The sequence below is a fragment of the Lepidochelys kempii genome, chromosome 23 (assembly GCF_965140285.1).
Source record: "Lepidochelys kempii isolate rLepKem1 chromosome 23, rLepKem1.hap1, whole genome shotgun sequence".
In the NCBI taxonomy this organism is placed as follows: Eukaryota; Metazoa; Chordata; order Testudines; family Cheloniidae; genus Lepidochelys; species Lepidochelys kempii.
The window spans coordinates 15,414,917-15,554,932 of record NC_136402.1 but is presented as its reverse complement, the minus strand read 5'-3'; the positions used below and the strand labels follow the sequence as shown (position 1 = coordinate 15,554,932).

Below are 140,016 nucleotides of genomic sequence, written 5' to 3'. Positions count from 1 at the left end.
AATTAGCCAGGCAAAAATAAACTATCTGATTAAAATCATTTGACTGGACAATTTAGTCAAATTTGCTAAAAGAACATAAGAGGGTTCTATTGGAACTTAACTGCCTCAAATGTATAAAGGGAATGTAAGATGTAAAAAAACAGAGCAGTGTGGAAGGGATGTTAAGGAAAAGAAAATGTGTATGTATCTGTCTGTGTGTGTGTAAATATGTAAAGTTCTAAGGACCAGTTAGTTTTGTTTTTGTTTTAAATAATGCCACTAAAAATCCATTTGACTCTTTAATTCAAAGTTGCAAAACTGACAGACCTTTTTGCTAGACACAGGTAATTAGTGTTGTTTGGCTTTGGGATTTGGCATTTAACCCTTAAAAGGTAACTCAATGCTTTACAAAATTTAAAATGTTTTTAAGTTGTGGCTGCAGCAGGGCAGTCAAAATCAGGAGAATATAAAAAAAAAAAAATTTGGGATTCTTTTTGTTTGTTTGTTTTTTGTTTGTTTGTTTTTGTAACAAAACAGCAGATGAGAGTTGTAGTAAAAAAAAAAAATTAAAAAAAGACAGTGCCTCTCTGAAGCAACAGCAGGGGTGAGGTGCACAAAACAAAAAGAAGCAATGTTAGAAACACTGAGTCTTAAAATGGCTCTGAGTAATCAGACTGTCACTTTGATAAAGGTACATGAAAACTCTGTAAGCAAAAAAAGAAATAGTGACACCTTATGTAAAAATGGATCTGGATAATGTTATAGAAGTTAAACTATGGAAGGAATGTGCATTTGCCCCAGAACATGTGCAGGGTATATTGTAGAAGGGGCAAAAGAAATGCAAACATACCATGCTACTTAATTAAAATGCTATTAGGGCTCCAAAGGGAGCCACAATAGGTTGGGTTTTCTTTTTCAGATTGCTGTGTGTTTTGGAAGCAGAAGTTAAAAGTAATCAAAACTCTGGTGAAAGTTGATTGTGTCCCTTTTAAGATAGAGTCTCTGAGCTGCTGATGGCTTTAAATCCAAAAGCAGGAAGTTTCTGTGAAAATGCAAATTACCTAAATGATAAAGGAAGGAAAGAACTAGCAGCACAAAGGAGCTGCAGATAAAGGACATACCTAGTCAGCAAACAAATTGTCTAAATAAAAGGCATGGGATAACAAGATAATTTTAATAAATTTAATGATAATAAGTATCCCTGTAACAACATATAGTGTGTATGATTTTTGGAAAAATCCTTTAAGGTCGTATGGTAATGATGCTTCTCAGTTATTACCTGTAAATAAAACTTAAAGCTTAACACAGCAGGAAAAACATTATAAACTTGGTCTGCTGTATAAGAAGGAAAACTCAGGGATTTAATGACTAAACAGTGGGATAATTTCCCCATAACCCTTAAAAGATAAAAGCCATTGAAACCTGGCCTGCCTATAGAACAAAAACAGGAAAATATGGGGGCAATTTCTCTGTTTTGCCTGCAATCAGCAAGGGTATTTGTAAAAGAAATATTTTAAGCAATAATCTGCCACCCCAAAAGGGGTAGAAACATGTTCTTTTTGTCTTTCAGAAAATCAGGAAAAGCTGCCAGCTGAAAAGCAACCCAATACCATGAATCTACTGTCACAATAGAAATTGTGTTCTGTGTTCTATGTTTTGTCTTGTGTTTTGTGTTGTTGCTAGCACTGTTGTGTGTTTAAAAAAAAATACTGAAGACCTGCAGGAACTTAAAAATAAATTAAGCTTTCTGTCCCAGCTACAGGACAGCCTGATACAAAAACAAGTACATGCCAATGTAGACTTGGTCCAAATTGGTCTGGGTAACCTAAAAGGCCAATGGAATCTTTAGTAATGGCTTAATACTACCACATGGCTTATCCATAAGAAAAAAAAAATATTAGAAATAGGAAACTACACAGCCATAGCTATGGGATGCACTGAAATGCAGATACTTGCACTAGCTACTTTGGAACACAAAATGTTCTGGGTCATATTGGGAAATATTAAGGGTTTGATGCATTTGTTAAAAAAGAGATCATTGTTTGACACTTATCAATATGAATGGATGCAGTATGTTTCCACTATTGTAAACCAGACTTATTAATGGGAGAAATTGTTGTCAAAATTGCACACCAACAGTCCCTGGAGGCAAAGGTATTGAAGGTTAACCCACTCCCCATATTACACATGGGATCCTTTTGGCTACCCTGGAACTTGAGCCAGTGGGCTGGGGAGGGAGGGAAGCTATTGGACACTAGAGGTTGTACCGAATGGACTCCTCAAAAGTGGGTGTGCCCCACCTTGCCTGTTGCCCCAGAACCTTGTAGTAAAGATACATCACTAGGATCATGTATGTGGCATGAATTGGAATCACAAACTCAAATTGCCTCACAGTACTTTCTCTTGAATAGGCTACATAGAAAGTGACACTGACGATTATAAATCTTAGTGTCAAAAGGGGGATTATGTTGGATCATATTAAAGAAGTTCTGTATTAAAGTCACAAATGAGTTTGATTCCCCAGAGTTTAAATTCCAGGGTATTACTAATGAAGAGGTCTCTTGGTTTTTGGTGCTGTTTCTCTCCCTCTATGTGTGAAACTTGCAAGCTGCTAATTGTGTTAGTACATCCTAGACAGAGTCTGTTCTCAAAGCAATTCACAGAGAGAGAGACTCAAAGCAATACTCGAACAACAGAAACAGCACCCAGAGACTCCCCGCCCTTTTGTTGTATTAACCATTGTGATTAAAATAGAGATAGAGGATGGATGTGGATGGATGCTTGGTGTGGATAATAACTGAATGATCAGGGAGGTGCCAGCCTAAGAATCCAGTGTCCATCGGCTGAAGAAGGCGTCAAGTGGAAATAACCAGACGACCCCCCCCCCCCCCCCGGAGGGCAGACTGGAATCCACCCAACAGCCTCAAGGATGGGAGAACCAAAGAACAAGATAACATCTTGGAGCCATCAGGAATGTGCTATCTGCTGATTGATTCAGCAACAGCATGATGAAGCAATTCCCATAGACTGGCATAGGAAGAAATTCCTATAAAAATAGACTCTAAAAAGTGAGAACTTTGGGGTCTGATTCTGCAAACCAACTTCCAGGAGCATCAGATGAGCATCTGACAAGGCCCTGCTCCCTCCTCATGTCCAGGCCACCTGGCCAGTGGCTCGGCATGAGCAACTCTAAGGCTGGTAACTATGATAACAACCTTGCAGAACCTGTATGTGTGTGGGTGTGTGTTTGTATGAATGAATGTGTGAATAAATATGAGATTGAATGGAATGTTATAACTATAACTAACTGCTTACTATGATTCTTTCTGTATTTACAATAAATGTGGTATTTTGCCTTTTCCCTTTAATAAGATCCTGCTGGTTTTTATTTTATTGGTACAACACATTGACCATCACCTTCTGCTCCCACTGGGGGTCCAAGGGGCCTGACCCCAGGAAACTCCACACAGACATATTGGTTGGCGTCAGGAGTGGGAGCCTGTCCACCACCCCACCCATCTGGCTGACGGAGTCGATGGCCTTGGGACCCAGCAAGGGAGCTAGACACCGGGGCTTTTCCGCAGGGTCCCCCTGGTTCAAATCTCCAGCCTGCTCAAAGGCAGTGAGGTGGCATCCACATCCCCCGCCTCCTTAACCAGGGGCAGCAATTTACTCTCAAGGTTCCCTGCGGAACTGGCCCCCCGGGGTCTATCCCCACTCACCCCGGGGAGGTCCCCTAGGCCTCTCCGCTCCCCCACCGCCAGTTTATGCTGCTGCTGCTTCTGCAGCTCTTTCTCGGGCTCTCGCTGTCTCTCACAGTCCTCTTGCTCTCTCGGACTCAGCTCCAATCCCGTCCGTCTCCGATCCCCCGATGGGGAACCCGATCGTGAAGACCCTTGTCTGGTCAGGGACAGGAGTCTTGGGGATGCCTGGCTCCCACTCCAGCTGCTCCCAGATCCTGCTATAGCCCCATTTGGGGTCAGGAATCTGCTCCTTAGAGCGGTCATCCTCCTCCAGCTGCACGATGAACTGTGCTTTGGTGAACTTTCCAATGCTCAACCCTCTCTTTCTGCACAGGATTATAATGTCCTTCTTAAGGAGACGGTGACAGGCCATCATTCCGCTCTTCCCAAGTTGTTGTGGACTCACAGGCCTGTGTGCTCTCAGCTCCCCATAGTTTCCAGGGAGAACCCCTAGTGTGCCAGTCCTTCTCGAGGTCACCACCTCTTTGCCAGGGTCGAGCGGAAGACTCCTCCGCCCCTGAGCCTACTCACCACAGTCCCCAGGGGGACCCCATTACTGCACAGTCCTTCTTGATGGTCACGCACTCCCGGGGTTAACCGCCCCCCAAAACCACTCCTCTCTGAGCCTTCAGCATGCCTGGTCCTCGTCAATCCCCCTTCGTTTTACTGCTCCCCAGTCACTTACTGCAGGAAGTGCCATCCATGGGGTGCAGTACATCCCACGGCTGCCACCAGTTGTCACAGAGTCCCCAGACGATGCTCTGGAACTGCTCCCCATGAAGCCAGTCAGGACTCTGGGGAAGTCTCCTTTCTGGGAGCAGGCTGTCTGCAGGACACAAAGCTCACACGGCTTCCACCTTCCTGGGTCTGACCTCGGAGCATTCAGCATCCTCTGCCCCTCCCGTTCGCTTCCCACAGCGAGTCCGCCCAGGTGGGGTCCTGGGGAAGCCAGAGGGTCCTGCACCCCAACTCCGCAGTCAGACGTGACTCTCAGCCGGCCAGTAAAACAGAAGGTTTATTAGACGACAGGAACATGGTCTAACACAGAGCTTGTAGGTGCAGAGAACCGGACCCCTCAGCTGGGTCCATTTTGGGGGGCAGTGAGCCAGACAACCACGTCTGCCCTTCACTCCATGTCTCCAGCTAGCCCCAAACTGAAACTCCCTCCAGCCCCCCAACCCCCTCCTCTGGGCTTTGTCCCTTTCCTGGGCCAGGAGGTCACCGGATTCCTTTGTTCTCCAACTCTTTAGCTCTCACCTTGCAGGGGGGAAGGCCCAGGACACCAGGTGCCAGGAAACAGGGTGTCGGCCATTCTCTGTGTCCAGACCCCTGCCCACACCTGCCCTCTAGGGCTCTGCAAGGATCATACACCCTTACCCCACCACCTAGATACTTAAGAACTGCCTAGGGGAAACTGAGGCACCCCCACACTATTCAGAGGAAACATTAAGAACAGTCCCACTTCGTCACACCCAGCCCCACCCTCCATCACCTCCCAGCCCCACATGGGAGCTGCCCAGTCTGGGGACCAGCTGGGAAAGAGGGAATCTCAGGAAGCGTCAAGAGGTGCCCAGGCTGCCCTGAGCTTTTCCAACGGTCTGGTCAAGCCTCTCTGCAGCAGCAGCAGCTTAGAGCAGAGGAGGGCTCTCTCCCCCCCCACACACACACACACAGTGCCCCCCATGGAGTGGCCTTCTTCCATGGAGCAGGGAAAAGATTCCTTCCTGACCCGACTGCTCCCAGCACCTGCCGTGGAGCATGAGGGTGGAGAAGTCTGGCCAACCTCCTTCCCAGGTCATGTCGCTGCAGACTAGGGTGAGCAGATGTCCTGATTTTATAGGGACAGTCCCGATTTTGGGGTGTTTTTCTTGTATAGGCTCCTATTACCCCCCACCCCCGTCCCGATTTTTCACATGTGCTGTCTGGTCACCCCACTGCAGACTCTGTTCTTAGCTGAGTGATGTGGCACAGAGACAGGACAGAAGTGTGGGCGGTTGGAGGGGCCGTGGTTTCCGGCATCTGGGAGGAGTTGGACAGAAGGGTAAATGTAGATCCTGAGTCGTTAAAGGAAGAGCTGTTAAATCCGCGAAAGGGGAAGTCTGCCCAGAGCCGGCGCTCACTTCCTGTTTCTGCTACTGCCAGTGAAACTCTGTGTGAACCTGATGCCTGGCACCTGCCCTGTTTATATACCCCGGGTCTGGCAGGGGAGTGGGGTCGAGTGATTGGCGGAGGGGGCTGGGAGCCAGGACTCCTGGGTTCTCTCCTTGGCTCTGATTGGGGGGGTGGGGTCTAGTGGTTAGAGAAAAGGACAGCGATTAGAGGCAGCCCCCTCATGGTGAAAGGCCCGGTGTCCCTTCCTCAGCCCATCCCCGGGGCAGCGGGTCTGCGCAGCTCAGGGCCTGGGGCAGAGCTCACAGGGGCCGAGGGCTGAGCCGAGCTTCCCTCTCTCACCTCAGGATGCTGCGAAAGGGACACTTCTGGATGGGAGGTAAAATTTAGGGCAGCCAAAGCAAGCAGAGGTCTCTGCAAAACCCAGGAAACCCTGGGACCATCAGCCTGGTCAAGCATCATGCAGTACCCGGCTTGTCTATGTCTCTGTGGGGTGGGGGGAGAGGTCACCCTCAGTGTACCCTGCAGCAATGGGGAAGGGGTATTGGGCTGGAAGCCAGGAGACCACAGGGACTTGTCTTCAATCTGACCTGACCCGATCAGGGAGGGAGGCTGCGGGGACGTGGGGGCCATTATAGACTAGGCAGCGTGTCGGGCAGGGGGAGGGAGGGAAGAAGACTGTGGTGGGAGGAGGAAGGAAAGGGGGGCTGAGACTGAGGGGAGGCTGGGGCAAGACAGTGACAGAGGAGGGGGGATTTGGGGTCCCCCCGTGTGTATTCCAGGCTGAACCTGGCCATGGGGGGGCCCCCCATCACCTCTCCCTCCCGCCTCCGCAGGGGTTTTGGCTGGAAACAATCCTGGCCCCCACTCCCAGCTCAGACCCACTGTGGGTGGGGGGGCTACATGGCAAAGTGTGGGGAGCAGAGAAGGGGGGTCAGGAAAGGTTATTGGGGGGCTGGAAATGTGGGTGGGTCAGGAGTATATAGAGGGGAGGGGGAGGTATGGGGGGCCTTTATGGGGCAGGGAATGTGGGGCAGAGGGGGCTGTAGGGGGCTGTGGGGGGCAGGAGACTGAGGGGCCAGAAAGTGGGTAACCCAGGACTGAGGGGGCAGGAGTAGAAGGGGGAAGCGAGAGAGGAGCCTGCTAAGGCATAAAAATCGCACCTCCCTCCTGGGGGGGCACCATCAGCCCTTCCCCCCTCACAGCCCCAAACAATCCTGCCCCCCCGGCTCTGACCTTCTGGGGGGGGCCCCTGTCTGCCCTCAAACTCCTGTCCCCCATCCGGCCTCTGTCCCCTCAGCCCCCCTCCCGACACCCCCAACCTACTTCCCCCAAACTTCCGGCTCCCCCCAAACTCCCGGCTCCCCCCCCGGGGGCCCCCAGTGTGCCCTGTTGTGTTCACTGAGACGCAATAAAGGGCCCAAGGCACAAACACACCCCAGCCCCTGCCCCATGCAGAACAGGGTTAAACACGGGCCGGGGGCGGGGTCCAGACCCTGCAGCCAGCTCAGCCCCACGGCAAACCCCCAGTGACCCCTGGGACCGGCTGTGACAGACCCAGCAGAGCAGGAACCAGGGAGCCGTGGCAGGTGCCGTATGAAACGAGGGGTTTGTTCCAGCCCCGGCCCTCTTACATCCAGAATTACCTCTGGCCCATCCGGCGGATTCCTACACAATCCCCTTTCAGGCAAACTTACAGACTTCCTAGATAAAAGGTTAGAAGCATTCTCCTTCCCTTTGCCACACACAAGTTCAGGAATCTTTTCCTTCTTGCTACAGGTTTCCACACCCTCAGTAGGTAACACAATCACACACCTTCATGCTCTCCTTGTGCCCTGGCTAGGATCTCACCCTGATTAGACAGAGTTGCTCCACCCTTTCCAACAACACACTAGCAACAGGCAAAATACAAGCACCAGAATTGTCTGGTCTCTGGGATTTTGCATAGACACTAACTGGATGCGACCTAGTTACAGGGCCATTCTCCCGAGCAGACACAAACTTAGGACCCTTCCCTTCCTGGGCTTTAGCTGAATCCAGAACCAGCTCTGAGACAACTGCACAACCCTCGACCATCACAGGCTGAAAGGCCCCTTCTATCTGCTCCACGGACAAAGAAGAGCCGGACACACTTTCTTCTTTACCAGACACCGAGCTTGGGATCTCATTCCCCTTGTCCCAGCACACAAGGCTGGTCGCAGACAACTGCTTGGAGATCAGGGTAGCTCCCTCCATAGGCAAGTCAATACCCCTGACAGACACAGGCACATTTCCTTCACTGTCCCAATTCTCCACCCAGCTAACAGGTACGGTCCAGGGACACTCATCTTCCACTCTCCTCGCCTTCCCACCCTGCTGACTAGACACAGCCATCAGCTCACAAGGCTGCCTAGGCTCATCCAGACTTTCCTTACCGAGCACCTTGCCACTCCCCAAAGATCCCCTGCCCTGCCTGTGTCTCCCCCCACTCAGCTGGGGTCTCAGCTCCCTCTGTGCTCAGCGCTGCCCTTGCTGTCCCAGTGGGGGTAGGCAGCGAGCTCGCTGCTTTCCTCACTGCATCAGAGCCAGCGTGAGCCCCCTCTCTGGTGTACAAGGGGGGCGGGGAGCCCCAGGGGGCTGGTTACAGGCAGGCAGGTAGCCTGAGCCTAGCAGCTCCTCCCAGCTGCCAGCCAGGTCATCTGCATTTTCACTGACCATTTCCCTCTCCGCAGATTGGTTCCCTGGATTCAAATTCAAACCCTCAGCAGTTACAGGAGCAGGGCCTGGATCCTGTTCCAAAGAGACACAGTCACCCCACAACAGGGTCTCACAGCTGGTATCCTGGAGCACCCCAACGACCAGCCAGCCCCACCCCTCCTGGGTCTGCACAGGGATCTGGGCCATAGGCAGGGCGACGGGCTTCGTCCCTGGGACCCTCACCCAGCTCACCCAGCCCCTCAGCCTCTGAGGCTGCACCACCCAGGGCCTGACAACAGTTCTCTCTGTCCCCGGATCTCGCCACCCCAGGAATGTCTCCCCATTTGTTGGATCATATTAAAGAAGTTCTGTATTAAAATCACAAATGAGTTTGATTCCCCAGAGTTTAAATTCCAGGGTATTACTAATTAAGAGGTCTCTTGGTTTTTGGTGCTGTTTCTCTCCCTCTATGTGTGAAACTTGCAAGCTGCTAACTGTGTTAGTACATTCTAAGACAGAGTCTGTTCTCAAAGCAATTCACAAGAGAGAGAGACTCAAAGCAATACTCGAACAACAGAAACAGCACCCAGAGACTCCCCGCCCTTTTGTTGTATTAACAATTGTGATTAAAATAGAGATAGAGGATGGATGTGGATGGATGCTTGGTGTGGATAATAACTGAATGATCAGGGAGGTGCCAGCCTAAGAATCCAGTGTCCATCGGCTGAAGAAGGCGTCAAGTGGAAATAACCAGACGACCCCCCCCCCCCCGGAGGGCAGACTGGAATCCACCCAACAGCCTCAAGGATGGGAGAACCAAAGAACAAGATAACATCTTGGAGCCATCAGGAATGTGCTATCTGCTGATTGATTCAGCAACAGCATGATGAAGCAATTCCCATAGACTGGCATAGGAAGAAATTCCTATAAAAATAGACTCTAAAAAGTGAGAACTTTGGGGTCTGATTCTGCAAACCAACTTCCAGGAGCATCAGATGAGCATCTGACAAGGCCCTGCTCCCTCCTCATGTCCAGGCCACCTGGCCAGTGGCTTGGCATGAGCAACTCTAAGGCTGGTAACTATGATAACAACCTTGCAGAACCTGTATGTGTGTGGGTGTGTGTTTGTATGAATGAATGTGTGAATAAATATGAGATTGAATGGAATGTTATAACTATAACTAACTGCTTACTATGATTCTTTCTGTATTTACAATAAATGTGGTATTTTGCCTTTTCCCTTTAATAAGATCCTGCTGGTTTTTATTTTATTGGTACAACATTTTGGTGGAGAATTGCGAAAGGGGGAATATTGGTAAAAAACCTCAGTTATTGTAAATATTGGTGTGCACACCGCCAGCTCTAGTGAGCTAGGCATTTCTATTAGCTTAACCAGACCTGCTGGCCTCCGAGAAGGTAGCAGGAAAAACAGATTAAACCAGACCTGCTGGCCTCCGAGAAGGTAGCAGGGGACCTGCTGGCCTCCGAGAAGGTAGCAGGAAAAACAGATTAAACCAGACCTGCTGGCCTCCGAGAAGGTAGCAGGGGACCTGCTGGCCTCCGAGAAGGTAGTAGGGAAAACAGATTAAACCAGACCTGCTGGCCTCCGAGAAGGTAGCAGGGAAGAACAGGTTAACCGGACCTGCTGGCCTCTGAGAAGGTAGCAGGGAGAAACAGGTTAACCGGACCTGCTGGCCTCCGAGAAGGTAGCAGGGGAAAAACGCATAGATTAAGCTATGATTTCAGAATCTAGGCTGTGTCACTTGCTAAGTAATACCAGCAGTGACAAAGAGATTGAAATATCCATGTTAAGATGTTTAAAAGAAAACAGGGTAAGCGAGTACCAGAGGGAGGAATGGAGTCAGAAGGAACTCCAACCTCACCTTTTGTTAAAGAAATTACACCTTTTAAACAAATCCTTCAAAAATTTGGGCACAGTCCTTGGACTAAACAAGCCCTAGCTGATGTCTGCACTATTTCGGACCTAGAGGATAGATTGGCTCAGTATATCCTCATATACAAACCTTCTAGTGCTGCCAAAAGAGATGCAGCAGCAATTTGGTTGTTGTGGGAGGCATGTAAGGATTCTTCCCTCCGCTTGTCTTCATGTAAAGTGGAAAAGGCACAAATGGAAAAGGGAGCAGACAATTGGAAGGTGCTGGCTACAAATATCCAAAGCCAGCTGAAAATAGTGAAAGAGGCACTCCAGGAATACAAAAAGAGTGAAAAAGTTAACTCTGCAGAGGCTGGAGGGAGGCAGGTAAAGGGGGAGAAGGTCCTATGTACGGCACCCCCAGGCATAATTACAAAGAGAAAAGAGAGTAAAAAAAAAAAAAAAAAGTTAACTCTGCAGAGGCTGGAGGGAATTAAGCAGTTAAACTTTGTATTTCACCCAAACAACTTTTAACCGAAAATGTTAAAAAGGAAAAGTGTTAGAGCATTCTTGGTTTCTTTGCAGCCATTCTGAAAGAAAAATGGGCCCTTTTCCAAAGGAATGTCTGTAAATTAGCCAGGCAAAAATAAACTATCTGATTAAAATCATTTGACTGGACAATTTAGTCAAATTTGCTAAAAGAACATAAGAGGGTTCTATTGGAACTTAACTGCCTCAAATGTATAAAGGGAATGTAAGATGTAAAAAAACAGAGCAGTGTGGAAGGGATGTTAAGGAAAAGAAAATGTGTATGTATCTGTCTGTGTGTGTGTAAATATGTAAAGTTCTAAGGACCAGTTAGTTTTGTTTTTGTTTTAAATAATGCCACTAAAAATCCATTTGACTCTTTAATTCAAAGTTGCAAAACTGACAGACCTTTTTGCTAGACACAGGTAATTAGTGTTGTTTGGCTTTGGGATTTGGCATTTAACCCTTAAAAGGTAACTCAATGCTTTACAAAATTTAAAATGTTTTTAAGTTGTGGCTGCAGCAGGGCAGTCAAAATCAGGAGAATATAAAAAAAAAAAATTTGGGATTCTTTTTGTTTGTTTGTTTTTTGTTTGTTTGTTTTTGTAACAAAACAGCAGATGAGAGTTGTAGTAAAAAAAAAAAATTAAAAAAAGACAGTGCCTCTCTGAAGCAACAGCAGGGGTGAGGTGCACAAAACAAAAAGAAGCAATGTTAGAAACACTGAGTCTTAAAATGGCTCTGAGTAATCAGACTGTCACTTTGATAAAGGTACATGAAAACTCTGTAAGCAAAAAAAGAAATAGTGACACCTTATGTAAAAATGGATCTGGATAATGTTATAGAAGTTAAACTATGGAAGGAATGTGCATTTGCCCCAGAACATGTGCAGGGTATATTGTAGAAGGGGCAAAAGAAATGCAAACATACCATGCTACTTAATTAAAATGCTATTAGGGCTCCAAAGGGAGCCACAATAGGTTGGGTTTTCTTTTTCAGATTGCTGTGTGTTTTGGAAGCAGAAGTTAAAAGTAATCAAAACTCTGGTGAAAGTTGATTGTGTCCCTTTTAAGATAGAGTCTCTGAGCTGCTGATGGCTTTAAATCCAAAAGCAGGAAGTTTCTGTGAAAATGCAAATTACCTAAATGATAAAGGAAGGAAAGAACTAGCAACACAAAGGAGCTGCAGATAAAGGACATACCTAGTCAGCAAACAAATTGTCTAAATAAAAGGCATGGGATAACAAGATAATTTTAATAAATTTAATGATAATAAGTATCCCTGTAACAACATATAGTGTGTATGATTTTTGGAAAAATCCTTTAAGGTCGTATGGTAATGATGCTTCTCAGTTATTACCTGTAAATAAAACTTAACACAGCAGGAAAAACATTATAAACTTGGTCTGCTGTATAAGAAGGAAAACTCAGGGATTTAATGACTAAACAGTGGGATAATTTCCCCATAACCCTTAAAAGATAAAAGCCATTGAAACCTGGCCTGCCTATAGAACAAAAACAGGAAAATATGGGGGCAATTTCTCTGTTTTGCCTGCAATCAGCAAGGGTATTTGTAAAAGAAATATTTTAAGCAATAATCTGCCACCCCAAAAGGGGTAGAAACATGTTCTTTTTGTCTTTCAGAAAATCAGGAAAAGCTGCCAGCTGAAAAGCAACCCAATACCATGAATCTACTGTCACAATAGAAATTGTGTTCTGTGTTCTATGTTTTGTCTTGTGTTTTGTGTTGTTGCTAGCACTGTTGTGTGTTTAAAAAAAAATACTGAAGACCTGCAGGAACTTAAAAATAAATTAAGCTTTCTGTCCCAGCTACAGGACAGCCTGATACAAAAACAAGTACATGCCAATGTAGACTTGGTCCAAATTGGTCTGGGTAACCTAAAAGGCCAATGGAATCTTTAGTAATGGCTTAATACTACCACATGGCTTATCCATAAGAAAAAAAAAATATTAGAAATAGGAAACTACACAGCCATAGCTATGGGATGCACTGAAATGCAGATACTTGCACTAGCTACTTTGGAACACAAAATGTTCTGGGTCATATTGGGAAATATTAAGGGTTTGATGCATTTGTTAAAAAAGAGATCATTGTTTGACACTTATCAATATGAATGGATGCAATATGTTTCCACTATTGTAAACCAGACTTATTAATGGGAGAAATTGTTGTCAAAATTGCACACCAACAGTCCCTGGAGGCAAAGGTATTGAAGGTTAACCCACTCCCCATATTACACATGGGATCCTTTTGGCTACCCTGGAACTTGAGCCAGTGGGCTGGGGAGGGAGGGAAGCTATTGGACACTAGAGGTTGTACCGAATGGACTCCTCAAAAGTGGGTGTGCCCCACCTTGCCTGTTGCCCCAGAACCTTGTAGTAAAGATACATCACTAGGATCATGTATGTGGCATGAATTGGAATCACAAACTCAAATTGCCTCACAGTACTTTCTCTTGAATAGGCTACATAGAAAGTGACACTGACGATTATAAATCTTAGTGTCAAAAGGGGGATTATGTTGGATCATATTAAAGAAGTTCTGTATTAAAGTCACAAATGAGTTTGATTCCCCAGAGTTTAAATTCCAGGGTATTACTAATGAAGAGGTCTCTTGGTTTTTGGTGCTGTTTCTCTCCCTCTATGTGTGAAACTTGCAAGCTGCTAATTGTGTTAGTACATCCTAGACAGAGTCTGTTCTCAAAGCAATTCACAGAGAGAGAGACTCAAAGCAATACTCGAACAACAGAAACAGCACCCAGAGACTCCCCGCCCTTTTGTTGTATTAACCATTGTGATTAAAATAGAGATAGAGGATGGATGTGGATGGATGCTTGGTGTGGATAATAACTGAATGATCAGGGAGGTGCCAGCCTAAGAATCCAGTGTCCATCGGCTGAAGAAGGCGTCAAGTGGAAATAACCAGACGACCCCACCCCCCCGGAGGGCAGACTGGAATCCACCCAACAGCCTCAAGGATGGGAGAACCAAAGAACAAGATAACATCTTGGAGCCATCAGGAATGTGCTATCTGCTGATTGATTCAGCAACAGCATGATGAAGCAATTCCCATAGACTGGGATAGGAAGAAATTCCTATAAAAATAGACTCTAAAAAGTGAGAACTTTGGGGTCTGATTCTGCAAACCAACTTCCAGGAGCATCAGATGAGCATCTGACAAGGCCCTGCTCCCTCCTCATGTCCAGGCCACCTGGCCAGTGGCTTGGCATGAGCAACTCTAAGGCTGGTAACTATGATAACAACCTTGCAGAACCTGTATGTGTGTGGGTGTGTGTTTGTATGAATGAATGTGTGAATAAATATGAGATTGAATGGAATGTTATAACTATAACTAACTGCTTACTATGATTCTTTCTGTATTTACAATAAATGTGGTATTTTGCCTTTTCCCTTTAATAAGATCCTGCTGGTTTTTATTTTATTGGTACAACACATTGACCATCACCTTCTGCTCCCACTGGGGGTCCAAGGGGCCTGACCCCAGGAAACTCCACACAGACATATTGGTTGGCGTCAGGAGTGGGAGCCTGTCCACCACCCCACCCATCTGGCTGACGGAGTCGATGGCCTTGGGACCCAGCAAGGGAGCTAGACACCGGGGCTTTTCCGCAGGGTCCCCCTGGTTCAAATCTCCAGCCTGCTCAAAGGCAGTGAGGTGGCATCCACATCCCCCGCCTCCTTAACCAGGGGCAGCAATTTACTCTCGAGGTTCCCTGCGGAACTGGCCCCCCGGGGTCTATCCCCACTCACCCCGGGGAGGTCCCCTAGGCCTCTCCGCTCCCCCACCGCCAGTTTATGCTGCTGCTGCTTCTGCAGCTCTTTCTCGGGCTCTCGCTGTCTCTCACAGTCCTCTTGCTCTCTCGGACTCAGCTCCAATCCCGTCCGTCTCCGATCCCCCGATGGGGAACCCGATCGTGAAGACCCTTGTCTGGTCAGGGACAGGAGTCTTGGGGATGCCTGGCTCCCACTCCAGCTGCTCCCAGATCCTGCTATAGCCCCATTTGGGGTCAGGAATCTGCTCCTTAGAGCGGTCATCCTCCTCCAGCTGCACGATGAACTGTGCTTTGGTGAACTTTCCAATGCTCAACCCTCTCTTTCTGCACAGGATTATAATGTCCTTCTTAAGGAGACGGTGACAGGCCATCACTCCGCTCTTCCCAAGTTGTTGTGGACTCACAGGCCTGTGTGCTCTCAGCTCCCCATAGTTTCCAGGGAGAACCCCTAGTGTGCCAGTCCTTCTCGAGGTCACCACCTCTTTGCCAGGGTCGAGCGGAAGACTCCTCCGCTCCTGAGCCTACTCACCACAGTCCCCAGGGGGACCCCATTACTGCACAGTCCTTCTTGATGGTCACGCACTCCCGGGGTTAACCGCCCCCCAAAACCACTCCTCTCTGAGCCTTCAGCATGCCTGGTCCTCGTCAATCCCCCTTCGTTTTACTGCTCCCCAGTCACTTACTGCAGGAAGTGCCATCCATGGGGTGCAGTACATCCCACGGCTGCCACCAGTTGTCACAGAGTCCCCAGACGATGCTCTGGAACTGCTCCCCATGAAGCCAGTCAGGACTCTGGGGAAGTCTCCTTTCTGGGAGCAGGCTGTCTGCAGGACACAAAGCTCACCCGGCTTCCACCTTCCTGGGTCTGACCTCGGAGCATTCAGCATCCTCTGCCCCTCCCGTTCGCTTCCCACAGCGAGTCCGCCCAGGTGGGGTCCTGGGGAAGCCAGAGGGTCCTGCACCCCAACTCCGCAGTCAGACGTGACTCTCAGCCGGCCAGTAAAACAGAAGGTTTATTAGACGACAGGAACATGGTCTAACACAGAGCTTGTAGGTGCAGAGAACCGGACCCCTCAGCTGGGTCCATTTTGGGGGGCAGTGAGCCAGACAACCACGTCTGCCCTTCACTCCATGTCTCCAGCTAGCCCCAAACTGAAACTCCCTCCAGCCCCCCAACCCCCTCCTCTGGGCTTTGTCCCTTTCCTGGGCCAGGAGGTCACCGGATTCCTTTGTTCTCCAACTCTTTAGCTCTCACCTTGCAGGGGGGAAGGCCCAGGACACCAGGTGCCAGGAAACAGGGTGTCGGCCATTCTCTGTGTCCAGACCCCTGCACACACCTGCCCTCTAGGGCTCTGCAAGGATCATTCACCCTTACCCCACCACCTAGATACTTAAGAACTGCCTAGGGGAAACTGAGGCACCCCCACACTATTCAGAGGAAACATTAAGAACAGTCCCACTTCGTCACACCCAGCCCCACCCTCCATCACCTCCCAGCCCCACATGGGAGCTGCCCAGTCTGGGGACCAGCTGGGAAAGAGGGAATCTCAGGAAGCGTCAAGAGGTGCCCAGGCTGCCCTGAGCTTTTCCAACGGTCTGGTCAAGCCTCTCTGCAGCAGCAGCAGCTTAGAGCAGAGGAGGGCTCTCTCCCCCCCCCCCCACACACACACAGTGCCCCCCATGGAGTGGCCTTCTTCCATGGAGCAGGGAAAAGATTCCTTCCTGACCCGACTGCTCCCAGCACCTGCCGTGGAGCATGAGGGTGGAGAAGTCTGGCCAACCTCCTTCCCAGGTCATGTCGCTGCAGACTAGGGTGAGCAGATGTCCTGATTTTATAGGGACAGTCCCGATTTTGGGGTGTTTTTCTTGTATAGGCTCCTATTACCCCCCACCCCCGTCCCGATTTTTCACATGTGCTGTCTGGTCACCCCACTGCAGACTCTGTTCTTAGCTGAGTGATGTGGCACAGAGACAGGACAGAAGTGTGGGGGGTTGGAGGGGCCGTGGTTTCCGGCATCTGGGAGGAGTTGGACAGAAGGGTAAATGTAGATCCTGAGTTGTTAAAGGAAGAGCTGTTAAATCCGCGAAAGGGGAAGTCTGCCCAGAGCCGGCGCTCACTTCCTGTTTCTGCTACTGCCAGTGAAACTCTGTGTGAACCTGATGCCTGGCACCTGCCCTGTTTATATACCCCGGGTCTGGCAGGGGAGTGGGGTCGAGTGATTGGCGGAGGGGGCTGGGAGCCAGGACTCCTGGGTTCTCTCCTTGGCTCTGATTGGGGGGGTGGGGTCTAGTGGTTAGAGAAAAGGACAGCGATTAGAGGCAGCCCCCTCATGGTGAAAGGCCCGGTGTCCCTTCCTCAGCCCATCCCCGGGGCAGCGGGTCTGCACAGCTCAGGGCCTGGGGCAGAGCTCACAGGGGCCGAGGGCTGAGCCGAGCTTCCCTCTCTGACCTCAGGATGCTGCGAAAGGGACACTTCTGGATGGGAGGTAAAATTTAGGGCAGCCAAAGCAAGCAGAGGTCTCTGCAAAACCCAGGAAACCCTGGGACCATCAGCCTGGTCAAGCATCATGCAGTACCCGGCTTGTCTATGTCTCTGTGGGGTGGGGGGAGAGGTCACCCTCAGTGTACCCTGCAGCAATGGGTAAGGGGTATTGGGCTGGAAGCCAGGAGACCACAGGGACTTGTCTTCAATCTTCAGTGGACCACTACAGTCAAACCTCAATCTGACCAATCTGACCAATCAACCACACACCTCATTTGGAAAAGGAAGTGAGCAATCAGACAGCCGCAGAGATAACTTAAAAAAACAAGCAAATACAGAACAGGTCTGTGTTAAACAAAAACTGCTAAATAAATAAAGGGGAAGTTTAAAAAGAAAGATTTGACCAGGGAAGGAAAGTGTTTCTGTGCTCGTTACATTTAAATCAAGATGGTTAAAAGCATTTTTCTTTGGCACAGTCAAGTTTCGAAGGCGTACTAAGTCCATGTGCAGTTGTATGAAGTCAACGTTCAGTTGTAAACTTTTGAAAGACCAGCAGTAATGTTTTGTTCAAAGGAGCGAATATTTCAGAGTTACGAACAACCTCCAATCCCGAGGTGTTTTGTGACACGAGCCGTGACACCGTGAGAGGAGCGGGCGTGATGGGGTCACCAGCCGGGAGAGACCCAGGCACCTTCTAATGCCCCTGCAGAGACCCGGTCCCCGAGCTGGAGGAGACGTGATTATGTGGCCAGGCCCCTAGAGAGGGAGGTGACACAGGCTTTGTTTATACGCCATTGGCTGGAGGGCAGCAGGAAGCTGGGGGTCAGGGGGCTCCATTCCCGGCTCCGGGAGGGGAGTGGGGTCTAGTGGTTAGAGCAGGGGGCTGGGAGCCAGGACCCAGGTGTGATGGTCTCGCCGTCACCAGCCCTTTGCTCTGACACTCCCCTCTGCCATGGCCTGTCACCCTCAACTAACACGCCCCACCTCTGCCTACCCCCCATCTCCCATCCTGCCCCCTGGCCTATCCCCCTTTGTAGCCCCCCAAGCCCGCCCCCCGCACACCCTGCCCCCACCATGGCCCGTGCCGTCTCACACCCCCATCCCCTGCCCCGTTTCCCCTCAAATGCCCATCCCCCGCCCTCAGTTAAGATGGCCGCCACATCCCAGTGTCCCCAGTGGGCTTGGCGCCAGGCTGCCCTCTGGGAAATGGCGCTGACCTGGGCTGGGAGGGGCAGTGGGGGGCAGGGGAATGCAGGGGGTGGGAGAACATGGGGGAACATTGGCAGCCAGGGGGCTGAGGGGGCAGGACAGTGACCGGGAAGGGGGGGGGAACAGAAGCTGCCCCCCCGTGATTAGGGGCGCCTGGGTTCCCCCTCATGAGCGTTTCAGGGTGAATCTGCCCCATGGCTATGGTGGGTGGCGGGCGTCCCCTGCTTCTCGCTCCACCTCCCACCTCCCGCACGTGGCTAGTCCCAGCTCAGCCGGAGTTTTGGCAGGAAAACAACCCCCCCTCATCCGCCGACCCGGAATCTGTGAGAGGGGAGCCCCTCTCCCCCCGTCCTTATCCCATCCCCCCTCCAACCTTCTCCCCGGATTTGGTCCATCTCCCCTCAAAGCTCTGCCAACCCCATCCCATCTCCCCTCAAATCCCCATCCTCTCAGCCCCGGTCCTGTCTCCTCTCAAAGCCCCCCAGCCCGCACTAGTCTTGGTCCATCTCCCCATCGTGCCTCCAACCCTCGTTCCCCTCTGCCATCTCCCCTCAAACCCCATGTTGTGCCCCCCGTGACCTCCCCACCTCAGCCTGTCTCCCGTCCAACACCCACCCAGCCACCCTGTTTCAGTCTCCCCTCAAATTCCTGTCCCCACTTCCTCCCTGATCTCAACCTGTCTCCCCTCTAATCCCTCCCCCCCCACCCCTCGGCCTGTACCCCAAATTCCCGGAGCCCTGCTGCTCTTTGCAGAGGGTCTCACAGGCCCAGAGGGCTCAGGGGGGTTGGAAACTCCCTCCCTCGCCAGCTTAACACAGGCCAGGGGCCGGGGGGCTCGTTTCAAACCAAACCCCTGGTTTTACTCGGCTCCTGGGCAAACCCCCAGCAGCAGCCATTCAAAGGCAAAGCTTTTGGGTTAAACCCCCAGACAAGGAAACAAACCCAGCCTGTCTACTGAAACGGGGGCTGAGCAATGGCGGCCAACAGCCGGAGTCAGACCGGCTCCAAGTCCCGCTCCTTCGGGAGTCACCGGAGCAGAGGTGCTTGTTTCCAGAAAAGCCGGGCTTTGTGCAGAGGAACCGGTTCATTTCACTCTCCGGACGGACGGGCAGGGCGGCCGCTGACCCCGCTCCTAGTGTAAGCGGGGGAATGGTCCCGCTATTGTGGGGAACTTCGCTGGCTTATACACGCCCCGGTGGGATTGACTGGCGAAAGGATCTGAGTCTTCGCTCCCACGCCCTTTACCCCTTTCCTCCCTCCTGTGCGGCAGAGTCCTCATAACCCTGGCAAGGCTGGGCCCCGCATTCCTGCGGGCTCAACCCCCAGTCTTGTCATAGTCACTTAGGACAAGGGTGAGGGTGTCCCCACTCCGGGGCACTCTCTCTGCACCGGATGCTTCCCTGACCCACTGATCATTACACAGAGTTCAGAGCACATACAATTCATTAAACAGAACTCATAAGAAAATAAGGAAAAGATGGGGAAGGTTTAAGGAAAGAAGTCACCCGCCCTGTGGGCACGGGGGCACCACAAACAGTGTCTCTGCATGGGAAAGGAAGTTCACAGTCTGTTCCTCACACTTTCCAGGCATCCTGCCCAGGCCCTGGCCGTGCCACAGTGATACCACAGGGTGACAATCTGTACCTCAAAGTAACACCATGGAGCCCCCGTATTCACCACTACGATAGAATTATGATAGCTTGGGTAGAAAAAGAAAAGGAGGACTTGTGGCACCTTAGAGACTAACCAATTTATTTGAGCATGAGCATCCGATGAAGTGAGCTGCAGCTCACGAAAGCTCATGCTCAAATAAATTGGTTAGTCTCTAAGGTGCCACAAGTCCTCCTTTTCTTTTTGCGAATACAGACTAACACGGCTGTTACTCTGAAACTTGGGTCCAAAGTCTGCCTTGTGAGGCATCATTTTAAAAGTGCTGAACGTTAACAAAGTTGAACATTAACATTAATGTTGTTAAACATTTAAAAGCCTCTTGAACATTCCTGTCCTGGTGCATTGTATGTGCGATCCTTGTAGGGGAAGTGATGAAGCATTGCTGTGTGTGCTACTCAACTATGGCCTGAAGTTGGGAGATGCCCACAGCCAAACTTTCAACTGCAACAAAGGACCAGCCAGACACTGTTAATAGCTCATCAACACCCCTCAAGGAAAGAATCCACTATCCCAGAGACTGAGTACAATGGAGATTGCTTGAGCAATGGGGACCGCCTGATCCCCGGGTCACAGCAAAGATCTTTCCAGCAAACTGGAAAAAAATATAAGCGAGGGGAAGGGACATAAGGGCTTCTCTTCCCCACAACTCAACACCTGGAGGAAGGTCTGAAGGACAAAGGCTTTGAACTGGAGAAGGGTGGTCCCAGGCTGGGATGGAGTCCAGTCTGTGTATTGAGGATCTGTAACCTGCTTGTATCATCTGTCAGGGGGAGACACTGCCTGATTCAAATCCTGTTTCATTTGTAGAAATTAGACTGCGAATATATTTTTGTTTCTTAAGTAGCCAACTCTGATCTCTGCACCTGCTCCTTATAATCTCTTAAAATCTCTCCTTCTGGAGTTAATAAATCTCTTTTATATCTGACCTAAGACAGTGTGTTTTGCTTGAAGTGCTTGGGAAATCTCCACTCAGTTTACAAAGGCTAGTGCGTGTCCACTCCACACCGAGGGAGGGGTGAACTTAATGAACTTACACTGGACTGGCTTCTGACCAGGGTAGGATGGTACCAGTCTGGGGTGCAAGGCTGGGGAGCTGGCGGGAATTGGCTGGAGCCCCCCTATTGATGGTACCTGAGTGGCTGGGAGATCATTCGTGTAACACATTTGGGTGGGTCCCTGCCTGTGGATGGCTGTGTGACTGCAGAGCCTCTCCAAGGTTCGCAGCTTGACATCAGCATCACAGTGTGAGAGGCAGGCCAGGTTAGTGGCTATGGAGGGGGTCCCACAGTCCGGGTTGCTCCTTGGGGACCCCATCACACACAGGTCAGACACTTATTCTGGCTGTGGCCAGATGCCCTCAGGTGCTAGATGGCAGGACCCTTCTTCCCAGCGTTAGGATCCCCCTCCGAGTCTGGCCTGCAGGGCCTCTTGGCTGGGGACATCTCTCTGTGCTGGCCCAAAGTCCCTCCCGTCAATTTGGGGCTATTATCTCCTGGTTCCAGCTTCTGTTTTCCCCCAGCGCGATATCGACAGTCGTGGGGCTGTAGCCAGGGGGCTTTTCAGGTCAGACCAACCCAGCATCTGTGTCTGGTTCTCTCACCTGGGTTACAACGTCCAGCGTCGTCCCCAATTTCCCCTGGTTCCCGCGGCCTTGGCACAGCTGGGGAACTTGCCCGTGGGTTTTACAGGGGAGCTCGCAGCCGGGCCGCTTCGCAGGCTCCACCGCCACAACCGTGCGAACGACCCCTGGGGTGGCTCAGGCAGGGGGGTCAATCCCATGTCCTCTCCGGCGTGGCTGTATCGGAGCGCGTCCCGGAGACCATGAGCAGGGGGGGTGCTGCCCATGAAGCCCTGTCCTTGCCTTGATGGCCCAGCCGTCTTGTAGGGCCCGGAGCTCTCCCCAGGGCGCCCCGTGGCGCAGACTCCCCATCCCGCTGCCATTAGCCATTTCCGCCACCCCTAGATGGAGGCCCTGACACAGCCCCTCCCCCAGCCCCCCGCCGAGCTGGGCCCATCCGGATGCTCAGACGGATTCGGCTGCACTGGTCCTTCCGGCTCCATCCTGACGATGCAGCGTCACGTCGCTCGGGGTGAGGGTGACCCCGCTGCCCTTCCCCAACGCGGAGGCAGCCAGGCTGTAGTGGGGGGAATCGTGGAGTGTTGGGGGGTGGGGGGCTCACCTCACCTACCGTCCGCCCCTCCTCCAGCTGTGGGCAGCCTTGGCCAGGATCAGCGCCAGGGCCAGCAGGACCCCGGCACTCAGGGCCAGGCGGACGATGTTGCCCCCGGTGTAATCTGGGGGTGACAAAGGGGGAGGCGGGTTGGTGCAGTCAGACCCACCAGGGCCCCCTCCTGCTCCTGCCCCCCAGGACAGGAAGCTGCAACAGCTCCCTATCCCCATCCCCCCACCCTGTCTGTATCTGTGTCCCCGTGCAAACCCCTCGATCCATCCCACAGCAGGGAGCCCCTCCCTGTGGCATCTGGGCCCCACATACCCCTAGTAACTCCAGCCATTCTCCCCACCTAGCCCCAGCCCTTCGTGGATCCCGCTGCGGGTGGCTCTTTGGGCAGAACGAGCCCGTTTAACTGGCCAAGGGGGTCTCCACCCCTGCCCCCACGCTGCCTGGGCCCTGGGGCAGAGTGACCAGGAGACGCCAAGCTGGGGCCCTCACCTCTCACCCCCAGCAATGAAGGGTCACTGGGGTAGGACATGGCGACCGGCTCCTGCGTGGCGAACCCCCGGCTGGGGCAGACAGAGACGGAGGGCTTGGGCAGAGTGGGATCTGGGAGCAGAAGGACACAGGCCGTGAGACACAGACCCTGGGTGGGGAGGAGCCGACACGGCAACCCAGCCACCGGCCCCTCACCAGCACAGCTCCCCATTGAGTGCTGGGTGTCCGGGGGAGTGGGGAGGGGACGGCTGAGCAGCCCCTGGACCCCGGGGCCTCTGTGCATCCCCCGAGACGGGGAGTATCCTTCTGGGAGAGGACCCCTGTTCCGCATCTCCCCCTGGGGGCAGGGATCCCCCCTCCCTCGGACTCAAATTTCCATCAGCTGCTAGTCCCCCCAGTGACTCTGTCCCCCATGAGCAGCAGGTGGACCCCCCTTTTCCGGGAGGTTAGCCCTGCAGCCCCCCCGCGCTGCACAAGGCACCGCCTTGCCACCGACTCCCATAGCCGGAGAACCCCCAGGCCAGTCCCCCACCATCAGAGGAACCACGGACTGGCCCCAGTCCTGGGTCAGCCCCAGCCAGCCAACCAACCCGAGCCCCAGCCATGCAATGCCGAGCATCCGCAGCCACCCTGAGCAACCCCAGCCCTGTACTATGCCCGCGTAGCCCCAGCCCCCAGCCAGTCGGCCAACCACAGCCCTGGGCCGGCCGGCCTGAGAAGCCACTGGCCTATTATACCCGCCACCCATGCCATGTCCACTCCCCGGCCGGGCGTCCGCTCTGCTGGGCTCAGGGCAGAGGCTGGCTCTGAGAGTCCCATCAGCATGGAGCCCATCCCCCCACCCCGGCGAGGGTCCAGCTGGGAGCGTGGATGCCAAGCTGGGCCCCTCACCTGCTACCACCAGCTGCACGGGGTGGCTGGGCTGCGAGGAGACGAAGGGCTCTGACCGGGGCCGGTAGCTGCAGCCGTAGCTCCCTCCGTGCTGCCGGCCCACGGTGGGGATGCGGAACTCGGCCCCGTCCCCAGCAGGGTCCATGTGTCGTGGCGGGTTCAGGTCTCCAGCCTTGTGCAGGAAGAACCTCACGTCCCGCCGCTGCCCCTGACACCGGATGGTGACGTCTGCCCCTGGGGCGGTGACCCCAGTGGGGCTCAGAGAGATGGAGGGTCTGGGCAGGCTGGGATCTGTGCACGGGAGACAGGCTGTGAGAGTCAAGCCCCCCAGGGCGCCGGGTGCACACGCGAGCGGCTAGTCCGGCCCGGCCACGGCTCCATTGCTATTTTCAGCTCCATCAGAGCTAGCCCGGCTGCCGCCCGCCGGCCCCCCACTGCAGGGCAGACACCCCACAACAGCCCACAGCTCTGGGGTGACCCCGGGGGGGCGGCTCCCTGCCTCCGGCCTGGCCTCAATCAGGGCCACGCTCGTCTGGGCAGGGGACAGAACTTCTTCGGGGGTTGGGGTACGAGGTCCCCCAGCAGCCAAGAGCCCCTCAAACTTCCCCACCTCTGGCCCCAAGGCCAGGCGCCCTGCCTCTGGCTGGGCGTGGGGCTGGGAGCAGGGTTGGCTGGGTGTGGGGCTGGGAGCCGAGGTGCCGGGCTGGGCCCCTCACCTGCTACAATGATCTGCACAGGGTCACTAGGCTCCGAGTAGCGGGTTGGTCCTGTTCTGTGGCTATAACGACAGATGTAGCTGCCCCCGTGTTTCCGTCTGGCGCTGGGGATGGGAAATTCAGCCACATAACTAGCAGGGTCCGTGTACGTCAGATGGTTCCCGTCTCCATCCTTGTAGAGGAGGAACCTCATGCCCCGGCCCTGATGCCAACACCGGATGGTGACGTTTCCCCCCATGGGGATCACCCCACCGGGGCTGACGCAGATGGAGGGTTTGGGGCGGGACCCCTCTGGATTCACAAACAAACAGGCAGTAAGTGGGGGTGACACAAACCGCGTCCGTCTGGTGCAATCCTCTGCCCGTCTGTTGCTCCAGCGTCTTACCACCCCCCCCACCCCACCCCGGGGCCCGTCCCTGGGTGCAGGCCCTGCCCCTGGCTCACAGCCAGGGAGAGACACAGCAGGGGGAAGGAGATTTCCAGTCTCAGATTCCTTCATTTCTCCAGGGTCAATTCAGCCCTGCCCCCACTGCAGTCAGGAGTGACTCCGGATTGACCCCAGGAGCTGAGATCACAATCACCCTCCTGTTTCTCTAACATTGTAGCCCAGCGGCAGCTCTGCTGGGGTTGGGCTGAACATGGATTATTCTTTAGAATATTCTAAAAACCACAAAAAGAAAAGGAGGACTTGTGGCACCTTAGAGACTAACCAATTTATTTGAGCATAAGCTTTCGTGAGCTACAGCTCGCTTCATCAGATGAATAAATTGGTTAGTCTCTAAGGTGCCACAAGTACCCCTTTTCTTTTTGCGAATACAGACTAACACGGCTGTTACTCTGAAATCTAAAAACCACGTTTACTCCAATTGTCCGGCAATGTGCTGTACACACAGGAGCGCCGGGTGGGGTTCGTGGGACAAATCTGAGTCCTTTGAGCAAAGGCTCCGAAAAACATGTTTGCAAAATCCCCTGGTTGTTCTAACATTTTCCTGCCCACCCCTGGGGCCCAAACTCCGGCTCTGCTCCAGCCCAAACCGCTCTCAGCCGCTGGGGATTTAGCTCTGCTCCACCCGGTGCTGGGGGCCCATTTGGGGATGGGATATTTCCAACGGGATGTTCCGAATGCCGGGTCAGGCTGAGCCTGACTCACAAGCAAAGCAGTGACAGGTGCGTGTGCAGCAAGCCGAGGGTGAGACACAACGGTGCCTTGCTCCAGTCCCTCTGCGGATCCACTTCTTACAGACCTGCTCTGACTGATCCGTTCCCCTGGGCTACCGCCAGCTCCCCGGGCACAGTTCGGGGGTGCTGCGGGGTGGCTGGTGCCTTCACTCTGTATTTCCTGGGGGGCAGAGCTTTGAGTGCAGGCGAATTCTCCCTGTGTGGTGCCCACCCCTGTAATGAGTGGGGCGAGGTCTCAGTCCCCATCTCTGGGCGTGGAGGGGAGCAGAGATCTGACAGGATCATCCCTTTGGGGGATTGGCACCCCCCACCCCTCGTCCTTAATGTGGAAATTCCCCCAGCTCCCCCATTCCCCACAGAAACTCACCTGACATCCCGCTCCGCCCAGCGAGCCAGCAGCCTGTAAAGGAGATGGGCCGTTAGGGACCAGATCCCAGAACAACTGGATCCTACACCCTGGTTTCAGATCTGCTGCCCCCACAATGGGCACACGCTGTGGTCTCAGATCCCCCCTATGGACACATACACTGGCCTCAGACCTCCCCCCCCCCCCCGGCCCCACAGGCACACGCCCTGGTCTCAGATTTCCCCCATGGACACAAGCCCTGGCTCTCTCTGATACTCACCGAGGAAGAGGACTGTGAAAGCAAATGCCATGATGGGGGCAGCGGGGTGCCCCTCAGCACTGCCCCCAACGCCCCAAAGCCCAGCTCCACTGAGCCCCAAATAAGGAACTCAGCTGGTGACTCCAGCTACAGGAAGTTGATGATGTGTCATCTCCTCCTATGTCCGTCACATGTTGTCTGTAATCTGCAGGTGAAATCTAGCACAGGCAAAGCAAGCAGAGGTCTCTGCAAAACCCAGGAAACCCTGGGATCATCAGCCTGGCCAAGCATCATGCAGCTCCCAGCTTGTCCATGTCTCTGTGGGGTGGGGGGAGAGATCACCCGCAGTGCACCCTCCAGCATTGGGGAAGGGGCATGAGGCTGGGAGCCAGGAGACCACAGGGTCTTGTCTTCAATCTTCCACTGACCACTACAGTCGAGCCCCAGAGTTAGGAACTGACCAATCAACCACACACCTCATTTGCAAAAGGAAGTGACCGATCAGATGGCAGCAGAGATAACTTAAAAAAAACAAGCAAATACAGAACAGGTCTGTGTTAAACATAAACTGCTAAAGAAATAAAGGGGAAGTTTAAAAAGAAAGATTTGACAAGGGAAGGAAAGTGTTTCTGTGCTCGTTACATTTAAATTAAGATGGTTAAAAGCAACATTTTTCTTTGGCACAGTCAAGTTTTGAAGCCGTACGAAGTCCATGTGCAGTTGTATAAAGTCACTGTTCAGTTGTAAACTTTTGAAAGACCAGCAGTAACGTTTTGTTCAGAGGAGTGAATATTTCAGTTGTGAACAACATCCATTCCCCAGGTTTTCATAACTCTCAGGTTCTACTTAGCGTAACCAGAGGGCAAGTGTGAAAAATCGGGACGGGGTGGGGGGTAATAGGTGCGTATATAAGAAAAAGCCCCCAAAATCGGGACTGTCCCTATAAAATTGGGACATCTGGTCACCCTAGTTCTACTGTATTTCCATACAGATTCACAAACACTCCCTTCTTCCCACACACACACACACACACACTGCCTGGTTTGTTGCATTCTGAGTACAAAGCTGGCTGGTGACCCATGTAGGTAAAATGAATACGTGATCATGCAATTAAAGGGGGCAAAGTTAAGGAAAACTTAACTGTGGCATTTCCTGGTGCTGGAGGGTTTGACTCTGCAGCCTTCCCGCTCAGCCTGCCAAGCTGCCCACCTGCGACACGAGCCGTGGCACCGTGGGAGGAGCGGGTGCGATGCGGGACGCCTGGGTTTACTGCCCCTTGCCCACAGCTGAGCAATGATGACGGGTTTACACTGTAACGCCTGGTTCTAAGGGGCTTTTCAGCATGTGAATTAAATCAACCAGGTTCAAAAGAAAATCGGAGAAAGAGAAATTCCAACCCGGGCCCCCAACGGGTCACCAGCCGGGCGAGACCCAGGGACTTTCTAATGCCGGGGGCACTGTGCCTCGGGGGCAGCATTAGAAGATGGTTCAGGGTGGGCGGATTGTCCCAATGGGCTTCTTAAATCCCCCACCTGACTGCTCGCCAGCCGCCCCACAACCACATGGGAGCCTCCCCCCATAGCTGCTTTCAGCCCCATGGAGCAGGAAGGGGATGAGCAGCATATTTGCTGCGTAACAGAATCATTCCCCCCTGTCTCCCACAGCTAACACCCCCTACCTCTGCCTGCCCCCACATCTCCCATCTTACCCCCTGGTCTATTCCCCTTGAAATCTCCCCGAGCCTGCCCCCCTCACACCCTGCCCCCTCCACAGCCCATCCCTTCTCACACCCCCGTCTCCTGCCCCATTTGCCCTAAAATGCCCATCCACCGCCCTCAGTTAAGATGGCCGCCATCTCCCAGTGTTCCCAGTGGGCTTGGTGCCAGGCTGCCCTCTGGGAAATGACGCCTACTTGGGCTAGGAGGAGCAGTGGGGGGGAGCAGGGGAATATGGGAGGTGGGATAACGTGGGGGAACATTGGCGGCCAGGGGGCTGAGGGGCAGGACCTGGGGGGCAGGGCTGTGACAGGGAATGGGGGGAAATGGAAGCTGCCCCCGTGATTAGGGGTGCCTGGGTTCTTCCCTCCTGAGCATTTCAGGGTGAATCTGCCCAATGGCCATGGGGGCTGGTGGGCATCACCTGACCCTCACTCCCCCTGTTCCCGGCCAGTGGTGCCCCAGCTCAGTTTTGGCAGGAAAACAAAACTGCCCCCATCCGCCGACCCCAACTCTGTGAGAGGAGAACCCCTTCCGCCCATCCCACCTCCAATCTCCATCTCTCCTGCCCGGACTTTAGTCCATCTCCCCTCAAAACTACACTCCCCCAGCCCCATCCCATCTCCCTTCAAATTCCCGTCCTCTCTGCCCCGGTTCTGTCTCGCCTGAAACTCCCCCACCCCGCACCAAACTCAACCCATCTCCCCCTCTCCCTGTCCCCGCTCCAACCCTCATTCTCCTCTCCCATCTCCCTTCCGAATCCCACCCAACCACCCCTTTCTGTCTCCCCTCAAATTCCTGTCCCCACTTCCTCCCTGATTTCAGCCCGTCTCCCCTCTAATCCCTTCACTCCCCCGCCTTCAACCTGTCCCCCGCAAAGTCCCAGAGCCCTGCTGCTCCTTGCAGAGGGTCTCACAGGCACTCTCTTTGCACCGGTTGCTTCCCTGACCCACTGATCATTACATAGAGTTCAGAGCACTGTTACGAATTATACCTAATTGGTCACGCACACAAACTGCTGCGAATTATACCTGATAGGTCACTCACAGTTCGAGTCTAGGCTGAGGCACACGAACAAAGTCCACAACTGCAGAGTTCCCAAAGATACTAAGTTTATTACGCTCGAGCGTGGTGCCCCCCTGCTAATCAGGAGGGGACCCCGAATGCAGGTTATACAGAGATTATATACCTTTTAGCAAAGCCTTTTGCCCTTGTTCATCGGAAACCTTAGCCAATAGACAAACCCTTCCCTTATCTACCACCTATCCCTGCTAAGTGCATCCCCCGTGCTAAACCATAACTTCAACTACACAACATGGTCCTAAAGCAATGCACCAGTAGCCTTCCTTATCAGGATGGGACGCTCGCATCAAGGTCAGGAGGCAGGGAGTTAGGAACAGACAAAGAACAGAAACTGGGAGTCGAGACAGGCTGGAAACAAGGGGGGGGGGGGGTTTCACAGGAATGCAGTATCTAAGGAACACTCCTCCTGGTGCATGATGTGTTTGTTTTTAGACAATGGTGGGCCCCAAACCAAAATGAAGTCACATATGCACATATGCTAACTTTTCCTTAACAGCACACACCATTTATTAAACAGAAACTCATTAAAAAAAATAAGGAAAATATGGGGAAACTTAAAGGAAACAAGTCACTCCACCCTGTGGGCATGGGGACACCACAAACAGCTGTCTCTGCACAGGAAAGAAAGTTCACATTTTTTTTCTCAAACGTCCAAGGTCTCTTTCCCAGGCCCTGGCCGCACTGTGATGATACCGCAGTGTGGCAATCTGTACCCCAAAGTAGCACTGTGGAGCCCCCCCTATTCACCACTACGATAGAATTATCATAGGTTAGATACAAAGTCTGCCTTAAAGAATGAGGAGTACTTGTGGCACCTCAGAGACTAACAAATTTATTAGTCTGTAAGGTGCCACGAGGACTCCTCGTTCTTTCTGCTGATGCTATATCTATATGTGAGCTATATCTGCTGCAAACACAGACCCAGGTCTGGTCCGCTCCCCCAAAGCTGCAGACTTAACTGAAAACAGCTTAGCAGTTTAAACTGCTTCCAGCACCCAAACACCCAGTCCCCAATGGGATCCAAACCCCAAATAAATCTGTTTTACTCTGTATAAAGCTTATACAGGGTAAACTCATAAGTTCTCCACCCTTTATAACACTGATAGAGAGATATGCACAGCTGTTTGCTCCCCCAGGTATTAATCACTTGCTCTGGGTTCATTAATAAACAAACGTGATTTTATTAAGAATAAAAAAGTAGGATTTAAGTGGTTTCAAGTAATAACAGACCGAACAAAGTAAGACATAAAGCAAAAACACACAAGTCTAAGCCTAATACATTAAGAAACTGTTTACAGGTAGGTTTCAGAGTAACAGCCGTGTTAGTCTATATGCGCAAAAAGAAAAGGAGTAAAGTACTCCTTTTCTGTTTACAGGTAAAATCTCACCCTCAGAGATGTTCCAATAAGCTTCTTTCACAAACTAGACTCCTTCCTAGTCTGGGCCCTTTCCTCTGGTACAGTTTTTGTTCCAGTCATTTCACGTGGAAAGCAGGGGTGTTCTCATGCCTGGTTGCCCCTTTTGTTCTGTTCCACTCCCTTTTATAGCTTAGGCAAAAGGAGGGAATCTTTTGTCTCTCTGGGTCCCCACCCCGCCTTCTAAATGAAAAAGCACAAGGTTTAAGATGGATTCCAGTATCCCCCAAGCCTCCACTCTTCCTGGGCTGGCTCACACGGAACACAGGAAGGCTTGCAAGTAAACAAAGCGTTTCACAGCCAATTGTCCTAGTCAATGGGAGCCATCTAGATTCTAAACCACCATCAATAGCTCACACTTTGCATAATTACAGTAGAACCTCAGAGTTATACTTTATATTGCTAGCTTCCGATACCAGAATGATACATACATACAAATAGGAGGAATATATTCAGTAGGTTATAATTTTTGTTATGATACCTTACAAGAGATCTTTTGCATAAAGCATATTCCAATTACATCATATTCACACTCATAAGCATATTTCCATAAAACATTATGGACTGCAATATCACAGACCTATCCTCCATGAATTTATCTAGTTCTTTTTTGAACCCTGTTATAGTCTTGGCCTTCACAACATCCTCTGGCAAGGAGTTCCACAGGTTTACTGTGCATTGTGTGAAGAAATACTTCCTTTTATTTGTTTTAAATCTGCTATTCATTTCATTTGGTGACCCCTAGTTCTTGTGTTATGAGAAGGAGTAAATAACACTTCCTTCTTTACTTTCTCCACACCAGTCATGATTTTATAGACCTCTATCATATCCCCTCTTAGTCATCTCTTTTCTGAGCTAAAAAGTCTCAATCTTATTAATCTCTCCTCATATGGCAGCCGTTCCATACCCTTAATCATTTTTGTTGCCCTTTTCTGAACCTTTTCCAATTCCAGTATACCCTTTTCAAGATGGGGTGACCACGTCTGCATGCAGTATCCAAGATGTGGCCGTACCATGGATTTATATAGAGGCAATAGGATGTCTTCTGTCTTATTATCTATCCCTTTCTTAATGATTCCCAACATTCTGTTCACTTTTTTGACTGTCACTGCACATTGAGTGGAAGTTTTCAGAGAACTCTCCACAATGACTCCACGATATCTTTCTTGAGTGGTAACAGCTAATTTAGACCCCATCATTTGATATGTATAATTGGGATTATGTTTTCCAACACGCATTACTTTGCATTGATCAACATTGAATTTCATCTGCCATTTTGTTGCCCAGTCACCCAGTTTTGTGCGATCCCTTTGTAGCTCTTCGCAGCCTGCCTGGGACATAACTATCTTGAGTAGTTTTGTATCATCCACATATTTTGCCACCTCACTGTTTACCCCTTTTTCCAGATCATTTATTAATATGTTGAATAGGACTGGTCCCAGTACAGACCCCTGGGGGACACCACTATTTACCTCTCTCCGTTCTGAAAACTGACCATTTATTCCTACTCTTTGTTTCCTACCTTTTAACCTGTTATCGATCCATGAGAGAACCTTCCCTCTTATCCCATAACACCTTACTTTGCTTAAGAGCATTTGGTGAGGGACCTTGTCGAAGGCTTTCTGAAAATTTAAGTACACTATATCCCCGGATCCCCCTTGTCCACATACTTGTTGACCCCCTCAAAGAATTCTAGTAGATTGGTGTGGCATGGTTTCTCTTTAAAGAAACCATGTTGACTATTCCCCAACAAACTAAATTAATCTGTGTGTCTGACAATTTTGTTCTTTACTATAGTTTCAACCAGTTTGCCTGGTACTGAAGTGAGGCTTACCGGCCTGTAATTGCCGAGATCACCTCTTGAGCCCTTTTCAAAAATTGGCCTCACATTAGCTGTCCTCCAGTCATTTGGTACAGATGGATCCAAGAACTTTGCAATTATTGTGTATAACTGATTCCTTTAGCCAGTTTTAAATCTCACCTTTCTTTCTTTCTTTTTATAAATAAACCTTTAGGTATTAGATACTAAAGGATTGGCAACAGCATGATTATTGGGTAGGATCTGAGTTATATATTGACCTCAGTGTCTCGCTGGTCCTTTGGGATCAGAAGAACCCTTTTGTTTGATGAAATTGGTTTTAAATAACCACACATCATTAAGTCTTGTGTTTGGTGTTGAATCAAGGACTGGAATACCTAAGGAGGCTGCATTTCTGACTTCTTGATAGCCAGTGTGGTGAGACAGAAGTTTACTTTTGTTGCTGGTCTGGTATATCTCAAGGAAGAATAACCACCAGATTTGGGGTACGTCTGCTCTTTTTCACAGCAGCTTGTCCTGAATTTGGTATTCTCAGTTGTGACCCATGAAGGCACTGCGACAGGGGGCACCCCAAGCAATGCAGGAGGAGCAGCTGAACTCCAGAGAGCGAGCACAAGACCCCGGAGCAAGAGACTGAAGGAGTGGGTGTCGGACAGGCTATGAGCTCATTCCCAGACCTGGCTGCAAGGAGGCGCCCCGGTGGTAGGTATAGCGCACCTAAGCCCCTTCATTTTCAGTTTAAACTGATTTGTACCCCAAAAAATCCTGGGTTTTTCATAAATTCGGTTTATTCCAATTTTCATCCTACTTTTGTATCATTCAAATATATGAAGAGTAACTTGTTTTCTTAGGAAAATACAATCCATTGCATGAGAGATCAGTATTCTGGTAATATGTTGGTCTGTGTAGATATGCAGAGCTGCCAGGTAAAGTAAGGCTATGGATTAGTCTAGAAGATACACACTGTCAAGGTTCCTTCCCCACTCTGAACTCTCGGGTACAGATGTGGGGACCTGCATGAAAAACCCCCTAAGCTTATTCTTACCAGCTTAGGTTAAAACTTCCCCAAGGTACAAACTATTTTACCTTTTGTCCCTGGACCTTTTTGCTGCCACCACCAAGAGTCTAACAAAAATAACAGGGAAAGAGCCTGCTTGGAAACGTCTTTCCCCACAAAATCCCCCCAAGCCCTACACCCCCTTTCCTGTGGAAGGCTTGATAAAAGTCCTCACCAATTTGCATAGGTGAACACAGACCCAAACCCTTGGATCTTAAGAACAATGAAAAAGCAATCAGGATCTTAAAAGAAGAATATTAATTAAAGAAAAAGTAAAAGAATCATCTCTGTAAAATCAGGATGGTAAATACCTTACAGGGTAATCAGATTCAAAACATAGAGAATCCCTCTAGGCAAAACCTTACGTTACAAAAAGACACAAAAACAGGAATATACATTCCATTCAGCACAACTTATTTTATCAGCCATTTAAACAAAACAGAATCTAACACATATCTAACTAGATTACTTACGAACTCTTTACAGGAGTTCTGACCTGCATTCCTGCTCTGGTCCTGGTAAAAGCATCACACAGTCAGAGAGAACCTTTGTTTCCCCCCCCCCTCCAGCTTTGAAAGTATCTTGTCTCCTCATTGGTCATTTGGGTCAGGTGCCAGCGAGGTTATCCTAGCTTCTTAACCCTTTACAGGTGAAAGGGTTTTTCCTCTGGCCAGGAGGGATTTAAAGGTTTTTACCCTTCCCTTTATATTTATGACACACCCAATAAACAAACAGGCACGCAAGCTCTGAAGTGTGTGCGCACGCATCTGAATGTACCGATGAATCTCCCGCCCACCACGTACACATTTCAGAATGGTTTAAAGATCTGACACGCTAAAATGGGAAGAAAATGACAATCTGTCTCAGAATATGTTTCAGAACACAAGGAAGTATTCGAAAGTTTAAAAAAAGAAAAACAGGAGAAAAGGATGAAGTGGAGTGTATGCCCTGGAAATGGGGTGGCATCAAAGTTATAGGCTAATAGCTCTAAGTCTACAGCAGTAAACTGTTTATTCAAATGAAAAGCTTTATTTGGGGATGAGAGATATATTGTTTTCTTGAACTCCGAGGTGGCCTTGTGTTTTGAGTTCTGGTTTAGTTCTGCAGCAAACCACAGTGATGAACGGAATTCAGAGCACTAATTTACAGAATACTTATTCCCTCTGTCCTTCTGTCCACCACAATAAACCCTGATATTAACTCACAAAAGTTATTAATAGTTATTTGCACCAATTTTCACCTATTTATGTTGTTGTCGTAATAAACACCAATACAGTCTCGGGAAATATTAAATAAAATAAAAACAAAAAATGAAGGGTCCTAAACACACCCCGAAAGGGGTGGTAGGAGGGACATTCCATCCCCTCGATGTTTTGTCCACCAATGAGGCCTCATTTCTGACACCCCAATTTTGGGTCATGGATTTCTGCTCCCCCACTTCTCGCGTGTCCCAGGCGGGCCCCAGCCTGGCCCGTGGGGTCTGTCCGGCGGCCGCTCGGGTTGGACGAATCCTGTCTTTCTGTCTTGCCAACTTTCCCCGCAACATTCATTCGTCCAGGTTCTCATGACACTGCCTGAACTTCTCACTCACCTTCGTTGGCTGAACCCACCACGAGGGGACATTGGGAGGCTCCGTATCACAGCCGCCCCCTGGGGTGGGGACATTTTTGGGGCAGGGGAGAAGGAATCTCTGGGCATTTATACAATAGAAAGACAGGGCGGGGAGGTCTAGGGAGAAATGGGGGAGAGAGAAAAGGGGCTGGGGGACCCTGCTGAAGGATGGGGACAGACACTTGGGGAGCCGCAAATGCCATTATTCCAGTGTCAGGGCCAGATGCAGCGTCACCATTCACAGGGGGCTGGCGGCTCTGTCTCAGGACCCTGGAGGGGGGGCTGGGATTCTGCAGGATGGGGTAGGGCCTGGTTCGGGGCTGGGTGATGAGCCCTGGTACTGCTGGTAGGATTTAGGGCCAAACGCATCTTGACCAGTGAGGCCCTGGATGGACAGGAAACTATTTGGATCTCTGAGGGGGAGGCTGTAAACAGGGGGCAGCTGGTTTAGACTCGATGGGGATCCCCCAGCAGGAGCTGGCTGCGAAGGGGCAGGTGGCAGATGGGTGGGGTGACCGTGCCTGTGAAATGCCGGGTGCCTGGCCCTAAGGAAAGGGAGCGGGCAGAGCAGGAAATCCAGCCGGGAAAGGGTTAGTTATCGAGGGCCCGGCCCCACAGTGCCCCGGGCTCCCCACAGACACAGGCGGTGCTCTCCCTGTGATGCTGTATGGAATTTGGGGGACACATTAGAATATTATGAATATTGTAAAACTGCAATGAGTTATGATATGCCATGTAAGGTATCTGCAAAAATATTATAATTTGCCAGGTATGATAATCTCGTTCATGTGTTTGTATCACCTTTGTATTGCAAGTTATATGTCTGGTACATCTGTAGTTCCAAACTTGTGCTGGGCATCTGGATGACACCCCCAGATTGCCGGGCATCAGCACTGCCTAGCTTGCTTGACAGCCCATCAAGACTGGATGACCCATCAAGACTGGATGGCTCCAGAGGGACTCTCAAGCCAGCAAACTCACCAACAGTGCTAGGAACCTGATCTATGGACTTTGGAGTCTTTGTATGTACGGGACTGTTTTACCATTCAACATCTCTCTTCTGTTTTTTTCTTTTCTCTTTATAATAAACCTTTAGCTTTAGACATTAAAGGAATAATAGAATCATAGAATTATAGAATATCAGGGTTGGAAGGGACCTCAGGAGGTCATCTAGTCCAACCCCCTGCTCAAAGCAGGACCGATTCCCAATTAAATCATCCCAGCCAGGGCTTTGTCAAGCCTGACCTTAAAAACTTCTAAGGAAGGAGATTCTACCACCTCCCTAGGTAACACATTCCAGTGCTTCACCACCCTCCTAGTGAAAAAGTTTTTCCTAATATCCAACCTAAATCTCCTCCACTGCAACTTGAGACCATTACTCCTCGTTCTGTCATCTGCTACCACTGAGAACAGTCTAGAGCCATCCTCTTTGGAACCCCCTTTCAGGTAACTGAAAGCAGCTATCAAATCCCCCCTCATTTTTCTCTTCCGTAGACTAAACATCCCCAGTTCCTCATGTGTTCCAGTCCCCTAATCATTTCTGGACTGGCCAGCAGTCTGGTATTCTGGGTAAGATCCAAACCCACACTGACCTGGTAACGTGGCTGACCCTTTGGGGTCAGAAGAACATTTTGGATAGTGAGCAGAGTCTTTTAAATAACTTGTCACTGTATTGGACCTAGGTTTCGATGGGGCCTTGCCAGGAGAGGACCCCTGAGGGGAGGCTGCGTCCTGCTGCCCTAGGGGGCCGAGCCTCCACTTCCCTGGCCAAGGGGTTGCCCAGGTGGGTGAACTTCCCCGAGCCACCTGGCACCCCTGTAGGACCCCTCTGTCCACCCCACAGGTAACTCTGCCCCAGGTGTGCAGTGAGCTCATCCCCGGGGTATCTCAGCTCCTGCCAAACACAGCCAGGCAGTGCGCGCGGGGGGAGGCTGGGACATCACCCGCTGCACCCCATGTCCCGGAGATGCCCAGGGCCCAGCCAGATGCAGCAGAACATCTATTGGGGGGTGGGTCGGGGTCCCCTGAGACCCCAGTGGGGGGAGGGGAAGCAAGAGTATAGGGAATTCTGGGTAATGCTCACTCCTAGTGCCAGGGCGACGTCATGCGTCCCAAGAAGCAGGGTTATTGCCTCAGGACTCAGGCGTCCAGCTGGGCTCAACCCCACAGCCAGGTCCCCCAGATACTGCCCTACCCCCCAGTATGCCCCCAGCAGCTTCCGGGCAGTGACCTGCAGGGCAGGAGGCATTTGGGGATCTGGGGGTCAGGTTGCCCCTCCCCCTGGTGTGTGGGCCCATGCACCAGGAGTCACTGCCCCTGTCCCACCCAACCAGCCCCGGCTCCCAGGGGCTGCTCCTTGGGCACCACGAACCTATTTCCAGGGCTTGTTTTATGGTGATTCCCCGGCCCCGGTACCTGGCCTGGCTGGCGCTGTTCCAGGCTGGGTCGGGTTGGTTCCCCCTGCGGTCGTCCTGCACCTGCTCAGCCTGGTTTTGAAGGGCTCCTTGCTGCTGTCCAGAGTTCCCGTATCAGGAGTCATGAGCCCTGTGAGCAGGGGCTCCGCCGGGGCTCCCAGGATCATTCTGGGCATGTCAACATCCCCCACAAAAACCTTCTGGTGTGGAAAAAACGTCTCTGCTTGTCCCTGAAGATGTGTGCATTATGCACCTTCTCGGACCACCCCACGCTGGTGTCAGTGAAATGCCCATGGTGATCCACAGGGGCCTGCAGCACCCTGGAGAAGTTCCCTTCCTACTGATGTTCATCTCCCTATCGCAAGATGGTCAGGTCCAGCATCCACACAGCGATCACCGGGCACTTCTCCACGAGAGGCTGCTCCCATCTGGGTGTCCTTGCGCCGCAGGGCTGGGGCGAGCTCCGCACACAGGTCCAGGAAGGAGGCTTCCCGCATCCGAACGCGGCTTGTCATCCCAGACCGGGCGACGGGTAACTGCAGATAGTGGGGACGGGGCGGGGGCGCAATGACGGGCTCCCCACCACCACCACAGCCACGGCCAGCTTCCTGGTGACTGCCAAGGCCCCCTCCAGCAACATCCTCGAGACCACGGCACCTGGGTGGTCGCCCACCTCGCCCACACTTAAGACCAGCCCTGTCAGGGTCGTCCTTAGGGAAAATGGTGCCCTAGGTGAACTTGTATTTTGGCACCTTGGCCCCTGCTGCCTCCCCCAGCCCCCGCCCCATATCGCCCCAGCTCCCGCTGCCTCCCTCCTCTTGCCCCGACCCCCTGAGCTCCCCCTTATGCGCACCCAGGCAGGCTAGTCCAGACCCGCACTTGAGCAGGTACATACATTTCCCTGCTGGTTTAATACTTAGTTCACCAGACCTGTGTCACCCGTGAAGAGGAGTTATTCTCACGGGGACCATGCGGCTGCCGGGCGAGGAAGGGATGGGACTCAGCCGGCTTCCCCGCGCCCCCTCCGGCAGAGAGCTGCACTGACAGCCTGGTCTCACTTCCCGGCTCTGGGCCACACCGAGTGGGTCTCAGCGGCAGGACCCGCTGCTGGTGCCTTTCCCACGCACAGGCCAACTCGCACCCTGGCAGAAATCGGGGGGGGAGGGGGGGCGGGGCATGTGACCCGTGTACCCCCCTCCACATCACCTGTCCCAGACCTGCATAACAATGTGATCCCACCACTCAGCGCTCGTTTCCCGAGTCCCAAAGCGACGCTCCGCCGTGTGCAGCCGCCCCGTGATGCCAGAAGGAAGCTGGTGCTGTTTCTTTCCCTGGCACCCAGCCTCTCGGGCAGCTCTGATCCCTGTTCAGACTGGGAGCTCGTGACATACTGCCTGACCAGCCGCGCTGCGTTCACAGCAGTGGAGAGCCGGGCGGGATCCATCCTTTCGCACAGGGGTGGCGGGCGCCCCGGGAACAGGGGCCGTTGGAAAATGCCGCGAAACGTAGTCGGAACAGCGTGGGACGCTGGGAGAGAAAATAAGGCACCACGGGACCTTGAGCCGCCCCCACGACGCGCTGCGATCCACCCCGCCTGCCCACAAGTCCTAGCTGCAGAAGGTGCCGAGGAGCACGGTGGGACAGCTACCCACAATGCACTGCTCTCGCTGTGGACGGTGGCACACCAAAGGCGGACGCGCTCTGCCGGCAGAGGAAGCGCAGTGGGAACGTGCAATAGCGATGTCATCGTGGTGCCTTTTGCCGACAACTCTCTGTAGTGTAGACACGGCCCAACGCCAGAGGAGCGAAGTTCTGGAGCAGCCTCCCAAGGGACCTCCCTGGCTTCAAGACTGAGCTTGAGACGTTTCTGGAGGGGACGGGATGAGGAGACATCCCACAACGGCAGGGAGCCGATCCGCGACTGCTAGCAGCAAATCTCTCCAGCGGCCGGAGACGGGACACCCGCTGGGGAGGGCTCTGAGTGACGACAGAGGATCCGTTCCCAGGTGTCTGGCTGGAGGGTCTTGCCCACATGCTCAGGGTCTAACCCATCGCTGTATCTGGGGTCAGGAACGAATTTCCCCCCCGGGTCAGACTGGCAGAGACCCTGGGGGGGTTCACCTTCGTCTGTGGCCTGGGGCGCGGGGCACTGGCAGGTTTCAACTAGTGTCAGTGGTGGATTCTCTGGAACTCGAAGTCTGTAGCCCTCGATCTGAGGACGTCAGTGACTCAGCCGGAGGCGAGGGGCCTGCTACAGGAGTGGGCGAGGGAGGCTCTGTGGCCTGCGATGTGCAGCAGCTCACACCAGATGATCACGATGGACCCTTCTGGCCTTAAAATCAGTGAGTCTGTTGCCCCCTGGGGGCCGGCGCCCCATGGCTGTGGGGGGCTCTCACTGCAAGGCCCCCTGGCTCACGCTGATCACGGCGTACATGCTGGGCTGGGTGGGCTCAGGGGCAGGAGCCAGGCCCCCCGGCTTGGCATGCAGCGCCTGGCAGTCCAGCTCGGCGTAGGTGAGACCATCGGTGCCAGGGTCGGGCTCCTGGGGCTGGGAGGGGAGAGAGTCACTGGGGTGTGCGTGTGTGCACCAACCCCCCCCCCCACACACACACACAGTCACACAGAGCAGGGCTTGTCCCCTCCCACAGGGGGTGACAGGGACACACACACACACACACACTTGCAATCCCAGCTGCGATCCCATGAGCCCCTCCCAGCAACCCAACCCCCACCCCAAAATACTGAGTGTGCCAGACAAGGTGAGTGGGGCCCATGTGGGTCAGGTTGAGGATCAGGGCCTGTGGGCAGACAGGGACACTTACCAGGGTCTGCGGCTCTTTCCCTTCGTTGATGAAGCAGTCTGCAGAACAGAGACACCCGCTGAGCTGCACCCCCAGCTGCCCCAGAGCAGGACCCCACACCCAGCTCCGACCCCCTATGTCCAGCCAGGGGGCTCAGAGACCGGCACAGCCACCCCTCCCCCGCCCCACAGCATGGGCCATGGTCATTAGCCCCGTGTTACAGAGAGGAAAACTGAGGCACAGAGACGGCAGCAGAGTCTAGGGGGTTATGGCAGGAAGGGGGCTGGGAGTCAGGACTCCTGGGTTCTCTCCCTGGCTCTGGGAGGGGAGTAGGGTCTAGTGGTTAGAGTAGGGGGCTGGATGCCAGGAGTGGATGGGGATTCCCCACAGGTCACTGGCTGGGAAGGTCTAATGGAGAAGTGAAGGGGGAACCACAAAGCCCCAGGCCTAGGGAGGAGAATGGGGGGCTCACAGAGGGAGTCCCTGAACTAGAGGGGGAGGGGAGGGTGACCTCCAGGGAGCTGGTGGGGAGAGAGGCAAGAAGCTCAGCTGACACCAGCTACCTCTGGGACCCTCTCCTTAGTCCCACCCAGCAGCAGCTGTAAATCAGGCCCTGTCCCGTATGGGTGGAGCCCCCACAAGCCCCACCCTGCCCCAGAGGCCCTGCACCCTGGTACCCCCTTCGGTGTGTTACTCACAGTTGGGGTCTTGCTGAGCCAAGGCCTCCAACTTCCCCAACGGGATAGTGCTAAAAGAGAGAAAATCCACTTGTAAACGTGATATCCCCCACCTGCGGGGAGATTCCCCAACACACCCAGAGAGCCCCCTCATCCTGCCTCACACTGAACCCTATTCCCTAAGGCCCCCCCCCGGCCACAACCACTGGACCCCACTCTCCTGTCAGAGCTGGGGACAGAACCCAGGCAGAGGCAAAATGTGGGTGGGGGCATGCAGGATCACATGACCCCCCCCCAATTGCTCAGCCACATGGTGCAGCCGGACCCCCTCGCTGAGGAGCAGCTGAGCTGGAGAGCTGCGCTGGACAGGGAGAGTGTGACGAAGTTGGGGGGGTTTTCTTTTTTTCCCTTGGTTTTTCCAATGGTTTGCATGCAGAGTAGGTGGGACTCAGTTTCCCTGGGTGTTACTGGTTTCACGAGGTGATGGGAGAGGGAGTTGGTTGGTACAGGGGACCCGCGATGGAACTTGGGACCCCGGCCAATGGCCTGGAGATTGGAGACCCCAGCGACTGGTGACCGGGAGGCCCAGCTTGGGAGTCACAGCTGGGTCCGGCCAGTGGGAGGACAATGGGCTGGGAAGAGAGGACCCCGGTGACCGGACCAGCCGGTTCCAGCCAGAGGGGCCAGAGGACAGAAGAGGGGAGAGGGGGCCCAGGCAACCCTGTTTACCTGGAGAGAAGACAATGGAGGGGGGGAGGGGGGGGCTTGGGGCCGGTGAGATCAGATGCCCAGCTGGGAAGCAGGGGGGCTTGGGGCTGGAGCGAGGGAGCAGGCAGAGCCCACCTGGATGCAGGGGAGACTGGGATGTGCTGTGCGGAGGGAGGCCAGGCCTGAGGGGTCTGAGAGTTTCCTGTGCTGGGTTCAGATGCTCAATAAACCCTCCTGTGTTACGCTGGCTGAGAGTCGCTCCGGGCTAGAGATCAGGGGGGCGTTATTCCCTCTGGGAGTGGAGGCCCTGGGGGTCCAGAGCGAGTGGACTCCCTGCGGGAGCCCCTGGCAGAGACAGGCGTGCTAAGGTCGGAGAGGTGCGGCTCCAGGAGGTGGAGGGGCCTAACCCCCGAGAGAGAGTGGACCCCCGAGAAGGGATGTCGCACTGAAGGGGTTTCCCCCAGGGACCGCACAGGGACAAGAGTGGGCACCCCCTGGGAGTCCGTGACAGAGAGGCAGAGGCAGGTGTGGAGGAACAGCTGGGAGCAGCACCGGGGGGGGGTCACTGCTTTCTGGGGGTGGAGGGAGCGTGATGTGACTCCAACTGTTTTGGGGTTGTGCCCCTCCACTCTCAGCAGACCCAGGTCACCTCTGAGGAGTCCTGGTTCCCAACCCCCTCTCCCCTCCGAGAGCCGGGGACAGAACCCAGGAGTCCTGTGACCCAGGCAGGTTGACCGGTAGGGAGAGGACCCGGGGTTCCTACCTGCTGGGTCTCGGTGTGGCTTCTTTTCCTGCAGAGGGACAAAAACCAGAATCCCCCATGAGCCGATTGGGATCCCTCGGTCCCAGCGCCCAGCCACTCACCCCCCACAGGGCAGCAGGGATGTGGGCCCCCTCTGCTTCTGGGGCTGAGCCTGGATCCCTGCTCGGGGCGGGGGCACGGACCAGCAGGGGGCAGCGTAACACCAGAGCATGCGCTAGGGGTGGGCAGATTAACTCGGGGGGGCTTTTCCTGTCCCCAATCCTCCCTCGTTAGTGACTCCTTATAACGAACCTGATCCACAGGCCGATCAGCTCCCCTGGCATCCTAGTTACCTGAGAGGCATGGTGCCAATGGCTCGTTATGCGGGACCTCTCGCTCAGCACTGAAATGCAGCCACCTCTGGGGTGGGACAGCTGTGTGTGTACGGGGGTTACGCATGTAACAGCGCCTTCTGCTGCACCCCCCTGCTCCTGGGATTTCCCGGCACCATCCCTCTCCAAACCGTGGCCCCATCCCGCCCTGCTTAGCGGCAGGTTTAACCCTTCCCTCGCTGGGCAGGGCACTTACTGGCTCGGGTTTTTCTTAAGCAGACGAAGGCCACGAGGAGGAGGAGGAGGAGGAGGCCGGCGGCTGCCGCGCTCGCCCCGGCGATGATGAGGGTGGTCAGACCTGGAGCTGCTGGCGATTCCGATCCGTGTGGGAAAGAGCAGCAGGCTGTGAGTGCCGGGAGGGGCTGGTCTGTTCCCACCCCCAGCCCCTCCCACCCCAGGCGGCGCCCAAGGGGCTGGGACTCCGCAGGGCAGAGGGAGCCGAAAATTCTATGGGGAGGATGTCGGGGGCCCCAGGGCATCAAGTGGGGTCAGAGCAAGCAAGATTTGGCGGATTTGTAGTGCTAGGGGGCGCTGGGCTGCAGGGGGTGGAGGGCTCCATAGGGGGCGCTCTCCCCATCAGTCAGGGCTCGCCCCATTGCCCCAGCATGGCGCTAGCGGGCCCTGTCTGATCCAGGCTGGCCGTCATTTCTATGGCAGTTCACCCCCTTCCTCATGGCCACACCGACTCAGGCCAATGGGCCCATCTAGCCCGGTATCCCGCCTCCCATGCTGGCTGCTCCTGGCTGCTTCGTGGGGGGCTCCAGGTCACCGTGCCCCCACGGCTACTGATGGGCCCAGCCTCTGGCTACCCCGTTAGCGGCGGGTTCGTGTCTGAGCAGGAGGCTTTGCTCCCCTCCCAAATCGGTTGGTGGGGGAGGGGGGAGTCACTGCCCCTGAGAACAGACTCCATCCCCACCCCTGGGCAACCAGTGAGGGAAGCTGCCCCATAATCTGTGACTCAGTAGATTCCCCGCCAGCCCCAGTACCTGGCCCCACGCTGCCCGGTTGGGTGGGAGCCGGCGCCGCTCCAGGCAGGGTCAGGTTGATTCCCCCTGCGGGAATAAAACCAGCGTCTGTCGGGGTACGGGGTGGGGCTGAAACACCGACTCAGAGATCGCCCCCCACCCTCCGCGACCAGTGGTGGATCAGCCACTGGGCCTACGGGGCTCGTGCCCAGGGGCCCCAGGAAAGTGGGGGGCCCCAGAGCCCTGGCCCCCGGGCCAACAGGATGGGGGAAGACCAAGCACCTTGACCCTGGTCCCCTGCAGAAGCACAGTGGGGGAGGCAGGGGAAGCCTTAACACCAGGACCTCCGCTGCGGCCCTAGGACGGGAGGAGCTCTGGCTACCTGCCACGGCCTCAGGACTGGGGGAGCCCTCACTCCCCGCTGCGCCACGGGGCCGGGGCATGGGGACAGAGCTTCTCCGGTCTTGGGGCTACTTTTGTACACCTCAATGCGCTCCCATCACACAGAGTCTGTGGCTGCGCCAGGAGCTGGGCCAGATCTCCTGGGTCCCAGCCCAGCAACGTGTCCAACAAGCCACCACTTCTCCTGCAGCCCCTGCCTCATTCAGCCCCGGCTGGGGCCTGGAGAACAGAGGGGATGCCATCACGGGATTAAATAGCGACTCACGGTTCCTACGCACAAGGAGCAGCGTTAAAGTCGCCTCCCTGCCCCGAGTCCCCAGGGGCTGCTGCTCCTCCCTGGCTGGGGAACCCCCCAGTGACTCTGTCCCCGCTCCCCAGCCGGGCGTCCCCACTGCGGGGTCAGGGCTCAGGGCACAGCCTGGCTCTGAGGGTCCCATTGGCACTGAGCCCCCGTGAGGGTCTGGCTGGGGGTGGGGCTGGGAACGGGGACGCCGAGCCGGGCCCCTCACCTCTCACCGCCAGCTCCACGGGGTCGCTGGGGGACGACGCGGCGGCTGACCCCGATCTGCTGTGATAGGAGCAGCTGTATCTCCCGCCGTGCTCCCGGCTCACGTTGCTGATGAAAAACACAGCCCCAGACCCACTCGAATCCACAGCTGGGAAATGGCGTCCCTCTTTGTTCAGCACGAACCGCACGCCCTGGTGCTGCCCCCAACACCAGACGGACACGGCTCCCCCCAGGGAGACCCCCTCGCTGGGGCTCAGGGAGATGCTGGGTTTGGGGTAGCTGGGCTCTGCAGGGGGAAGCAGACAGGCCGTGAGACGCAGGCCCCGTCACCCAGTCCTGGGACCCGTCCTCACCACGCGGCCTCCATGGGGGTCAGACCCGGCAGCCCTGGGGACAGGCTCCTGGATGCCTTTCCACAGGGGCCCAGAGTTTCCTCTGAGCCCTGGGCTAACAGCATGAGACACGGAGCAACCCCAGCCCCTGGGGGCCAGAGCTCTGCTCCCTAGCGGGTGACAGGCCAGTCCAGTCTCTAGTGTCCATTCACGCCCTGGCTTCTCTGCTGGGAGGGCTGGGAGCCAGGACTCCTGGGTTCTCTCCCCAGCTCTAGGAGGGGAATGGGGTCTAGTCAGTGAGAGCAGGGCAGATGGGGGCCAGGACTCCTGGGTTCTATGCTCAGTACCACCACTGACTTGTAGGGGACTGTGCAAGTCTCTACTATCCACTGAGGTTTATAACCTTCAGCTCCGCCCATCACCCCGTAACTGATGTGTTACCTGGAAAAAGCCCCCCTGCTCTGCAGCTCCCCCTGGAGGCAGGGATCCCCTCTTCCTCTGCCCCAGATCTCCAGTGGCTGCTTCTCCTCCCTGGCTGGGAACCCGCCAGTGACTCCATCCCCGGCTCCCCACGTCCGCTCTGCTGGGCCCAGGGCTCAGGGCAGAGCCTGGCTCTGAGCGTCCCATTGGTGCAGAGACCCTGAGGGTCTGGCTGGGTTTGGGGCTGGGAGCCGGGCCGCTGAGCCGGGCCCCTCCCTCACCTCCTACAATGATCTCAACGGGGTCGCTGGGATATGAGCAGCGATTCTGATCCGTCATGGAGCAATAGTCACAGGTGTAGGTCCCTCCATCTTCCCGGCCGACACTGGGGATGGGAAATTCAGCCACGGTCCCATCAGGCACCGTCTGCAGCTGCCGGTCAGGGTGTCCAGCTTTACGCAGAAAGAACTCCCAGCCCGGGTATGAACCCTCACAGCGGATGGTGACGCTTCCCCCGAGCGCCACCACCCGGCTGGGGCTCACCCAGACAGTGGGTTTGAGAAATTCACGCCCTGCTTTCAAGAAGAGACAGGAGTCAAACAGGAGAGACACAGCCCCCCACCCCCCACCCCAACTGAGTCCATCCATCATTCAGCCTCTCTAGGAGTCTGTCCCCTACCAGGGATGGCACTGCCTGCCCCTGGGGCCTGGGGGCAGGGGGTTCACCCATACGTAGCTCAGGACCTGGCTGCATAAGAGATCACCGCCCCACCCCCACCCCCCGGCCCCACCTGAGGCCAGCCAGGAAGCCTGACCAGTGGGACCCCTGCAGCTCTGACCCCCGCCCCGGGGTTGGAAATAGAGTCTGTGACCAGTGGGAGTCATACAAGACCCACCTTTCCCCAGTCCTTGGGAACGCGGGGGGCTGTGAGTGCAGGGGAGGGAGCTGTTGGGGGTGGATCTGGGGGTGGGGGTGGATCTGGGGGGTTCTTCCCCACGGCTGCACTGACTGTGAACATTTTGGTTACCCTGAGGGGATCTAGAGCCCACAGATGGGCCCTATTAGCGTTTGTATGAGCTGAAATAAATCCACGTGCCGCCCCCCCCTCCCCACGATCCTCACAGCCTGTGGGGGCAGGACATTGAACCAGGGGACGGTTCCCGTCTGCTTCATCAGACCCCGGAAGCAAGATTTGCCATCTAGTTACTCCAAGGGGTCAGCCCGGGAGTGGGGGGGGGGACTTCGGCACAGGAGAAGGTGGCTGGGTCTTAGCTCACAGGGGGAATTTGGGTTGAATCTGGGGGAAGGTTCAGGGCTTAGTTCCTCTTTTCCCCACCCCACCTCCCTCCCCATCCTTGATGTTACTGTCCTCCCTTCAGACTGATACTCACCTCCCCACGCCCCGCTGTGCCCAGTCAGCCAGCAGCCTGGAGAGGAGATGGCTCGTTAGTGACCAGATCCCAGAGCAACTGGATCCTACACCCTGGTCTCAGATCCACCACCCCCAACCCCCATGGGCACACGCCCTGGTCTCAGATCCCCACCCCCACCATGGGCACGTGCACTGGTCTCAGATCCCCACCCCCCTCATGGGCACATGCCCTGGTTTCAGATCCCCACCATGGGCACATGCCCTGGCTGTCTCCGATACTCACCGAAGAAGAGGACGGTGAGAGCAGACGCCATGACGGGGCAGTGGGGGCCCTCAGCGCTGCCACCAACACCCCGGAGTTGAGCTCCACTGAGCCTGAGGCCCGAGTGCGAGCGGAATGAGGAACTGCGCCGGGGGCTGCAGCCCCAGGAAGCCAGTGATGCGCTCGGCCCCTTTCTTCCCATCAGATGGTTTCTCTGCTATCTCCAGCCCAAATCTACCACAGTCAGAGCAAAGCCGGCTCCCTGCCACGCCCAGCAAACCACATCCCCTCTGTGACGAAGTGGGACTGTTCTTAATGTTTCCTCTGAATAGTGTGGGGGTGCCTCAGTTTCCCCTACGCAGTTCTTAAGTATCTAGGGGGTGGGATAAGGGTGTATGATCATTGCAGAGCCCTAGAGGGCAGGTGTGTGCAGGGGTCTGGACACAGAGAATGGCCAGCACCCTGTTTCCTGGCCAGTGATGGCCTGGGCCCTTCCCCCCTGCAAGGTGAGAGCTAAAGGGTTGGAGAACAAAGGACTCAGGTGCCCTCCTGGCCCGGGAAAGGGACAAAGCCCAGAGGAGGAGGGTCTGGAAGGAGTTTCAGTTTGGGGCTGGTTGGAGACATGGAGTGAAGGGCAGACATGGTTGTCTGGCTCACTGCCCCCCAAAATGGACCCAGCTAAGGGGTCCAGTTCTCTGCACCTACAAGCTCTGTTTTAGACCATGTTCCTGTCGCGTCTAATAACCTCTGTTTTACTGGCTGTCTGAGAGTCACATATGACTGCGGAGTTGGGGGGCAGGACCCTCTGGCTTCCCCAGGAGCCCCACCTGAGCGGACTCACTGTGAGAAGCGCACGGAGGGGCAGAGGAGGCTGAATGCTCCGAGGTCAGACCCAGGAAGGTGGAGCCGGGGGAGCTGTGTGTCCTGCAGACAGGCTGCTCCCAGAGAGGAGACTTCCCCAGAGTCCTGCCTGGCTTCATGGGGAGCAGATCCAGAGCATCGCCCAGGGACTCCGTGACGCCCTCCTGCAGCTGCCTGGTCCCCCCACCCACTCCATCACCTCCCAGCCCCACATGGGAGCTGCCCGGTCTAGGGACCAGCTGGGAACGGAGGAATCTCAGAAGGTGTCAAGAGGTGCCCAGGCTGCCCTGAGCTTTTCCAACAAACCCATCCAACCTCCCTGGAGCAGCAGCCCAGAGCAGGAGAGGGATCTGGCCCCCGTGAGCGGGGGAGGGAGGGGTAAATGTAGATCCTGAGTTGTTAAAGGAGCCCCCGATAAATCCGCGAAAGGGGAAGTCTGCCCAGAGCCGGTGCTCGAATCCTGTTTCCGCTACTGCCAGTGAAACTCTGTGTGAACCTGATGGCCGGCACCTGTCCTGTTATATACCCCAGCTCTGGCAGGGGAGTGGGGTCTAGTGATTGCGGGCTGGGGGTGCCTGGGAGCCAGGACTCCTGGGTTCTCTCCCTGGCTCTGGTTCAGAGGTGGGGTCTGTTGCTTTGAGAAAAGGACAGAGATTAGAGCTGGTGAAAGGCCCCGTGTCCCTTCCCCAGCCCATCCCCGGGGCAGTGGGTCTGCACAGATCAGGGATCGGGGCAGAGCTCACAGGAAGGGTAGGAGGCAAGAACACAGGGACAGAGCTCAAGAGAAACTGCCCCCCCTCTGGCAGCTCTGGCTCCCCAGCTCCTTTGCCCTTCACCCCCCACCCCCGACATTCACCCATTGGGCCCCTCAGCCCCCCGATCTGCCCCCTGGCCTGCGTCCCCTCCCCCATTCTCTCCCCACATTCTGTAGTTCCTTCATGTCCTCCACATCAGGTCCCATCCCCCCAGTTCTGCCCCCGTCCCATGTCCCTTCACCCCCCCTTTGTGTTGTCTCATGCCCCCGTTGCCTCCCCCATTCTGCCCACCCCATCCCCTACCCCTCACACCCCCCGACCTCCATCAGGGAATGCGGGGCAGAGGGGGGTGTAGGGGCAGGAGACTGAGGGGAAAGAAATTGGGGGATCCAGGACCGAGGGCCCAGAAGCAGGAGTGGGGCAGTGAGAGGGGAAGCTGCCGAGGGATGGAAATGGCAGCTCCGTCCTGGGGGCACCATCTGCCCCCTCCCCCCTCACACCCCCAAACAATCCTATCCCCCGGCTCTGACCTTTGGGGGGGAGCCTGTCTGCCCTCAAACTCCTGTCCCCCATCCCAACCCCTCTCCCTTCAACTCCCCACCCGACACCCCCAACCTAGTTCCCCCAAACTCCTGGGTCCCCCCAGCTGGCTCCCCCCAAACACCCACCATGGAGAGCACCAGAAGAGCAGGCAGCTAAATCCCTCTGGGCCCTGTTGTGTTCATGGAGACGCAATAAAGGGCCCAAGGTGCGAACACGCCCCAGCCCCTGCCCCACACTGAACAGGGTTAAACACGGGCCGGGGCCGGGGTCCAGAGCCCGCAGCCTGCTCAGCCCCACGGCAAACCCCCCAGTGACTTCTGGGACCGGCTGAGACAGACCCAGCAGAGCAGGAACCAGGGAGCCGTGGCAGGCGCCGTGTGAAACGAGGGGTTTGTTCCAGCCCCGGCCCCGTTCGCTGGAGCGAGTCTCTAGCCGGAAAATCCCCCGGGTTTGGGCGTCTCCCCGCTGGCCCCGGAGACGCTAGCGACTGTCCTGGGGGGCGGCGTCGCCGTGGCTGCTGTGAAAGTCCGACCCCGTTTCCTCCCGGGTTGGGGGTTCAGCCTTGGGAGGGGCGATGGCGTCGGGGTCCCTCTCTCCGGCCGCTCTGCTCAGGACGCCTCCGCGGAGACCTGTTAAAAAACAGAGACAGTTCTTTATTTCTGAATGTGCAGGAATTTGTCTGTTGAGATGGCTGACAAGTGAATCAATTATGGTGTAGAATGATTCAACGTTGAACTTCGCTTCCCCTGTCAGCAGGTTCTTCGCTATCATCAGCCGCACACTTTGGCTGACGTTGCCGCTTTGCCTGAAAGTTAGCTGGAGAACGTAAAGAGATTGCAGCTTCCTGGTATTCCTCAACACTATCCGCTGTGATGCCACAAACTCAGCGAGCGTCGCCGAAGTCCCTTGCTTCAGACCGCAGAAGCTGACTTGTTTTCTTTACTCTTGTAAGAACTCTACTCCAAAACGTTGTCATAAATGCAGTCTCCGACCGATCCCTGGTTTCCACTCATGAGTTTGCCTCTGCTCATTTTTCACTGTTCTGCACAGGGTCTGCACCAAAAGCCCGAAGCACGGGTTTATAGCTTTTGTAGTTGCATGATAAACTGCGAAGTGCATCTGCTCGAGCTGACCACCTTGTGCCACCGAGGCGCTCTGGGAGAAGTTCTCTCTTACTGGCCTCGGATGTCTCCTCTTTCAGAGAATCTCACAACAGGCCCCAGCGATAAGTTGAACCTGAGAAAAAAACATACAGTTTTTGGACAAATCCATCAGAGCATGACTCTGCATCAGCAGAAAGCATATAGGGAGTGGAAGAAGGGAGGGATCAGTAAGGAAAGCTACCTTATTGAGGTCAGAATATGTAGGGATAAAGTGAGACAGGCTAAAAGTCAAGTAGAGTTGGACCTTGCAAAGGGAATTAAAACCAATAGTAAAAGGTTCTATAGTCATATAAATAGGAAAAAAACAAAGAAAGAAGAAGTGGGACCGCTAAAAACTGAGGATGGAGTGGAGGTCAAGGATAATCTAGGCATGGCCCAATATCTAAACAAATACTTTGCCTCAGTCTTTAATAAGACTAAAGAGGATCTTAGGGATAATGGTAGCATGATAAATGGGAATGAGGATATGGAGGTAGACATCACCATATCTGAGGTAGAAGCAAAACTCAAACAGCTTAATGGGGCTAAATCGGGGGGCCCAGATAATCTTCATCCAAGAATATTAAAAGAATTGGCACAAGAAATTGCAAGCCCATTAGCAAGAATTTTTAATGAATCTGTAAATTCAGGGGTTGTACCATATGATTGGAGAATTGCTAACATAGTTCCTATTTTTAAGAAAGGGAAAAAAAGTGATCCAAGTAATTATAGGCCTGTTAGTTTGACATCTGTAGTATGCAAGGTCTTGGAAAAAATTTTGAAGGAGAAGGTAGTTAAGGACATTGAAGTCAATGGTAAATGGGACAAAATACAACATGGTTTTACAAAAGGTAGATCGTGCCAAACCAACCTGATTTCCTTCTTTGAGAGAGTAACAGATTTTTTAGATAAAGGAAACGCAGTGGATCTAATTTATTTAGATTTTAGTAAGGCGTTTGATACTGTGCCACATGGGGAATTATTAGTTAAATTGGATAAGATGGGCATCAATAGGAAAATTGAAAGGTGGATAGGGAATTGGTTAAAGGGGAGACTACAACGGGTCCTACTGAAAGGTGAACTGTCAAGTTGGAGGGAGGTTACCAGTGGAGTTCCTCAAGGATCAGTTTTGGGACCAATCTTATTTAATCTTTTTATTACTGACCTGGGCACAAAAAGTGGGAGTGTGCTAATAAAGTTTGCAGATGATACAAAGCTGGGAGGTATTGCTAATTTAGAGAAGGACAGGGATACCCTACAGGAGGATCTGGATGACCTTGTAAACTGGAGTAATAGGAATAGGATGAAATTTAATAGTGAGAAGTGTAAGGTCATGCATTTAGGGATTAATAACAAGAATTTTAGTTATAAGCTAGGGACGCATCAACTAGAAGTAACGGAGGAGGAAAAGGACCTTGGAGTATTGGTTGATCATAGGTTGACTATGAGCTGCCAATGTGATATGGCTGTGAAAAAAGCTAATGTCGTCTTGGGATGCATCAGGAGAGGTATTTCCAGTAGGGATAAGGAGGTTTTAGTACCGTTATATAAGGCACTGGTGAGACCTCACCTGGAATACTGTGTTCAGTTCTGGTCTCCCATGTTTAAGAAGGATGAATTCAAACTGGAACAGGTACAGAGAAGGGCTACTAGGATGATCCGAGGAATGGAAAACTTGTCTTATGAAAGGAGACTCAGGGAGCTTGGCTTGTTTAGCCTAACTAAAAGAAGGTTGAGGGGAGATATGATTGCTCTCTATAAATATATCAGAGGGATAAATACCAGAGAGGGAGAGGAATTATTTAAACTCAATACCAATGTGGACACAAGAACAAATGGATATAAACTGGCCACTAGGAAATTTAGATTAGAAATTAGACGAAGGTTTCTAACCATCAGAGGAGTGAAGTTTTGGAATAGCCTTCCGAGGGAAGTAGTGGGGGCAAAAGATCTATCTTGCTTTAAGATTAAACTCGATAAGTTTATGGAGGAGATGGTATGATGGGATAACATGGTTTTGGTAATTAAATATTCATGGTAAATAGGCCCAATGGCCTGTGATGGGTTTTTAGATGGGGTAAGATCCAAGTTACCCGGGAAAGAATTTTCTGTAGTATCTGGCTGATGAATCTTGCCCATATGCTCAGGGTTTAGCTGATCGCCATATTTGGGGTCGGGAAGGAATTTTCCTCCAGGGCAGATTGGAAGGCCCTGGAGGTTTTTCGCCTTCCTCTGTAGCATGGGGCACGGGTCACTTGCTGGAGGATTCTCTGCTCCTTGAGGTCTTCAAACTACAATTTGAGGACTTCAATAGCACAGATATAGGTGTGAGGTCTTTTTTAGGAGTGGTGGGTGAAATTCTGTGGCCTGCATTGTGCAGGAGGTCAGACTAGATGATCATAATGGTCCCTTCTGACCTAAATATCTATGAATCTATGAATCTATGAAAAACACCACATAGATTTAGTGAGGGGGGTGTGAAAGTAGAATGAATTATAGTGAAATTATAATTCATTAAAGAAATGCGACTTGAAAGGTTTGTTGAAATATAGTTGTCAGGAAGAGAAACATTAAGGAGTGTGAGACAATGGGTCCTCAAACTAATTAACTTAGAGCTCCTACTGAGCTAGGAGATTGGTAAACGTTAGTATGCAAATAAGATATTTGTCAGTTTCTGCTTCCTTTTGTCTCTTATGTTAAATTGGCTTTGGCTTAGCTGTATAAATAAGTTAGCATGAGCCTCAGAGAGGGACTCACATCTGGGTGCATTGGCAAAGCACTTTGCTAATAAACAGAGTGGTCTGACAAATTATGTGAGTCCTGAATCTGACTTTGACAGGGGTCACGCAGGGGATGTACACTGCTTTCTCATCGACTGCGATTCCCCGAGCTCGCGCACCAGAATAAACGCCGGACGTTACAAGCATTGTCGTATGGTTGACCTCTGCAGTCCTTTAGACTGATATTTAGTTCATTCCTTAGGGTTTCACGGATACCATTAAACGGATGAAGACCTGTGTGCGATATAACTGGAACAAGATTCAAGAAGCGTTCTACAGATGTGCAGTTACTCAGCACATAGCCCACCGTAAATGTCCGCTGATCAGTATGGCTAATATCCGGTGTGGAATCAACACGGAAGGAAAACTACATAGCCGGTATTAGCTCATCCACAGTGTCCTGCTTTACCTTGTTAGCCATGAGTGTGGCGAACCTTTCACAGATTGGTGATGACAGATACGATGTTGTGCCCTGACCCGCATTCCCGTACGACTCGCTTCAACACTTCTGTCCACTAATTTCTTTCTTTAATACAGCCTCCTGCTGTCTGTTTATCAAGGGTTCGAGTTTTCGATAAACGCATTTACACAAGGGATGAGAGCTCGTTGGAGCTCAGTAGAACTTCCATGTTCCCCAAGTCTGCCCACGTGAGCCCCTGAATCAAATCCTCTCGTAGCTAGGGCAGATGTGCTGTTCAGAGAAAACAATTTGCACACAAAACAGAAGACACAGCCAGGTGATGGTGAGTATATGAGCCAGGGCCTTCCAATAATTTCACCATTCGGGGACACTTGGTTGAAGGCTCTGTGATGAAGTGGGGGGGGGCGGGTCTTGGTTTTTTTCTTGTTTTATTTTCAATGGTTTGCATGCAGAGGGGGTGGGATTCAGTTTCCCTGGGTGTTACGGGTGTAACGTGGTGATGGGAGAGGGAGTTTGTTGGTACAGGGGACCGGCGACGGAACTTGGGACCCCGGCCAATGGCCTGGAGAATGGAGACCCCAGCGACTGGTGACCTGGTGACCGGGAGGCCCAGCTCAGGAGTCACAACAAGGTACAGAGAGAATAGAACCTCAAATCCTGCACACAAAGCAGGAAGTTACACAGTCTTTTATACATCCTTTCTTCAGCATACTTACCCAATAGCAAGCTGCTGTTGGGGACACTGGGGCATGGCCACTAGGTAACTCAAGGGGATGGAAGACCACGAGTGTCGATGAAGCCCCCTCGCACTAGGCCCAAGTGTCCTTGGCTCCCCCACCTAGAGGCACTTGCAGCAGTTATGCTAAGGATCTGCAACAATATGTTGCAGAGTCAGACTGCCTGAAACTAAACAAGGCCAAACAAGGCAAATATAAAAAAACAATGCTGAATAAAGCAGCTTTATGTATAGTTTAACAAATAGTACAAAAAACAAGGGCACTAGCTGGTAACTAAATTGGCTGGCTATATGAATACTTAGGGCAGCTTGCTATTAAATAAATATGCTAAGAAAAAAATGTATAAAAGCCTGTGTAACTTCCTGCTCGGTGTGCAGGATTTGAGATTCTATTCTCCCTGTACCTTGTTTGCAGCTGAAAATAAACTTTTCTGCCCCTCCACCCCGTTGTGATAATTGGGTGACGCATACCGGGTAACGAACCCCTGCTGTTGTTCGCCTCTGGCACTGGGTGCTGGCAACAGCTTTTGGCGTCCCTGGGTTGGCGACGAGGCTGCTATTTAGCCTTGCCCGGACCCCTCCTGGAGGTTGAGGATTGCGGCAAGAACCAACACCCAGCGCGCACTGGTGAGTTCATCGGGGGCCTTGGAGGAGACGCGATTTGATCGACCCCGGAGGGCACAATGGTGCAACGCATTTGTATAGTGGAGAAGCAGCTGTGGGCGACGGTGAGGAATCGGTCCCTTGGACATAGGGGAGGAGTAGCTACAGGCAATGGTGGGGAACCGGTCCCTTGGATAAGGTAGGAACCTTTTGAAATCCGGACTGTATGCTCTGTTGGAACGTGGGGATGCCCAGAGTTGCCCTGTAGGTATGGGACAGAGCTCAGGAGGCAGGGCACAGTGTACGCCCTTAGAATGCATTCTAGCAAACTGAAAAGTGTTTAAATCAAATCCAATAACAAAAAGCAAATTAAAAAGGTTTTGTACAGTAGACTGGCCTCAATATTGGCTAGAGGACCAGGAACGGTGGCCACCGGGAGGGTCAATCAATTATAATACGATCCTCCAATTAGTTTTGTTTTGTCAGTAAACAGGTAAATGGAATGAACATTTGTATGCACAAGCGTTTATGGCTTTAAAAAATAAAACAAAGCTGTAATTCTGCAGAGCTGTAATTTGACTCCGACTCGTTCGGTAGCAGCTAATGTTAGTCCCCAGACCCCCACCCCCACTGTAATGGCAGAGCCGGTGTCCCCTTCGGCTCCCACACTCCCACCTTAAAAGGGTAGGATGCCTCGGGTTACAGAGATTGCCCCCTCGGTGGGACTCTATCCTTTAATTACCGAGACTGTTGTGGCTTGCCCAGGGGCAGACGGACGTCAGGCTACCACTATGCAAGTTTACACCCATGTGCCATTCAATCCCATAGACCTAGCAGCTTTTAAAACACAGGCTGGGAAATTCTCAATGAACCCAAGCTGGTTTATTTCAGTCTTTGAGGGGTGCCTCAGTAGTCACAAGCCGGATTGAAACGACTGTAATATCCTCCTGAGAACCCTGTTGTCTGAGGTGGAGAGGGATTAGGTTACAGCTAAAGCAAGGGGAGCGTCAGCTTTCAAGCGAAAGAAAGGAAGCTATCTGTCAAGTTCCTACCCCAAGTAATCGTAAGCGGCTCAGGGCATTTCTGGGTATGGCAGGCTTTTGCAGGATATGGATCTCAGAGTTTGGACTGTGGGCTAAACTCCTGTACAACTGTGTAAAAGGAGCAGATCATGACCCCTTCTATTGGACCCCAGAGGCTGACAGGACATTTAAAATCTTGAAAAGGAAGTTGATGGAAGCCCCGGCTCTGGGCCAGCCGGATCTCTCTAAGCTGTTTCAATTGTATGTACATGAATGAAGGGGGGTGGCCCTAGGAGTGCTCACACAGCTGTTAGGAGCATGGAGACGTCCTGTGGCTTATTTTTCTAAGCAACTGGATCAGGTTGCAAAGGATTGGCCGGCATGTTTACGGGCTGTCGCAGCTACTGCCCTAGGGCTTGAGGAAGTGGAGAAGCTAACATTGGGAGGGGTTATGCAAATCTATACTCCCCATATGGTCTGAGCCTTATTGGATGGAAAGGAAGGGCTTTGGCTCACCCAGGCTCGGATTGCTCGTATAAGGCTAAGCTGTTAGAGAACTCTGAAGTCATCTTACAGCCTTGCCCCTCCCTTAACCCAGCCACCCTCTTGCCAGAGACAGAGGAACAGGAAGGTGACTGTTTAGAGATCATAGATGCCCAGTACTCCAGCTGTCCGGATTTAAAGGATGTACCCCTCCCAAATGCAGATTGAGTGGTACACTGATGGTAGCAGTACTGTAATAGATGGGCAAAGGAGGGCGGGTTATGCTGTTGTGACGCTCCATGACACTGTGGAAGCTGAAGGTTTGCCTGCTGGGACCTCTGCCCAGCTTGCCGAACTAATAGCCCTGACCCGTGCACTTGAACTGTCAAAAGGAAAGCGGGTCAACATTTTTACCGATTCAAAGTATGCTTTTGGTGTGCTGCGTGCTCATGCTGGCCTATGGAAGCAAAGGGGAATGCTGACAGCCCAAGGCTCCCCAGTCAAGTACGGGCCCCAAATCCTCCGGCTCCTAGAAGCCGTACAACTCCCCTCGGAAGTGGCGGGGGTACACTGTAAAGCCCATCAAAGGGAGGATCAAGATGTGGCCAGAGGTAACGCCCGGGCGGATAGAGAGGCTAAGCATGCTGCCACCCTGCCATCCCCTCAGGCTGAGAACGCCCATATGCATGCCCTTATCCCATCAGGAGGGGAGCTTCCAACCCCTCAGTACTCTGGGGAGGAGAGACAGCTAACTGACAAACTCGGTCTCCGGGAAAAGAAGGGATGGCTCCATTCCCCAGAAGGGAAGGTCCTCTTACCAAAGGGCCTGATCCAGCCTGTGCTGCAGAAACTACATCAAACCACTCATGCTGGCAGGGAAGCACTTATCCAGCTAATGGGAAAATACTTTATCACTTCCGGACTCCGACCCCTGGCTGCCCAGGTACAGGCGGACTGCTTAGTCTGCCAAAAGAATAACCCCCGACCGGGACATCCTGTGCCACCAGCTGCCCTAGAACCCACTCCGGGCCCCGGACAAGTGTGGCAAATAGACTTTACTGAGTTTCCCCGGACCCAAGGGTTCAAATATCTCCTTGTTATAGTGGATCAGTTCAGCGGACGGCCAGAAGCCTTCCCATGCCGTAACTGCACTGCCAGGACAGTGGCCCTCAAGTTTGTTAAGGAGATCATTCCTCGCTTTGGACTCCCCCGTGGATGGAATCTGACAACGGGACACATTTCACGTCAAAAATCATTCAAAGCATCTCACATGCCTTACAGATCCCCTGGAAACTCCATACGCCCTGGAGACCGCAAGCCAGTGGGGTAGTGGAGCGTACCAATCAGACCCTTAAACGGCCCCTCAAAAGTGTGCCAAGAAGCCTCACTGCGATGGCCTGATGCTTTGCCCCTTGTCCTACTCCATATCTGCGTTCTCCCTAAGGGTAGATTAGGGCTCAGTCCCTTTGAAATTATGTTTGGAAGGGCATGGCCTATGAATGGCACCCCGGTTCTGTCAGGGGAATGGGAGTTGGGTAATGTTTTTTTGTCACAGTATATGTGTTCCCTGTCTGCTGTTCTCTTGTCTCTTCACAGGTATACCAAGGATTCCCAGCCTCTCCCCTTGGACTCTCCCGTCCACTCCTTACAGCCCGGCGACTCCGTGCTTGTTCTTACCTGGAAAGACGAGCCTCTCCAGGAAAAGTGGAAAGGACCCTATACCGTCCTGCTGACCTCCCATACAGCGGCAAAGATCGAGGGACACAAGAACTGGATCCATCACTCTCGTCTGAAGGCAGTACCCACCCCCTCGTCAGCAGGACAGTGGACCGTCCAACCAACTCCTCATCTAGTGACGATCTCGGGCTAAAGCTACTGTTTAAAAGACACAAATAGCGGGCACCTTAATGCTAAAATGGGCCCACCCAGGTACTGGAGACCCTGGGTTGGGAAGACTCTGGTAATAATTAATTAGGTAACTTTGTTATTCTCTGTATTGTTATTTCCAAACTGTGCATATCGGGAGCATAACTCCTTTGTTTTGCTTGCGCACCATGTTGCTACTTTAACAAACCAGACTGATTGCTGGGTGTGTGCTCCGACTCCACTGTCCCCCAGAACGGGAATGCCCCTTGACATGCTGCCCCTGACCCTAGCAGAATTAGCCACCACCAAAGAGCAAAAAAGAACGGACTCGCCATTCTGGAATAAGACCTCTTTACAGCAAGCCACCTATCAGGACCAGGAGTATTCAGTTGCAGTATTCACTGAGAAAACCTGGATTTGTGCTGGAAATGGCCCAACTTGATGATCACTTTAGATAAGCTATTACCAGCAGGACAGTGGGGTGGGAGGAGGTATTGTTTCATATTGTCTGTGTGTATATAAAGTCTGCTGCAGTTTCCACGGTATGCATCCGATGAAGTGAGCTGTAGCTCACGAAAGCTCATGCTCAAATAAATTGGTTAGTCTCTAAGGTGCCACAAGTCCTCCTTTTCTTTTTGCGAATACAGACTAACACGGCTGTTACTCTGAAACCTGATCACTGAGGGAGTGTTATGTTTTACCCGAAACCAATCTGATCACTATGGGCATCCTGTGGGAAAAAGCTCCTGTGTTATTACACAATGGGCTAATAAATATTAAATAAAAACCAAAAAAAAAAGGTCAGCAGTGTGGATGTCATGGTTCCTCCCCTTTTAGGGAAACTCTTACAAATAATCTTACCACAAAAAAAAAAGTTTAAAAATATAACTTGCCGTCCAGTTAATATCTCCAATGTAGCAAGCCAATGGTGGGTTTGTAGTGGTCCCTATAGCAAGTATAATTTGAATGGCACAATTAAAAACACCCCCCCTTGTACCCAATCAGAAGGATGGTATGCCCCCTTAGGGGCATATAAACTGTTTGAAAAAGCAGCCAAAGCAGCCTTAAATATCCCAGGAATCCCATTAAGAAATAGTCCTTACTGGGCCCTACAGGGTCACTATTTTGTATGTGGCCGAAAAGCTTACTGGACAGGTAGCTGTTATATAGCTCATGGAGTTCCTCATCTGTCAATAACTGCTGCACTGCCCAAAAAAAAAATTAAAAATGCCCGAAACACCTCTGTTAAGTCACAAAAAAAAAACCCTGTGGCGACTAACTACGGCATTAAAGGACAATATAAAAAATTCCCTCACAACCAAGAAGCTTGTAGGGTGCTCTGTACTGGGAATAGCGCCACTGTTTACCAGGCCAGCCATGGCATGCATAGGCTGCTATACTGTAAGGCTGCAAATAATACTTTAAAAAATAGCCCTAAAATTAAAAAACTTGGTTAATAATTTAAAATCAGCATTAAAAACATTAAATAAAAAAATACAGCAGCTCAGAACGTTTTCCCTCCAAAACAGGCTGGCTTTGGACTATCTCTTGGCATCCCAAAGGGGGGATTGTGCCCCCGTTGGGCCCCGATGTTGTGTATCTGTAAATGATAGCAGTTATGAGATCTATGAAAAGGTGGTACAGGCTGAGGCCCATGCCCGAGCCGGAGCACAGGTTGCCTATACTGCCCCCGAGAGCGATTGGTTGCAAACCTTGTTTTCAGGCTGGGGTTTGTTGTTTTGGCTTGGAGGTTTATTTAACTTGTTATTGAAACTTCTCTTTCCTGTATTGCTTGTATTACTGGTATTATGCTGTGCAGTCTCATGTGTCAGGGCCCTTTTGCAAAAGTTAATAAGTCCTTCTCTTCAGGGCTATCACAAAGTGCTTATGCAAAATCCTATTATAAAAAAATAAATAGCCCAAGTGAAAAAACTCAAAGCCAAGGCTGTTAAGTGTTCTCAAAAAAGGGGGTATTTGTTGGGGACACTGGGGCATGGCCACTAGGTAACTCGAGGGGATGGAAGACCATGAGTGTCAATGAATCCCCCTCGCACTAGGCCCAAGTGTCCTTGCCCCCCCCCCCGGAGGCACTCGCAGCAGTTATGCTAAGGATCTGCAACAATATGTTGCAGAGTCAGACTGCCTGAAACTAAACAAGGCCAAACAAGGCAAATATAAAATAACAATGCTGAATAAAGCAGCTTTATGTATAGTTTAACAAATAGTACAAAAAATAAGGGCACTAGCTGGTAACTAAATTGGCTGGCTATATGAATACTTAGGGTAGCTTGCTATTAAATAAATATGCTATTAAAAAAATGTATAAACGCCTGTGTAACTTCCTGCTCGGTGTGCAGGATTTGAGATTCTATTCTCCCTGTACCTTGTTTGCAGCTGAAAATAAACTTTTCTGCTTCTCCACCCCGTTGTGATAATTGGGTGACGCATACCGGGTAACGAACCCCTGCTGTTGTTCGCCTCTGGCACTGGGTGCCGGCAACACTGCCCTAAGTATCCATATAGCCAGCCAATCCAGTTACCAGCTAGTGCCCTTGTTTTTTGTACTATTTGTTAAACTATACATAAAGCTGCTTTATTCAGCATTGTTTTTTTATATTTGCCCTGTTTGGCCTTGTTTAGTTTCAGGTAGTCTGAGTCTGCAGCATATTGTTGCAGATCCTCAGCATAACTGCTGTGTGTGCCTCCAGGCGGGGGGGGCCAAGCACACTTGGGCCTAGTACGCACAACTGCTGCGAGTGCCTCCAGGTGGGGGGGCCAAGGACACTTGGGCCTCGTGCGAGGGGCCTTCATCGACATTCGTGGTCTTCCACCCCCTCGAGTTACCTAGTGGCCATGCCCCACTGTCCCCATCAAGCTGAAGCCAGACATTCAAATCAGAAGCAAGGCAGTGAGGCTGATTAACCACTGGAACAAATTACCAAGGGAAGTGGTGGATTCTCTGTTTCCTGATGTCCTCACACCGCGACGGGGTGTCTGTCTGGAAGGCGTGTTTCAGTGAAACACGAGCGACTGGGCTTAATATGGGGGTAAGTGGGTGAAACTTCCTGGCCTGTGAAATACAGGGCAGATTAGCAGATCAAATGGTGGCCACGTCAGGCCTACAAATCTAGGACTATATGAAGTGTGCGGGAGCAGGAACAGATCCTGCGGTTTCACTGCTTCGTCTGCTTGTTCCCTACAATCAATCGTGAGCGAGTGGGGTGATCTGGGGAAGTAGCTGAGACACTCAAACAGGCTGGCCAGGGGCAGACCCCAGCCCTGCAAGGGAGAGGTGGGCGTGGCAGTGACATCACAAGGGCCTTCGGCAGGAACGCAGCCTATTGGGCAAAGGGGGTGAGGCGGCTGTGACCTCACAGAGCTCCCGTGACATCAGACATGCAGTACAGGGGGGTAGGGCGGGGGAACCTCAGAGACGCCTGGTGCTTGCTGCAGCAAGCCTCCTTCTCGCCGTCTCTCCTGGAGGATTTGTGTTCACGCCCCCGAGTGCTAAGGAGGAGCTTCTTTTTGTGATTTCTCCCTTCCAGCTTGATTCTGTAGAAAGCAGACACCCCCTGTGGAGAAGGTAAGATTCTCAGTGAGGGTTGGAACATTTCAGTCCGATCCAAACATTGCCCGCCAAGCGCTAGCTCGGAAAACACAAGGTAAGTTGGCAGGAAAATGTCCCACCTAGCAATCTGCCCCTTAATACCTGGTTAACTAATGGGTCTCAAAATGTAATTGTAAATGAGGAATCATTATCACACAGGTGTCTTTCTAGTCGGGTCCTGCAGGGATCGGTTCTTGGCCCAACACGATTTAACATTTTGATCAGTGACTTGGAAGCAAATATAAAATCATCACGGATAAAACCTTAGGATGACAGACAGATTGGGGGAGTGGTAAATAACAAATAGGACACGTCATTGATACAGAGCCATCTGGATTGTTTGGGAAGCTGAGCACAAGCAACATGCATTTTAGTATGTCCAAATGTAAAGTTATACCTTTAGGAACAAAAAATCTAGGCTATATGTACAAGATGGGGGGGCTCCATCCTGGGAAGCAGTGACCCTTCAAAAAGACTTGGGGTCATGTTTGCTCATCAGCTGACCAGGAGCTCCCAGTGGGACACTTTGGCCGAAATGGCAAATGCGATCTTTGGATGCATACATAGCAGAATCTCAGCAAGAAGTGGAGAGGTGCATTTGGCACTGGTGTGACCACTACTGGAATATTGTGTCCAGTTCTGGTTTCCACGATTTGAGATGGATGCCAGTAAATTGGAGAAGGTTCAGAGAAGAGCCACAAGAATGATTAAGGGATAGAAAACCTGCCTAAGAATGATAGACTCAAGGAGCTTGATCTAATTAGCTGAACAAAGAGAAGGTTAAGGGATGAGCATAAGGGAACAAATACTGCCTAGTGGGCTCTTCACTTTGGCAGACACAGGGATAAGAAGATCTCACAAATTCAGCTAGACAAATTCAGACTGGAAAGAAGGTGAATATTTTTAACTGACAGGGTTTGGAACAATTTACCCAGGGTTGTGATGGATCCTCTATAACTGGCATTTCTAAAATTTGAGAGATGTTCCCTGGCCCATGTAATACAGAAGATCGGATGAGATGATCAGAGTGGATCTTTCCGGCCTTGGAATCTATGATTCACTGGGGCGTTTGGAAATTGTCCTTTTTCGCTTGCCTTTACTTCCCTTCCTCCTGTCTTTTCTCTTCTCTGGTCTCATTTCTCTCTGCTGCTCCTCTTCCGGATGAGGGTCTCTGCTCCGCTGGGCTGAGCTTGGGGTTCTTACTCAGGTCCCTGTTGGCTGAGTGCAGCGAGGCCGAACGCTCAGTTCAAAGGCGTTTCTTTGTCTGTCTGGAACACGATCATTTTTGAAGACTCCATTAATTTGATTCCAAAATTCCTGGGCGTCGGCGGGAAGAACCTTGTTGGTTTTGGTGACAATTGGAAAACGGCAACCCCAGAAAAGCTTGATTTTCGGCACCCTGCCCATTAAATTGGTGCTGTGGGCGGAGGCGCTTTGTGACATCAGAGTTAACTCAGCCAGTCAGTGCCAGCTCTCCCCAGGTGATTTGCATAATTCAGCCCCATTGGTTAGAACGAGTCGACCTGCAGGTTTCAAGGGGAGAGATGACCAAGGCAGGCGGCAGGGTTAGGATTGAGGATCAGGGTTAGTGGAGTGAGCGAGCGATGGGTGGGTTGCTGAATTACCGGAGACCTCACAAGGCTCCAGCTCAGGCTTCTTACATCAGTTAGGTTTAAGTGGGAACCACGGTTTTGTTATTATGTATTCAGCACATTTAAGGTAGTTTTATTTAACTAACAAACACATTGAAAAGGCTGTTTCTGTACATTTGAGTGCATTTGAATTTCCATCCAAACAGGGCTTGGACAAATCGGAAGTAAAAATATCACCATCGTCGAGGAAATGAATGCATCATTAGCCATTTTCCAACGTAATAAACATGTCAAAATTAGACTGAAGAAATGTAAATTACTCCATATAACTCCTTAAATAAACGTGAATAGAGATAGTTTACCATCAGGGTTAGCAAAAGAAAAAGTGTAAAGACTGTATTTAGTTGCAAATCAACCTTTTGAATGGTTCACAGCTAATGAGGATCAACCAATCATTAGGAAAATAACTAAAACTAAACTAAAAGGTACAACTGTAAAACCGGATTAAAATCAATGGTTTAAATCAATCCAGCCTGATGGCTAGTTCTGGGATTCTGAATTTTGGAGGCCAGACTGAGACCCTCATTGACTAGGAACAGCCAGGAACCCAGTAACAAATTCCAGTCCTGTTAGCAGCCAAGCCTCTAAATCCAAGGAAGAATTGAAGGGAGTAGGAGACTGAGGGACACTGACAATTTCCAATAGTTGATTCCAAACCCAAAGATGTGGCATTGGCTTTGGATGGGGGAGAAGCAGGAAATCACTAGGGATTCTTGCCGCAAACAACAATCACCCATTGTCCTTTTGAGTTCAAAGGTGTCTAACGCTCATGACTTACTCAAATCACACTACTGCTAGGAATCATAGAATCATAGAATATCAGGGTTGGAAGGGACCTCAGGAGGTCATCTAGTCCAACCCCCTGCTCAAAGCAGGACCAATCCCCAATTAAATCATCCCAGCCAAGGCTTTGTCAAGCCTGACCTTAAAAAAAGTTAGAGAAGTGTCTCTATCCCGAACAGAGGTGGTGAAAATAGAGGTCAGAAGCAAGAGGTGGTTACACAGCAAGGCCGCGGCAGAGCCAGAAAGAAAAGCATAAGAAAAGTATTTATCAAAAATGTTTTGCATTTAAATCTGAGTTCTTAAACAAAGGAAATATTGTCTGTCGTTAGTGAACTGAATTGATACCTGAATTGAAGCTGCTGGTCCAAACTGAGAGAAAACCCCGCTGTTCTGAAAGGATGAGACTCCCCCGGTGTCCCAGTCCCTCAGTGGAGTGTGAGAGCGCGGAGGCTGAAGGCTCCCCCATGGCAGGTGAGGGGAGACACCGGGGAAGGGAGGAGGACGCGGGGGGCTAGTAACACTCGGTGCACGTCTATTCACCAAGGCGTCAGGCTGGAGCCACGGGAGCCCCACTGACACTCATAGACGCTTGCGGCGTCCAGCGGGCGTAGCTGGGCACTGCAAGATGGAGGTTCCTTGGGGGGTGTCTGGGGCCGGAGATATCGGCTGGCGTCCTTCGGTTGCACAGTCCAGGCAGCGGCTGCCCAAAGTGCTCGCTCCGTGGCTGGGAGCAGCTCACACGCCAGAGGCTGTGTGGGAACAGCCCGGGAATGGGGGTCTCACAGCGGGGCAGGGTGAGGCTGGGTCCCGGAGCCGAGGACTGGAGTGACCGAGCAGATCAATGGTCCAGATAATACGAGGGGAACGTCACAGGTTGGTTTGTGGTTCTGTGTTTATTACAAATCTGAAGATTAACACAATGCAAAATAACACAAACAGCCGCCTCAGCATGTCCCCTCCCCCTCCCAGTGCTGAGACCCCCTGACCCCCCACCCATGGGGCCAAGTGGGGCAGCACCAGCTGGAGGGAGGGCTACGGGGGGGCTATAAACTGAGCCCATTCTCTGTCGGGGGGATCACCCTGTGGTGGCCAATGCTCCCTGCCCCATTGCTCCGATGACTCCCCCTGGGTTCAAGCTATGGGGGTGGGTGGGGGGCGCCCACCCACCCTGGAGGTTCTGCCCGTCGGGCCCCCTGCTGATGTTGATGGTGACGTACAGGAGGGGCTCGGGGGCAGGGTCCGGGTCCCTCCGCTTGGCCTGCAGCGCCTGTCGGTCCAGCTGGGCGTAGGTGAATCCCTCGGTGCTGGGGTCGGGCTCCTGGGGCTGGGAGGGGAGAGAGACACCGGCTTGGGTCAGGGGGCAGCGATGCCCCCCCAACCCCTCCCCATGCACAATTGCTCTGACACGCTCTATCCTGTCCAGCAGGGGGCTCCCGAGAGCTGCTCTTCCCCCTGCCCCCCAGGGAATCCAGCAACACCATCCACCCACCCACTCCAGCCCACAGAGCCCCGTGGGGCAGAGATCAGGGAAATCCCCCCGCCCAGCACCTGCCCCCCATGGAATTTGGCTGACCCTCCACAAATCTCAGACAAATGCAAACGTTTGTGGGATGGTTTGAGGGGGTCAAGGAGAGTTTGGGGGGTGCAGGGTCAGGCTCTTATTCTCTGTGTTTTGGGTCTCCCGCCCTTTTCGGGGGGAGCCCTGTTGCTCATCCCCAGCTCCGGTGTCTGCCCTGAGGGGGTACAGGGGGGGCAGGCAGAGTCTGGGGGGCCAGTGTCAGAACATGGCTCTGGTGGGATCTTTGCAAGGCCGGATGGCGGGGCGGGGGGAGTCTGGATGGTGCAGTGGTGCTGGGGGGAGGGTTGAGGAGTGGAGGGCACTGACCCAGACATCCAGCTCCTTCCCTTCACCCATGGGGGCATTTATGGAACAGAGACAAATCCACCGGTGAGGGGCTGGCTTCAGATCATGGCCCCGGGCCCAGGCCGCCAGCCCTATGGGGCTGCTAGGATGGGGGGCCCAGGAGGGAGTCTCCCCCCCAACTGCTCTTCCAGGGGGAGCCCTGCCCCCTCCAGCTGCTGAGCCTGGATACCCTAGAGACAGGTCCCAGCCCCCTGCAGCACAGCACCCCCTACTGAGCCCCCATTCCCCTTCTCCCTGCACCACAGCCCCCCCTACTGAGCCCCCACCCCCTGCAGCACAGCGCCCCCAAGTGCTGCCCAGGGGCTTTGGAGCCAGCTCTCTCCGCCAGGGGAGAGCGCCCCCTGCTGGGCCCCTGCCCCACCCCCGGGTTTCCTTCCCTGTCTCCCATCCAAGCCATGAGGAGGAGGAGGAGGCCGGCGGCTGCCGCGCTCACCCCGGCGATGATGGGGCGGGTCAGATCTGGTGCTGTGCTTGGTTCCGATCCACCTGGGAAGCAGCACCAGGCCGTGAGCACCGTGAGCGGCTGGTTTGTTACCTGCTGCCCCAGCCCCTCCCCCTCTAGGACCCAGGGACCCACAGCAGAACGTGCTATGGGGCTAGTGGGAGGGCTAGTGGGAGGGCAGGTGCAGAGGGATCTGGGTAACAGTGGTCAGAGGATTTACTCCCAAAGGCAGAGGGTTGTACCGGGGTGGGGGCAGGGTGTGCTGAGAAATTTCCAGGACAGGGGCAGGACCCGAGCGCAGGGGGGCGGGTGCTGCAGGATCCGGGCCCAGCTTGTTTCACAAGCATGGGGCCTGAGGTAGACCCCCCCACACACCCCTCAGGGATACCAGTATTTATCTCTCTCCATTCTGAAAACTGATCATTTATTCCGACCCTTTGTTTCCCATCTTTTAACCAATTACTGATCCATGAAAGGACCTTCCCTCTTATCCCCTCATGGCTTACTTTTCAAAAATCAATTTAAATAATTTTTTTTTTTAATTTATATTTGTTTTAGGAATCTAGAACTGTGATGTGTTTTGGTGTAATTTGCATGATCCTTATGGTAAATTTGCATTATCCTAGCAAAACATTTAATTTATTCAGATCTCTTTTATATGTTGCAGGTCAAAGTGAAATTGAAAAGATAAAAAACAGTGCAACAATTTTTCCACTCAAAGGCCTCAAAAACCAACTCAGGTGAAGAACACACCAAGAACCAAGAATATATCAACATGTCGTCTGAAGGTTCCAGTGGTGTATCTTCATCCGTCCAGCTCAAAGCACAAATACAGTCACCTACTGAAGAAACGGTGTCTCCAAAACCTAAAGGGAGTTCCCGATGTTTGTCGGCCAGAGTGTTCCCATTTACTGAAATTACAAAAGATGGCGACTGGCGCACCTCTTCCAAAAAGGCTTACGAAGAAGGAAAGCTTCCCAATGCTATAACTGGTAAAAGTGGAGGAGCTGGGTTTGCCAGACCGATCAGCAAAGCCAATGCTGACAAACTACGTGAAAAGGCTGCAAAACACCAGGACTCTGGACTGCATCAACATGTAGAAAGCCTTATAAGCCCACTTTCAAAGCCAATTTTTAGAAGTACTTAATGAGGCTGCTAAGAATGCTGGAAACACAACACAGTTCATTCGAACAAACATGGCCGTGGCATCCTACTTTCTATTTAAGCAAGAGATACCACACACTACAAACTGGAGGCCAGTGTTAAGTGCACTGTCAGTTGAACAGTGGTGGACGGGCAGATGCTCACTACCTTTCTGCAAGAAACTCAGCTGATTGGTTAGAAGCATGCGGTGCAACAGAGAAAGACTCAACAGTTGAAAAAGTGAAGAACTCTCTCACCACATTCAAAAAATGTGCATACATGGCTGATGAATGCACCGATGCAAGTGGGCATCAAGTATTAAGTCATTGTGTACGTTATCTTGATGTCAGTGGTAGGCCAGTAGATGCATTTCTAGACGTTCAAGTTATAGAAGACACATTGGCTGCAGCTGTGACAACCCACATCTTAAAAGAGTTAAATGCTTGTCAGTTGGACCCCAAACAGATGGCTGCTTGTGCATTTGATGGAGCTGCAAACTTCTCTGGAAAACATGGTGGAGAACAAGCTTTGCTCAGAGAAAAGTATAACCCTAATCTCTCCTATAGGCCATCTACTCCAACTAGCACCATTACTAGCTGCAGACTCTTCAAAAGACATTTAAAAAGCTATAAATTTAATGTCTTCATTATATTCTTTTTTCAGCAAGAGTCCAAAAAGACTGAATATTTTGGAAAATATAAAAGATACATCGAGACTGAAGTTCAAATTAGTCCAACCTGGAAAAACCCTCTGGCTTTCTCATGAGTGATCGTTGGCTGCTGTCTTAAAATTACTCCAGCCGTTATTACTGGCTTTGGAAAGTATCTACCAAGATAGGATGGATCTAAGTAGTGAGGCTGGTGGATTACTTTTGCTACTACATTCAGAGAAGACTATTGCCATTCTCTCTCTTTGTAAGTCTACTGTTGAAAACACTTGGGTCATTAAACAATGCCATCCAGGCATCTGCTACAACAGTAGTAGGTCTTTGTCCAGCAATGGAAGATACATTTGGATCAATCCGAGATATCCATTGAAAAAGTATGGGAAGAAGCAAAGACTGGGAGGTATTGACAATTTAGAGAAGGACCAGGATATCCTACAGGAGGATCTGGATGACCCTGTAAACTGGAGTAATAGGAATAGATTGAAATTTAATAATGAGAAGTGTAAGATCATGCATTTGGGATTAATAACAAGAATTTTAGTTATAAGCTGGGGACGCATCAATTAGAAGTAACGGAGGAGGAGAAGGACCTTGGAGGACTGGTTGACCACAGGATGACTATGAGCCGCCAATGTGATATGGCCGTGAAAAAAGCTAATATGGTCTTGGGATGCATCAGGCAAGGTATTTCCAGTAGACATAAGGAGGTGTTAGTACCGTTATACAAGGCACTGGTGAGACCTCACCTGGAATACTGTGTGCAGTTCTGGTCTCCCATGTTCAAGAAGGATGAATTCAAACTGGAACAGGTACAGAGAAGGGCTACTAAGATGATCCGAGGAATGGAAAACCTGTCTTATGAAAGGAGGCTCAAGGAGCTTGGCTTGTCTAGCCCAACCAAAAGAAGGTTAAGGGGAGATATGATTGCTCTCTATAAATATATCAGAGGGATAAATACCAGAGAGGGAGAGGAATTATTTAAGATCAGTACCAATGTGGACACAAAAATAAATGGATATAAACTGGCCATCAGAAAGTTTAGACTTGAAATTAGACGAAGGTTTCTAACCATCAGAGGAGTGAAGTTCTGGAACAGCCTTCCAAGGGAAGCAGTGGGGGCAAAAGACCTATCTGGCTTCAAGATTAAACTCGATCAGTTTACGGAGGAGATGGTATGATGGGATAACCTGATTTTGGCAATTAATTGATCTTTAACTATTCATGGTAAATAGGCCCAATGGCCAGTGATGGGATGTTAGATGGGATGGGATCTGAATTACTACAGAGAATTCTTTCCTGGGTATCTGGCTGGTGAATCTTGCCCACATGCTCAGGGTTCAGCTGATCGCCATATTTGGGGTTGGGAAGGAATTTTCCTCCAGGGCAGATTGGCAGAGGCCCTGGAGGTTTTTTGCCTTCCTCTGCAGCATGGGGCACGGGTCACTTGTTGGAGGATTCTCTGCATCTTGAAGTCTTTAAACCATGATTTGAGGACTTCAATAGCTCAGACATAGGTGAGAGGTTTATTACAGGAGTGGGTGGGTGAGATTCGATGGCCTGCATTGTGCAGGAGGTCAGACGAGATGATCATAATGGTCCCTTCTGACCTTAATATCTATGAGTCTATGAGACTTCAGTCCAGAAGTTGACTGATGAAGGCATTTATATTGAATCCTTAAGTGAAGAGGACAAGAAGTGTTTGTTAAGCAACTGAAAAAGTACACAGACTCGATTCTTAAAAATCTACAGCAATGACTTCCAGATTCTACTCAACCTCTACGTAGCTTTTACAGATCCCTGTCCTATAAAACACCAAGAGTTGAGTGGAGTGAGGCACGACCAGCAATGCGGCTGCCGTGTGCTCAGGACAGAATAGAGAATTTGAACGTACAGTGGAATATCATACGATGAATGAATGAAGATTTGACTTCAACTTCTTTTTTATCCTCACTCGTGGCTCGACCCGATCTTTGTGCTACGTTTCCTGGGCTGAGAGAAGTAGGAATTCATCTCTTGCTACTCCCTGTCACAACAGCTACAGTGGAGCGTTCTTCTTCACCACTGAGTCGAATTTTGTGTTCTGAAAGAAGCCGCCTTCTGTCTGATCATAGGGGGCCAGGGCTTCTCTGAGTAGGGGTCCTATAAAGGTAGCCAGCCAGTCAGGCAGCGGCACAGACAGCTTCAGCGGCACAGGAGCCGGCAAACAGAGCTGTAAACAGGGGAGTTTGCATTGCGGTGCTCGTTTGGGGTTTGTTTTTGCTGTGGGGGGTGGGGTTTTGGTGGGGTTTCTGTTTCCCAGATGAACAGGATTTAGGTGGGAAGGCGACGACAGATACAGAGGCAGCAGTGGGAGTGACCCAAGTAGTGGAAGACACAATGAAGATGACGGGATGTGGAAGCTGCGGTATGTACATGATCCTGGAGTGGGGACCTGGAAAGAGTTTCGTCTGCATGAAAGGCCGTCTGATAGAGCTGATGGAAGAGAAGATCCGAGGTTTGGAGATGCAGGTGGAAAGTCTGGTTGAGTTTAGAAGGGGGTTTGGGCGGATTATGGAGCAAAGACATGAGGCGGTTGAAGGGAAAAGCTCAGATTTGCAGATGGAAGCAAGACCGAAGAACTCGGAGGGGACACTGCTGGGTGAAGAAAATGGACAGTGGAAGCATGTGACTAAGAGAACCAGGCAGAGGAAAAGACGGGCTAGTGAAGGAGAAATAGAGCTCAGGAACAGGTTTGCAGAGTTGGAAAATGAAGAAGGGGCTCAGCAGCTGGTCACTGAATGTGGAAGGGCAAGGAAGAAGAGAAGAGCGGCTAGTCCTATAGGAAAAGGGGAAGAGTCAATGGAGACGACACAAAATATGAGCCCCAGGAGGATACAGGATGGGTTGAAGAGGATTACAAGGGAGAATAGGAATGGAAAGAACTTGCAGCCAGAGGGAACAGGGAACAGACCGGAGAATCATCACCAGGAAAAGGCAGGTCTCTGTGATCGAAGACCCCTTACTGAGAAGAATGGACAGGCCTGTAACCAGAGCTGATCCAGAGAATAGAAGGGTGTGCTATCTACCAGGTGCTAAGATACGGGATGTGGACCTGAGGTTGAAGAGGATCCTAAAGGGAGAGGGAAAGAATCCACTGATCGTCCTTCATGTGGGAACAAATGATACCAGTAGATTCTCGCTGGAACGTATCACGGGAGACTATGTCAGGCTGGGGAAGACACTTAAGGAAATCAAGGCTCAGGTGATGTTCAGTGGGATTCTGCCTGTTCCTAGAGAAGGGCAACAAAGGTGTGACAACATTATGACTATCAACAGGTGACTCAGGCAGTGGTGCTATAAGGAGGGCTTTGGGATATATGGCCACTGGGAGGCATTCATGGACAGAGGACAGTTCTCTCGGGATGGACTTCACCGGAGTAATGAAGGAAATAGACTTCTAGGATGGAGGCTGGCACAACTGGTTAAGAGAGCTTTAAACTAGTAATCTGGGGGAGATGTCCACATAATCTCCACGCCGGATTTTAGGATTGAGAGGGAAGAAAACAAAGTAAGAAAGGATACAGCCATGGGTAGGAGAATGGACAAAAGGAGGAAGAGCAGTGTGGATACCAGTCTAATAGGTCACACTGGCTGTAGAATGACCGTGCCTAGTCAGGTAAAGAATGTGAGCGAGGCCAAACAGCAAAAATGAAGATGTTTGTACACCAGTGCGAGGAGCCTGGGTAACAAAATGGAAGAACTAGAGTTACTGGTCCAGGAAGTGAAACCAGATATTCTAGGGATGACAGAAACATGGTGGAACAGTCGTCATGACTGGAGTACGGGTATTGAAGGGTCTGTGCTGTTTAGGAAAGACAGAAATAAAGGCAAAGGTGGTGGAGTAGCACTGTCTATCAATGAGGAGGTAGAATGTAAAGAAATCAGAAGCGATGGAATGGATAAGACAGAGTCCGTCTGGGCAAAAATCACATTGGGAAAGAAAACTACTAGATCCTCCCCTGGGATAGCGCGTGGGGTGGGCTATAGACCGCCGGGATCTCATGTGGACATGGATCGAGCCCCCTTTAAGGTTTTTAATGAAGTAAATACTAATGGAAACTGCGTGATCATGGGAGACTTTAACTTCCCAGCTATAGACTGGAGGACGAGTGCGAGTAATAATAACAGGGCTCAGATTTTCCTAGATGCGATAGTTGATGGATTCCTTCACCAAGGAGCTGCTGAACCAACAAGAGGGGATGCCATTTTAGATTTGGTTTTGGTGAGGAGTGAGGACCTCATAGAAGAAATGGTTGTAGGGGACAACCTTGGGTCAAGTGATCATGAGCTAATTCAGTTCAAACTGAATGGAAGGATTAACAAAAATAGATCTGTGACTCGGGTGTTTGATTTCAAAAGGGCTGACTTTCAAAAATTAAGGAAATTAGTTAGGGAAGTGGATTGGACTGAAGAACGTATGGATCGAAAGGCAGAAGAGGCCTGGGATTACTTCATGTCAAAGTTGCAGAAGCTATCGGAAGCCTGCATCCCAAGAAAGGAGGTAAAATTCATAGGCAGGAGTTGTAGACCAAGCTGGATGAGCAAGCATCTCAGAGAGGTGATTAAGAAAAAGCAGAAAGCAACAGGGAGTGGAAGATGGGAGAGATCAGCAAAGAAAGCTACCTTATTGCGATCAGAACACGTAGGGATTAAGTGAGAAAGGCTGAAAGTCAAGTAGAGTTGGACCTTGCAAAGGGAATTAAAACCAGTAGTAAAAGGTTCTACAGCCATATAAAGAAGAAGAAAACAAAGAAAGAAGAAGTGGGACCGGTAAACACTGAGGATGGAGTGGAGGTGAAGGATAATCTAGGCATCGCCCAATATCTAAACAAATACTTTGCCTCAGTCTTTAATGAGGCTAATGAGGATCTTAGGGATAATGGTAGCATGACAAATGGGAATGAGGATATGGAGGTAGATATTACCATATCTGAGGTAGAAGCCAAACTCGAACAGCTTAATGGGACTAAATCAGGGGGCCCAGATAATCTTCATCCAAAAATATTAAAGGAATTGGCACATGAAATTGCAAGCCCATTAGCAAGAATTTTTAATGAATCTGTAAACTCAGGGGTATGACTGGAGAATTGCTAACATAGTTCCTATTTTTAAGAAAGGGAAAAAAAGTGATCCGGGTAACTACAGGCCTGTTAGTTTGACATCTGTAGTATGCAAGGTCTTGGAAAAGATTTTGAAGGAGAAAGTAGTTAAGGACTTTGAGGTCAATGTAAATGGGACAAAATACAACATGGTTTTACAAAAGGTAGATTGTGCCAAACCAACCTGATCTCCTTCTTTGAGAAAGTAACAGATTTTTTAGAAAAAGGAAACTCAGTGGATCTAATTTACCTAGATTTCAGTAAGGCATTTGATACAGTGCCACATGGGGAATTATTAGTTACATTGGAAAAGATGGGGATCGATATGAAAATTGAAAGGTGGATAAGGAATTGGTTAAAGGGGAGACTACAGCAGGTCATACTGAAAGGTGAACTGTCAGGCTGGAGGGAAGTTACCAGTGGAGTTCGTCAGGGATCGGTTTTGGGACCAATCTAATTTAATCTTTTTATTACTGACCTCAGCACAAAAAGTGGGAGTGTGCTAATAAAGTTTGCGGATGACACAAAGCTGGGAGGTATTGCGAATTTAGAGAAGGACCGGGATATCCTACAGGAGGATCTGGATGACCTTGTAAACTGGAGTAATAGGAATAGGATCAAATTTAATAATGAGAAGTGTAAGGTCATGCATTTAGGGATTAATAACAAGAATTTTAGTTATAAGCTGGGGACGCATCAATTAGAAGTAACGGAGGAGGAGAAGGACCTCGGAGTATTGGTTGACCACCAGATGACTATGAGCCGCCAATGTGATATGGCCATGAAAAAAGCTAATGTGATCTTGGCATGCATCGGGCGAGGTATTTCCAGTAGAGATAAGGAGGTTTTAGTACCGTTATACAAGGCACTGGTGAGACCTCACCTGGAATACTGTGTGCAGTTCTGGTCTCCCATGTTCAAGAAGGATGAATTCAAACTGGAACAGGTACAGAGAAGGGCTACTAGGATGATCCGAGGAATGGAAAACCTGTCTTATGAAAGGAGACTCAAGGAGCTTGGCTTGTTTAGCCCAACCAAAAGAAAGTTGAGGGGAGATATGATTGCTCTCTATAAATATATCAGAGGGATAAATACCAGGGAGGGAGAAGAATTATTCAAGATCAGTACCAATGTGGACACAAGAACAAACGGATAAAACCTGGCCATCAGGAAGTTTAGACTTGAAATTAGACGAAGGTTTCTAACCATCAGAGGAGTGAAGTTCTGGAACAGCCTTCCAAGGGAAGCAGTGGGGGCAAAAGACCTATCTGGCTTCAAGATTAAACTCGATCAGTTTATGGAGGAGATGGTATGATGGGATAACCTGATTTTGGCAATTAATTGATCTTTAACTATTCATGGTAAATAGGCGCAATGGCCAGTGATGGGATGTTAGATGGGATGGGATCTGAGTTACTACAGAGAATTCTTTCCTGGGTGCCTGGATGGTGAGTCTTGCCCACATGCTCAGGGTTCAGCTGATCGCCATATTTGGGGTTGGGAAGGAATTTTCCTCCAGGGGAGATTGGCAGAGGCCCTGGGGGTTTTTCGCCTTCCTCTGCAGCATGGGGCACGGGTCACTTGCTGGAGGTTTCTCTGCATCTTGAAGTCTTTAAACCATGATTTGAGGACTCCAGTAGCTCAGACATAGGTGAGAGGTTTATTGCAGGAGTGGGTGGGTGAGATTCGGTGGCCTGCATTGTGCAGGAGGTCAGACGAGATGATCATAATGGTCCCTTCTGACCTTGATATCTATGAGTCTATGAACTAATGAGCATATCAGTTGAAGGAATGGCAGTACCAGACACACGAGAAGCCACCAAAGATGAACACATTGCATTCAAGAAGTTCATTCACAGAGTTGTGCAAAATTATAACAAGAAACCAAGAAGGATGTAGACGTAGTGCTTCACAAAAGGCTTGAGTAGCCAACGTTAATTTGTGTGACGATTTTAAACTATGAGTTAAATCTAATAAAATGATCATCAAACATTTTTCAGTTTTTACTATGGTGCCCTACAGCCCCCCTTCACCCTCAAGGTCTCATCCTTCATGGGCCCTCACTCCCCCACCTGTAAATTCGAACAACCCCCTTCTTCCCCCTCCCCCATTTCAATTCCTGGGGAAAATACTGGTTTCCTGTATGCCTTGGGGGTCAGTTCAAACTTCAGCAGCAAAGCCTGTTTGAACAGGGCATAGTCCCCCTGTCTCAATACCATCCATCTGGCTGAACACCTCGATGGCCTTGGGCCCCAGCAGCGGGGTCAGATAGCGAAGCCTGTCTGCGGGGTCAACCTGGTTCGGATCACAAGCCTTCTCAAAGGCTGTGAAGTAGGCATCAATACCCCCCCACAGCCCCTCCTTAAACTGGGGCAGCAGTTTGGTGTCTAGATTCCCCACAACACTGGCGTCTCAGGGCCCTTCCCCACTTACGCCCCCGGCAGGCCCTCTTGGCCCGCCACTCCGCCAGCTCCAACTCCTGCTTCCGCTGTTCCGCACGGTCCGCCGGCCTCCGCTCCTCCAGCTCGTCTCCGCAGCTCCTCCAGGGAGAAACCTGACTGGGGTCCCCCTGCACTGACTGGGGAGTCGGGTCTGATAGACTCCCGGCTGCTACACGGACTGTCCCCACGGCTACTCCCCAGCTCTCTGGGCACCCCGGGAGCCCTCTGGGGTCTGGAGCCTGTTCCTCAGACTGGTCATTCCCTACAAGCTGAGCAATCAGCTGCTCCTGAGTGAGCCTCCCAATGCTCAGCCCTCTCTCCCTGCAGAGACGTGCCAGGTCCCTCTTATGGAGCTGGTTCTAGGCCATTTCCACGCTGGTTCCTTTCAATTCCCTCATTTTATCGCTGGCAGCCACTCCCTGCAAAGCGTCTCTGCTCGCAGACAACCGTCTACCGTGTGCATCCGCCAACCATCCTCTGCTACCACCTTCTCACGGACTCCCAGGTCTTGCCCACTCTTGGCCGTGCGGTCCCTGGGGGGTTTCAGAGTAGCAGCCATGTTAGTCTGTATTCGCAAAAAGAAAAGGAGTATTTGTGGCACCTTAGAGACTAAACAATTTATTTGAGCATAAGCTTTCGTGAGCTACAGCTCACTGCATCGGATGTCTGTACTCTGCACAGGAAACTCTCCAGGCCTCAGGCATGGCCTCCATCAGCACAGCACATCCCAGTCTCCCCTGCATCCAGGTGGGCTCTGTCTACTCTCTCTCTCCAGTCCTGAGCCCCCCTGCTTCCCAGCTGGGCATCTGATCTCACTGACCCCAAGGCCCCGCTCTGTCCTTTGTCTTCTCTCCAGATAAACAGGGTCGTCTGGGCCTCCTCTCCTCTCTTCCATCCTCTGGCTGGAACCAGCTGGTCAGGTCACCGGGGTCCTCTCTTCAGAGCCCATTGTCTTCCCACTGGCCAGAATCAGCTGTGACTCCCGAGCTGGGCCTCCCTGTCACCAGGTCTCCAGTCACTGGGGTCTCCATTCGCCAGGCCATTGGCTGCAGTCCCAAGTTCTGTCGCTGGTCCCCTGTAACAACAAACTCCCTCTCCCATCACCTCATTAAACCAGTAACACCCAGGGAAACTGAGTCCCACCCCCTCTGCATGCAAACCATTGGAAAAACCAAGGAAAAACCAGGAAACCCCCCACACACACACACCTTGTCACAGATGGTGACAGCTCCCCCCGGGACAATCACCCCGCTGGAGCTGACAGAAATGGAGGGTCCGGGCGCAGGGAGCTCTGCGTTCACACACAAACAGGAGTGAGATGGGGAGACACAAACCCCTCCCCATGTGTCTGTAACCTGCCCTTAGCTGCCAGCCCCAGGGACAGCGCCAGGGCTAACAGACACCTCACTGCATCCACAGTCTGGTACTCCTGGGGCAATTCTGCGCATCTACAGATGTGCTAGGGTTGCCAATTTTGGTTGGCTGTGTTCCTGGAGTTTTCATCACATGACATAATCTTTAATGAAAGATTAATCTATAATTCTGGGAAACTACAGGCCAAGCCTGGAGGTCTGGCGACCCTAGGACGTGCAGGATTCATCCATCCTGCATCATTTTGTTTTTTCCCCACATAAAATACAGTCTGCCCCAGACGTGCTGCAGTTCCGCCCTTTGCCCACCAGAGGCCACTGTGGCACCACAACGACCAGAAGCATGAACACAGCCCGCTGTTCTGGCGCCACAGCGGCCCCTGGTGGGCAGAGGCGGAACTGCAGCACTTCTGGGGCAGAATGTATTTTCTGTGGGGAAAAATATTCTCCGCCTGCCCAGGGCTGCAGAACCCCCCAGGAGGAGAAGTTCATCACAGCACCTGCCCGCAGAGCCAGGTTAGGGCAGAGAGGGGCACCCAGGGCTGATGGGGGGGTCACAGACTGGGGCTCAGGAGTTAGTGGGGTGACAGCGTTGAGTCTGGGGATGGGGGAGGGGGCTGCAGGGACACATGGGGACGGGGGTTGCGGGGACGGGGGCTGAGGTGCCTGACTGAATGGGAAAGGCTTGAGGCCAGCCAGGGTCCGCATGGGGGAGGCTTCCCAGATCCCTAATAATCCTCTCCTGCCAAAAAATCCCAAACCTTCTCCCACCCACACCCAACACCTTCCAGGTTCACTCCTAGGCTCCTTTCCTCTCCCTCAGCTCCGCCATTACCCCTGGCTCCCCCAGGCCTTTGCACGGCTTCTGACAGGTGCAGGAAATACAGTTCTGTCGTGTGATTTAAATGAATTACTCAAAGTTCTGTGTTAATATACGGAGACGGGTTCGGTCACAGAAACCCCCTTGGGACTGTCTGTCACCTGACGTGCTGAAATTACCTCTGAGCCCGTTTTCCCTGCCAGCTTGGGACTCCAGAACCCTGCCTTGTTGAGCCAGACACGCTATGGCTGCTGCAAACACAGACCCAGCTCTGGTCCACGCCCCCCCAGCTGCAGACTTTAACCAAAAACTGCTCAGCAGGTCACCTATCTCCAGCACCCAGACACCCAGCTCCCAATGGGATCCAAACCCCAAATAAATCCATTTTACTCTGTATAAAACTTATACAGGGTAAACTCATAAATTGCCCACCATCTATAACACTGATAGAGAGATACGCACAGCTGTTTGCTCCCCCAGGTATTGATCACTTGCTCTGGGCTCATTAATAAACAAAAGTAATTTTATTAAGTATAAAATGTAGGATTGAAGTGCTTTCAAGTAATAACAGACAGAACAAAGTAAGTTACCAAGCAAAATAAAACAAAACACTCAAGTCAAAGCCTAATTCATTAAGAAACTGATTACAGGTAAATCTCACCCTCAGAGATGTTCCAATAAGCTTCTTTCACAGACTCGACTCCTTCCTAGTCTGGGCCCAATCCTTTCCCCTACTACTGTCCTTGTTATTTCCAGCTCATGTGGTGACTAGGGGATTTCTCATGACTGCAGCCCCTTTTGTTCTGTTCCACCCCCTTTTATACCTTTGGCCCAAGGCGGGAATCTTTTGTCTCCCTGGTCGCCACCCCTCCTTCTAAATGGAAAACCACCAGGTTTAAGATGGATTCCAGTACCAGGGGATATGGTCACATGTCCTGTGAGACCCCAAGCCTCCATTCTTCCTGGCCTGACTCACGAGAAGGCAGGAAGGCTTGCAAGTAAACAGAGCCATTTACAACCAATTGTCCTAAGTTAATGGGAGCCATCAAGATTCTAAACCACCATTAACGGCCCACACTTTGCATAATTACAACAGGATTTCGGAGTTATACTTCATATTTCTAGTTTGAGATACAAGAATGATACATATGTACAAATCGGATGACCACACTCAGTAGATTATAAGTTTTGTAATGATACCTTACAAGAGACCTTTTTCATGAAGCATATTCCAGTTACATCATATTCACACTTATGAGCATATTTCCACATAAAACATGGAGTGCAACGTCACAGACCCAGCAAGGGGAAGCGCACGGTGGGAACAGGGATGCTGAATGCTCCGAGGTCAGACCAGGAAGGCCGTAGCCGAGGAAGCTTTTTGCCCTGGATAGCGTGCCCTGAGGGGAGTCGCGCCACCCCAGAGTCCTGGCTGGCTGCATAAAGAGCAGTTCCAGAACATCAGACCTGTGACTCTGTCACAACTGGTGGCAGCGGTGTGATCAACTGCAGCCTTGGATGGAGCATCCTGCAGTAGGTGACTGGGTAGTGGTAGAACGAAGGGGGGTTGGCCACACCCTACCCCAGAGGGGTCCTCTCTGCCTCCCGGTGCTGAGCCCCCCCAGTCCCCCACACGTGGGGCTGGGTGGGGCAGCACCCCCTGGAGGGAGGGCTACGGGGGTGGGGGCTATAAGCTGAGCCCAGTCTCTGGGGGGAGGGAATCACTCTGTCACCCTCTGATGGCCAACGCTCCCTGCCCCGTTGCGGCGATGACTCCCCCTGGGTTCATACTATGGGGGTGGGGGGGCGCCCCTGCACCCTGGGGGCTCTGTCTGTGGGCTCCCTGGCTCATATTGATGGCAGCGTACAGGACGGGCTCGGGGGCAGGGGCCGGGCCCCCTCGTTTGGCCTGCAGTCCCTGGTGGTCCAGCTCGGCGTAGGTGAGTCCCTCGGCTTCGGGGTCGGGCTCCTGGGGCTGGGAGGGGAGAGAGACATACCTGTGTGTGCGTGTGTGTGCCAAGACCGACCCACACACACCAGACAGTTCTGACCTCAGTCACCAGGGGGCAGCAATGTCCCCCACAGCCCCCTTTCCCCCTAGGAACAGATGCTCTGACACGCTCTCTCCTGTCCAGCAGGGGGCTCCCGAGAGCTGCTCTTCCCCCACAGCCCCACCAGGGAATCCAGCAACACCATCCATCCACCCACTCCAGCCCACAGGGCCCCATGGGGCAAAGATCCGGGAAATTCCCCCCACACACACCCGGCACCTGCCCCCCATGGAATTCCACTGACCCTCTGCAAACCTCAGACAAATGCAAACGTTTGAAGGATGGTTTGAGGGGGTCAAGGTGAGTTTGGGGGGTGCAGGGTCAGGCTCTTATTCTCTGTGTTCTGGATCCCCCGCCCCTCTTTGGGGGAGCCCTGTTGCTGATCCCCAGCTCCGGTGTCTGCCCTGAGGGGGTACAGGGGGGCCAGGTAGAGTCTTGGGGGCTGGTATCAGAACATGGCTCTGGTGGGTCCTGTGCAGGGCTGGATGGCAGGGGGGCGAGGGAGACTGGATGGTGCATTGGTGCTGGGGTGGGGGTCAAGGAGTGGGGGGCACTTACCAGGACATCCAGCTGCTTCCCTTCGCCCACGAGGGCGTCTGTGGAATAGAGACACACCCCGGGTGAGGGGCTGGGTCCAGATCAGAGCCCTGGGCCCAGCCCCCATCTGAGGCCTTCGCAGACTGGCACTGGGGTGGGGCAGGGTCACTAGCTTCATGGTGCAGAGGGGTAAACTGAGGCACAGAGCGGGGCAAGGGTGCCCCCAAAGACACTCAGTGAGTCAGTGCTGCACCCCACATCAGCATGCCACCCCCAAAGGACACAGTTCCTGCCTGGGGACACCCACCCCTCCCCCCTGCTCCATGGCTGCCCCCTCATGTGTGACTTACAGACTGTGCCTGCAGCTTCGGACTCCCTATGGGGAGTAAGAGAGAGAAAGATAGTAACAGAACCCAGGAGTCCTGGCTCCTAGCCCCCCCTGTTGTAACCACTAGACACCACTCCCCATCCCAAGCCAGGGAGAGAACCCAGGAGTCCTGGCTCCTAGCCCCCCGTGTTGTAACCACTAGACACCACTCCCCATCCTGAGCCAGGGAGAGAACCCAGGAGTCCTGGCTCCTAGCCCCCCCTGTTGTAACCACTAGACACCACTCCCCATCCTGAGCCAGGGAGAGAACCCAGGAGTCCTGGCTCCTAGCCCCCCCTGTTGTAACCACTAGACACCACTCCCCATCCCGAGCCAGGGAGAGAACCCAGGAGTCCTGCGTTCTGGGGTAGGTAGATCGGGGGTGGGGAGCGGAGCTGGGGTCTCATCTGCTCTGTCTTGGGTCTGGTGCTTTCCCTGAGTCGACCTGGATCCCCATGTACCAGCCCTGCCCCCCAGCCCTATAGAGCAGCCGGGACAGGGGGCCCAGGACAGAATCCCCCCCACTGCTCTGCCAGGGGGAGCCCCACCCCTTCCAGCTGCTGAACCTGGATACCCTAGAGACAGGTCCCTGCCCCCTGCAGCACAGCGCCCCCTAGTGCCCCCATTGCCCTTCTTACTGCAGCACAGCGCCCCCTGGTGCCCCCATTGCCCTTCTTACTGCAGCACAGCGCCCCCTAGTGCTGCCCAGGGGCTTTGGGGCCAGCTCTCTCTGCCAAGGGAGAGCGCCCCCTGCTGGGCCCCTGCCCCACCCCCTGGGTTTCCTTCCCTGTCTCCCATCCAAGCCGTGACCCCTTCCCAGCCCGGCTTAGCAGCGGGTTTAACCCTTCCCTCGCTGGGCGGGGCACTCACTTCCTCGGGTGCTTCTGTAGCAGAGGAAGGCCAGGAGGAGAAGGAGGAGGCCGACGGCCGCCGCGCTCACCCCGGCCATGATGGGGCGGGTCAGATCCGGTGCTGCGCTTGGTTCCGATCCACCTGGGAAGCAGCACCAGGCCGTGAGCGCCATGAGCGGCTGGTTCTTTACCTGCTGCCCCAGGCCCTCCCCCTCTAGGACCCAGGGACCCACAGAAGAACATGCTTTGGGGCTAATGGGGGGAGGGGCAGGTGCAGAGGGATCTGGGTAATAGTGGTCAGGGGGTTCCCTCCCAAAGGCAGAGGGCTGTACTGGGGTAGGGGCAGGGTGTGTGGGGGGGGTCTACCTCAGGCCCCATGCTTGTGAAGCCAGCTGGGCCCGGATCCTGCAGCACCCGCCCCCCTGCCCTCAGGTCCTGCCCCTGTCCTGGGAATTTCTCAGCAGCTTCAGCTCACTTCTACGCAGAAACCATAGGGGTGGGCGGATGGCAGTGGGAGGGGACTTCTGGCTGGGGAGGGCACTTTGAGATCATTGGGAGAACCATGCCCTGGTGAAGTGATCAGCAGCCGAAGAGGTAATGGTGCTGTCATTGTGACAGCCGTCATTAGGTTCCAGAGTCAACGATGTGTCACTCTGAATTGGTGGGTTCAAGTGTTAACACAATGTCTATCTGGATTGATAGGTTCCAGGGTTAATGCCCCACTGGGCAGCACCCCACCGAAGGCGGAGCTCTGCTTCTGAGCCATTCCCCTGGGCAGTCTGCAGACTCAGGCCGACAGACGGGATACAAGGGATCATTATCCCTGGGTCTCCTTCCTTGGCCCTGTTCTCCCAGTGGGATATGCACTGAGCGGTGCCCGACAGGGGTGGTTTTGTTGTGCCGATGGGCAGCACGACATCCCGGTCTGTGGGGCTCCAGGGTGGGACTGTGCATTGGGGAGAAGCTCTCCCGGGCCCTGCCCCTGCCAAGCCAATCTGGCATCTGTCCAATGAAACCCCCCCACATAAGAAATGTGTCCCATGGGAGGTTTCAGATGGGACATTCGCTGTAGGGATCTACCCCCATCACACCCAGCCAGCCCTTTGTGGCTCCCCCCAGGGGCGGCTCCTTAGGGTGCACAAAGCTGTTTCGTGGGGGGGTTGATGGTCATTTTCTGCCCCCAACTTGGCCCCACGCTGCCTGGGCAGGTGGGAGCTGGCACCGTTCCCAGCTGAGTCGGGTTGGTTCCCCCTGCGGGAATAGAACCAGCGTCTGTCAGGGGCAGGGCAATGTGGGGGGTGGTCGGTTCAGCACCCCTGGGGATCCCAGAATGGGGAAGATCAGCCCAGCAAGACCCTGAGCACAGATACAGGCCCTGCCTGGCTCCACGGAAACTGGAACCAAAATCATTACTGACTTGTATTAATTACCAGGAGCCCCTGTCATGGGCCAGCTCCCCCGTGTGCTCGGAGCTGTTCGGACACACAACACAGAGACGGTCCTTGCCCAAGTCAGGTGCCATTCATACCTGGAGTCACTGCAGAGCAGGTCTGGGTTTGGCTGTGCCTATTTCAGAGGAGGAATGTCCCTGTATCTACAGAGCTAAAGGGGATCTTCCCTGCCCAACAGGGCTGTATCGAACCAGGGGGCGCGAATTCCAACAGCCCAGACTCGCTCTGAGATCATTAGTGGGGGTTGGGAACCACAGGGGATTCGTCATTTTGGGTCCCGTTTTCATGTAGACAAGGTCTTAGTCCATCTTTCTATCCCTCACCAGACGTGCTCCCCTCTCTCCATCACCCTACATTCCCAAGGACCCATATTCTCACTGATCTGTGGCCGTCTGTCCCCATGGATCTGTCCATCACCCTCTGTATAGAAGAACTGAACCCATCAGTTCTGTCTGCAGGGACCATCCCCCTCCAAACGGCCCGAATGGCCCTGTGGGTGTCTGAGCGGGGAGCCCTCTTCCCTGGGGGATGAATTGTTCCATTTCTCCGGCTCACCTTCTCCCGCCGGCTCCGTCATGGGGGGATCAGGCTGCTGGGTCCCAGCTGGGTTGGTTCCCTCTGTGGGATGAAAAAGAGCATCGGCTGGGACGCGGAAGGGAGGGAATCGAGCACCCAGCCATCAGCCCTGAAACTCCAGCAGCTGCTGCTGTCCCCTGGCTGGGGAACCCCCCCAGTGACTCCGTCCCCACTCTGTGCCCCCATCTGGGCATCTCCTCTGCTGGGCCCAGGGCTCAGGTCAGAGTCTGGCTCTGAGTGTCCCATTGGGGCCAAGACCCCCTGAGGGCCCAGCTGGGTGTGGGGCTGGGAGCAGGAAAACTGAGCCGGGCCTCTTACCTGCTACCGCCAGCTCCACGGGGTCGCTGGGCTCCGACCAGACGGGCGGGCCCCCCTTGGTGCTATATCGGCAGCTGTAGCTCCCTGCATCTCTCCGGCTCACGTTGTGGATGAGAAATTCAACCAAGTCCCCCGCGGAATCTGTCACGTGCTGTGCGTCCGGGTCTCCAGATTTACTCAGAAAGACCCTCGCTCCCCGACACCGACACTCACACCGGACGGTCACAGCTCCCCGCGGGGTAACCCCCTCACTGGGGAGCAGGGAGATGTTGGGTTTGGGGTAGCTGGGCTCTGCAGGCAGGAGGAGACAGGCCGTGAGACACAGACCCCGGCACGGTCACTGCACCCCGTCCCCACAGCCCGGCCCCAGTGACGGGGGAGAGAGTCTCCTGGATGTTTTTCCCCCAAATCCAAGAGCGAGAGAGCTGGGCTAGCGACACAAGAGCCTCGGGGGCCCCCCACCCCTCAGCAGGGCAATGGCACGGATCCATCTGCCAGGAGCCCATGGAGGGGTGGCTGGGGCAGGGCAAGGAGGGGCCGAGGCGACCTAGAGGCCAATTGCGTTTTATCTCCATCAGCTGGGGAAGGAGAAATCAGTTCAGTGGGGAATGATCACAAATCATAGAATCATAGAATATCAGGATTGGAAGGGACCTCAGAAGGTATCTAGTCCAACCCCCTGCTCAAAGCAGGACCAATCCTCAATTTATGCCACAAATCCCTAAATGGCCCCCTCAAGGATTGAACTTACAACCCTGGGTTTAGCAGGCCAATGCTCAAACCACTGAGCTATCCCTCCCTCCAAATGAGTCAGAGTTCGCTGTGTCGGGTCCCACTGGGAACGATTGCTGAGCTCGCTTAAACAGGAGCCACCATTGGCTGACTTCAACCCACGTTATGGGCGACAATTTCCATTCGTGGAGCACCAGGGTCTGGAGTTGGAACGTCCGAGGCACGAGGCCAGAACCCCCCGCGCTACGTTTCCTTCCTCTCGCTGCACCTGAAGGTGCTGGGCGGACGTTTTGTCCGTACTATTGGCTTTACTTTCGCTACAGCTCACTTCCTCCTCTTTTCTTCAGCCTGTTTCTCTTTGCTCGCAGCTCATTTCCATGACGTTTCATTCATGCCTGACTTCTCTTGCGGTTTTCTAACTATTGCTTAGGTAACGTAGAGACTCATTTCTTCGTGTTTCACGACTGGGTTCGTCCTTTAACTTTCCCCCCCCTGCCTCTGTCTTTCCTCTGTCTGCCTCCCGCTGTTCCTGCCATCTCTGCCCCTGCTCAACGGGACTCTCTCCCTGCCAGCTCTCAGCCGGGCGCCCTTCGACGACACAGCTCGGCCACCGGGCCCCTTTCCACTGGCTCCCCGCTCGCTGGGTCCCTTCATTTCTGGTGCCGGTTGCTCCCTCGCTGGCTGCTGGTGTCTCTCTCCCGGCGCTGGGCAGCCTCCCTCCAAACTCTACCAGCCCTTTCCCCCAGGAGCGCTGGGGGTGTAGGGAGGAGCCGCTGTCCCCGGCTGTTTTCTTTCTCTCCCCACCACAAAAAAATCCCGCCCCAGGCTCGAGCTGCCCCCACCTCCGCTGCTGCCCAGGAATCCTTGGGGGTCTCCCCACAGCAGCTGTTTCCAGGCCGCTTCTGAGCAGCCACCGTGTGCAGCTCCCACTGCGCTTTAACCTGACAGCCCCCAGCCCAGGTGGGCATCACCCAGCCAGCCTTGGAACACAGTCACAGGCTGGGGGCGGGGCAGCCCCTGGGCCCCGACTCCTCTGTGCGCCCCCGGGGCGGGAGCAGCCGGGGGAGCCTCCCCCTGGGAAAAGCCCCTGCTGTGCAGCTCCCCCTGGGGCAGGGATCCCCCCTCCCTCGGCCTTGAACCTCCAGCAGCTGCTGCTGCCCCTTGCTGGGGAACCCACCAGTGGTTCCGTCCCTGCCCCCGACCCAGGCGTCCCCTCTGCTGGGCCCAGGGCTCAGGGGCAGAGCCTGGCTCAGAGACCCCCTGGTCAGGGGCACGCACAGGAATAAAAATGTGGCTGCTTTTGGAGGGGCACTTTGTGTGCCCCCCGCAGCCAGAGGAGCTGGTTCTGCTCCCCGGAGGAGTTCTGTGCTCTGGCCCCACTGATTCGGGGGGGCCCTGTGCCTGCTTCCCCCCTTGCACATGCCCCTGCCCCGAGGGTCTGGCTGGGTGTGGGGCTGGGAGCGGGGACGTGGAGCCGGGCCCCTCACCTGCTACCACCAGCTCCACGGGGTGGCTGGGCTGCGACCGCATGAACGGGTACCCTTTGGGTTGATAATAGCAGCTGTCGGTCCCTGCATCTCTCCGGCTCACGCTGCCAATGGAAAACTCGGCCAGATTCCCAGCCGGTTCCATGTCCTGCCGCGTGTTCGGCTTTCCATCTTTGTACAGAAGGAACCTCACGTTCTGGAATGGAGCCCAACACTGGATGGTCACAGCTCCCCCCAGGGTGACCCCCCCCCGTTGGGGCTCAGGGAGATGGAGGGTTTGGGGTAGCTGAGCTCTGCAGGGAGAAGGAGAAAGGCCGTGAGACAGACCCCGGCACAGTCACTGCGCCCCGTCCTTGCTCCACAGTCCCAGAGATGGGGCCCCTGGGGGAAAACCCAGCCAGAGGAACCTCTCCGAGATCCCAGAGATTCCTGGGATCTGCGACTGAAACTGCCCGAGGACCTAAATCTAGAGCAAACCTCTGTACCCCTCTATCTATTTAATGGGGCCCTGCAGCCTGGGAGCCAGGACTCCAGGGAGGAGCCTGCCGGCCAGGCTGTAGGTGAGTTCAGTGAGCCGACCAGGGGCTGGTTCTCCCCACAGCGCTGGGTTGGGCTGCACCCCGCCGGGGGGATATGGAGGAGCAGCGGGGCGGGGGCGGGGTGGGGGGGTGAAGGGGCAAAGCAGGGAGAGGACAGCGAGAGCGGGAGCACGTCGAGGTCTGATGGGTGGGCAGCAGAGGTAACACGTAACCGGCCTCAGCCTGGCACCTGCCCACCCCCACCAGCCACCGCAGCTCGCGCCGGGCGGAAACAGGACGGGGGGGCAGGGCCCTGCTGATCGAGAGCCGTCACGCCGTGGGGGCTGCGCTGATGGACCGGCAGGGGAGCGGCCGGCCCCACACGCTCCATCTTCAGCCTGCCACCAGCCTTGCACACCCACCCCATCGTCGGCCACTGGGCCCGCCACTCACCCTTGGTGGGCAGGCGGCTGGCGAGCAGGGATCTGGCCAGTACTGATGTGAGGGGGAGACAGAAAATACAGGACAATTTGCCTGTTTTTAAGAAAAACTTGGGACACCTGCAGGAGGGTTAAATACAGGACTGTCCCTTTAAAAACGGGAGGTCTGGTCACCCTAAACCCCCCCTCCCTGATCAATCAGGGGTCACCCCTGACTACAGTGGGGGCAGGTTCTGATCTCAGCCCCCTGGGATAAACACAAGGAGGTTGAACTGATTTTGGGGGTGAAGGTTCAGGGCTCAGCTCCTCTTTTCCTCTCCCCCTTCCCCTCCCCGTCCTGAACGCCCTGCCCCACAGATACTCACGACCGGACACCTTGCTCTGCCTGGCCAGCCAGCAGCCTGGAAAGGAGAGGGCCCGTTAGGGACCAGAAGCCAGAGTGACTCAGTTCCCCTCGCCCAATGGGCACAAGCCCTGGTCTCAGATTCCTCCCACCATGGGCACATGCCCTGGTCTCAGACTTGCGCCCCCCACTCCCTTCGGACACATGCCCTGGTCTCAGATACCCCCCAGCAACCCACATGGATACACGCCCTGGTTATCTCTGGTACTCACAGAGGTAGAGGATGATGGGAGCAGATGCCATGATGGGGTAGCAAGGGGCCCCTCAGCCCTGTCTCCAACACCCCAGTGCCCAGTTCCACCAAGCCCCAAATAAGAAACTCGGCTGGTGGCTCCAGCTACAGGAAGTTGACGATGTCTCGTCTCTTCCTGCGTCCATCACACGTTGTCTCTAATCTGCACGTGAAATCTACTGCGGTCAAAGTAAGCAGGGGGCTTTGCAAAACCCAGGAAACCCAGCCTGGCCAAGCATCATGCAGCTCCCAGCTTGTCTCTGTCTCTGTGGGGAGTGGGGACAGGTCACCCTCAACGCACCCTGCAGCCTTGGGGAAGGTACACCAGGCTGGGAGCCAGGAGAGCACGGGCTCTGGTCTTCAATCTGCCACTGACCACGATTGCCATGAAAATTCCATCCCCTTTTCATTCTGGGTTCAAGCCCAGCTAGTGACCCATGTAGGTAAAGTTTCTCCATCCCTTGGCAATAAAACATCGTATTGTTTTCACAGCCACGGTCCGTCTCCCGGTTTCTGCACCCAGCCCTGTTGGCAGGGCCTTGCACCCCCAGTGCAGCCCCTTTCCCAGCTCACATCGCTGCGGGAAAGCGAGGAAGAGGGCCTGGGACGGACCAACTCTGAGCATCTGCCCCCCAGCTCCACGCCATCTCGAGCAAGTGAGTGGCATGTAGCATATCCCTGTTCTGCCTGGGGAGGAGCTGAAATGGGGGGAATCTCCTCCTGAGGAGACTAGATTTGCTAACACAGCCCCCTGCAGCCCTTCGCTCTGGGCCAGGGCAGCGCGTTTCCTGCCGGGTTTTCTCCAGAGCCATCTCCAGTGTGGGGGAAATGTCCCAGCCATGGGGCTCCCAGCCTCCCCTTGTAGGAGACTGTTTCCAGGGCTGAGTCTCTGGGGGAGCCAGACCCTGCCAGATGCTGAACACCCAGAAACCCCAGTCATTGAAATCGGTGAGAAGTGGGGGGACTCATGTGATTGGGACCTTGGGAACTTTAGCTGGGGGTTCCCAGGACAAGCTCAGACTCCTTCCCGGGTTCTGTTCTTTCTCTAGCCTGGCAGGGAGTGTGGCCTGGGGCGGAGCGGGGAGCTGCTGGTCCAAACTCACTGCAAACCCCACTGCTCTGAAAGGATGAGACTCCCCCGGTGTCCCAGTGCTTCAGTGTTGATGGGAACGTTGGGAGCAGCCTGTCCTGGGAGCTCCTGCCCGTGGGGTAGATTGCAGTCCCTGTGCCCCAGGGTGGGGCGTGCGGTGAGGGGGAGTTGCCCCAGCGGAGGGGAGATCGGGGGAGCAGGGAGGCCTGTTAGTGAGAGACCCCAGACTCATGGCTGCTCCCCGCTGAGTCCCAGGGTGGAGAAGCTCAGGCAGATGCTGCAGACGGAGGCCGTGAAGGTGGCTCCAGGGCCCGTGGGAAGCCGCTGCCGGCTGCCCCAGGAGGAGAGCGGCCCCTCTGTCCCCGCTCGGGGGGACGCAGGCTCTGGCCTGGCCAAGAGGGGGAAGTGCCTGGTGGTCTGCAGGAGGAGACACCAGCTCCCAGAGCAGGCCCTGAGGCACCGTCTGGGCCAGCGTGGAGGTGGCCCGGGGGCAGCTGTGCGGGAGGGACCCAGGACAGGGCAGGAGCCGGGCATGGCGGCTCTGGGGCTTCCTCTCCAGGAAGCAGAGGAGCCAGGAGCCCAGCCCCAGGGCCCAGCAGGGGCCGTCCCCCTGCCTGGCCACTGGAGAGCCCCCAGCCTGCCCAGAGCAGGAGATGGGCGGCCCCGGCTGCAGCACCAGCAGGAGCTCCCGAGGGGCCAGCAGCAGCCCCACCATGGAGCGTGAGTGCAGGGAGGCTGAAGGCTCCCCCATGGCAGGTGAGGGGAGACCCTGGGGAAGGGAGGAGGACGGGGGGGGCTAGTAACACCCAGCGCGTGTTGGGTCACCAAGGCCGGAGCCACGGGAGCCCCACTGACACTCATAGACGCTTGCGGCGTCCAGCGGGCGTAGCTGGGCACTGCAAGATGGAGGTTCCTTGGGGGGTGTCTGAGGCCGGAGATATCGGCTGGTGTCCTTCGGTTGCACAGTCCAGGCAGCGGCTGCCCAAAGCGCTCGCTCCCGTGGCTGGGTGCAGCTCACACGCCAGAGGCTGAGTGGGAACAGCCCGGGAGTGGGGGTCTCACAGCGGGGCAGGGTGAGGCTGGGTCCCGGAGCCGAGGACTGGAGAGACCGAGCAGATCACCGGTCCGGACAACACCAGGGGACCGTCACAGGCTGGTTTGTGGTTCTGTGTTTATTACAAATCTGGAGATTAACGGGATGCAAAATAACACAAGCAGCCGCATCAGCATGTCCCCTCCCCCCCTCTCAGTTCTGAGACCCCCTGGTCCCGCATCTGTGAGGCTGAGAGACTCCCACAGCCACCCTTTCAATTGCAACAGAGGACCAACCAGACACCGTTCATGGCTCATGAACACCCCTCAAGGAAAGAATCCACCATCCCAGAGACTGGGTACAATGGAGATTGCTTGGCCACTGGGGACTGCCTGATCCCCCGGTCAGAGCAAAGATCTTTCCAGCAAGCTGGAAGAAAATATAAAAGAGGGGAAGGGACATAAACCTCGGGCTTCTCTTCCCCACAACTCAACACCTGGAGGAACATCTGGAGGACAAAGGCTTTGACCTGGGGAAGGGTGGTCCCAGGCTGGAATGGAGTCCCATCTGTGTACGGAGGACGCTGACCCTGTTCCTAGCGAACAGACAGACGGAAGGTGGGGGAGAGACAGGATGGAAACGGGGGTGAAATATGGCCTCTGGGGATGGTGTCGGGGGCTGGACCAGCGGTTGCGTTGGCTGCAAGGCGACCCCCCGATGCCTGCTGCTTGGACCCTGGGTGGTTACAATCTGGCCAGGGCCGGCCCCGCATTGGGTCCCTTCTCCTTAGGCAGGGTAGGTGGGGTGGGTGCCACGCACCTGACTGCAGCACCCGATGGAAAGCCAGGAGAGTGAGCTAGGAGAGGACGAAAGACACAGCGCGGTGGAAAACAACCCAACTGTCACGGAGTCCCCGGGCGATGCTCTGGATCTGCTCCCCATGAAGCCAGGCAGGACTCTGGGGAAGTCTCCTCTCTGGGAGCAGCCTGTCTGCAGGACACACAGCTCCCCCGGCTCCACCTTCCTGGGTCTGACCTCGGAGCATTCAGCCTCCTCTGCCCCTCCGTGCGCTTCTCCCAGCGAGTCCGCCCAGGTGGGATCCTGGGGAAGCCAGAGGGTCCTGCCCCCCAACTCCGCAGTCAGACGGGACTGTCAGCCAGCCAGTAAAACAGAAGGTTTATTAGACAACAGGAACATGGTCTAACACAGAGCTTGTAGGTGCAGAGAACAGGACCCCTCAGCCGGGTCCATTTTGGGGGGCAGTGAGCCAGACAACCACATCTGCCCTTCACTCCATGTCCCAGCCAGCCCCAAACTGAAACTCCCTCCAGCCCCTCCTCCTCTGGGCTTTGTCCCTTTCCCGGGCCAGGAGGTCACCTGATTCCTTTGTTCTCCAACCCTTTAGCTCTCACCTTGCAGGGGGGAAGGGCCCAGGCCCTCAGTTGCCAGGAAACAGGGTGTCGGCCATTCTCTGTGTCCAGACCCCTGCACACACCTGCCCTCTAGGGCTCTGCAAGGATCATACACCCTTATCCCACCACCTAGATACTTAAGAACTGCCTAGGGGAAACTGAGGCACCCCCACAATATTCAGAGGAAACATTAAGAACAGTCCCGCTTTGTCACAGAGCCCACCTGGGTGCAGGGGAGACTGGGATGTGCTGTGCTGAGGGAGGCCAGGCCTGAGGCCCGGAGAGTTTCCTGTGCTGGGTTCAGATGCTCAATAAACCCTCCTGTGTTAAGCTGGCTGAGAGTCGCTCCGGGCTAGAGATCAGGGGGGCATTATTCCCTCTGGGCGTGGGGGCCCAGGGGTCCAGAGCGAGTGGACTCCCTGCGGGGGCCCAGGGCAGAGATAGGCGTGGTAAGGCTCGGAGAGGTCCGGTTCCAGGAGGTGGAGGGGCCTAACTCCCGAGAGAAAGTGGACCCCCAAGAAGGGCTGTCGCACTGAAGGGAGACCTGAGAAACAGTGCAAATCCTGTGAGTCCATGACACCCCCCATGGGCTCACGCCCTGGTCTCATATCCCATCCCTCCATGGGTACACACCCTGGTTGTCTCCGATACTCACCGAGGAGGAGGACGGTGAGAGCAGATGCCATGATGGGGGCAGTAGAGGTGCCCCTCAATGCCGCCACCAAAGCCCTGGTGCCCAGCTCCCCCAGGCCCTGAATGGGGCACTGAGCCAGGGGCTGCAGCCACAGGAAGCCAGCGATGGCTCATCTTTCCCTGAGGCCCTCACACCTTTGCTCTCTCATCTGCCGCAAAATCTACATCAGTCAGAATAGCCAGAATCTACATCAGTCAGAGCGATGGGCCCCCTAGCCTGTATCCCTCTCCCTGCTTGCTTGGGGGTCTCAATGGTTAGAGCAAAGGGGTCTGGGAGCCAGGACTCCTGGGTTCTCTCCCCGGCTCTGGGAAGGGAGTGGTGTCTCTCCTAGTCCCAGGACGGGGGACTGGCTGGCTCCAAGGAATGGGGCACAGGGCCTTTCCTGTCCGGGGGGCGCCAGCTCCCATCCGGCCCCAAGGCAGGGGGAGGAGAAGGCTCGACCATCTTTTCTCCAATTTGGGAGAAGGGATTAAGATCCTAGGCCTGTTCAGCCCTCGAGCTCTTTGCTAGCGAGCGGGTTGGTGTGGTAGCCCAGCCTCCGTGTAGATCAGCCCCTCAGTGTCCTGAATTGCCTCCCCCCGCCCCACCCACACCCGCACCAAAAACCACAGGCCACTTTGCAGAAGCTAAAAGAACAGGAGGACGTGTGGCACCTTAGAGACTAACCAATTTATTTGAGCATGAGCTTTCGTGAGCTACAGCTGCATCCGCTGAAGTGGGCTGTAGCTCACAAAAGCTCCTGCTCAAATAAATCGGTTAGTCACTAAGGTGCCACACGTCCTCCTTTCCTTTTTGCGAATACAGACGAAGAGGGCTGCTCCTCTGAAACTTTGCAGAAAGATGTCACCAATTGGCCATTGAGTCCTGGCAGAGTTGCAGCCGTCTCCTGCCACTAGATGGCGGTGCAGGCTGGCCAGGAATTCACCGGTTTGGGGACCATTGCTGAGAGCAGAGCTTAACATTTTCCCTGGGAGAAATCTTTACAAACTTCTAAATGCCTCTGAAATTTCATCTCCTAGGCAGGCGACCTACTGGGCAGCAAGAGCTCCCTTTGCCAGCCCCTGAGCGCTGCAAAAACCACAAATCCCCACCCCACACACACACACGATCAGTTCTGCTCTGTGACCATGAGACTGGGTTTGACAATACTGAGCGTGGTTTATAAACTAAGGAGCGCGGCTTTAATCATTCTGAGCTCGCTTTCCAAACCATGCGCTTGGCTGCAATATAAACCGGGAAGCTGCTTGAAAAGAAAACCTGAGACTCTCTCAAACAACAGCGAGGCAGGTTGAAACATCGCAAGATGGGCCTGGAACTCGTGGGTGCAGTTGCCAAACAAACCAACCAGAAGAGCGTGGTTTCAAACCAGTGCGAGTGGCTAAAAACCTCGCGAGAGCCTGGCTTAAAAATCACAAAAGTGGTTTCAAAATTTGTTTCAGAGCAGCAGCCGTGTTAGTCTGTATCCGCAAAAAGAACCGGAGGACTTGTGGACCTTAGAGACGAACACATTGATTTGAGCATCAGTTTTCGTGAGCTGCAATGAAGCCGATGAAGTGAAGTGAGCTGTAGCTCACGAAAGCTGATGCTCAAATAAATTGGTTAGTCTCTAAGGTGCCACAAGTCCTCCTGTTCTTTTTTAGAAATTTGTGAGATTCTTTTCAAAATCGCAAGGACTTCAATAATCGCGGGACTGGGTTCAAAACTTGGGAGCCGAGTTTAAAATCCTTGAAAGTGGTTTTAAAATGGCGAGACGGGCTTGCAAGCGGTGAAGCTGGTTGAAAGTTCAGGAGATTGGCTTCCAAATGGGGGGAGTGTTTGAAAAACTGTGAAATTTTCTAAAAATATCACGAGACTTTATTTCAAAGCAGAGTCTTTTAATTTGCCTTCTCTTCGGTTTTTTGATGTTGTCGATTTTGGTCTTGTGGGGCTGGTTTTTTCTTTTTATCCTCCGCATTTGCCAACTTCCCTACTCAACCACGAATGCTAGAAACTGCCTGTTTTTGCAAACAAAATTGTCCCAAAGATCCTGTGGAGCAAGAGCTGGAAGCTTTAAGGGAAGCAGCAAAAATTGCAAGACTTGGAATAAAATCTCCCAGGCTTGGCAATGCTGCGAAAGCCACGGGTCAATGCCCCTGGGGGAAGCCATGCTGGGGAGGAGAGCGTACCCTTCGGCTCAGAGCTGGGCAGAGGGTTCACAGATTCCTGGATGCTCAGCCCAGATGGGACCACTTTGATCATCTAATGTGATCTCCTGTATAACACAGGCCAGAGAATTGCCCCAAAATAATTCCTAGCACAGATCTTTTAGAACAAATCCTACTTGAAACACTGTTGTTAATGGAGAATCCACCCTCACCCTTAATCAATTGTCTTCTCTGTTAAAAATGTACATGTTATTTCCAGTCTGGAGATTTGTCCAGCTGTTGGATCGTGTTAGCCCTTCCTCTGCTGGACTGAAAAGCCGGTTATTAAATATTTGTTCCCCACATAGGTACCAATAGACTGGGATCAAGTCACCCCAGGACTTTTTCTCTGTTCAGCTAAACAGCTGGAGCTCCTGGCATCTCTTCCTCTCAGGCAGGTTTTCTACCCCTTTAACTATCCGTGTGGCTCTTCTCTGACTGCTCGCCCATAGATTGATGTCCTTCTTGAATGGTGGGCACCAGAACAGGACACGGGATCCCAGCAGCGGTCACCCCAGGGCCAGATCCCGAGGGAAAATCACCTCTCTGCTCCTGCTTGAGATTTAGGAATCCCAGGATCGCATTGGCCCTTTTGGCCTGGAAGCTCCAGACCCGTTCAGGTGATTCTCCACCAGCACCCCTCGCAATATTTATCAGAGGCCGGGGGGAGGGAAGGAGCACGGCTGTCCAGTTACTGCCTCAGCTGAGTAATTTGGGATGCTGAAACCCCATGCGGCAAACCAGAGTCGCTGGCGTCGCTGGCCAAAGCGAGCCCCAGCTTGCAGACATGTAAATTCACACAGACACAGCAGATCTGAACCCAGCCACCAGGGGGCAGCAGGGACACACACACACACACACACACACACACACACACGGCAGTTCCGAGCCCAGCCACCAGGTGGCACCAGGGACACACTGTGACAAAGCGGTAGTGTTTTTGCATGAATACTGTGTGTGCCTCAGTTTCCCTGTGCGCTGCGTGTGTAACAAGGTGGTGGGAGAGGGTTTGTTGTTGCAGAGGACCAGGTGTGACCTCGCCTGGCAGCTGGAACCCCGGACAACGGCCTGGCGAAGGGGAACCCTCACAACCGGTGATCTGGTGACTAAGAGGCCCACCCCAGCTTGGCAATCAGCTGGTTCTGACCAGTGGGAGGACAATGAGCTGAGGAGAGAGGACCCCGGTGATCTGTTTGCCCAGAATGAAGACACAGGGCGGAGGAGGAGCTGTGGGGAGGTGATATGGGGGGGGTCGGGTGGAAGCAGCTCGCTCTGGGCTGGGGACAAAGAGCAGCCAGAGCCCCCCTGGACTGGGACAGACCCAGCTGGATGGTGCTGAGACTGGCCAGGCCCGAGGCCCCTGACAACTGCCTAGGCTGGGTTCAGCCGTACAATAAACCCTCCTGTTTTACGCCAGCTGAGAGTCCCTGCAGGCTGGAGGTCGGGGGGGCATGGCTCCCTCTGGGGGTGGCGGCCCCCAGGGGCCAGAGTGAGGGGATCCCCTGAGGGGGCTCACGCAGGGACCTAGGCGGGCTGGAGGCTCAGAGGTGCAGCCCCAGGAGGCGGCGGGGCCAGAGGGCCTAACCCCGGAGAGCGAGTGCGACCCTCGTGGGGGAGGGGCTGTCACACTGAAGGGGGGTCTCCCAGGGGCCGTACAGAGCCCAGAGAGCCCCGAGGCCTGAGGAGTCCATCACACACACACACAGTGGAGGCAGTTCTGATCACAGCCACCGGGGGGCAGCAGGACACACATACAGAGTACAGCTGCAGTTCCCCTCCCCACCCCACAGACCCCCTGCAGGGCTGCCCCCTTGGCTAGAAGCTCCCCCCAAGCAGCTCTGAGCCGACTGCACGTGACTGCAGGTCACTGTGTGTTGTGGGCAGGATGCTCAAGCTGCTGCCCTGCAGACCTCACTCCTGTTTGAAGGGGAATGGGGCCCGGGGCCTTTCCCCTCTAGGGGGGGCCAGCTCCCATCCGGCCCCAGGGCGGGGACTGGCTGGCTCAGGGGGGCAGGGAATGGGGTGCAGGGCCTTTCCCCTCTAGGGGGCGCCGGCTCCCATCCAGTCCCAGGGCAGGGACTGGCTGGCTCAGGGGGGCAGGGAATGGGGCCCGGAGCCTTTCCCCTCTAGGGGGCACTGGCTCCCATCTGGCCCCAGGGCAGGGACTGGCTGGCTCAGGGGGGCAGGGAATGGGGCCCGGGGCCTTTCCCCTCTAGGGGGCGCCAGCTCCCATCCGGCCCCAGGGTGATTAGACAGATCGATAGAGGGGGTGGCTGGGGATAGATAGGTAGAGGGGGTGTGGGGGGGGTTGGATAGATTCCTCCCCTCCCCCTTTTACATGCAAATCAGCAGATGACTCTTCTATGTCCTTGACAGCCTCTATTCCTCCGTCCTTCCACTTCTGCATTCTCTCCTTCCCCCCTCCCGCTCCCCCCCCAACACACACACACTCCGCAGCACCTTGCGCCTTTGGCAGAAACCTCCTGAGCTCAGCGAAATGGAAATAAGCTGCCAACCCCTGCGCCAAGGGAAGGGGTTTAGTGGGGGAAATAGCCAGCCATGGGATGGCGGGGTGTGTGTGTGTTTGCATCCGCATTTGTGTGTAGATCTCTGTGCGTAGGTTTGTGTGTGTGCACGTTGGTGTGGGGGTGAGGGTGTTTATGGCTGTGGGGGGGTACGTGTGACGTTTGTGTAGACTAGTGTGTGGTGGACTGTGGGTGTGGGGCGTTTATGGCTCCATCGTGGACTTTAGGCGTGTGTGTGTGTTTGTCAAAACCTATGTGTGCGGTGTGTTTATGGCTGTGTGGTGTGGCTGTTGTGTGTTTGTGTAGACCTCTCTGTGTGGTGTGTTTATGGCTGTGTGGTGTGGCTGTTGTGTGTTTGTGTAGATCTCTGTGTGTGGGGTGTTTATTGCTGTGTTTTGTGGCTGTTGTGTGTTTGTGTAGACCTCTCTGTGTGGTGTGTTTATGGCTGTGTGGTGTGGCTGTTGTGTGTTTGTGTAGACCTCTCTGTGTGGTGTGTTTATGGCTGTGTGGTGTGGCTGTTGTGTGTTTGTATAGATCTCTGTGTGTGGGGTGTTTACTGCTGTGTTTTGTGGCTGTTGTAGATATCTCTGTGTGGTATGTTTATGGCTCTGTTGTGTGTTTGCACAGACCTTTGCATGCTAGTTTGTGTATGCAGTGTGGGGTGTGTTTAGGACTGTGTTGTGTATGGGTGTGTCCCTATTTGAGGGGGTGGGTGGGTGTATTTGTATGAACCTGTGTGTACTGGTTTTATTTGTGGTATGTTTATGGCTGTGCTGTGGGTATGTGTGATGTTGGGGTAGATCTGTGTGTGATGGATTGTGTTTGTGGTGTGGGTGTGTTTATGGCTGTGTTGTGTGTTTGTGTAGCTGTGTGTGTGTAGATCTGTTGGGGGAGGGTATATATGGCTGTGTTGTGTGTTTGTGTAGGTTTGTGGGGGGACGGTTGTTTACGACAGTGGTGTGTCTGTAGACCTGTTGGGGGGAGAGTATATGTGGCTGTGTTGTGTCATGGGTTTACGTAGATAGGGGGGAGGAGGGGGTGTATATAGCTGTGTTTGTGTAGATGTGTGAGGGGAGGGTGTATATGCCTGTGGTGTGCGTTTGTGTAGATGTGGGGGGGAAGGTGTATATGGCTGTGCTGTGTAGATGTTTGTGTGGTGTGTAGATCTGTGGGTGGGAGGGTGTATATGTCTGTGGTGTGTGTTGTGTAGATGTTTGTGTAGGTTTGTAGGGGGCTTATGGCTGGTGTGTGTGTGTCTTTGTGCGGTCGTACAACCTGACACAGTCTCGGTGTGTGCACCTGGGAAGTGGGGTGTGAAGATCCCTGTGCAGGCAGGTGTTGGGTGTCAATGGGACCTACACACACACCCCATCCCATGCCCTGGGCGGGTGCAGGGCTGCAGTGGGCACACGGGGTGAGGGGGCTGCCCAGTGCAGGGAGGTTGCAGGGGGTGCCCACTGGGGGTGAGGGGTTGCCGGGGGGGGGGCACACAGGGCTGGCGGGGGGGGACAGGGCGCTGCAGGAATTGCGGTGGGGGTGACATCAGTCTGCACAGAGCCAGCGACTCTTGTTCTCATTCTCATGCCAGGCCGTGCCCGCCACGTTGCAGAGCCCAGTTGGGAACGCCATGGCCGGGGGGGGGCCCTCCCCCAGCCCTGCAGCACACATACCCTCTCAGAGAACCCAGGAGTCCTGGCTCCCATCCCCCGCTTCTCAAACCACTAGGCCCCACTCCCTTCCCAGAGCCAGGGAGATAACCCAGGAGTCTTGGCTTCCAGCCCCCGCCCCCCTAACCCTCTGCCCCCCACCCCGGGAGTCAGGACTCCTGGGTTCCGTGCCCAGCTGGGGACGGGGCGGGGGGCCAGGCTGCGCGTTGCTGTCTGCACAGGAGTATCTGGGGCTGCCACCGAGACCCCTGTTTACAGCACAGGGTGTAACTGGAGAACGGAGCTGGCCCAGAATAACCCGGCCCGCGGCCCCGGGCCCCAGGGACGCACTGTCCTCACCGTGCCACACAGACCCGCCGCGCCCGCCGGTGCCAGCCTGGCCTACCTGCGGCCTCCTCACCCAACTCCCCCTTGAACCCCCAAACCTGCCCCAACTTCCCCCTCCCCCCAAACCTCCCCCCACTCACCCCTGCGGCCCCCAGACCTTCCCTCTCCCCCCGAACCTCCCCCCACTCACCCCTGGGGCCCCCAAACCTTCCACCTCCACCCACTCACCCCTGGGGACCCCAACCTTCCCCCTGCCCCCAAAGCTCCCCCCACTCACCCCTGGGGCCCCCAAACCTTCCCTCTCCCCCCAAACCTCCCCCCACTCACCCCTGGGGCCCCCAAACCTTCCACCTCCACCCACTCACCCCTGGGGACCCCAACCTTCCCCCTGCCCCCAAACCTCACACCTGGGGCACCCAAGCTTCCCCCTCCCCCCAAACCTCCCCCCACTCATCCCTGGGGCCCCCAAACCTTCCCTCTCCCCCCGAACCTCCCCCCACTCACCCCTGCAGCCCCCAGACCTTCCCTCTCCCCCCAAACCTCCCCCCACTCATCCCTGGGGCCCCCAAACCTTCCCTCTCCCCCCGAACCTCCCCCCACTCACCCCTGCAGCCCCCAGATCTTCCCTCTCCCCCCAAACCTCCACCCACTCACCCCTGGGGCCCCCAAACCTTCCCCTCAACTTCCCCCTCCCCCAAACCTCCCCCTATCTCACTCCTGAGCCTCCCAAACTCACCCCAGCCCCTGAACCTTTCTGCCCCCCTGCCTCCCTCCCTCCCAAATTTAGCTCAGTTTCCTCTTCCTGAAACTTTCAACTTCAGGTTGAAACAATGTCCTGTCCAGATGGGAGCCGGCGCCCCCGAGAGGGGAGAGGCCTCGCGTCCCATTCTTCGCTCCGTCACCCCCCACACCCCAGCCAACCAGTCCCTGCCCTGGGGCTGGATGGGAGTCGGTGCCCCCTAGAGGGGAGACGCCCGGTGCCCCATTCCCCATCCCCCTGAGCCAGCCAGTCCCTGCCCTGCGCCTCTCACGCCTTCCCTTCCCCAGTGAATCGCTATCCGTTCACGCTCACTTTTGCCCCGACCATGCCCGTGGGCCACCTGCAGCATCAGGCAGCAGCCCGGGTCGAACGCCAAGGCTGGGTGAGCGGCTCACGCTGCCCGACTGACTCTGGGGGGCTGGGGAGACAGCTGCTGCCAGTGGCCACGTCGGGGGGCTGCTCCTAAACACGCCCACCCAGCTCACCGTGGGGACATCGAGGGGGCCCCATGCAGAGCCCACGGGGCCTGGTGGAGATCTGAAACCGGGGCTCCTTTGTCAATTTCACCGCCCCCCGCCCTTCCCACCTAGTGAAACTGAGGGAGGTTTTCTGGATTTTCAGTCCAGAAAACAGAGTCAATGGTTCTTGGGCAACATTCGCACCAAGAGCCGTGAAATTCTTAATTCTTAACACGGTCTGAATTCTGAGCTCGGTTTACACTGGGTAAATCTGGACTCTGCATTGACACCCCAGGAAGCTAAAATCAGAACTCGGCCCTGTCCCCATTGCAGTCGGGGTAACTCTAGATTGACCCCAGGAGCTGAGATCAGAACCCGGCCCTGTCTCCATTACAATTGGGAGTGACTCCGGACTGACGCCAGGAGCTGAGATCAGAACTGGGCCCTGCCCCCATTGCAGTGAGGGGGTAACTCCAGATTGACCCAAGGGCTGAGATCAGAACCCTGCCCTGTCTCCATTACAATTGGGAGTGACTCTGAATGGAGGAGGCCAGGAGCTCAGATCAGAACCTGGCCATGCCCCCATTGCAATTGGGGGTGACTCCAGATTGACCCCAGGGGGCTGAGATCAGAACTCAGCCCCTCTCCCATTGCAACTGGGATTGACTCCGGATTGACCCGGGGGGGGGGGGCACTGAGACCAGAAAGACACCCCCTCCAGCTACAAATAGCCATTTATAAAATCCAGGATTAAATACAGACCCGCTGAGGTTATTAATTTGATCCCTCCCTCCCTCCCCACCCCCACCCCCTCCTTCGCCTGCCGCCCTCTTTCCTACCGTCCTGCGTTCTGGCCCCTTCCAGTGCAAGGGGGAAGTCCCCAGAGGTTCATCGGTAGGTGCGGGGGGGCTGATCCAAGGCAGGGCGCCCCCCAGGTGGGGCAGGAAGCACTCGTTTGTCTGTGACCCCCCCACACACCCCGAGACTCCGGCCCACGCCCCCGCCCGCCGCCCCCCCAGCTCCCGGCCGTCAGGCGCTGCGGGTGGCGGTGGTCTGGACGCAGCAGTGGCCGGGCTCCCTGGCCAGGCCGGGCAGGGAGAGGAGAAGGAAGCAGCCGCCGCCGAAGATCAGCACGGCGCCGGCGGCCACGGCGCAGGCCACGGACCACGAGTACTCGTACTCCAGGGGCACGCTCCGGTCGCTGCTGATGAGCCGCCGCACCGAGTGGCGGAAAACCTCCAGGCTGACCAGCACCAGGATCCCTGCCGGGAGAGGGGGAGAGTGGGAGCGGGGCGGGGGGCGCTGGGCGGCGGGGCGGGGGCTCGGGGGCTCGGGGGGGCGCTGGGCGGCGGGGAGCGGGGCGGGGGCTCAGTGGGGGCGCTGGGCGGCGGGGAGCGGGGCGGGGGTCTCCGTGGGGGGCACTGCGCGGCGGGGAGCGGGCCGGGGGGCTCCGAGGGGGGCGCTGGGCTGCGGGGAGCAGGGCGGGGGTCTCCGTGGGGGGCACTGCGCGGCGGGGAGCGGGCCGGGGGGCTCCGAGGGGGGCGCTGGGCTGCCGGAAGGGGTGTGAGGGCTCGGGGGGGGGCGCTGGTCTGCCGGGCTGGGGCTCGGGGGGGCGGTGGGGAGCGGAGCGGGGGCTCCCCGGAGGGCGCTGGGCGGCGGGGAGCGGGGCGGGGGCTCAGCGGGGGGGCGCTGGGCGGGGCGGGGGGCTCAGCGGGGGGGCGCTGGGCTGCGGGAAGGGGTTTGGGGGCTTAGCGGGGGGCGCTGGGCTGCCGGAAGGGGGGGTGGGGGCTCCGCAGGGGCCTCTGGGCGGCGGGGAGCGGGGCGAGGGCTCCGCGGGGGGGCGCTGGGGGCCCCACAGGGGGCGGGGGAGGCGGTACCTACCGGAGATCATGAAGAAGCAGGAGGCGGGTTTGAGCAGGAACTCCACCCCTTTGCTCAGCGCCATGGTGATGCACAGCGAGCCCATCACCATCAGGGTGATGCTCAGAAGAGAGATCACGGCCGCCGTGATGTTCAGTTCTGGGGAGCGGGGAGACAGAGACTTACCCCAATCTGGGAGGAAAAGCCCCGCTGCCAGCCTCCAGTACAGCCCAAGAGACATTGGCTTGATGGGCCCGTGGGTGTGATCTGGGGTAGGGAGGAGGCGGGACACCAGGGTAGATGGGCCCGTGGGTGTGATCTAGGGTAGGGAGGAGGCGGGACACCAGGGTAGATGGGCCCGTGGGTGTGATCTAGGGTAGGGAGGAGGCCGGACACCAGGGTAGATGGGCCCGTGGGTGTGATCCAGGGGGGTCCTGACCTTTTTTTGTCGTTCTCTGGAAGATGTGGGCGTTCTCCCCCGTGCTGAAGAACTTGAAGTAGGAGCAGTTGGCTTCTGGGAAGGGGGAAAGGAACGACTTGAGTGACGGGGGAGAAAGAGGAGATGTGTAAACAGGGCTGGGGGCAGGGCCGAGAAGGGGACGGGGAATCAAGATGAGTGAATGCTCTGGGCAGTTGGGATGAGTTTGTGGAGAAGGGGTCAGGTGGGGAGAATTAGTAACCCTCTGCTATCCCAGCCCTGGGCTCCCTGCACCCTCAGATCTCCAGTGCCCCTCAATCCTGACCCTCAGCCCCCTGCTATCCCAGCCCTGCGCTCCCTGCACCCCCAGATCTCCAGTGCCCCTCAATCCTGACCCTCAGCCCCCTGCTATCCCAGCCCTGGGCTCCCCCTACACACACCCAATTCCCACAAACCTTCCTGCATGAACCTTCCACGCTAAACTCACCCATCCCACCAAACCTGCCCCCCACACTCACCCCAGCCCCCGAATCTTCACTCACCCCAGCCCCCAAATTCACCCCCACTAGAAATCTAACTAAGGAATTTCACCCTCTGCACCTGAGTGTCCCGATGCATTCCCCAAAGGGCTGGGAAATTGGGGAAAGGAGGGAGATTTATTAACACTCCCCAGGTTTCGTCACAGATGGGAATTAGCTTGAGATAGATAGATTAGATTAGATTAGATAGATGCAAGGGGGTGGGATGGAGGGGTACAAGGGTAAGGATGTGTGGGTGGATGGTAGGGGGTGAATGGATGACATGACAAAGTGGGATTTTTTTGTAATATTTTATGACCCCTATCTGGAGGGTGTGTGGAGATGGATGGATGAAGGGGGTGTGTATGGGATGGACGGATGGGTGGATGGATGAATGCAGGGGTGTGTATGGGATGGATGAATGCAGGGGTGTGTATGGAATGGATGGGTGGATGCAGGCGTGTGTATGGGATGGATGGATGGATGGATGGATGGATGGATGAAGGGGGGCGTATGGGATGGATGGGTGGGTGGATGGATCAAGGGGGGCGTATGGGATGGGTGGGTGGGTGGATGCAGGGGTGTGTATGGGATGGATGGATCAAGGGGGGTGTATGGGATGGATGGGTGGGTGGAGGGATGTGTATGGGATGGATGGATGGATGAAGGGGTGTGTATGCGATGGATGGATGAAGGGGGGTGTATGGGATGGATGGATGGATGCAGGAGTGTGTATGGGATGGATGGGTGGGTGGATGAAGGGGGGAGTATGGGATGGATGGGTAGGTGGATGGATGGATGCAGGGGTGTGTATGGGATGGATGGATCAAGGGGGGTGTATGGGATGGATGGGTGGGTGGAGGGGTGTGTGGGGTTGTAGGAGCAGATTTTTGATAGCCCAGTAACAGGTTTAAACCACTTCCAGTGGCTGGAATTCCAGTTGTTCTGCTTATTACTGAAAGCCGCTAAAAGGAGGTGTTTCTGAAACCTTAGCACAGGTAATGGAGCAGGACGGGAGGGTGAAGTGAGTGACCTCATGGAGTAAACATGACCCTCTGCCCTCCTGGCTTGAGTTGTTGTTCCGAAGCATGTGGTTTTGCAAGCTGGAAGTCTGGCAATAGTTAACTATGACTCTACAGCTGGTTAACCGATGGAAAGTTGCCCACCAGACAGGCTGGAAATCTCCACCCTTAACTTAGCTTCTGCTGGGCAGGTTTGTTAATGAGCAAGCTACCTAATACTAACAAGTTGGATATAAAAAGGGGAGGAAATCTGAGCTCTGTGGACATTTGAACACCTGAACACCTCTCAAGTTCCCCTGGAGACCACCAGCTGGCCACTGGACATCTACAGTTATCCAGTCGAGACCGTCTCAAGACCCTGGGTAAATATGAATCTGGGATTTTGGCGGGTGTTTTACTAACCTGTTGCGGACGTGTGTAAGAGGTTAAGACTAAGTAATGTGTAGCTTTAAGTGAAAGCACTCTTGTGTTGTCCTGTTTGTGCCAGCCATCGATCGTCGGACGGCCGTGTCTCCCCTGCTTTATTTCTGACACCACCTCGCACAGAGTAAAGGTACCAAGAACTTTGGGTTGAAAGAACCCCAGGTAACAGGGTGGGTGAGTGGGTGGGTGGGTGGGTGAGTGTGTGTGGGGATAGATGGAGGGATGGATGGATGGATGGGTTTGATGGGTGGGTGGGGGTGGATGGATGGACAGAGGGGTATGCATGGGGCTATATGGAGTCTGTATGGGATGTACAGGGTTGTTCAGGGATGGATGGATGGAGGAATGTGTGGGGATGGACAGGTGGGGGTGGGTGGATGGATGGATGTGGGGTAGATGGATGGAGGGATGTGGGGTGGATAGAGGGAAGGGGGGATGGATGAGCGGGGTGGGGTGGATGGAGGGAGGAAGGGATGGGGGTAAGTGGATGCGGGGTGGATGGATGGATGGAGGAAGGGAGGGTTGGGGTGGGGTGGATGGAGGGAGGGAGGGGTGCGGAGGGCTGGGGTGGGTGGATGTGGGGGTGGGGTGGATGGATGGAGGAAGGGAGGGTTGGGGGTGGGATGGATGGATGGGAGGGGGTAGGGTGGAGGGAGGGAGGGAAGGATGGGGTATGGGGTGGGTGGAGGGAGGGAGGGGTGTGGAGGGACGGAGGTATAAGATTTTCAGAACACAGTCCCCCCCCTCCAGCAGCAGCTCTGCCCCACCCGCACCCACCCCTGCTTTGTCCCCTGCCAGCTCCCGGTGCCATAACTGCTTTGTGCCCCTAGCCCCATGGCCCTGCCCCTCTCTCCACCCCAAGCCCTGCTACGGGAGAGCTGAAGGAAATGGACCAGAGCAGCTATCGCACTTTAAACATGCACCTGACCTGATCCGGAAACACATCCAAATGGCGACAACCCCGAGATACCTCCAGGGGTTGTGGAATGGGGCCTCTAGGGGGCGCCAGCTCCCATCCGGCTCCAGGGCAGGGACTGGCTGGCTCAGGGGGTGGGGAATGGGGCACGGGGCCATTCCCCTCTAGGGGGCGCCAGCTCCCATCCGGCTTCCAGAGAGAAGGCTTTGGTTTCTTTGACCATGGGATGGTGTTCCATGAAGGAGGAGTGCTGGGTAGAGACGGGCTCCATCTTACGAAGAGAGGGAAGAGCATCTTTGCCAGCAGGCTGGCTAACCTAGTGAGGAGGGCTTTAAATTAGGTTCACCGGGGGAAGGAGACCAAAGCCCTGAGGTAAGTGGGAAAGCGGGATACCGGGAGGAAGCACAGGCAGGAATGTCTGTGAGGGGAGGGCTCCTGCCTCATACTGGCAATGAGGGGCGATCAACAGGTTATCTCAAGTGCTTATATACAAATGCACAAAGCCTTGGAAACAAGCAGGGAGAACTGGAGGTCCTGGTGATGTCAAGGAACTATGACGTGATCGGAATAACAGAGACTTGGTGGGATAACTCATATGACTGGAGTACTGTCATGGATGGTTATAAACTGTTCAGGAAGGACAGGCAGGGCAGAAAAGGTGGGGGAGTAGCACTGTATGTAAGGGAGCAGTATGACTGCTCAGAGCTCCAGTACGAAACTGCAGAAAAACCTGAGTGTCTCTGGATTAAGTTTAGAAGTGTGTGCAACAAGAGTGATGTAGTGGTGGGAGTCTGCTATAGACCACCGGACCAGGGGGATGAGGTGGATGAGGCTTTCTTCCGGCAGCTCACGGAAGCTACTAGATCGCATGCCCTGATTCTCATGGGTGACTTTAATTTTCCTGATATCTGCTGGGAGAGCAATACAGCGGTGCATAGACAATCCAGGAAGTTTTTGGAAAGCGTAGGGGACAATTTCCTGGCGCAAGTGCTAGAGGAGCCAACTAGGGGGGGTGCTTTTCTTGACCTGCTGCTCACAAACCGGGTAGAATTAGTGGGGGAAGCAAAAGTGGATGGGAATCTGGGAGGCAGTGACCATGAGTTGGTTGAGTTCAGGATCCTGACGCAGGGAACAAAGGTAAGCAGCAGGATACGGACCCTGGACTTCAGGAAAGCAGACTTCGACTCCCTCAGGGAACGGATGGCCAGGATCCCCTGGGGGACTAACTTGAAGGGGAAAGGAGTCCAGGAGAGCTGGCTGTATTTCAAGGAATCCCTGTTGAGGTTACAGGGACAAACCATCCCGATGAGTCGAAAGAATAGTAAATATGGCAGGCGACCAACTTGGCTTAATGGTGAAATCCTAGCGGATCTTAAACATAAAAAAGAAGCTTACAAGAAGTGGAAGGTTGGACATATGACCAGGGAAGAGTATAAAAATATTGCTCGGGCATGTAGGAATGTTATCAGGAGGGCCAAATCGCACCTGGAGCTGCAGCTAGCCAGAGATGTCAAGAGTAACAAGAAGGGTTTCTTCAGGTATGTTGGCAACAAGAAGAAAGCCAAGGAATGTGTGGGCCCCTTACTGAATGAGGGAGGCAACCTAGTGACAGAGGATGTGGAAAAAGCTAATGTACTCAATGCTTTTTTTGCCTCTGTTTTCACTAACAAGGTCAGCTCCCAGACTGCTGCGCTGGGCATCACAAAATGCGGAAGAGATGGCCAGCCCTCTGTGGAGATAGAGGCGGTTAGGGACTATTTAGAAAAGCTGGACGTGCACAAGTCCATGGGGCCGGACGAGTTGCATCCGAGAGTGCTGAAGGAATTGGCGGCTGTGATTGCAGAGCCACTGGCCATTATCTTTGAAAACTCGTGGCGAACCGGGGAAGTCCCGGATGACTGGAAAAAGGCTAATGTAGTGCCAATCTTTAAAAAAGGGAAGAAGGAAGATCCTGGGAACTACAGGCCAGTCAGCCTCACCTCAGTCCCTGGAAAAATCATGGAGCAGGTTCTCAAAGAATCAATCCTGAAGCACTTGCATGAGAGGAAAGTGATCAGGAACAGCCAGCATGGATTCACCAAGGGAAGGTCATGCCTGACTAATCTAATCGCCTTTTATGATGAGATTACTGGTTCTGTGGATGAAGGGAAAGCAGTGGATGTATTGTTTCTTGACTTTAGCAAAGCTTTTGACACGGTCTCCCATAGTATTCTTGTCAGCAAGTTAAGGAAGTATGGGCTGGATGAATGCACTATAAGGTGGGTAGAAAGCTGGCTAAATTGTCGGGCTCAACGGGTAGTGATCAATGGCTCCATGTCTAGTTGGCAGCCGGTATCAAGTGGAGTGCCCCAAGGGTCGGTCCTGGGGCCGGTTTTATTCAATATCTTCATAAATGATCTGGAGGATGGTGTGGATTGCACTCTCAGCAAATTTGCGGATGATACTAAACTGGGAGGAGTGGTAGATACGCTGGAGGGGAGGAATAGGATACAGAAGGACCTAGACCAATTGGAAGATTGGGCCAAAAGGAATCTGATGAGGTTCAATAAGGATAAGTGCAGGGTCCTGCACTTAGGACGGAAGAACCCAATGCACAGCTACAGACTAGGGACCGAATGGCTAGGCAGCAGTTCTGCAGAAAAGGACCTAGGGGTGACAGTGGACGAGAAGCTGGATATGAGTCAGCAGTGTGCCCTTGTTGCCAAGAAGGCCAATGGCATTTTGGGATGTATAAGTAGGGGCATAGCGAGCAGATCGAGGGATGTGATCGTTCCCCTCTATTCGACATTGGTGAGGCCTCATCTGGAGTACTGTGTCCAGTTTTGGGCCCCACACTTCAAGAAGGATGTGGATAAATTGGAGAGAGTCCAGCGAAGGGCAACAAAAATGATTAGGGGACTGGAACACATGAGTTATGAGGAGAGGCTGAGGGAGCTGGGATTGTTTAGCCTGCAGAAGAGAAGAATGAGGGGGGATTTGATAGCTGCTTTCAACTACCTGAAAGGGGGTTCCAAAGAGGATGGCTCTAGACTGTTCTCAATGGTAGCAGATGACAGAACGAGGAGTAATGGTCTCAAGTTGCAGTGGGGGAGGTTTAGATTGGATATTAGGAAAAACTTTTTCACTATGAGGGTGGTGAAACACTGGAATGCGTTACCTAGGGAGGTGGTAGAATCTCCTTCCTTAGAGGTTTTTAAGGTCAGGCTTGACAAAGCCCTGGCTGGGATGATTTAACTGGGAATTGGTCCTGCTTTGAGCAGGGGGTTGGACTAGATGACCTTCTGGGGTCCCTTCCAACCCTGATATTCTATGATTCTATGATTCTATGATTCCAGGGCAGGGACTGGCTGGCTCAGGGGGTGGGGAATGGGGCACGGGACCTGTCCCCCTTAGGCAGTTGGCCATCATTTCACTGGATTCAATGAGCACGGATGCCCAGCTGGGTGAATGTTTCCTGGTTGGGATGGTAGCAGACCACGGCACAGAACTGCTCCCCGGTGCTCTAGGTCTCCAGTTTCACTCTTCCCAGCCAAGAGGCGCTTTAACTGGCCCCAGTCCCTTCTCCGGACGGCGCTCCACCCCCGCCCTCCCCCAGACTGGAATTCAGCTGATGCTGTCGGTCGCTGCTGCTGCAGCGTCAGAAATAAGCGCAGAGACAGAACCCAAAACACTCCTGGAGACGCCCGAATTCGTTCAACCCAGAGCCAGGGAGAGAACCCAGGCGTCCTGGCTCCCAGCCCCCCCTGCTCTAACCACTAGGCCCCACTCCCCTCCCAGAGCTGGGGAGAGAACCCAGGAGTCCTGGCTCCCAGCCCCCTTGCACAGACCCAAGTGGGATCAGAACCCGTGTGGGTAGCGTGAGAGGGTGAGGGCATCTGGTTATTTATGAAACTCCAGCTGCGAAACATTATCAGACTCAAGGGGAGGTGGACTGGGGTGAAGGCAGAAAAGGGAGTGAGTGGGGGTGGGGGGAAGAAGATAGATAGATAGAGAGGGTGAATGGGGATAGATAGATAGATTAGATAGAGGGGGTGGATGGGGATAGATAGATAGATAGACTGGGGGTGGATAGGGAAAGCTAGGTGTTTATGGGGTGGGTGAGGTGGATGGGGATAGATAGATGATAGATAGATTAGATAGATAGGGCGTGTGGGGATAGATAGATAGATAGATAGACGGGGGGATGGATAGGGAACGCTAGGTGTTTATGGGGTGGGTGAGGTGGATGGAGATAGATAGATGATAGATAGATTAGATAGATAGGGCGTGTGGGGATAGATAGATAGAGGGGGTGAATGGGGATAGATAGATAGATTAGATAGAGGGGGTGTGTGGGGATAGAGGGGGTGAATGGGGATAGATAGATTAGATAGATAGATTGGGGGTGGATAGGGAAAGCTAGGTGTTTATGGGGGTGGGTGAGGTGGATGGGGATAGATAGATGATAGATAGATTAGATAGGGCGTGTGGGGATAGATAGATAGATAGAGGGGGTGAATGGGGATAGATAGATTAGATAGATAGATGGGGTGAATGGGGATAGATAGATAGATAGATAGATAGACGGGGGGATGGATAGGGAACGCTAGGTGTTTATGGGGTGGGTGAGGTGGATGGGGATAGATAGATGATAGATAGATTAGATAGGGCGTGTGGGGATAGATAGATAGATTAGATAGAGGGGGTGTGTGGGGATAGATAGATAGATAGATAGATAGATAGATTAGATAGATAGAGAGGGTGAATGGGGATAGGTAGATAGATAGACGGGGGGATGGATAGGGAAAGCTCGGTGTTTAGGGGTGGGTGAGGTGGATGGGGATAGATAGGTGTTTAGGGGTGGGTGGAGGGAGGGGGTGAATGGGGGATGGAGAGGGAGGGAGGGAGGAAGGAGGGAGGGAGGGAAGAAAGGAAGCAGAGTGCGAAGGAAGAGGAGGGGGACGGGCCAGGCTCTCCTCACCTCCGGGCAGCTCCGCGGGGCCGCAGGTCGCCCTCTCCGCCTCCACGTCCTCCACCCAGATCTTCTTGTAGCAGAACTTCCAGAGGCCGTAGTGGGCGGCCTCGCACATGGTGCTGTGGTTCTGCTTGTAGGTGTTGAGCTCCACCCAGAACTCGGTGCCCACGGCCAGCACGGTCAGCGTCACCCCCACGATGGCCACGAAGAAGGCCAGCTTGATCTTGCCCTCCTGGGCGTCGCTGAGGGCCGGGCGCCGCTTGCCGCCCACCCGGCCCCGCAAGCCAGCCATGCGCTGCTCCTCCTGCTGGAGGAAAAAATTGGGCCACATCATCCTTCCTGGGCCTTACCCCTCTGAGAACCCTAACCCTACCCCTGCCCCTGCCCCTGCCCCTGCCCGGCGCTTCTCCCCGCCGCCTCGCGCGGACGCTCTGTGCCCGCAGCCCCTTTAGGTCGGACGCCTGCTGCCAAGCCGGGCCCCTGGCTGGCTGAGCGAGAGGCCGCCCGGTAGCTCACACCCGCGGCCCCGGCTGTAAATACGCCCCGCACCTGTTAGAGGCCATCACCCGTCTCCAGGGTGACGGAGGCTATTTTTAAGGCGCTGGTTTAGGTGCGTGTGTTTTAAAGCAGCACACGCAGCCCGGGGACCTGCCCACGGGCCCGCCCACTGGCAGCCAGCCCCCCTTCCCCGTGCCCCCCTGGGAGCCCTCCCCCCGGCCAGCCCCCCCTGCCCCACGCCCCACAGCGCCCCCTGGGAGCCCCCCTCACAGCCAGCCCCCCTTCCCCACGCCCCGCAGTGCCCCCTGGGAGCCCCCCTCACAGCCAGCCCCCCTTCCCCACGCCCCGCAGTGCCCCCTGGGAGCCCTCCCCCCAGCCGGACCCCCTTCCCCATGCCCTGCAGCGCCCCCTGGGAGCTCCCCTCACAGCCAGCCCCCCTTCCCCACGCCCCGCAGTGCCCCCTGGGAGCCCTCCCCCCAGCCGGACCCCCTTCCCCATGCCCCACAGTGCCCCCTGGGAGCCCCCCTCACAGCCAGCCCCCCTTCCCCACGCCCCGCAGTGCCCCCTGGGAGCCCTCCCCCCAGCCGGACCCCCTTCCCCATGCCCCGCAGTGCCCCCCTGGGAGCCCCCCTCACAGCCAGCCCCCCTGCCCCATGCCCCACAGCGCCCCCTGGGCGCTTCCCTCACAGCCAACCCTCCTGCCCCGTGCCCCACAGAGACCCTGGGAGCTCCCCCCACAGCCAGTGCCCCGATCTGCTCTTCACAATGTCCCCAGGAGCTCCCCAGCACGCAGCCCTGCTCCCCACGGTGTCCCAGGAGCTCCCCCTACACAGCCAGCTCCCTGCCCCGTGCCCCACGGCACTCCAGGATGCAGGGCAGGAGTTAAACGGTGTCTCTGCCCAGCGCAGGGGCTGAGAGTTCAACCCAGGACAGGCGCCCCGGGACCAAACCAGGGGCTGCAGGGAGTGGGGTGGGGGCTCGTCAGGGGGTGCTCTCCTTTTGCAGTCAGTGCTGGCACCGGGGCTGTTGGGTGAGAGGTTCCCTGTACCCCTGTGCCCCACCCCAGAGGGGTCGCATCTCAGCGCTGGGCGAGGGGGTCCTTGTATAACCCACCTGTGTGCCTCACTCCAGAGGGGCCACTTCTCTGCCCTGGCTGAATGATTTGTTAAAGAATCAATTCTAAATATATCAGCTACCATTTCTGAAAGCCTCTTCTTTGAATGGACTTTCTCTATGTAGCTGGGCAGCTCCTGGCATGACAGGGCCCCGATCTCGGTGATTGTGTCTGGGCAGTGCCCGGCGTGACGGGGCCCCAATCTCGGTGACTCTGTGTCTGGGCAGTGCCTGGCACGACAGGGCCCCGATCTCGGTGACTGTGTCTGGGCAGTGCCCGGCATGACGGGGCCCCGATCTCGGTGACTGTGTCTGGGCAGTGCCCGGCCCGACGGGGCCCCGATCTCGGTGACTCTGTGTCTGGGCAGCGCCCGGCACGACAGGGCCCCAATCTCGGTGACTCTGTGTCTGGGCAGCGCCCGGCACGACAGGGCCCCAATCTCGGTGACTCTGTGTCTGGGCACCGCCCGGCCTGACGGGGCCCCGATCTCGGTGACTCTGTGTCTGGGCAGCGCCCGGCGTGATGGGGCCCCGATCTCAGTGGCTCTGGGTCTGGGCAGCGCCTGGCCTGACGGGGCTCGGTGACTCTGGGTCTGGGCAGCGCCCGGCACGACGGTACCCCAGTCTCGGTGACTCTGTGTCTGGGCAGTGCCCGGCCCAGCAGGGCCCTGATCTCGGCGATTCTGGATCTGGGCAGCACCCGGCGCGACAGGGCCCCGATCTCGGTGACTCTGGGTCTGGGCAGCGCCCGGCACGACAGGGCCCCAATCTCAGTGACTGTGTCTGGGCAGCGCCCGGCCCGACGGGGCCCCAATCTCGGAGACTCTTTGTCCGGTCAGTGCCCCGATCTTGGGCAACACTAAATGATACAAGCAATAGGACTAACCTCTGGGGTCTAGACCAATGAAATAAGCGCCATCCCTGTATTTTCCATAGTACTTTATTTTTAAAGAGCGACTCCAGTAAAAATCCATGCATTTGGGCTGAGTTTTTTCGTTGTAGCTTTTCACATTGAACTGGCTTGTTGTATTCTTCCTTTATATCACCAGGACCACAACAACTGGGTTGGGGGTTGGTTTTGTTGTTTGTTTGGGGAGGAGGGTGGAGTATGTTCTTTGTTTTTTTTTATATATATATATATATTTGTTTTTTCCTTTTGTACGAAACGCACGTTAGACAGGTGACTCCCACTGGCTGACATAACTGCTTCATGGTTTTCTTTTTTTGTCACTTTTCTGTAACTTTTTTAACTTTTTTTTTTTTTTGGTCCTTTTTTTTTCTTCTCATAAAAGTTTTCAAGTTCTTTTTGTTTTCGTTTTTTCCGTCTGGATGGCACAAAAACCGGAAAAGCAAAATCGATCCCTCTCTTCCCCTCCCCCACATAAATCCTCCCCCCCTAATCTCCGTGAAATGAACAACTGAAACCGGGGAGGAGGGCCCGGGGGGGGGGAAGAGAGAGAGAGAGAAATAAATAAATAAATAAATAGATAGATAACTAACCCCGAGCTAAAACCACTCAGAACAACAGCTTGGGAGAGGATCGTCTGATAGTTCCTCCCCCGGGAAGGACTTCTGGGTAAGATCGCCCTGTTGGGAATAGGGGAGGATGCCACCCAAAGAGAAGGAGAGGTTAAACTGCCGGCTACGGGGGTATGAAAACTCCCACATCCTTTGTCCGAGCTTCCGTTCCGGCCGTCTGCAGCCTAATGCACTGATTGTAAGAGGTTGTCGTTTTGTTCTGTTTGTACAGCGCCTAGCGCTGTTCTTCTCCAGGAAGCCAGACTATAAGGACGGGCTTGGAATTGCCGAATCGCACACGAAGGCCCTTTGCCACTATCGCAATGGGGATAAAGCAGAGACCAAATCAATTTGGTCTCCGGGCAATGGAATTTCTCCCGCTCTCCTCTGTGCATCTCCTCCCCACCCCGAGGCTGCTAAAAAAAATCCCCCCACACACGCACACGACACATGCACACGGCGCAAAAACATGTCAATAAACCATAAAATCGCAACACAACCCAACATGGCCTCTCCCTGATGGCGCAAAATCCGGTATCAACAGAACCGATAAGAACCAAAACCTAAGAAAAGCTCAACACCGATTAGCTATAGATAGGTCTCTCTCTAGGTGTGGGGCTGGGGGACAAGGAGGTTTTCCGAAGAGGTTTCTAGTTTTTTGGCAAGGGGAGGCGGGGATTGGAAGACAATGGAAACAGGATGAATTCGCTGCAGAGGAAACAAACAGGAGTAGGAAATTAGTCTCAAGGGATCAGTGTGAGAAGGCGGCGTCTCTCAGATTGGGTGTGGGATTGCTTAAAAAACAGCTCCCCACCACCATCACCCCAGAGGTGGCTGCATCTTAGTGCTGGGTAAAGGACCCCTGGGTAAACAGCAGCCCCACATCAGAGGTGGCTGCATCTCAGTGCCGGGTAAAGGGGCCTTTTATAAACAGCGTCCCCATATCAGAAGTGGCTGCATCTCAGTGCTGGCTAAAGGAGCCTTTTATAAACAGCGGCCCGCACATCAGAGGTGGCTGCATCTATGCATTGGGAGAGGAGTCCCTGTATAAACAGCCCCCTCACTCCACCCCAGAGGCACCTGCATTTCAGCACTGGGCAAGGGGTCGCTGTATAAACAGCCCCCATGCCTCACCCCAGTGGCAGTCACATCTCAGTGCCAGGTTTCGAACCGCTGTTACTCCCACATGTGACACTCGTTTGGACAGGCTACTTGGTCCTGCTCGGCTGGGGCGCTGGGAAAATTTGGTCACCTTGGAAGGGTCCTGTGCTGGGGGTCAGTAGATATTCTGCAGTCGCTATCTCTTGGGAGGGCTCTTTCATATACAGACCATATTGCTCAGAGGGGAAGTCACTTTTGTGGCCCGTATTTATTTATTGACTGGGAAGGCTGGTTTATTATGTAGGCCATCACCCCCGGGGGGGCTGGGTATTGCCTGCCAACCTGTTTATGGTAGGGTCTCTATAACCGGACAAGGGCTGTTTAGTGTATGGACCATCGAGCCGAGCAGGGCTGTCTATTGTAGGTCCATATTGCAGTAGGAAATGGCTATTTTGTATCCCAATAGGGACCGTGTCATCTAGAGCAGGGCTACTCAAAGTGGTGGTCCGCGGACCGGTGCCGGTCTGCAATCCATCGGCTGCCGGTCTGCGAGCACATTGGAAAAAACAATTGCTGGTCCCCCCCATCAGATAGCTTGAGAAGCACTGATCTAGACTGATTAGGAGAATTGTCCGTATGGGCCCTGGGGGACAGGGAATGGCTACAGGGCAGGGGGACCCGAGCCATGCCCCCGATCTGCCCCCTAGAGGGAAAGGGAATAGCCACGGCCCAAACCCAGGTGGAGAATTTCCCCGACTCTGGGAGCTCCCGTTAAGAGCAGGGAAAGGGGGGAGGGAGGGGAGAGTAGATGGGGGGCAATAAAACAGAGACACCTCTCCTGCTGAAAATACCCAGCACACTGAGCTACCACCCCCCGCCAGCAGGGGGTGCTTAGGGGGGTAAAGCTTTGGCACTTGGATATGGCACGACTATGAGCCCTTGGTGGGTTGGGGAAGAAAGGAGAGGTGGTATCTCTAGGTCACTAGGGCCCCCCCCCCCCGCCTTTCCAATTTCCTCCCCTCCATGTACAAACTTGCCAGCTGTGAATTTGGCACTGGTAAATTACAAGCCTCCCCCATTCTAACACAGACACCCCCCATGATCCCCTGAGAGGGAGGGATACGACCTGGGGACGGGTGTAGGGCAAAGGTAGGTGACCCCCAGCACTGAGACATGGCAGCATCCTCTCTGCAGGGCCCCTGTTCTCAGGACGGTGCTTGAATCATTTCAACCAGCTCCTATTCTGATCCGGACTTTTCCCACATTCTCCTGTGACCCACATCCTGCCCCCCCCCCCGCGGATAGTGCCCTGCGTGTTGCGTCCCCCGAAGGCGGGAGCACAGCTGGGGAATTGGTTCCTGCTGGTGACGAAATGTAAAGGAAAAGAGGGTAATGATGGGGAAAGAAAGAAAGAAAGAAAGAAAGAAAGAAAGAAAGAAAGAAAGAAAGAAAGAAAGAAAGAAAGAAAATTAGCATTAGAATGGAAGAAAGAAATAATTAGTATTAAAATGAAAGAAAGAATACCAAATAATCTTACAAATAAAGGAAGAAATTAAAAGAGTAAAAATTGAAAGAAAAGAAAGAAAGAAAGAATTAGTATTAAAAAGAAAGAATAATAATCTTACAAAGAAAGAAATTAAAAGTTAAAATTAAAAAGAGAACGAATCACCAAACGAATCACCAAACGAATCACCAAACGAATGAACACAGGAGGGAAGGAACACAGGGTTAGAAAGACATGTTGCTAAGAATGCCCCTTCATTAGCCTCCCGCCCTCCCGCCCCGCCCTGCGCCGCGGCTCCCCCCGGCCCCGGCCCCTGCCGCCAGCCCCCCGCCGCCTGCCCCTACACGGGCGTGGTCTTCCGGTTGAGCGTGTTGGTGTTGGAGGAGGCGTCCTTGCCCAGGGTGCCGGTGGCACCGGCCGTGCCGGGCCCTGTCACCGTCACCGTCACGCCGGGGTCCTTGGGGAAGGTGTTGTGGAGCTGCAGGAAGGCCCCGCCGGCCCCCTCCCGCTCGGCCCCGTAGAGGCTGCTGACGTTGGCCTTGGAGGGGTCCCGCGAGAGGGTGTACATGGAGATGTCGGTGGAGGGGAAGCCCTTGAGGCCCACGGGCGAGGCGTCCCGCGACTGCGAGGGCTCGGTGGAACGGGAGCTGGAGCGGGAGCGGCGCCGGTAGCGGAAGCGGTAGCTGGGCAGGCGCAGGATGGCGCTGGAGGAGGACGAGGGGTTCTTCAGCAGCTCGGTGCGGCTCTTGCAGTGGGCCTCCCGGTTCTTCTCGATGTAGATGTTGACGGCCAGCACCCCGATCATCTCAGCCAGGATGAAGGACAGGCCCCCGAAGTAGAAGGACCAGCCGTAGGAGTAGTGGCTTTTCTTCTCGTCGTCCCGCTTGGTGCCCGGGTCCCCGGCGTTGGCCGAGATGTACACAATCACCCCGATGATGTTGCTGAGGCCTGGGGAGGGGCATTGGGGGGAGGGATGGGGCCCATGGATGGAGGAGAGGTGGGGACGGGGTGGATTCGGGGGAAGGGCGGAGGAGATGGGGCGGTGGATGGAGGAGGGGTGGGGATGGGGTGGATTCGGGGGAGGGGTGGAGGAGATGGGGCGGTGAATGGAGGAGGGGTGGGGACGGGGTGGGTTCGGGGGAAGGGCGGAGGAGATGGGGCGGTGGATGGAGGAGGGGTGGGGATGGGGTGGATTCGGGGGAGGGGTGGAGGAGATGGGGCGGTGAATGGAGGAGGGGTGGGGACGGGGTGGGTTCGGGGGAAGGGCGGAGGAGATGGGGCGGTGGATGGAGGAGGGGTGGGGACGGGGTGGATTCAGGGGAAGGGCGGAGGAGATGGGGCGGTGGATGGAGGAGGGGTGGGGATGGGGTGGATTCGGGGGAGGGGCGGAGGAGATGGGGCGGTGGATGGAGGAGGGGTGGGGACGGGGTGGGTTCGGGGGAGGGGCCGGGTGGGAATTGGGGCCATGGATGGTGGAGGGATGGGGATGGGGCAGATTTTGAGGGGATTGGGACAGATTGCGGGGAATGGGGGAAGGGAGAGAGGAGGGGGAGAAAGGTGGGGAGAGGGCAGAGGGGGGAGGTGAGTAGCCAGGGCAGGAAGGGGGGGGCAGGAGGGGGAGGGGGGAGGGCACAGAGAGCTATTAGGGAAGCAACCACGGAGCCCTTCCCCCACTCAGAAGCCCCCGCAGGGACCAGCTAGCCCCCTCGCCCCCCCACCCCACACCACCAAAGCCGGATCGTCCCCGTGTGTGGGGCAAGGGAAGCCTTCCCCGGACCCACAGCCCAGACGCCCAGCCTCCGCCACCCCCCCACAGATTGGGTCTGGATTTCTTTCTTCCTTTCTTCCCAGTCCCCGGGGAGTCTCAGACCAGGTTCAGCACCCCCCAATGGCTGGAGGAGACTGACTTATCCTAGACAAGGTGAGGGGAGGCGAAAACTCCCCTAAAGCTGGGCCCCCTCTGCACTGATTCTCCACCCCCCCTCAGCTGTGCCCATTGGCTCCTCCCACTCCTATGGCCCTGGGCAAGTCCCCTGACTTGGTGCCATTTGCGGGGGGGGGGGGGCGTATTCCAGGTTCCCAGTGGTTCCCCCCTCCCAGCCCAAGATGCCCCATGAACTGAGCCAGAGAGGGTGGGTGGGAAGCAAGCCCTGATTGGAAAAGCCCCGCCCCCTAAGCCCCGCCCCCGACAAGCCCCACCCACTCACCAGCAGCAACGAATAAGATCCCAGCGCCCAGGATGATGTTGCGCTTGGACTTGTAGACCCGGCTGGCGGCCACGCAGAACCCCCCCAGCAGCAGCAGGATGGCGCTGAGGATGGGGAAGATGCTGGAGGCACGGACCACACCTGGGGGCGGGAGGGGGGCAGAAGAGATGAGTCAAGCTGGGTGGCAGGAGGGATCCCCAAGCCTGGCCTATTGGCGAATGGGCAAGTGGCAGCGTTCTGGGACCAATCAGAGTTTCAGGTATTCTAGTATGCTGAGGCCAGTGGCCAATCAGAATCCAAGGACTTTCAGCCCTCTGAAGCCAACAGCTAATCAGAATCTGTGATTTTTTTGACACTCGGAGGTCAAGAGACAATTACAACACAGGGTAGGTCAACAGCCAATCAGAGTCTCCAGTTTTTTACTGCTTTGAGGTCAAGAACCAATCGGAGAACAGGATTGCTCAACGTTCTCAACCTACCAGCCAATCAGCAGGATTACTCAAAGATCTGAAAGGATCTGTGACGAAGCGGGACTGTTCTTAATGTTTCCTCTGAATATTCTGGGGGTGCCTCAGTTTCCACTATGCAGTTCTTAAGTATCTTAAGGTGGTGGGGTAAGGGTGTATGATCGTTGCAGAGCCCTAGAAGACAGGTGTGTGCAGGGGTCTGGACACAGAGAATGGCCGACACCCTGTTTCCTGGCAATTGATGGCCTGGGCCCTTCCCGCCTGCAAGGTGAGAGCTAAAGGGTTGGAGAACAAAGGAATCAGGTGGCCTCCTGGCCTGGGAAAGGCACAAAGCCCAGAGGAGGAGGGGCTGGAGGGGGAGGCAGTTTGGGGCTGGCTGGGGATGTGGAGTGAAGTGCAGATGGGGTTGTCTGGCTCACTGCTCCCCAAAATGGACCCAGCTGAGGGGTCCTGTTCTCTGCACCTACAAGCTCTGTGTTAGACCATGTTCCTGTCATCTAATAAACCTTCTGTTTTACTGGCTGGCTGAGAGTCCCGTCTGACTGCAGAGTTGGGGGGCAGGACCCTCTGGCTTCCCCAGGAGCCCCGCCTGGGCGGATTCGCTGTGGGAAGCGCACGGAGGGGCAGAGGAGGCTGAATGCTCCGAGGTCACACCCAGGAAGGTGGAAGCTGTGTGAGCTGTGTGTCCTGCAGACAGGCTGCTCACAGAAAGGAGACTTCCCCAGAGTCCTGACTGGCTTCGTGGGGAGCAGTTCCAGAGCATGGCCCAGGGACTCCGTGACAACTGGTGGCAGCGGTGGGATGTACTGCACCCCGCGGATGGCGCTTCCTGTAGTAAGTGACTGGGGAGCAGTAAAACGAAGGGGGATTGACGAGGACCAGGCGTGCTGAAGGCTCAGAGAGGAGCGGTTTCAGGGAGCGGTTAACCCCTGGGAGCGTGTGACCAGCGAGAAGGACTGTGCAGTAATGGGGTCCCCCTGGGGACTGCGGTGAGCAGTCTCAGGGACGGAGGAGCCTGCGGCTTGGCCCTGGGAGAGAGAAGGACTTTTGCAGTAACAGGGATCCCCTGGGGATTGCAGCGAGCAGTCCCAGGGGAGGAGGAGTCTGCCACTTGACCCTGGCAAAGAGGTGGTGACCTCGAGAAGGGTTGGCACACTAGGGGTTCTCCCTGGAGACCGTGGGGAGCTGAGAGCACACAGGCCTGTGAGTCCCCAACAACTTGGGAGGAGCGGAGTGATGGCCTGTCACCGTCTCCTTAAGAAGGACGTTGTAACCCTGTGCAAAAAGAGAGGGTTGAGCATTGGAAAGTTCACCAAAGCACAGTTAATCGTGCAGCTGGAGGAGGATGACCGCTCTAAGGAGCAGATTCCTGACCCCAAATGGGGCTATAGCAGGATCTGGGAGCAGCTGGAGTGGGAGCCAGGCATCCCCAAGTCTCCTGTCCCCGACCAGACGGGGGTCTTCATGATCGGGTTCCCCATCGGGGGATCGGAGACGGACGGGATTGGAGCTGAGTCCGAGAGAGCAAGAGGACTGTGAGAGACAGCAAGAGCCCGAGAAAGAGCTGCAGAAGCAGCAGCAGCATAAACTGGTGGTGGGGGAGCGGAGAGGCCTAGGGGACCTCCCCGGGGTGAGTGGGGACAGACCCCGGGGGGCCAGTTCCGCAGGGAACCTTGAGACTAAATTGCTGCCCCTGGTTAAGGAGGGGGGGATGTGGATGCCACCCCACTGCCTTTGAGCAGGCTGGAGATTTGAACCAGGGGGACCCTGCGGAAAAGCCCCGGTGTCTAGCTCCCTTGCTGGGTCCCAAGGCCACAGACTCCGTCAGCCAGATGGGTGGGGAGGTGGACAGGCTCCCACTCCTGACCCCAACCTATATGTCTCCTGGGGCCAGGCCCCTCGGACCTCCAGTGGGAGCGGAAGGTGATGGTCAATGGGGAGACATTTCTGGGGTGGCGAGACCATGGGACAGAGAGAACTGTTGTCAGGCCCCGGGTGGTGCAGCCTCAGATGTTGAGGGGCTGGGTGAGCTGGGTGAGGGTCCCAGGGACGAAGCCCCTCGCCCTGCCTATGGCCCAGATCCCTATGCAGACCCATGAGGGGTGGGGCTGGCTGGTTGTTGGGGTGCACCAGGATACCAGCTGTGAGACCCTGTTGTGGGGTGACTGTGTCTCTTTGGGACAGGATCCAGGCCATGCTCCGGTAACGGCCAAGGGTTTGAATTTGAATCCAGGGAACCAATCGGTGGAGAGGGAAATGGTCAGTGAAAATGCAGATGACCAGGCTGGCAGGCGGGAGGAGCGGCTAGGCTCAGGCTACCTGCCTGCCTGTAACCAGACCCCTGGGGCTGGGTGGGACAGAGAGATGCTCCCTGCCCCCTTGCACACCAGAAAGGGGGCTCAGGCTGGCTCTGATGCAGTGAGGAAAGCAGCGAGCTCGCTGCCTACCCCCACTGGGACAGCAAGGGCAGCGCTGAGCACAGTGGGAGCTGAGACCCCAGCTGAGTGGGGGGAGACACAGGCAGGGCAGGGGATCTGTGGGGAGTGGCAAGGTGCTGGGTAAGGAAAGTCTGGATGAGCCTAGGCAGCCTTGTGAGCTGATGGCTGTGTCTAGTCAGCAGGGTGGGAAGGCGAGGAGAGTGGAAGATGAGTGTCCCTGGACCGTACCTGTTAGCTGGGTGGAGAATTGGGACAGTGAAGGAAACGTGCCTGTGTCTGTCAGGGGTATTGACTTGCCTATGGAGGGAGCTACCCTGATCTCCAAGCAGTTGTCTGTGACCAGCCTTGTGTGCTGGGACAAGGGGAATGAGATCCCAAGCTCGGTGTCTGGTAAAGGAGAAAGTGTGTCCGGCTCTTCTTTGTCTGTGGAGCAGACAGAAGGGGCCTTTCAGCCTGTGATGGTTGATGGTCTTGCAGTTGTCTCAGAGTTGGTTCTGGATTCAGCTAAAGCCCAGGAAGGGAAGGGTCCTAAGTTTGTGTCTGCTCGGGAGAATGGCCCTGTAACTAGGTCGCATCCAGTTAGTGTCTATGTAAAACCCCAGAGGCCAGACAATTCTGGTGCTTGTATTTTGCCTGTTGCTAGTGTGTTGTTGGGAAAGGGTGGAGCAACTCTGTCTGATCAGGGTGAGATCCTAGCCAGGGCACAAGGAGAGCAGAAAAGTGATTTGATTGTGTTACCTACTGTAGCAAGAAGGAAAAGATTCCTGAACTTGTGTGTGGCAAAGGGAAGGAGAATGCTTCTGACCATTTATCTAGGAAGTCTGTAAGTTTGCCTGAAAGGGGATTGTGTAGGAATCCGCCGGATGGGCCAGAGGTAATTCTGGATGTAAGAGAGACCCAGAGAGAGTCTGTTGTTGCTCTGGAAAGTGTTCCTCTAGAGCAAGCCCTAGGTAAAGAGGGTAAGAGCAGAATTTCTGGGAGGGGTGAATTGTTGCATAGAAAAGCCCTAGGGAAAGGAATCCTCATGGTCTTTGCAAGCAGTTTACCGCAACTGAAGGGTGTGAAAGTGATTTAATCAAGACAGTTTCAGTTCCTAACAGCCAGAAATTTTCTGTTGTGAATGGATCCACTGACTTTCCTGTTGAAGGATCCAGTGTGGAGAGCTTTGAGAAGGTCTCAGATGGGGTGAAAGCTGTTAAGAAAGTTAAAGAGTCCTCTAACCAAGTGGCTGTGTTTGGCCAGCTTGTTGAAGAGACAAGGTTGTTGAGAGAGGAATGTCTCCATGCTAGTTCTGTAAGTGAACAGTATGTGGCCCAGGTCAAGATGGGGGCTCTTAACCAAGAGAGCCCGAATTGCAGCCCTCCAGACTGGAGCGCTGGGAGAAGACCTGATCCCAGTTTGACCCCCGGGGGTTTTGGGGTGGCCAAAGGGCACAGGCCGCATAAACCTTCCCATATGCGGCATGCGAGTGCTATCGACCACCCCGACCTAAGGGAGGGTGTGACACTGGAAGGGCATAAAACTGGAAGGGCCTGGTGTAACTCCCACCGAGAAATGGGAGAGATCCTGGGGCATCCATGGGAACGCTGGTGGGTTCAAACTTCCCCAGGTCACCGGCTACAGTGACCCCGCTTAGTTCAGTCTCGAAGGGGGGAGATGTGACGAAGCGGGACTGTTCTTAATGTTTCCTCTGAATAGTGTGGGGGTGCCTCAGTTTCCCCTATGCAGTTCTTAAGTATCTAGGGGGTGGGGTAAGGGTGTATGATCATTGCAGAGACTTAGAGGGCAGGTGTGTGCAGGGGTCTGGACACAGAGAATGGCTGACACCCTGTTTCCTGGCAACTGATGGCCTGGGCCCTTCCCCCCTGCAAGGTGAGAGCTAAAGGGTTGGAGAACAAAGGAATCAGGTGGCCTCCTGGCCCAGAAAGGGACAAAGCCCAGAGGAGGAGGGGCTGGAGGGGGAGGCAGTTTGGGGCTGGCTGGGGACATGGAGTGAAGTGCAGATGGGGTTGTCTGGCTCACTGCCCCCCAAAATGGACCCAGCTGAGGGGTCCTGTTCTCTGCACCCACAAGCTCTGTGTTAGACCATGTTCCTGTCGTCTAATAAACCTTCTGCTTTACTGGCTGGCTGAGAGTCACGTCTGACTGCGGAGTTGGGGGGCAGGACCCTCTGGCTTCCCCAAGACCCTGCCTGGGCGGACTCGCTGTGGAAAGCGCACGGAGGGGCAGAGGAGGCTGAATGCTCCGAGGTCAGACCCAGGAAGGTGGAGCCGGGTGAGCTGTGTGTCCTGCAGACAGGCTGCTCCCAGAGAGGAGACTTCCCCAGAGTCCTGCCTGGCTGCGTGGGGAGCAGATCCAGAGCATCGCCCGGGGACTCCGTGACAGGATCACACAGGTTACGGATTTCCCTATGCTCTGGTGTCACAGCCAATCAGCATTCAACTTCTGAGGCTGCCAGCCAATCAGCATTCAAGGTTTCCCATCATTCTCAGGCCAATTGGCAAGCAGAGTGACCCGGTGAGGCCAGCAGCCAACCAGAGCTGTGGATGTCCCAATGCTCTGACACTCCCAGCCAGTGAGAATCTGGGATTTCCCAGCATATTAATGTCACCAGCCAATCAGCATCTGGTGTCACTCAGCAGTCTGAAATGCACCAGTCAGTCAGCATCTGGGTCCATTTACATTTCTAAAGCTCTTAGCCATTGGGAGCCTGGGATTTCCCAGCCCGGGGAAGGACATTAAGGAAGCCAAAAGTCAGGAATGGCTGGTGTTAAAAATGCCTAAACCCCCTTAACTCTGCCCCCTTGGAAAAAACAGAGTCTCTAAGGACGCCACCTCTTGCTATTCCTTCAGCAGAGGGCTCATTTCGCTCAGCGTATGGGAGGGAGAAAGGGCTAGGGCGTACTGAATGGCCAGGTGTCTGCCCGAATGAAATAAAATAATACAGTATTTCTCTGTTGAATCAAATCACTTAAACATTGATTGTTCAAGACAGACAGATAGATATTGCTATCTGTCCCCACATGTACCCTTCTGTCCATCCATCCTCATACATACCTATCCATCCCCCCCACCCCTTCATCCATCCTGATATACACCTATCCATCCAGCCCCGCACCCCTTTATCCATCCATCCTCCTACACACACCCATCCATCCATCCATCCCTCAGCTCCTAGCAGACGGCTCTGCTCTATTCCCGACCAATGGGAGCTGCGGAGCCGGCGCTCAGGGTGGAGGCAGAGTGCGGAGCCAGACAGGGAGCCTGCCAGCCCCGCCAACACCCCCCCAACACCTGCAGCAGCAGGGGTCCTGGGCCATGCGCGACCGCCCACATCCCCCAGCACCCCCGGGCTGCTCCCCCCATCAGCAGCCGTGTTGGCCCCTGGCCACCCCGAGCACCCGCAGCGCCCCCCCGGGCTGTCCCCCTCCCAGCACCTGTGGTACCCCCGGCGAGGATTGGTGAAAATACTGGTTTGGAGGACTTTCATTTAAACTAATTGGTTAAGGTACAGCTAAACAGGACCCCAGTTTCACTGTATAAACTGGAGTCCAAAGGAAAGTTCAGAACGTAACTCCAGGACACAGCCCAAGATCAGGGCTGCCAGACCTCAACACCTGATCAGAATCTGGAGTCCCCGGCCGACCTGATCCTGACTGGCCACCAGGAAAAGTTTGTCTGCCTTATTGGGAGTGGTGATCACTGTATGCTTACCGTGTGCATTCTCTTTTGGTAACTGTTAGTAAATAGAAGTTAAGGATATTACTGTGTAAGACTCTTTCACTAGTAAAAGGCCCCGCAAACCTGGAGAAGATTAGGCCCTGAGCTCTAGGAACTGGGTAAGGATGGGAGTGCCTACATTAATTGGATTACCTCTTGAGTCCATGGAAGGGTAAAGGTGGGGTGGCATAGAGTGTGTGGTTTACACACTATCCATATACAGAGAGCCTTTGATAATAGCTCTTAGAGGCGTGAGCTTCCCCTATTCATGCTGAGTGGTCTGTTAACTCTGAAACCTAATGATGACCATCAAACCTTGAACCTGCCTCACTATTATCATTTATTTGTATCTTTAAGTAGCAACTAGAAGCTTTAACCGAAATTGGGGCTCAGCCGTGCCAGGGGCTGCAGTCACAGAGTGACTGAGACAGGTGGCCCATCATGCCACGCGCTGCCCAGAAACAGAATCGCTGAGCTCAGGGCTCTGTCATGCGGGGCACTGCCCAGACACAGAGTCACCAGGACTGGCACTCCATCATGCCCTGCACAAACCAAGGGACAGAACCTCACCCAAGCATCTTACAATCTATATGGACAGAAAGGAAGTATTCCTACCTCTACTTCGGAGCCCTTGACTTGGCACGTTTAATGGCTTCTTCACAGACTGGTTTTTTTCTTGTGCATGTGGAAACGGAATTTCCCAGGTTTTCCTTCTGAAATCCCCCCCGCCCCCGCCGCAATCCGAACCATCTGCTTCCACCACCAGGCAGGGAAAAGGAGACACAGCCCGAAAGCTAAGCCAGCTCCAGGTAGGCTGCTCCCGGCCACATCAAAATGGATTTGCACAGAGACGGGGAAAAGAACTAAAACTGGCCCAAGGGCAATTTCGCTGCCACGCTTCCACTCCGGCTCCCCAGCTGGTGTGGGTGCCAGTACCACGTTCAAAAAAAGACATCAAAGTTTGTGTCGTTTTGGGCTCTATCCTGGGCTATGCTGCCCACAGCCTCTGCACTTCCAAACTGCTTTAAGTCACAGCCTGGACCGGCAAACGAGGTTGGGCCGGGAGCACAGAGCGGGTCTGGGGTATTTAACCCTGAAAGGGGAACAATATGAGCATCTTTAAAAAAAGGGGGCTTGGAATGGGAAAGTTCAGGCAACCTTAGCTAGAGATGGGGACAAAGCCGGACTAGACTCCAATTCCTTTCCAAGTCAACTTCCCGCCTGTACTACAGCTGTCGGGAACCCCAAAACTGAGATGCCCCTGCATCCCCTCATGCATTTCAGCCCCCAGGAAGATGCCGCTCTGTGCGCTAAGCAGGCTTCCCGCTCTGGCACCTGAGCACGGCACAGGGCCATTGCGGGTCACGCCAGCAGTGCAGCTGGGGACCCCGATGGATACATACGCAGGAGATACTCGGCGCTGTCGTGGTCGTAATCTGTGTCCTCAGGGAAGTGGTTAATTTTCACACACACACCCCTCTTCAGGCCTGCAACGGAGATGGAGAAATCAGAATCTGGGGCCTGTCTCCCGCCCAGTACCCAGCTCAGACCAATGGGGATGCCAACGCTGCAAGCTTCCCCACAACAGTGCCCAGACGGGGCCACCGACGCTGCAAGCTTCCCCACAGCAGTGCCCAGATGGGGACGCCAATGCTGCGAGCTTCCCCACAGCAGTGCCCCAGTGGGGACATCGATGCTGCAAGCTTCCCCACAGCAGTGCCCAGCCTGGGATCCTCAAATGAAGGTACCTTCCAGGCAGCATATCCTCCAGAGGCCGGAGTGGGTGAGGCCCCCTGGGTCCTTCTTGTCCTTGTGGGGCATTTCCTCGCTGGAGATGTTGGTGGTGTTACAGATGAAGGCGCGGGCGTAGAGCCAGTAGTCGGTGCCAATGGCGATGGTCATGAGGCCGAAGGCTGCGAAGGCCCCGACGGTGGTGAGGAGGATCTGAACCCCCTTCTCACACCACACCACCCTCTCCTCATTCCAGCGCTTCAAGGACTCCAGCTTGACAGGGGGATGGGGTGGGGCCACCCACCCAACTTGACAACAGAGACTTCCTTGCACCCTCCTCCCTACTCACGGCTGGGGATCGACTCTGGAACCCAGGAGTCCTGGGTCCTAAAACTCCCTAACCACTAGACCCCAATAACCTCCCACAGCCCAGGATAGAACCCAGGAGCCCTGGCTTCCTGCTCTAATCACTAGACCCCACTCCCCTCCCAGAGCACAGATCTTCTTCTGTAAGCAGGTGTCTCCTTCCTCGGCTTCAGTCCCTGGTTCTTGGCTGGAGGCCGAGCGGGTCGAGGGGTCCTGGCGCCCGTACTGGCAGCCCCAGGGGCGATTCCATGGGTGACGCCAGCCCACCTGGCACCCGGCCTCCCCTCAGCGTGGGGTGCGGTGTCAGCCGACCTGGGGGTGGGAGAGAAATGGAGAAGGGGGGAGGTCAGCGGGGGATTGGCAAGGAGACAATCTGACACCCATCACCCCCCACACCCCTCTGACACCCAGCACCCCCTGCATACCCTTCTGATACCCAGCACCCGCACAACCCTGATACCCAGCACACCCCATGTACCACTCTGACATCCAGCATCCCCCCGCATACTCCTCTGACACTCAGCACCGCCCCACACCCCTCTGACACGCAGCACCCCCCACACCCCTGACACCCAGCACCCTCCACATACTCCTCTGACACCCAGCACCCCCCATGTATCCCTCTGATACCCAGCACCCTCCGCATACCCCTCTGACACCCAGCACCCCCCCCACATCCCTCTGATACCCAGCGCCCCCCCGCATACCCCTCTGACACCCAGCACCCCCCTGCACATCCCTCTGATACCCAGCGCCCCCCCGCATACCCCTCTGACACCCAGCACCCCCCTGCACATCCCTCTGATACCCAGCGCCCCCCCGCACACCCTTCTGACACCCAGCACCCCCCCACACACACCCCTCTGACACCCAGCACCCCCCCACACACACCCCTCTGACACCCAGCACCAACCCCATCACAGTATTCCATTCCCCCACACCAGCCTGTGCTCCTAACACCACCTCCTTCCCTGATCCACTCCCATGGCCTGTACACCCCCCCACCCACCCCCTGCGGATGCCTGCATCCCCCTTGGCAGGAGTCCCTCCCGGATTTCCCCCGCCCCAGCCTGCGCTGCTGTGGAGGGGGGGTGGGAGACTGGCAGCCAGGACTCCTGGGTTCTCTCCCCAACTCTGGGAGGGGAGTGGGGTCTAGTGGTTAGAAGGGGGGGGCTGGGAGCCAGGACTTCTGGGTTCTGTTATTGGCTCTGTGACTTTGGGCCTGTCTCTTTCCCTCTCTTAGCCTTATTGAAAACAGAGGGAAACTAAGGCAAACACTGTTTGCACCCCACCAGCACGGGAAGATGAAGATGGGCAGGGTATTGGGGTCCATAAATGCTCCCCCCGGGCATCGAATGCCTCGAAGGACAAAGCAAGACCCACCCCAAGCCCGATATTCCTGTGTCTGGAGCATGATCACTTGGTACCGCCGCATCCGGCCTGGCCCCAAATTTCAGTGACTCTTCCAGGCACCAAAGGGCAGAAGCCTATGGAGCCCGGGGGAAACTGGGAAAACCAGAAGAGGAAAAGTGGGGCTTGGCATCTGGTTAGCGCAGCCGGTCGCCTTCAGCCAGGCCTGTGGATCAAAGGACCAGCTGCCGGCAAAAACCGAGGCCCACAGTGGAGCTGCACCTCCGAGCCAGCTCTGCCCAGCATCCCAGTAGAGAGACACTTAGACACCCTGAAAGAGTGATGTCCCGAAACAAGGGAAAGGAGTGAGGAGGAGAGAGACCCAGATGCCTTGTCATGGGGGGAGGATAGATAGATAGATAGATAGATAGATAGATAGATAGATAGATAGATAGATAGATAGATAGATAGATAGATAGATAGATAGATAGATAGATAGATGGGGTGGCTAGGGATAGATAGATAGATAGATAGATAGATAGATAGATAGATAGATAGATAGATAGATAGATAGATAAGGTATATGGGGATGGACGGATGGAGATTTGGGGATGGATGGAGAGACAGGAAGATGTGTATGGGGATAGACAGACAGGGTGCATGGGGCTGGACAGACAGACAGAGGCATCCAAGCCCGACCCACCCTGCTCTCCTTGAATCGGTATTAACTCCTCAGCCGGGGGGGGGGGTCTCTTTGGGTTCTCCCACACCCCAGGGATCTGCCTCCATGTCTGGGTGTCTTCCCTGCCCGCTCGCCATGCATTAGGTCTATATTCCTCCACATCAGTTTCCCCCTGCCCTCGCCTCCAGCCCCCATGAATCCCCCCTCACTCCCCGCCCTGACCCCTTATCCTCTCTGTCAGCTCCTGGAAGATGGGGTCAGGGGTGCGGTGTTGGCGTGTGCCATTTCCGCACGTTAGCCACAGTTCACAGCGAGCGCACCAATGTTCGTGTCATTTACACAAGCACCTGCCTCTATCCGTGGCTAGAACACCCATGCATGTGTGTGTGTGTCATTTACACAAGCACCTGCCACGAATCACGGCTAGAACACCCGTGTGCGTGTCACTCCAGCCACGTCTCTCTCCCTTCCGGTTCCCAACTGGCAACCCCAGCCTCGTCCGCCCAGTCCCGGCTCCTGTCTAAGGGTGTAAAATGGGGGTCACACTCAGAGAACATCACACACACACGCACAAACGTCACACTGAGACACACCAAGACAGAACCTCACACACGCAACGCACCGACATACACACACACAGACAACATCACACCGAGATACACTGAGCCACACTCAGACAGAACATCACACACACACACATCACACCAAGACACACACAGACACAGACAGAACATCACACACTCACACACACAGACAACATCACACTGAGACACACTCAGGCAGAACACACACACACACACAACACACACAGACACACACAGACACAGACAGAACATCACACACTCACACACACAGACAACATCACACTGAGACACACTCAGGCAGAACACACACACACACACAACACACCCAGACACACACAGAACATCACACACTCACACACACAGACAACATCACACTGAGACACACTCAGGCAGAACACACACACACACACAACACACCCAGACACACACAGAACATCACACACTCACACACACAGACAACATCACACTGAGACACACTCAGGCAGAACACACACACACACACAACACACCCAGACACACATACCATCATGTCACACACAGAGGCAACACCATACACACACACTCATACACACACACACCCCAGCACCAAGACACAGACAGAACAGACAACATCACACAGAGATACACACTTAACCAACCTGCTGCCCGAAGTAGGGGGTTGCCAAGAGGTGTTTGTGCGTGTAAATATCTCCTCCTCCCAAAGATCCTGGCCTGCTAGTCAGCCCCTCCACAAGGCCCCTTCCCTTCCAATATCCCCCCTCCCCTCCCTTTCTGCATTTCTATGCTTTCTTTGCAGCTGCCTAGAGATGCAATTTCCTTCCCAGATGCAGAACATGGTCCCCCCCACCATCTCCGGCAGCCAGAAGCCCCCCCCCCCGCCCCCGCATCCCCGACAGCCATTGCCCTGATGGCTTGCAATAAAGCCACCCCCTTTGCCCCACACCCCTTTTCACTTCAGCACCACTTGCTCCCAGGTGCATCCATTAGCTGCCAACGTCCCCCCCTCACCCCGCCAGCCCTCGTGCGCCATGCGGCCAGGAAATCGCCCAGCAGAACTGTTGCATTATCCGCGTGCATTTCCTCTGTCCCCCTCCCCTGTACACCCCCCCAAAGTCCAGCCACTGTGCAGGACTGGGTCTCACTTCCCCTGCACCCGCATCCATCCAGTGAGTATCACTGGGGCTCATTTCCTCTGCTCTCCCATCCCCATACAGCACCCCCCGCCCCCACCGCAAACTCCAGCCACTGATCATCTTTAGGCCTCATTTCTTCTCACCCCCAAATCCATCCACTGGTGTCTTCTGGCCTCATTTCCCCTGCCCCCCCCAAATACCCCCAAATCCATCCACTGAGTATATTTGGGGCTCATTTCCCCTGCCCCCTCTACTCCCCCAAATCCATCCACCGAGCGTCTTTGGGGATCATTTCCCCTGCCCCCCATACACCCCTAAATCCATCCACTGAGTACCTTTAGGCCTCATTTCTTCTCACCCACAAAGACGTCCCAAATCCATCCACTGGCATCTTCTGGCCTCATTTCCCCTGCACCCCAGACTCCCACAAATCCATCCACCAAGTGTCTTTGGGGCTTATTTCCCCTGCCCTCCCAAACACCCCCAAATCCATCCACTGAGCGTCTTTGGGCCTCACTTCCCCTGTCCCATACACCCCCAAATCCATCTACTGAGTGTCTTTGTGTCTCATTTCCCCTGCCCCCCCAAACACTCCTGAATCCATCCACTGAGCACCTTCGGGCCTCACTTTCCCTGCCCCCCATACACTCCCCAATCCATCCACTGAGGGTCTTTAGGCTTCATTTCTTCTCACCCACAAAGACGTCCCAAATCCATCCACTGTCGTCTTCTGGCCTCATTTATCCTGCCCTCCCAAAAAAACCCAAATCCATCCACCAAGTGACTTTGGGGCTCATTTCCCCTGCCCCCATAAACCCCCAAATCCATCCACTGAGCGTCTTTGGGCCTCATTTCCCCTGCCCCCTAAAACCCCCAAATCCATCCACCAAGGGTCTTTGGGCCTGCCTCATTTCCCCTGCCCCCCCACACCCCCAATCCATCCACCAAGCGTCTTTGGGGCTCATTTCCCCTGCCCCCCACACCCCCCCAAATCCATCCACAGGCATCTTCTTCCCTCATTTCAACTGCCCCCCAAACACCTCCAAATCCATCCATCAACTGTCTTAGGGCCTCATTTCCCCTGCTCCCCCCCACACCCCCAATCCATCCACCAAGCATCTTTGGGGCTCTTTTCCCTTGCTCCACACACACCCAAATCCATCCACCAAGTGACTTTGGGGCTCATTTCTCCTGCCCCCCATACACCCCCAAATCCATCCACCCAGCATCTTTGGGGCTCATTTCCCCTATGTCCCCCCCACACCCCTGAATCCGAGTACGAGTCTATTTCAGTCTCCCCACCCCCAGCTCCTGCCCCCCAAGGAGGGGTCTCCGCGCGTGGGCAGAGGCTGGCACGACCCCCGGCTCTTTGGGGTCCCAGGCAGGCCCCCCCGCAGCCGGGGGGGTGCAGAAGCCGAGGCCGCGCGGGGGGGGGGGCTTACTGTGCAGATGCAGCGGTGGGGGGTCTCTGGTCCGGCGCCGGCCCCGGGAGCGGTCAGGGGGCGCTGGGGGCTCCGGGGCGCGTGGCGAGCTCGGCGGGGCGCAGGGCGCGGGCGCCCCGGTCCATGCCCCGCTGCAGAGCGGCTCGGGGCGGGCGGGGGACGCAGCAGCCGGCGCGCACCCGGCAGCCCGCTCGTATGGCACCGGGAGGGACCGCGGGCGGAGGCTGCGAAGGAGCTGGGGGGGAGGGAGAGGGAGGGGGAGGGGAGAGGAGGGGAAGGGGGTGAATGAAGAGTGGGGGTGCAGGGGGGAGGGGACACGGTAGGGAGGGGAAGGGAGCGGGAGGAGAGGGTGGGGTGCAGGGGGAGGGGGAACTGAGGGGCGGGGGAAGGGAGATGGGATGGGGTGCAGGAGGGGAGTGGGGGTGCAGGAAGGGTGCGGCACAGGGAGATGGGAGGGGCGCAGGAGAGGAGAGGGGGTGCAGGGGGGAGGGGACACGGTAGGGAGGGGGAAGGGAGATGGAGGAGGGGATGGGGTGCAGGGGGATGGGGAACTGAGGGGTGGGGGATGGGAGATGGGATGGGGGTGCAGGAGGAGAGGAGGAGGGAACATGGGGTTCATGGGGGAGGGGACACGGAGGGGAGGGAGAAGGAAGAGGGAGGAGAGGAGTGGGGTGCAGGAGGGTAGTGGGGGTGCAGGGGGGAGCGGACATGGAAGGGAGGGGGAAGGGAGGTGGGATGAGGTTCAGAAAGGGAAGGAAAGGGGGAGGGGGAGGGGGTGCAGGAGAAGGGGGAGGGGAGATGGGGTGAAGGAGAGGGGAGGGGGAAGGGAGGTGGGATGGGGTGCAGGTGGAGAGGGGACATGGCAGCTCATGGGGGAAAGGGACATGGGGGGAGGGGACATGAGATGAAGGAGGGGGAAGGTGGGATGGGGGTGCAGGAGGAGAGGCGAGGGGTGACAAGGAGGGGAGGGGAGATGGGGTGAAGGAGGGGAGGAGACACAATTTGGGGGAGGCAGGTGGGGGTGCAGGAAGGGAGAGGGCAGAGGAAGAAGGGGAGGGGGCCCAAAGAGGTGGGATGGGGGGGCGAACAGGAGGGGAGAGGTTGGAGAGCCTGGACAAGGCCGGGTGGGTGAACGGATATTTCCCGCTGGCCTCTGGGTGCGTCCTGTATGAGCTGGGCTCTACAATCTCTTGGCGTGTGCTGTGCGTGTTCCTGGTGTGCACTGGGTGTGGCTGGGGCATGCGGTCAATGCATGCCTCCCCTGCCTGCCCCGGGCGTGTCTTTCGCACGCAGGTGCATCGTGCGAGCACCGGGAGCCCGTGGCTCACGTCTATCGCGCGTGTAGCATGAGCCCAGGGGATCCGCCCCTCCGTGAGGGAACAGCTGTGTGAACACAGAGGGCCTGTGGGTCCAGCAGGCCAGGGCCTAACTCCATCCAGTGGCTGGAAGTTGAAGCTGGACGAAGCCAGACTGGAAATGAGGTGTCAGTTTTGAACAGGGAGGGGAATTCAGCCTTGGAACAAGTCACCCCAGGTCCTGGTGGATTCTCCAGCCGTGGTGAGTTTTAAATCACATGGAAAAGCAATGGTCTAATTCAAACGGGAATGACTCCGGGGGCGTCCTGTGGGCTGCATCATACAGGACTGGCTGATCACAGGGAGCCCTGCTGGCCTGAGACACTAGGAAGTTTTGAATTGTGCACCCTATGTGCTCATGCATGTGTCATGCATGTGTGTCACGCACGTGCACGCACCGTGTTTGTGAGTCATGTGTATGTGTGTCACGCACGTGCACGCACCGTGTTTGTGGGTCGTGTGTATGTGTGTCACGCACGTGCACGCACCGTGTTTGTGTCTCGTGTGTATGTGTGTCGCGCACGTGCACGCACCGTGTTTGTGAGTCGTGTGTATGTGTGTCACGCACGTGCACGCACCGTGTTTGTGAGTCGTGTGTATGTGTGTCACGCACGTGCACGCACCGTGTTTGTGAGTCGTGTGTATGTGTGTCACGCACGTGCACGCACCGTGTTTGTGAGTCGTGTGTATGTGTGTCACGCACGTGCATGCACCGTGTTTGTGAGTCGTGTGTATGTGTGTCGCGCACGTGCGTGCACCGTGTTTGTGAGTCGTGTGTATGTGTGTCACGCACGTGCGTGCACCGTGTTTGTGGGTCGTGTGTATGTGTGTCACGCACGTCCGTGCACCGTGTTTGTGAGTCGTGTGTATGTGCGTCACGCACGTCCGTGCACCGTGTTTGTGGGTCGTGTGTATGTGTGTCACGCACGTGCATGCACCGTGTTTGTGAGTCGTGTGTATGTGTGTCGCGCACGTGCGTGCACCGTGTTTGTGAGTCGTGTGTATGTGTGTCATGCACGTGCATGCACCGTGTTTGTGTCTCATGTGTATGTGTGTCACGCACGTGCGTGCACCGTGTTTGTGGGTCGTGTGTATGTGTGTCACGCACGTGCGTGCACCGTGTTTGTGAGTCGTGTGTATGTGTGTCACGCACGTGCACGCACCGTGTTTGTGAGTCGTGTGTATGTGTGTCACGCACGTGCATGCACCGTGTTTGTGAGTCGTGTGTATGTGTGTCACGCACATGCACGCACCGTGTTTGTGGGTCGTGTGTATGTGTGTCACGCACGTGCGTGCACCGTGTTTGTGGGTCATGTGTATGTGTGTCACGCACGTCCGTGCACCGTGTTTGTGAGTCGTGTGTATGTGTGTCACGCACGTGCATGCACCGTGTTTGTGGGTCGTGTGTATGTGTGTCACGCACGTGCACGCACCGTGTTTGTGAGTCGTGTGTATGTGTGTCACGCACATGCACGCACCGTGTTTGTGGGTCATGTGTATGTGTGTCACGCACGTCCGTGCACCGTGTTTGTGGGTCGTGTGTATGTGTGTCACGCACGTGCGTGCACCGTGTTTGTGGGTCGTGTGTATGTGCGTCACGCACGTGCACGCACCGTGTTTGTGAGTCGTGTGTATGTGTGTCACGCACATGCACGCACCGTGTTTGTGGGTCATGTGTATGTGTGTCACGCACGTCCGTGCACCGTGTTTGTGGGTCGTGGGTATGTGTGTCACGCACGTGCGTGCACCGTGTTTGTGAGTCGTGTGTATGTGTGTCACGCACGTGCGTGCACCGTGTTTGTGGGTCGTGTGTATGTGTGTCACGCACATGCACGCACCGTGTTTGTGGGTCGTGTGTATGTGTGTCACGCACGTGCACGCACCGTGTTTGTGAGTCGTGTGTATGTGTGTCACGCATATGCACGCACCGTGTTTGTGGGTCGTGTGTATGTGTGTCACGCACGTGCGTGCACCGTGTTTGTGAGTCGTGTGTATGTGTGTCACGCACGTGCACGCACCGTGTTTGTGAGTCGTGTGAATGTGTGTCACGCACGTGCGTGCACCGTGTTTGTGAGTCGTGTGTATGTGTGTCACGCACGTGCACGCACCGTGTTTGTGAGTCGTGTGTATGTGTGTCGTGCACGTGCGTGCACCGTGTTTGTGAGTCGTGTGTATGTGCGTCACGCACGTCCGTGCACCGTGTTTGTGGGTCGTGTGTATGTGTGTCACGCACGTCCGTGCACCGTGTTTGTGAGTCGTGTGTATGTGTGTCACGCACGTGCGTGCACCGTGTTTGTGAGTCATGTGTTTGTGTGTCACGCACGTGCACGCACCGTGTTTGTGAGTCGTGTGTATGTGTGTCACACACGTGCACGCACCGTGTTTGTGGGTCGTGTGTGCATATGCGAGATGTGTCTGCTGTGTGCGTCCTCTGCATGCATCGCATGTGTCGGGCCTGTGCCCCGTATGTGCGCCGTGCGTGTGCATCACGTGCGCTGGGAGCGGGTGGCAGCGTGCGGCTGTGCGGGGACGGGGACGCCAGACGCTGTGCCGCAGCAGCCGCTGCCGCCCCCTCCCCCACCCGGGCTCCCCCACCCGCCTCCAGCTCCGGTCGCCATGCCAACGGGAGTGCTCGGAGCCGGCTGTGTGCTGTGCTGCGCTGCACTTTGAGGGCGCCGCCCCCACCCCCTCCGCTGCGTGACAGGCTGTGGGGCCTCCCCCCCCAGCCCCCGCAAAACCCCCTGCGTTCTAGAGCAAGGTGCTAGCAAACCCCAGCGTTCTGGAGCGAGGCAGGCAAATACAGCCATGCTCCTCGCGTCCGCAGCGCTCTGGTCCCATAGGTCCCGATGCTGCATCGCTCTAGAACAATAGACCCCAATGTCACCGCGCTCCAGAACAATAGATCCCGGAGCAAGATAGCCCAATCCCGCAGCGCTCTAGAGCGAGATGCCCAATCCTGCAGCACTCTAGAACAAAACGTCCCCATACCCCCATGCTCTAGAACAATATACCCTAATGCCACGGCACTCCAGAACAATAGACCCCAAAACTGCAGCGCTCTGGAGCAAGATATCACAATGCCACGTCCCTCTAGAGCAATCTATCCCAATCCCGCCACGCTCTAGAGCGAGCTACCCAAAGCGGCAGCACTCGAGAACAATAGATGCCAATGCTGCGGCACGCTGGCGTAAGATACTGTGGTGCTCTAGAATCTAGAACATTAGAGCCCAATACTGCAGCACGCTAGAGCAAGATACCCCAATACCGCACCGCTCTAGAATATATTCGGATCCTGTGGCGCTCTAGAGCGGGATATCCACTCCCGCCACACTCTAGAACAATAGAGTCCCAAAAACCCGGCACTCTAGAGCAAGATATCACAATGTCACCTTGCTCTAGAGCAATAGATCCTAGCCCCGCGGTGCGCTAACACAAGACCTGTGCACTCATGTGCAAAATAATGTAATTTGCAAGTACCTGGAGGATGAAGGAGTGATCACCAGCAGCCAGCGTGGATTTCCCAAGAACAAATCATGCCAAAGCAGCTTGATTTCCTTCTTTGGTGGGGTACCTGATTTGGTGGATGGGGGGAATGCAGTGGACATAATATCCCTGGACTTCAGCAAGGCTTTGGACACAGGCCCACAAGACATTCTGCTACGTTAAGGCAGAGAAATGCGGGCTTGACAGAACTACCATTAAGTGGATACAGACTTGCTTAGACAACCGCAAGCAAAGAGTAACGGTTAATGGAGTGATGTCCGATGGGAGGGAGGTCTCACGTGGGGTTCGACAGGGATCTGTTCTGGGTCCAGTGTTGTTTAACATCTTCATTAATGCCCTGGCTGTGGGAATAGAGAGCAGACTAATCAAATCTGCAGATGACACAAAGCTGGGGGGGGGTTGCCAACACTTTGGAAGGTCGAGCTAAAATTCAGAGGGATCTTGGTATACTGGAGAACTGGTCTCTAGACAAAACGAAAGTCGACAAAGACAAACGTAAGGTGCTGCCCTTCTGGAAGAAAAACCAAATGCATAAGTCCAGGATGGGGGCTAACTGGCTTGGCAGCAGCATTGCTGAGAAGGATTGGGGAGTTGTGGTGGATCACACCCTCAGCATGAGTCAGCAATCCGATGCCTTTGCAAAAAAACCCACAAAAGCAAAGGCAACGTTAGGCTGCATTAACAGAGGTGCAGCATGCGAGCCACGGGTGGTGAGAGCACCGCTCTGCTCGGCACTGGGCAGGCCGGGAGTGCTGTGTCCAGCTCCGGTCACCGCTGTGCAGAAAGGATGTGGAGAAACTGGAAAAAAGAATCCAGAGGCGAGCGACAACGATGATCAAACGGGGGGGGGGGGCGGGGGAATGCAGCCACGTGAGCAAAGGCTGAAAGAACTGGGTCTGTTTCATTTGGGAAAGAGGAGATGAAAGGGGGACATGACAGCGGTCTTCAAATACTTGAAAGGCTGCCATAAAAAAGAGGGAGAAAAGTGCTCTCTCTTGCACCAGAGGGCAGGGTTCCAACTACAGCAGAGCAGATTTAGATTAAATCTCAGGACAAACTTCCGACCCATCAGAACAGAAGTTTTCAAAGGGGGGCACCCAACAAATCCTGCATCTCAGCCGGGGGTTAGACAAGACGACCCTTGCAGCTCCTTCTGACCCCGTGGTTCTGTGATTCTGAGCGATCCCGAACCCACGTCACTCTAGCGCACGGGGTCACAATCCTCAGTGCTCTCGAGTGCAAGATCCCAACACGACAGGGTTTTAAAGCAAGGTATCCCAATCCCGCGACGCTCCAGAGCAGGGGTTCTCAAAGTGCATTGCTCCGCGACCCCCTTCTGACAACAACAATTCCTATACTATCCCAGGAGGGAGCACCAAAGCCTGAGCCCACCTGAGCCTTGCTACCCTGGGGGAGGGAGGGGGGGGGAGCCAAAGCCCAAAGCCTCCAGCCCCAGGCTGGGGGCCTGTAACCTGAGCCCCACCACCCAGGGCTGAAGCCCTGGGGCTTTGTGGGGCTCTGGCTTCAGCCCCAGGCCCCAGCAAGTCTAACGCCCTACCTGGCAACCCTATTAAAAGGGGGTCACGACCCACGCTGGGGGCCCAACTCACAGTTGGAGAGCCGCTGCTCTAGAACAAGGGATCCCAATAACGCAGCACTCGAGAGCAGGGGATCCCAGTGTCACGGCGCTCTAGAGCAATATACCCCATTACCACAGCGTTCTGGAGGAATCGAGCCAACTAATGGGCCATTCTAGAGCCAGCCCACATGCCACTGCACTGTGGGGCTCTGGAGCAAGGCATGTGCACCTTGAATTCGGCGCCATTCTAGAGCAATGCCATAAATCCTGCATGCCCTCTCGAGCAGGGGTTCTCAGGCCATGGGCCAGGGGGTCCCGGGGTTGGCTGGGCTCAGCTCTGGGCATTGGGGCCTAGTGCACAGGATCCCAGCGCCGCTCAGGTACCCGGCTGGGCCCAATTTGAGTGTTTCATGCTGCCCCTCCCCCAAGGTGCTGGGGCGTGGGGGTGTTCCTCATCGGGGGGCAGGGGGTGCAGGCCAATACCCGGAGTGGGAAGACGAGCCACAGGAGCTGCTGGTGTCACGTTCTCCAGCAAGTACCGGCCCCCTCCAATGTAACCCCCACAGCCAGCTGATGCGCCCCATCTCCCATACCCCCCATCCTGCTCTCTCCATGCCCCCACCCCCAGGATACCTGCTTCCCCACAGCTGGGCGACTCCCCCTCTGTCATACATCCAGATCTTCCCCCGCTGCCCCCCAAACCCTTCTGCCCCCCCACCTCCTTCCCTCCAGCCCCCGCCCCAAACCCCTCCACGCGGATTGGCCCTCATGAGACTCCATGGGGCTCAGACCAAGGGGGCCCATCTTGCCCGGCGGCCCGTCTCCACCGCAGCCAGGGGCTGATCAGCGCCTATGTGTGTGTGTGCGTGTGTGTGTCTGTCTGTGTGTGTGTCTGTGTCGTCCCCCCCCCCCCCCCCAGCAATAGCCAGGCTCTCTGGCAGGTCACCATGGCGACTGTTAACCCCTGCTGCGCTGGTCGGCGGCCAGCCTCTGCCCGCTGGCGCCCGGTCAGCTGCCAGCGCCTGCGCTCCCCTCCCCCACCCTCCAGCCAGGCACAGAGAGAGGGGCAGAGCTGGGGGGGGAGGGAGTGGATGGATGGGTGGGGGGGTGGATGGATGGAGGGGTGTGGGAGTCCTGGCTCCCTCCCCCCAGCCCACGCTCTAACCACTAGATCCCACTCCCCTCCCAGTGCTGGGGATGGAACCCAGGAGTCCTGGGTCCCAGCGCCCCAAATCTAACCACGAGACCCCACTCCCCTCCCACAGCCAGGGAGAGAGCCCAGGAGGCCTAGTCTCCAGCAGGACTAGGTGCGGGCTGGGAGCCAGGACTCCTGGGTTCCTTGCTGGGTGTGGATGGATGGAAGTAGGGGTGTGGGAGTGGAGGGATGGGTGGGTGTGGGGGGTGGATGGATGGAGGGAGGAGTATGGGAGTGGATGGATGGGTGGGTGGATGGAGGGAG

The 140,016-nt window shown here is 54.7% G+C and overlaps 5 protein-coding genes across 8 annotated transcripts; all 5 read right to left on the bottom strand.

Moving 5' to 3' along the window:
* Positions 1-19,114: 19,114 nt before the first annotated feature.
* Positions 19,115-25,789, bottom strand: LOC140902233 (osteoclast-associated immunoglobulin-like receptor). 3 transcript variants are annotated; one of them, XM_078850191.1, is made up of 5 exons: positions 25,608-25,789; positions 24,364-24,654; positions 23,648-23,938; positions 22,757-22,867; positions 19,115-22,379 (listed from the first exon to the last, which is right to left on the bottom strand). In XM_078850191.1, exons 1-5 carry the CDS (start codon positions 25,786-25,788, stop codon positions 22,270-22,272), a joined length of 984 nt encoding a protein of 327 aa, XP_078706317.1. In that variant the 5' UTR covers position 25,789; the 3' UTR covers positions 19,115-22,269. The 3 variants fall into 3 exon arrangements, with proteins under 3 accessions (XP_078706317.1, XP_073178208.1, XP_073178211.1); XM_073322107.2 differs by having other exon boundaries at positions 24,364-25,693; XM_073322110.2 differs by having other exon boundaries at positions 22,294-22,379; positions 23,704-23,938; positions 24,364-25,693.
* Positions 25,790-38,126: 12,337 nt separating this feature from the next.
* LOC140902218 (immunoglobulin superfamily member 1) lies at positions 38,127-46,895 on the bottom strand. The gene is made up of 9 exons (XM_078850369.1): positions 46,865-46,895; positions 45,490-45,780; positions 44,458-44,742; positions 43,568-43,633; positions 42,778-42,888; positions 42,211-42,238; positions 40,761-40,810; positions 40,084-40,121; positions 38,127-39,809 (listed from the first exon to the last, which is right to left on the bottom strand). Exons 1-9 carry the CDS (start codon positions 46,893-46,895, stop codon positions 39,654-39,656), a joined length of 1,056 nt encoding a protein of 351 aa, XP_078706495.1. The 3' UTR covers positions 38,127-39,653.
* A 31,696-nt stretch (positions 46,896-78,591) lies between these two features.
* LOC140902225 (T-cell-interacting, activating receptor on myeloid cells protein 1-like) lies at positions 78,592-88,817 on the bottom strand. The gene is given in 9 exon segments (XM_073322081.2): positions 78,592-80,017; positions 80,652-80,689; positions 81,868-81,990; positions 83,855-83,917; positions 84,194-84,484; positions 86,413-86,662; positions 86,665-86,705; positions 87,736-87,771; positions 87,986-88,817. Coding segments are annotated over 9 exon segments (1,119 nt in total). The 5' UTR covers positions 88,017-88,817; the 3' UTR covers positions 78,592-79,771.
* Positions 88,818-100,971: 12,154 nt separating this feature from the next.
* Positions 100,972-112,079, bottom strand: CACNG6 (calcium voltage-gated channel auxiliary subunit gamma 6). Of its 2 annotated transcripts, XM_073322147.2 has the most exons (5): positions 111,877-112,079; positions 110,272-110,572; positions 102,454-102,528; positions 102,036-102,173; positions 100,972-101,416 (listed from the first exon to the last, which is right to left on the bottom strand). In XM_073322147.2, the coding sequence occupies exons 2-5, from the start codon at positions 110,555-110,557 to the stop codon at positions 101,184-101,186; spliced, it is 732 nt and encodes a 243-aa protein (XP_073178248.1). In that variant the 5' UTR covers positions 110,558-110,572; positions 111,877-112,079; the 3' UTR covers positions 100,972-101,183. The 2 variants fall into 2 exon arrangements, with proteins under 2 accessions (XP_073178248.1, XP_073178247.1); XM_073322146.2 differs by lacking the exon at positions 111,877-112,079 and having other exon boundaries at positions 110,272-110,601.
* A 719-nt stretch (positions 112,080-112,798) lies between these two features.
* Positions 112,799-126,816, bottom strand: CACNG8 (calcium voltage-gated channel auxiliary subunit gamma 8). The gene is made up of 4 exons (XM_073322114.2): positions 126,580-126,816; positions 126,235-126,318; positions 118,207-118,347; positions 112,799-116,947 (listed from the first exon to the last, which is right to left on the bottom strand). Exons 1-4 carry the CDS (start codon positions 126,731-126,733, stop codon positions 116,340-116,342), a joined length of 987 nt encoding a protein of 328 aa, XP_073178215.1. The 5' UTR covers positions 126,734-126,816; the 3' UTR covers positions 112,799-116,339.
* Between the last annotated feature and the right edge of the window lie 13,200 nt (positions 126,817-140,016).

Excerpts from the sequence above, each read along its gene's own strand:
- CACNG8 (XM_073322114.2), bottom strand. The coding sequence starts at position 126,733 with ATGACCATCGCCATTGGCACCGACTACTGGCTCTACGCCCGCGCCTTC. Across the intron at positions 118,348-126,234 it reads CAGCGCCGAGTATCTCCTGC|GTGTGGTCCGTGCCTCCAGC; the intron begins GTATGTATCCAT and ends TCCCGCCCCCAG. Across the intron at positions 116,948-118,206 it reads GATCTTATTCGTTGCTGCTG|GCCTCAGCAACATCATCGGG; the intron begins GTGAGTGGGTGG and ends GCCCCTCCCCAG.
- CACNG6 (XM_073322146.2), bottom strand. The coding sequence starts at position 110,599 with ATGATGTGGCCCAATTTTTTCCTCCAGCAGGAGGAGCAGCGCATGGCT. Across the intron at positions 102,174-102,453 it reads CCAGAGAACGACAAAAAAAG|AACTGAACATCACGGCGGCC; the intron begins GTCAGGACCCCC and ends CCCGCTCCCCAG. Across the intron at positions 101,417-102,035 it reads CTGCTTCTTCATGATCTCCG|GGATCCTGGTGCTGGTCAGC; the intron begins GTAGGTACCGCC and ends CTCTCCCGGCAG.
- LOC140902218 (XM_078850369.1), bottom strand. The coding sequence starts at position 46,895 with ATGGCGTCTGCTCTCACCGTCCTCTTCTTCG. Across the intron at positions 45,781-46,864 it reads TCTCACCGTCCTCTTCTTCG|GGCGTGAATTTCTCAAACCC; the intron begins GTGAGTATCGGA and ends TCTTGAAAGCAG. Across the intron at positions 40,122-40,760 it reads GGCTCAGCAAGACCCCAACT|ACTGCTTCATCAACGAAGGG; the intron begins GTGAGTAACACA and ends TCTGTTCTGCAG.
- LOC140902233 (XM_073322107.2), bottom strand. The coding sequence starts at position 24,862 with ATGAAGGAATCTGAGACTGGAAATCTCCTTCCCCCTGCTGTGTCTCTC. Across the intron at positions 22,868-23,647 it reads CGTGCAGCTGGTGGTAGCAG|ATCCCACTCTGCCCAAGCCC; the intron begins GTGAGGGGCCCA and ends TTCTGCTCCCAG. Across the intron at positions 22,380-22,756 it reads TTCATTGCTGGGGGTGAGAG|ATTACACCGGGGGCAACATC; the intron begins GTGAGGGCCCCA and ends TGTCACCCCCAG.